Below are 144,179 nucleotides of genomic sequence, written 5' to 3' on the forward strand. Positions count from 1 at the left end.
GACATGGTTCTTGAGCGAGTTTATAAATTAAGCCTATTAAGAGGTATCCAAGACAGAAAACGGCCAAGTGATAGCCAAGTTGATGGATTATAGCGATAAACAAACATTATTAAAGGCATTTAGACAATGTGTTAAATGGCTTCTGTGCTCTCTGCTGGGTCCTTTTCATCGGGTGGTCCCAGCAGAGAGCACAGATCACAGTGAGTACACCAAGCACAACATATTTAGCCCCAGATCACCCCCCATCACCCCAATTAACCCCTTGATTACCCCTGTCAATCACTAGTGAAAGGGAAAAAAGTGAGCAGTGTAAACTGTCACTTTTTTTTCTTCCCCAGTATTGACTGTTAGGTTTAGGTTAGTTTAGGCCCCTTTGGTAGGTAGTTAGCTTCAGTTAGCGCCCAGCCCACCGCACCACAGTCACTGATTTGCTGATTAGCGTATCGCTTATCAGCTTTGGTACTTTATAGTATCTGTAAGTGATCAGAACTGATCACAGTCAGATCTATAATAGTATTAGTGTCACCTTAGCTTGCCCTCCACCCAAAACGCAGTGTTTGCCCGATCAGGCCTGATCAGTCGCCCACACGTGCGCTCACCCACGCCCACTCTGCCGCAGTGACAATTTTTTATTATTTTTTTATCACTGCACAATCACTACACAAGCGCTGCGGCGATAAAAAAATCAGTTTTGATATTTTTTATCAATCGGAGCAGCTTCCTGTACTTCACTAGCCTCCCAGAGATTTTTTCATCCACATTGATCAATGCGAATGAAGAAATCTGTGCCGTTCATTTTTTCTTTCAGCCCGGAGGCTGAACGAGAAAAGAAAATCTCATTACCCGTATGCTCAATATAAGGAGAATAGCAGGAACTCCAATAGCAGGAACTCCTAATGCTGGCCATACATGTAATGATGGCGGAGACCCTCAAATGCCAGGGCAGTACAAACACCCGACAAATGACCCCATTTTGGAAAGAAGACACCCCAAGGTTTTCGCTGAGGGGCATATTGAGTCCACGAAAGATTGAACTTTTTGTCACAAGTTAGCGGAAAGGGAGACTTTGTGAGAAAAAAGTAAAAAAAAATCTATTTCCGCTAACTTGTGCCAAAAAATAAAAATACTTCTATGAACGCTATGCTATGCCCCTCACGGATTACCTTTGGGTGTCTTCTTTCTAAAATGGGGTCACGTGTGGGGTATTTATACTGCCCTGGCATTTTAGGGGCCCTAAAGCGTGAGAAGAAGTCTGGAATCCAAATGCCTAAAAATGCCCTCCTAAAAGGCACTCATTGGAATTTGGGCCCCTTTGCGCATCTTGGCTGCAAAAAAGTGTCACTCATGTGGTATCGCCGTACTCAGGAGAAGTAGGGCAATGTGTTTTGGGGTGTATTTTTACATATAGCCATGCTGGGTGAGAGAAATATCTCCGTAAATTGACAACTTTGTATAAAAAAATGTAAGTTGTCATTTACAGAGACATTTTTCACACACAGCATGGATATATGTAAAATTACACCCCAAAACACATTGCCCTACTTCTTCTGAGTACGGCGATACCATATGTGTAACACTTTTTTGCAGCTTAGGTGTGCAAAGGGGCCCAAATTCCAATAAGTACTTTAGGAATTTCACAGGGCATTTTTACGCATTTGGATTCCAAACTACTTCTAAAATGCCAGGGCAGTATAAATACCCCACAAGTGACCCCATTTTAGAAAAAAAGACACCCCAAGGTATTCCGTGAGGGGTATGGTGAGTTCATGTAAAAAATAAAAAAATTGTCACAAGTTAGTGGAATATGAGACTTTGTAAAAAAAAAAAAAAATTACAAACATTTCTGCTAACTTGTGACAAAAAATAAAAACTTCCATGAACTCACTATGCCCATCAGCGAATACCTTAGGGTGTCTACTTTCCGAAATGGGGTCATTTGTGGGGTGTTTCTACTGTCTGGGCATTGTAGAACATCAGGAAACATGACAGGTGCTCAGAAAGTCAAAGTGCGTAAATTAATTTATTTGCACCATAGTTTGTAAACACTATTACTTTTACCCAAACCAATAAATATACACTTATTGCATTTTTTTTATCAAAGACATGTAGAACAATAAATTTAGAGAAAAATTTATATAGAAATTTAGTTTTATTTGAAAAATTTTACAGCAGAAAGTGAAAAATTTCATTTTTTGGCAAAAGTTTTGGTCAATTTTGATTAATATAAAAAAAAGTAAAAATGTCAGCAGCAATGAAATACCACCAAATAAAAGCTCTATTAGTGAGAAGAAAAGGAGGTAAAATTAATTTGGGTGGCAAGTTGTATGACCAAGCAATAAACTGTGAAAGTAGTGTAGTGCAGAATTGTAAAAAGTGGTCTGGTCATTAAGGGGGTTTAAGCTAGGGGAGCTGAGGTGGTTAAAGTCGTTTTAAAGGTTTTTAATAAATTATATTTAATATTTCTGCCCTTAATAATCGAAGTATATAATTATTCTTCAAGTCTTTAGAGAATCAGGTTAGTTTAGACTGTTCACAATATAAGGTGTTGGCCGGAGATTTTAACTCGATATGGAATGTTAAAATGGATAGTTCCTCTATGAATAGAATATATAATAAGGAAAATAGATTTTTCTGGGGTATTTTCTTACTTAGCATTCCAGTATTGGTCTATTAAATTAAATTGGGTCACATTATAATGCCACACTTAACCAATGGACAGGTGATATATTTTATAATAGAGGAGCTGCTGTTCTAATCCTAAAAAAACAAACCTATGCACTTACTACAAATGACATACATGTAAATAATTTCCTTATGGAGAATGTATGGGGTGAGCTGAAGATCTGAGCTTGCTCCATACAAGGCAGATGCTAGCTCTGAAATATAAGTAAACTCGGTCATAATGACAGAGATCAGAAATAACTCCCAGCCTGGTCAGTTCACACCTTAAATGCAACAGTCAAAAACATCCATGAAATCTGTATGGTTAGTCGGGGAGGCATTGGGTTTTCTTTGTCTTCAGAGCCCTTGCAGCAACATTGCTGGCTTCTTTTTGGTTGCCCTGGAATATGTGCAATGCAAATATGAAAATTGTCCCAATCTATAGGGAATTATATTTCAGAATACAGCCTGATATAACACATCATAAAATGGAGATCCATGTCTGCCACATTTCCTACAATCTTAACATTTCAATGGATTGAAACCATAGTGAGTTCTCTCATATGCCATTTGATCTGTAGCTTTTTTTTTTTTGACATTAGACACAAATTGAGCATGAATATAGCTTCTCTCCTGTGTGGGTTTTCTGATGTTTAATAAGAGTTGATTTCTTACTAAACACTTCTCACTTTCAGGACAACAAAATGGCTTCTCGTGTATAAGTTCTCAGATGTGTATCACAATTTGATTTGTGACTAAAACATTTCCCACATTCAGGACATTAATATGGCTTCTCTCCTGTGCAAATTCTTAGATGTGTTACAAGATTTGATTTATGATTAAAACATCTCTCGCATGCAGGACATGAATATGGCTTTTTATCCTGTGTGGGTTTTTTCATGGTTAATAAGTCTCAATTTCTCACTAAAACACTTCCCACATTCTGGACATATAAATGACTTCTCTCCCATGTGAATTCTCAGATGCATATGAAGACATGATTCGGGACATGAATATGGCTTCTCTCCTGTGTGAATTCTCAGATGTTTACAAAGATCTGCTTTCTGACTAAAACATTTCCCACATTCAGGACATGAATATGGCTTTTCTCCTGTGTGAGTTCTTAGATGTTTACTAAGATCTGCTTTCTGACTAAAACATTTCCCACATTCAGGACATGAATATGGCTTCTCTTTTGTGTGAGTTCTCAGATGTTTACAAAGCTCTGCTTTCTGACTAAAACATTTCCCACATTCAGGACATGAATAGGGCTTCTCTCCTGTGTGAGTTCTCAGATGTGTTTCACAATTTGATTTGTAGCTAAAACACTTCCCACATTCAGGACATGAAAATGCCTTCTCTGCTGTGTGAGTTCTCTGATGTGTATTAAGATTTGATTTGTCAGTAAAACATTTCTCACATTTAGGACATGAATATGGCTTCTCTCCTGTGTGAATTCTCAGATGTTTACAAAGATCTGCTTTCTGACTAAAACATTTCCCACATTCAGGACATGAATATGGCTTCTCTCCTATGTGAGTTCTCAGATGAATATTATGATTTGATTTGTCACTAAAACACTTCCCACATTCAAGACATGAAAATGCCTTCTCTCTTGTGTGAGTTCTTTGATGTTTAATAGGATTTGATTTCTGACTAAAACCTTTCTCACATTAAGAAAACGAATATTGCTTTCCTCCTGTGTGAGTTCTCAGATGTTTATCAAGACATGATTTGTAGCTATAACACTTCCCACATTCAGGACATGAAAGTGGCTTTTCTCCTGTGTGAATTTTTTTCGTATTCAAAGTTGTCTAATATTCTGAAAATGTCCCTGTGCATATAAAGGTACGATTCATTTTGAAAATGTTTCCCACATTCAGAGCTCACAGACATTTCACCCAGTCTATGTCCAGTGCTATTATTGACAATCTGTGATTGATTATCTTCTACTTTATATGCTTTATAAGAATTAGCTAAAATTAGACATCTATGGAAGCCTCTTATCCAGTGATACCTGAAAAAAGAAATAGTGCAAAGGTGTAATAAATATCTCAGTAACATAAAGTCAACTATACTTATATCAGTGAAATCTGCCAAAGTTAGAAACATTAGTTGTTAATAAAAAACTAAAAACGAAATGCTAATTAAAGGAAATTTGTCACCAGATGTTAATTAGCAGTTTAAACTGTTGGTAGAAAGTGCCAGTTAGGAGTCTCCAGGTGCATAGAAAATGGAGTCTTCCTCTTCTAATTACTAAAGTGGATTTCTTATCAGAGAAAACATCTTAAAATTGTATAAACAGTATGAGGGACACATCAAATTTTCTACACCAATTTTTTTCCATAAAAAAAAAGACATAAGTGATGCCTACAGATGACATTAGGTCAAATTTTGAGACAATTGGTGAATGTCCCCACTTTTAGAAGTGGAGTGAATTAATTACAGATTAGTTTGATTTTAAAGTGACCAAAAGGTCAAATCTTCATGCCAAAAAAACTCACTTTTACTTTACTTTTTTAGACATGGGCGTACACCACCTTGTACTTGCATTAAAAATATTATTACTTTGAGTGAGTTCATAAATTTCAGAAAGCAAAGAGATACTTAAAACTGACAACAAAACCATTGTGTTACAGATTTTGTGGATTCATTGTGCCTTATAATGGAAAACACAGCCAGGCTGGAATCCAGGTTGAAGGCAGCTGATCTATAGAGCAAGAGCAACAAAGACATGGAACGCCAAACTTATACAGACTTGGATCTAGACTTTTAAAACCCAGACAAACAGAGAAATTGACTTAGAAGTTGTTCAGACTACTCAAGATATTTGAAACAGTCTTAGGCTACTTCCACACTTATGTTTTTTTTGGGTAGTGTGACCCGGCAGAGGATCTCAATACCAGAAAAAGACAAAAAAAAAAAATCAAAACAGATCCATTTAAATCCGGTATTAAGATCTTCTGCTGGATTTCAATAACAGAATTAACAATGCAAATGTGAAAGTAGCCTGACAGAGACTTCAGAAGAAAACAGTGTTGTATAAAAGCTGTTACACAGTTGAGTTTTGGCCACACAATTCAGACAGAACATCACTGATAGAACTGAGGAACTAAATGACAAGAGTAACGAACACACAGACAAGAGGAGCAGATTCAGACACAGACTAAAAGTCGTGCATCCTTTATTGAAAAACAAGATGGAGACATTTTGAATAGAACAGGATAGCTTGCCTAGAACACTATAGATACCAACATGTTTTGGATAAGGAAAATTTATTAAGCCCAGTCTTTTAGACACAGGTCTTAATAAAGCTCTAAGCTGATGGTGGATCTGACTAAGTTATCACTTTGGTGCATACGGCACCAGTCTAAATGTAAGACAGCTCCTTAGCATTAACATTAAGACAATTTTCTATGCCTAAAACAGATGGCCCATCCCCTTCCTCACCCATGCCATGCCCACAATTTTAGAACTAGAGTGAGTGGGGTTAAGTCACAGATAGTGGCTCAACTGACCGTTGTCATGTGAATAACCATTGAGGCTGAGCAATCAGTCCAGTCCACAATCCAACCCATATTTTATATTGAACCCAAGAGGGTATTTAAAGTCATGTTTTGTGCCTGCATTCAGCATTCTGTGATTATCTACTGAGGAAGGAACTTGTTTCCGAAACGCGTCTAGTGTGTATAGAGACCAAGGCTACTGGTGCAGTTTTTATAAAACAAGCGAGAAGAGTACTTTCTTCAATTTCCAATTTTCCAACCTCTACAAACATTTGAAGACGTCCCAGACCACTGGAAAGGTTCTGCATTTACCAACTATCCCTAAAGTGGATCAAAAACCTGGGACATTATATTCAACATTACCGCAAACTTAAGGTAAAATCCTGTTGCATCCACTGCCGCTGGCCTGACAGGTTCAGGCAATTACCAGCTCAGCTCAACCAGCTTCCGTGGGCTTGACGGCTTCAGGTGTCTGCGTCATCAACCAGCGATCGACTATCTGGCTGGACACGTGGGACGCTGAGGGAGTGAGACGCTGAGCGAGCGGGTCTGAAGTTTTGCTCCACAAGCAAATAGTAAGTGGAACATCGCCAAACAAGTGCGGTTATGATTTGTTACAGGACATTTGAATAGAGAACCTTTCCTGTGGCAACTACAGCAAAGACGTTTTGCAACTTTTGTTTCAACTATCTGGCAAATTGATACTTATGCCCTGGACATTCAAGCGGTTCAATTCAAATGAATATCTCTCGCAGCCTCACTGTAGCTATTTGGTCCTATTTTTAGGAGTACTCCAATCATCTAGGTTTGTGCGTGAGCTCCGCACATATTAACCTATTTGTACACATTTATTCATGTATGTATGCTGATATGATGGCACAAAGCTAGCTAATTTTTAATATTTGATTTAGTGTACTAATAAAACATTTATGCAAAAATACTGTGAGCCAACCTATATTATTACTGATTTATTCCTTCTTTTCAGTTGGTAACTGAAAGGCTGTGCTCCAGTAGTTTGCTGGTTGAGCCTTTTCTAGATATTTGATAATAATGTTTAACCCTTTAGCATTAAAAAGTGATAATTTTCCAGTGTGTGGTGATGTTCTGTAAAACATGAATACTTCCAGATAGTTGGCCTCTTCATCTGCCATTTTTCCACTCCAAGGTCCTTATCTATTTATCTAACTTTGTTTTCCTCCACTTTACAAATCACTAGTCAGGCTACACATGGAGTACTGTGTACAGTTCTGGGCTCCTCTGAACAAGGCAGACATAGCAGAGCTGGAGAGGGTTCAGAGGAGGGCAACTAAAGTAGTAACTGGAATGGGTAGACTACAGGACCCAAAAAGATTATCAATATTAGGGTTATTCAGTTTAGAAAAAACGATTGAGGGGAGATGTAAAAACTGTATAAATATATCAGAGGTTAGTGTTGAGATCTCTCCCATCATCTATTTATCCCCAGGACTGTGACAAAGGGACATCCTGTGCATCTGGAGGAAAGAAGGTTTGTACACGAACATAGAAGATGGGGAGTTCACTAAAAGAGTTAAAAAGGGGCCTGGATGTATTTCTGGAGTGTAATACTATTACAGACTATAGCTACTAGAGATTGGTCGTCGATCCATGGAGTTATTCTAATTGTCTGATTGGAGTCAGGAAGGAATTTTTCACCTAAAGTGGGGAAAATTGACTTCTACCTCACAGGTTTTCTTTGTCTTCCTCTAGATCAATTTTCAGGATAACAGGCTGAACTGCATGGACAGATGTCCTTTTTCAGCCTTAAAAATAGAGATGAGCGAATTTCTAAAAGAATGTATTCTGTCGGTTCGACAAATTTTCCACAAAGATTCTATTCGATCCAAATTTATTTGTGGTGAATCACGTTAAAAAACAGTTATTTCAAGGCTGCAGAGAGCCTATATACAGCCAGGTCCATGAATATTGGGACATTGACACAATTCCAATATTTTTGGCTCTATATGCCACCACAATTGATTTGAAATGAAACTGACAAGATGCTTTACCTGCAGACTGTCAGCTTTAATTTGTGGGTATTTACATCCAAATCAGGTGAAGGGTGTAGGAATTACAAAAGTTTGAATATGTGCCTCCCACTTGTTAAGGGACCAAAAGTAATGGGACAATTGGCTTCTCAGGTGTTCCATGGCCAGGTGTGTGTTATTCCCTCATTATCCCAATTACAATGAGCAGATAAAAGGTCCAGAGTTCATTTCAAGTGTGCTATTTGCATTTAGAATCTGTTGCTGTCAACTCTCAAGATTAGATCCAAAGAGCTGTCACTATCAGTGAAGCAAGCCATCATTAGGCTGAAAAAACAAAACAAACCCATCAGAGAGATTGCAAAAACATTAGGCGTGGCCAAAACAACTGTTTGGAACATTCTTAAAAAGAAGGATCGCACCGATAAGAAAACAACTGTGGTGGATGACCGAGCAATTCTTTCCCTTGTGAAGAAAACACCCTTCACAACAGTTTGCCAGATCAAGAACACTCTCCAGGAGGTAGGTGTATGTGTGTCAATGTCAACAATCAAGAGAAAACTTCACCAGAGTGAATACAGAGGGTTCACCACAAGATGTAAACCATTGGTAAGCCTCAAAAACAGGAAGGCCAGATTAGAGTTTATCAAACAACATCTAAAAAAGCCCTCACAGTTCTGGAACAACATCCTATGGACAGATGAGACCGAGATCAACTTGTACCAGAGTGATGGAAAGAGAAGAGTATGGAGAAGGAAAGGAACTGCTCATCATCCTAAGCATACCACCTCATCAGTGAAGCATGGTGGTGGTAGTGTCATGGCGTGGGCATGTATGGCTGCGAATGGAACTGGTTCTCTTGTATTTATTGATGATGTGACTGCTGACAAAAGCAGCAGTATGAATTCTGAAGTATTTCGGGCAATATTATCAGCTCATATTCAGCCAAATGCTTCAGAACTCATTGGATGGTGCTTCACAGTACAGATGGACAATGACGCAAAGCATACTGCAAAAGCAACCAAAGAGTTTTTTATGGAAAAGAAGTGGGATGTCATGCAATGGCCAAGTCAATCACCTGACCTGAATCCGATTGAGCATGCATTTCACTTGCTGAAGACAAAACTGACGGGAAAATGCCCCAAGAACAAGCAGGAACTGAAGACAGTTGCAGTAGAGGCCTGGCAGAGCATCACTAGGGATGAAACCCAACATCTGGTGATTTCTATGCGTTCCAGACTTCAGGCTGTAATTGACTGCAAAGGATTTGCAACCAAGTATTAAAAAGTGAAAGTTTGATTTATGATTATTATTCTGTCCCACAACTTTTGGTTCCTTGACAAGTGGGAGGCACATATGCAAACTGTTGTAATTCCTACACCGTTCACCTGATTTGGATGTAAATACCCTCAAATTAAAGCTGACAGTCTGCAGTTAAAGCAGATCTTGTTTGTTTCATTTCAAATCCATTGTGGTTGTGTATAGAGCCACAAATGTTAGAATTGAGTCGATGTCCCTATATTTATGGACCTGAGGCTGCCCAGAGGTAAGGACAAGCTGTCCTCTGTGGGAGGCGTATCATCATCGTCCTGCGCTCCCCCCAGCCACTCACCAGTGATGGGCCCGAGATGCGTTGGGTGCCACCCCGCTGTGAACATGCTTCATCCTCATCCTCCTCCACCTCCTCCTCATCCTTATCCTCCAGTAGTGGGCCCTGGCTGGCCACATTTGTACCTGGCCTCTGCTGTTGCAAAAAACCTCCCTCTGAGTCACTTCAAAGAGACTGGCCTGAAAGTGCTAAAAATGACCCCTCTTCCTCCTCCTCCTCCTCCTCCTGGGCCACCTCCTCTTCCATCATCACCCCAAGTGTTTTCTCAAGGAGACATAGAAGTGGTATTGTAACGCTGATAACGGCGTCATCGCCACTGGCCATGTTGGTGGAGTACTCGAAACAGCGCAACAGGGCACACAGGTCTCGCATGGAGGCCCAGTCATTGGTGGTGAAGTGGTGCTGTTCCGCAGTACGACTGACCCGTGCGTGCTGCAGCTGAAACTCCACTATGGCCTGCTGCTGCTCGCATAGTCTGTCCAGCATGTGCAAGATGGAGTTCCACATGGTGGGCACGTCGCATATGAGGCGGTGAGCGGGAAGGCCGAAGTTACGCTGTAGCGCAGACAGGCGAGCAGCGACAGGATGTAAACGCCGGAAGCACGAACAGACGGCCCGCACTTTATGCAGCAGCTCTGACATGTCGAGGTAGTTGTGAATGAACTTCTGCACCACCAAATTCAGCACATGTGCCAGTCAAGGGATGTGCATCAAACCGGCTAGTCCCAGAGCTGCAACGAGATTTCGCCCATTATCACACACCACCAGGCCGGGCCTGAGGCTCACCGGCAGCAACCACTCGTCGGTCTGTTGTTCTATACTCCGCCACAACTCCTGTGCAGTGTGGGGCCTGTCCCCTAAACATATGAGTTTCAGAATGGCCTGCTGACGTTTACCCCGGGCTGTGCTGAAGTTGGTGGTGAAGGTGTGTGGCTGACTGGATGAGCAGGTGGAAGAAGAGGAGGAGGAAGCCGAGTAGGAGGAGGAGGCAACAGGAGGCAAAGAATGTTGCCCTGCGATCCTTGGCGGCGGAAGGACGTGCGCCAAACAGCTCTCCGTCTGGGGCCCAGCCGCCACTACATTTACCCAGTGTGCAGTTAGGGAGATATAGCGTCCCTGGCCATGCTTACTGGTCCACGTATCTGTGGTTAGGTGGACCTTGCCACAGATGGCGTTGCGCAGTGAACACTTTATTTTATCAGATACTTGGTTGTGCAGGGAAGGCACGGCTCTCTTGGAGAAGTAGTGGCGGCTGGGAACAACATACTGTGGGACAGCAAGCGACATGAGCTGTTTGAAGCTGTCTGTGACCACCAGCCTGAATGACAGCATTTCATAGGCCAGTAGTTTAGAAATGCTGGCATTCAGGGCCAGGGATCGAGGGTGGCTAGGTGGGAATTTACGCTTTCTCTCAAATGTCTGTGAGATGGAGAGCTGAACGCTGGCGTGTGACATGGTTGAGATGCTTGGTGACGGAGGTGGTGGTGTTGGTGTTACATCCTCTGTTTGCTGGGCAGCAGGTGCCAATGTTCCTCCAGAGGCGGCAGCAGCAGAAGAGGTAGCAGGGGGAGCCTGAGTGAGTTCCTTGTTTTTAAAGTGTTTACTCCACTGCAGTTCATGCTTTGCATGCAGGTGCCTGGTCATGCAGGGTGTGCTAAGGTTCAGAACGTTAATGCCTCGCTTCAGGCTCTGATGGCACAGTGTGCAAACCACTCGGGTCTTGTCATCAGCACATTGTTTGAAGAAGTGCCATGCCAGGGAACTCCTTGAAGCTGCCTTTGGGGTGCTCGGTCCCAGATGGCGGCGGTCAGTAGCAGGCCGAGTCTCTTGGCGGCGGGTGTTCTGCTTTTGCCCACTGCTCCCTCTTTTGCTACGCTGTTGGCTCGGTCTCACCACTGCCTCTTCCTCCGAACTGTGAAAGTCAGTGGCATGACCTTCATTCCATGTGGGGTCTAGGACCTCATCGTTCCCTGCATCGTCTTCCACCCAGTCTTCCTCCCTGACCTCCTGTTCAGTCTGCACACTGCAGAAAGACGCAGCAGTTGGCACCTGTGTTTCGTCATCATCAAAGACGTGCTGAGGTGGTATTCCCATCTCCTCATGATCAGGAAACATAAGTGGTTGTGCGTCAGTGCATTCTATGTCTTCCACCGCTGGGGAAGGGCTGGGTGGATGCCCTTGGGAAACCCTGCCAGCAGAGTCTTTAAACAGCATAAGAGACTGCTGCATAACTTGAGGCTCAGACAGTTTTCCTGATATGCATGGGGGTGATGTGACAGACTGATGGGCTTGGTTTTCAGGCGCCATCTGTGCGCTTTCTGCAGATGACTGGGTGGGAGATAATGTGAACTGTGCTGGATCCACTGTCGGCCACCCAATTGACTTATGCCTGTACCTGCTCAGGCCTTACCATCCTTAGAACGGCATTGGGCCCCACCAAATATCGCTGTAAATTATGGCGGCTACTGGGACCTGAGGTAGTTGGTTCACTAGGACATGTGGCTGTGGCAGAACGGCCACGTCCTCTCCCAGCACCAGAGGGTCCACTAACACCTTATTGTTACTGTTCACCACAATAAGAAAAAAATTATTTGGCCCAATGTATTGAATTCAAATTTAGACCTTTTTTTACAGACACCTAACACTATATAGCTATCTGTTTAGGTACCGTATTACACTAATAAAGTCACAGCAGTAACGACAGATTTAGCTGAATATAAATTGTAGGCCTAGTATTTAGGCGCTGGATGACAGGTATACGTTTACGGACAGAATTAGACTTGGAAATGCACGGTAGCGTGTGAAGTTATTGAGGAGGACTCTATCCGCACCTTCAATCTAATATACCCTTTTATGGATCGATTTTATCTTGGCCTGATACAGCATAAACCACTGATTTAGGGAATTGCTAAGTTGGGAATTGTATTTCAACCCAGAACAAAAACTGTGCTTTGAGGGACACTAAATAATTTGACCAGCCACAGCAATAACCACAGATTTAGCTGAATATAAATTGTAGGCCTATTATTTAGCCGCTGGGTGACAGGTATACGTTTACGGACAGAATTAGACTTGGAAATGCACGTTAGCGTGTGAAGTTATTGAGGATGACCCTATCAGCACCTTCAATCTAATATACCCTTTTATGTATCGATTTAAACTTGGCCTGATACAGCAGAAACCACTGATTTAGGGAATTGCTAAGTTGGGAATTGTATTTCAACCCAGAACAAAAACTGTGCTTTGGCGGACACTAAATAACTTGACCAGCTACAGCAATAACCACAGATTTAGCTGAATATAAATTTTAGGCCTATTATTTAGGCGCTGGATGACAGTTATACGTTTACGGACGGAATTAGACTTGGAAATGCACGGTAGCGTGTAAAGTTATTGAGGATGACCCTATCAGCACCTTCAATCTAATATACCCTTTTATTGATCGATTTAAACTTGGCCTGATACAGCAGAAACCACTGATTTAGGGAATTGCTAAGTTGGGAATTGTATTTCAACCCAGAACAAAAATATATCCTTTGCCAGACAGCAGACAGTATTACAATTGTGTAGCCACAGCTGAAACACCAGATTTAGGATACTGCTATTTTGGCAATTGTATTTCTCCCCTCAATAAAATAGCAAGCACAGCCAAGCCCCTGATGTAGGATATAGCAAAAAAAAAAACTTGGTGGCAGCTTGTGCTGGCGCACCAGAAGACACAAAATGGCCGCCGATCACCCCAGAAAAAAGTGATTGAAAAACTCTCTGGGCAGCCTAAAAACAGTGAGCAATTGAATAGCAGAAGTTGAATAATTCACAGCTGTAGATCGATCACTTCATTAAGTGTTTTTGCTGAGTAAATCCCTGCCTAGTGCCTAATCTCGCCCTAACAGCAGCAGCTGCATCCTCTCCCTACACTGATCAGAGCAGAGTGACGTGCGGCGCTACGTGACTCCAGCTTAAATAGAGGCTGGGTCACATGCTGCACTGGCCAATTACAGCAATGGCAATAGTAGGCATGGCTGTGATGGCCTCTTGGGGCAAGTAGTATGACGCTTGTTGATTGGCTGCTTTGCAGCCTTTCAAAAAGCGCCAAACACCGAACCTGAACCCAGACTTTTACAAAAATGTTCGGGTTCGGGTTTGTGTCACGGACACCCCAAAATTCGGTACGAACCGGAACTATACAGTTCGGGTTCGCTCATCCCTACAAATAACTCAAGTGTGAACTCAGTCTTACAATGTCAATGTTAGCACAAGGTATAAAGAATTGTGCAAAGGCCCAAGATCCTACTACAGAGTGAAAGAGCGCACTACTTTTACACCGTCATCAGCTGATTCCAAATAGTTATCTACAGAACCTGTTCTATAAAATGCTTTTACAAGTAGAGCCCCCTGACAGTGGAGACGGTGTTAGGAGTAAGTTTGTGTTGACGTCACTAATTATTTTGCCCTTTCTCTGATCTGTCAGAACAATAATCCCCAAAAACGGATCCTGTCTGTTGAGCATCCGCCTTCACTCTGTCAGCATTTTGTCAGTAATCCATCAGTGTTGCTAAAGCAAAAAATCAAAACAGGAGTGGATCCAAAACAGAGATGACACGTGAATGGAATATTTGCATGTCTTCTGTGTTTTATACCCACTCTTGCTTTTGACTACCAAATCATAAGCCAATTCTGATGCAAAATAGGGATCATGTCATACAGGCCTTACAGTTGCTACATAGACAAAATCCATGGAGCGTCTCATTTTTCCTTCCTTTCCATCAGAAGAAGGGTCAATCAAATGCTGATGTCAGCCAGGTCAAAAGGCAAAATAGTGGCCCAGTCACAAATTTGGGGGGGACCGCAGCATGAGAAGCCCGCAGAGTGGCCCACTGACAGAGTGGAGAGGTGGCAGCAGCATGAAAAGACCACAGAGTAGTGATGTGGCAGAAGCATAAGGAGACCACAGAGTGGTGAGGTGGCAGCAGCATGATTAGACCACAGAGTGGACTAGTGACACAGTTTTGAGGTGGCATCAGCATGAGGAGACCACAGAGTGGTGATGTGACAGCAGCCTGAGGAGACCACAAAGTGGCCCAGAGACAGAGTGGGGAGGTGGCAGCAGAATGAGAAGACCACAGAGTAGCCCAGAGATATAGTGTTTAGGTGGCAGACCACAAAGTGGCCCAGAGACAGAGTGGGGAGGTGGCAGCAGAATGAGGAGACCACAGAGTAGCCCAGAGATATAGTGTTTAGGTGGCAGAAGCATTGGGAGACCACAGAGTGGTGAGGTGGCAGCAGCATGAGGAGACCACAGAGTGGCCCAATGACATAGTGTTGATGTGGCAGTAGCATGAGGAGACCACAGAGTGGTGATGTGGCAGCAGCATGAGAAGACCCCAGAGTGGCCCAGTGATATAGTGTTGAGGTGGCAGCAGCATGAGGAAACCACAGAGTAATAAGGCGGCAGCAGTAAGAGAACACAGAGTAGCCCAGTGACAGAGTGGGGAGGTGGCAGCAGCATTAAGAAACCACAGAGTGACATAGTGTTGATGTAACAGCAGCATGAGGAGACCACAGAGTGATAAGGTGGCAGCAACAGGAGAACACAGAGTGGCCCAGTGACAGAGTGGGGAGGTGGCAGCAGCATGAGGAGACCACAGAGTGGACCAGTGACATAGTGGTGAGGTGGCAGCAGAATGAGGAGATCACAGAGCAGTGAGGTGGCAGCAGCATGAGGAGACCACAGAGTGGCCTCAGTGACAGAGTGGGGAGGTAGCAGCAGCACGAGGAGCACCTAACCACCATCTTTCACAGCCGAACATAGAATGACATTCTTCTTGTTCTGCTAGAGCACCTCTCTGCTCGCTGCAGCACTGATTGACTCATCTTCTCAGGATCATGTGAGCATCCTTCTTCTTATTTCCTAGTGCTTTTTCCCACTGACATGTTCAGTAAAATGGTGCTATGCACTGTTTTACTGGTTTTGTCGAAAACAAACCTGAAAAAGTTTTGATTTGTTTGTCAGCCAAAATTTTGCAAACTTTGTAACAAACCTGGTTCATGATGAAATTGTCAGGACCATGGTTATGGTCGTAACTCCTTATCCGCATGCAGTTGCCTGCGGTTTTGGTTTTGTTCTCAACCACATGGGGAGGGCTGCTTGTATGTTGCCTCATGTATGGTTGCCGCCGGCAACATGTTTGTATTTGGCAGCATAGCAGCTTGAGCTGTTGCTAGGCAGCTTGCTGTCAAGTGCATGCGGTTACACCTGGCAACCTGTCTTTGTAGGTGTGCCTTTTATTATGTTTGTATGCACTGTGACACCTCCCTTCACTTGTGGTTGTCCGCAGCAACGTGTGGTCTTGTGTGCATGTTGTGGGAGTGTCTCGGCCTGCGAGCTAATTACCAGGACATGGTTGCCACGCATGCCGTTGCCGGCGGTAACAGGTGGAGTGTGATTTTTATGTGTGCACTTTCCTTGTTTGTTGTGCATGAGGTTTATCTATGTGTGCACTTCCTCCTTAAGTGGTTTCACTTCCCTGCCTGGTGTAGGAAGGGTTAACTCCCTTCTTTGTGTTGAACACTGGGTGTGTCTGTGTGTGGGTGTGGCTACATGGGCTATAAAGCCTCAGTGGAGACCTGAAGCTGATTGGTACTCCAGCCTTGTAGTAAGCTGGAGGCTTCCTCCTGGTCTCTAATGCCATCTGCCAGTGAGGGCCACCCTTGTGGTCATAAATGTTTATATGTGATGTTAAGTTGATGTTGTTTTTCTTTCATGTTAAATGCAGCTATGGATCTGGGTTTGTGTGTGTGTATGTGTGTTTGCTGTGTCCATTTATGTATGGTGTGGACAGCAGCTTGTGAGCACGGGATCCAGTCAGCAAGGCTGTGGCAGGTAGGTGTGAACTAGTGTAGTTCTCCTGCCATATCCATACGACTGTTTATGTACCCCATTTCCTTGCAGCTTGGCCAGTGAGACTCCTGTTCCTCTGTATCCATGAGGAACAGGTCGTCTTACCATGCTCCTAGTCCAGGGCCACGCTGAGGGCTATTAGGGATTATTAGGTTCCAGAGTATGAGCCATCCCACCATCAGGGTCGGCTCATACGGCTTGGAGACATGGTCAGAGTTAGGGACGTTATAGGAGGTGACCTGCTCCCTAATTCTGTCGTCCTGGTCGAGTAGCGACCATACATCTTCTGGCATCGCACGACTGAGGGTTTCCCCCATCCTCAGCCATGACAGAAATGGTTCACTTATCTTTAGTGTATGTGTCATCGGGTGTATGCAGCTATGCTGTTTGTGTATGTCAGCTGTCGATCCCACTATTGTCTATGAAAGTAGACCATTGGGGCAACATACAACAATCTATTAACTTGTATATTATATTACAATCACAGCCTGTGATATTGCAAGTTATAGTTGTGTGCTGCAATGCTGTACTATAATCCATACTTTTACATGGCTACACTGTTTTTGTAGTTTGTTAGAAGAGACATGCCCACATATAAATTATTTAGGAAGGCTGTCCCACAGGGCTAACCGCCTATCTATTGCTATTTGGGGAATAGGGGAAGGTCATCTGTAGGGATGAGCGAACTCGAACTGTAGAGTTCGGGTTCGTACCGAATTTTGGGGTGTCCGTGACACGGACCCGAACCCGGACATTTTCGTAAAAGCGTCATACTACTTGCCCCAAGAGGCCATCACAGATATGCCTACTATTGGCATGGCTGTGATTGGCCAGAGCACCATGTGACCCAGCCTCTATTTAAGCTGGAGTCACATAGCGCCGCCCGTCACTCTGCTCTGATTAGCGTAGGGAGAGGTTGCGGCTGCGACAGTAGGGCGAGATTAGGCAGATTAACTCCTCCAAAGGACTTGATTAACTGATCGATCTGCAGCTGTGGATCATTGAGCTGCTGATCCTCAATTGCTCACTGTTTTTAGGCTGCCCAGACCGTTTGTCAGTCACATTTTTCTGGGGTGATCGGCGGCCATTTTGTGTCTTGTGGTGCGCCAGCACAAGCTGCGACCAAGTGCATTTAACCCTCAATGGTGTGGTTGTTTTTTGGCTAAAGCCTACATCAGGGTGAAGCTGTCACACCAAGTGCATTTAACCAGCAATAGTCTGTTTATTTTTTGGCCATATACTACATCAGGGGCAAGCTGCACCTGTCACCAAGTGCATTTAACCCTCAATGGTGCGTTTGTTTTTTGGCTAAAGCCTACATCAGGGTGAAGCTGTCACACCAAGTGCATTTAACCAGCAATAGTCTGTTTATTTTTTGGCCATATACTACATCAGGGGCAAGCTGCGCCTGTCACCAAGTGCATTTAACCCTCAATGGTGCGTTAGTTTTTTGGCTAAAGCCTACATCAGGGTGAAGCTGTCACACCAAGTGCATTTAACCAGCAATAGTCTGTTTATTTTTTGGCCATATACTACATCAGGGGCAAGCTGCGCCCCGTCACCAAGTGCATTTAACCCTCAGTAGTGTGGTTGGTCAAGCTATCACACCAAGTGCATTTAACCAGCAATAGTCTGTTCATTTTTTGGCCATATACTAAATCAGGGGCAAGCTGCGCCCGTCACCAAGTGCATTTAACCCTCAGTAGTGTGGTTGGTCAAGCTGTGACACCAAGTGCATTTAACCAGCAATAGTCTGTTCATTTTTTGTCCATATACTACATCAGGGGCAAGCTGCGCCCGTCACAAAGTGCATTTAACCCTCAGTAGTGTGGTTGGTCAAGCTGTGACACCAAGTGCATTTAACCAGCAATAGTCTGTTCATTTTTTGGCCATATACTACATCAGGGGCAAGCTGCGCCCGTCACCAAGTGCATTTAACCAGCAATAGTGTGGTTATTTTTTGGCCATATCCCAGTCGAATTCTGTCACTAAATCCATACCGGTCACCCAGCGCCTAAATACTAGGCCTCAAATTTATATCCCGCTAAATCTCTCGTTACCGCTGTCCTGTTGTGGCTGGGAAAGTTATTTAGTGTCCGTCAAAGCACATTTTTTGTTCTGGGTTGAAATACAATTCCCAATTTAGCAATTTCATAATTTAGTGGTTTCTGCTGTATCAGAGCTATTTGAAATCTATCCCTAAAAGGGTAAATAATATTCAAGGTGCACATAGGGTCATTCAGAATAACTTCACACACACACGCTACTGTGCATATCACAGTCAAATTCTGTCACTAAATCCATACCGGTCACCCAGCGCCTAAATACTAGGCCTCAAATTTATATCCCGCTGAATTTGAATACAATGCATTGGGCCAAATAATATTTTTGTTGTTGTGGTGAACGATAACAATGAGGAAAACATCTAGTAAGGGACGCGGACGTGGACATGGTCGTGGTGGTGTTAGTGGACCCTCTGGTGCTGGGAGAGGACGTGGCCGTTCTGCCACATCCACACATCCTAGTGTACCAACTACCTCAGGTCCCAGTAGCCGCCAGAATTTACAGCGATATATGGTGGGGCCCAATGCCGTTCTAAGGATGGTAAGGCCTGAGCAGGTACAGGCATTAGTCAATTGGGTGGCCGACAGTGGATCCAGCACGTTCACATTATCTCCCACCCAGTCTTCTGCAGAAAGCGCACAGATGGCGCATGAAAACCAACCCCATCAGTCTGTCACATCACCCCCATGCATACCAGGGAAACTGTCTCAGCCTCAAGTTATGCAGCAGTCTCTTATGCTGTTTGAAGACTCCGCTGGCAGGGTTTCCCAAGGGCATCCACCTAGCCCTTCCCCAGCGGTGAAAGACATAGAATGCACTGACGCACAACCACTTATGTTTCCTGATGATGAGGACATGGGAATACCACCTCAGCATGTCTCTGATGATGACGAAACACAGGTGCCAACTGCTGCGTCTTTCTGCAGTGTGCAGACTGAACAGGAGGTCAGGGATCAAGACTGGGTGGCCGACAGTGGATCCAGCACGTTCACATTATCTCCCACCCAGTCTTCTGCAGAAAGCGCACAGATGGCGCCTGAAAACCAACCCCATCAGTCTGTCACATCACCCCCATGCATACCAGGGAAACTGTCTCAGCCTCAAGTTATGCAGCAGTCTCTTATGCTGTTTGAACACTCCGCTGGCAGGGTTTCCAAAGGGCATCCACCTAGCCCTTCCCCAGCGGTGGAAGACATAGAATGCACTGACGCACAACCACTTATGTTTCCTGATGATGAGGACATGGGAATACCACCTCAGCATGTCTCTGATGATGATGAAACACAGGTGCCAACTGCTGCGTCTTTCTGCAGTGTGCAGACTGAACAGGAGGTCAGGGATCAAGACTGGGTGGAAGACGATGCAGGGGACGATGAGGTCCTAGACCCCACATGGAATGAAGGTCGTGCCACTGACTTTCACAGTTCGGAGGAAGAGGCAGTGGTGAGACCGAGCCAACAGCGTAGCAAAAGAGGGAGCAGTGGGCAAAAGCAGAACACCCGCCGCCAAGAGACTCCGCCTGCTACTGACCGCCGCCATCTGGGACCGAGCACCCCAAAGGCAGCTTCAAGGAGTTCCCTGGCATGGCACTTCTTCAAACAATGTGCTGACGACAAGACCCGAGTGGTTTGCACGCTGTGCCATCAGAGCCTGAAGCGAGGCATTAACGTTCTGAACCTGAGCACAACCTGCATGACCAGGCACCTGCATGCAAAGCATGAACTGCAGTGGAGTAAACACCTTAAAACCAAGGAAGTCACTCAGGCTCCCCCTGCTACCTCTTCTGTTGCTGCCGCCTCGGCCTCTTCTGCCGCCTCGGCCTCTTCCTCCGCCTCTGGAGGAACGTTGGCACCTGCCGCCCAGCAAACAGGGGATGTACCACCAACACCACCACCACCACCTCCGTCACCAAGCGTCCCAACCATGTCACACGGCAGCGTTCAGCTCTCCATCTCACAAACATTTGAGAGAAAGCGTAAATTCCCACCTAGCCACCCTCGATCCCTGGCCCTGAATGCCAGCATTTCTAAACTACTGGCCTATGAAATGCTGTCATTTAGGCTGGTGGACACAGACAGCTTCAAACAGCTCATGTCGCTTGCTGTCCCACAGTATGTTGTTCCCAGCCGCCACTACTTCTCCAAGAGAGCCGTGCCTTCCCTGCACAACCAAGTATCCGATAAAATCAAGTGTGCACTGCGCAACGCCATCTGTAGCAAGGTCCACCTAACCACAGATACGTGGACCAGTAAGCACGGCCAGGGACGCTATATCTCCCTAACTGCACACTGGGTAAATGTAGTGGCAGCTGGGCCCCAGGCGGAGAGCTGTTTGGCGCATGTCCTTCCGCCGCCAAGGATCGCAGGGCAACATTCTTTGCCTCCTGTTGCCACCTCCTCCTTCTCGGCTTCCTCCTCCTCTTCTTCCACCTGCTCATCCAGTCAGCCACACACCTTCACCACCAACTTCAGCACAGCCCGGGGTAAACGTCAGCAGGCCATTCTGAAACTCATATGTTTGGGGGACAGGCCCCACACCGCACAGGAGTTGTGGCGGGGTATAGAACAACAGACCGACGAGTGGTTGCTGCCGGTGAGCCTCAAGCCCGGCCTGGTGGTGTGTGATAATGGGCGAAATCTCGTTGCAGCTCTGGGACTAGCCAATTTGACGCACATCCCTTGCTTGGCGCATGTGCTGAATTTGGTGGTGCAGAAGTTCATACACAACTACCCCGACATGTCAGAGCTGCTGCATAAAGTGCGGGCCGTCTGTTCGCGCTTCCGGCGTTCACATCCTGCTGCTGCTCGCCTGTCTGCGCTACAGCGTAACTTCGGCCTTCCCGCTCACGGCCTCATATGCGACGTGCCCACCAGGTGGAACTCCACCTTGCACATGCTGGACAGACTGTGCGAGCAGCAGCAGGCCATAGTGGAGTTTCAGCTGCAGCACGCACGGGTCAGTCGCACTACAGAACAGCACCACTTCACCACCAATGACTGGGCCTCCATGCGAGACCTGTGTGCCCTGTTGCGCTGTTTCGAGTACTCCACCAACATGGCCAGTGGCGATGACGCCGTTATCAGCGTTACAATACCACTTCTATGTCTCCTTGAGAAAACACTTAGGGCAATGATGCAAGAGGAGGTGGCCCAGGAGGAGGAGGAGGAGAAGGAAGAGGGGTCATTTTTAGCACTTTCAGGCCAGTCTCTTCGAAGTGACTCAGAGGGAGGTTTTTGGCAACAGCAGAGGCCAGGTACAAATGTGGCCAGACAGGGCCCACTACTGGAGGACGAGGAGGACGAGGATGAGGAGGAGGTGGAGGAGGATGAGGATGAAGCATGGTCACAGCGGGGTGGCACCCAACGCAGCTCGGGTCCATCACTCGTGCGTGGCTGGGGGGAAAGGCAGGACGATGACGATACGCCTCCCACAGAGGACAGCTTGTCCTTACCCCTGGGCAGCCTGGCACACATGAGCGACTACATGCTGCAGTGCCTGCGCAACGACAGCAGAGTTGCCCACATTTTAACCTGTGCGGACTACTGGGTTGCCACCCTGCTGGATCCACGCTACAAAGACAATGTGCCCACCTTACTTCCTGCACTGGAGCGTGATAGGAAGATGCGCGAGTACAAGCGCACGTTGGTAGACGCGCTACTGAGAGCATTCCCAAATGTCACAGGGGAACAAGTGGAAGCCCAAGGCCAAGGCAGAGGAGGAGCAAGAGGTCGCCAAGGCAGCTGTGTCAATGCCAGCTCCTTTGAGGTCAGGGTTAGCATGGCAGAGATGTGGAAAACTTTTGTCAACACGCCACAGCTAACTGCACCACCACCTGATACGCAACGTGTTAGCAGGAGGCAACATTTCACTAACATGGTGGAACAGTACATGTGCACACCCCTCCACGTACTGACTGATGGTTCGGCCCCATTCAACTTCTGGGTCTCTAAATTGTCCACGTGGCCAGAGCTAGCCTTTTATGCCTTGGAGGTGCTGGCCTGCCCGGCGGCCAGCGTTTTGTCTGAACGTGTATTCAGCACGGCAGGGGGCGTCATTACAGACAAACGCAGCCGCCTGTCTACAGCCAATGTGGACAAGCTGACGTTCATAAAAATGAACCAGGCATGGATCCCACAGGATCTGTCCGTCCCTTGTCCAGATTAGACATTAACTACCTCCCCTTAACCATATATTATTGGACTCCAGGGCACTTCCTCATTCAATCCTAATTTTATTGCAGTGGTGGCTGACGTGAAGCCTGATTCTCTGCTATGACATGCAGACTGATTCTCTGCTGACATGAAGACAGATTCTCAGTTACGGGACCTCCCTCCTCTGCCTGTGTGCTGGGCCTAAATATCTGACAATGGACTGTTGCAGTGGTGGCTGACATGCAGACTGATTCTCTGCTGACATGAAGACAGATTCTCTGTTACGGGACCTCCCTCCTCTGCCTGGGTGCTGGGCCTAAATATATGCCAATGGATTGTTGCAGTGGTGGCTGACGTGAAGCCTCATTTTCTGCTATGACATGCAGACTAATTCTCTGCTGACATGAAGCCAGATTGTCTGTTACGGGACCTCCCTCCTCTGCCTGTGTGCTGGGCCTAAATTTATGAAAATGGACTCTTACAGTGGTGGGTGACGTGAAGCCTGATTCTCTGCTATGATATGAAGACTGATTCTCTGCTGACATGAAGCCAGATTTCTGTTAAGGGACCTCTCTCCTCTGCCTGGGTGCTGGGCCTAAATTTATGAAAATGGACTCTTACAGTGCTGGGTGACGTGAAGCCTGATTTTCTTCTATGACATGCAGACTGATTCTCTGCTGACATGAAGCCAGATCCTCTGTTACGGGACCTCTCTCCTCTGCCTGTGTGCTAGGCCTAAATATATGCCAATGGACTGTTGCAGTGGTGGCTGACGTGAAGCCTCATTCTCTGCTATGACATGCAGACTAATTCTCTGCTGACATGAAGCCAGATCCTCTGTTACGGGACCTCTCTCCTCTGCCTGTGTGCTGGGCCTAAATATATGCCAATGGACTGTTGCAGTGGTGGCTGACGTGAAGCCTCATTCTCTGCTATGACATGCAGACTAATTCTCTGCTGACATGAAGCCAGATTGTCTGTTACGGGACCTCTCTTCTCTGCCTGGGTGACGGGGCCTAAATATCTGAGAATGGACTGTTCCAGTGGTGGGTGACGGGAAGCCAGATTCTCTGCTATGGGACCTCTCTCCAATTGATTTTGGTTAATTTTTATTTATTACATTTTTATTTTTATTCATTTCCCTATCCACATTTGTTTGCAGGGGATTTACCTACATGTTGCTGCCTTTTGCAGCCCTCTAGCCCTTTCCTGGGCTGTTTTACAGCCGTTTTAGTGCCGAAAAGTTCGGGTCCCCATTGACTTCAATGGGGTTCGGGTTCGGGACGAAGTTCGGATCGGGTACGGATCCCGAACCCGAACATTTCAGGGAAGTTCGGCCGAACTTCTCGAACCCGAACATCCAGGTGTTCGCTCAACTCTAGTCATCTGGTGTAGTGAGGATGTGAAGGATTACCAGGGAAGAGTGCTAGTTGATCTGTGGAGCAGATCAAGATATCCAGAGCAAGCTGCAGTCTGGAAATGATACCATGAACTCAAACTACACAACAAAAATGAGTAAAACCATCACAAATAATGCAGTATACTTCACAATTTTTTTATTATCATGTAGCAAACATTTGGCAATAGTTTTTTTGCCATAAAATGTCAAAAGCACCAACAAAATGCTTAAGAAAAACGAATAATTAAAAACACTATGGATGAAATCATTCTAAGGGTTTCAATGACCTTTTGTAAACTGTAGTTTAAATGTTGCTTCTGCAACTGTAATATTTGATGCTGTTTTTGCATCATCAGTGCCAGCTGAAAGTCTATGGGAAATAGAACAGAACAAAGCCATCTACCAGTCATGCCCCTTTGTGTGTGGACATGCTGGAGATGGATGAGATGAAGATAATCTCTCCTTTTGAAATTCCTCTTTTGCTAAATCCGTAACAAAAGACTTAGTGCCTTCCTTACCAGAAATGGTGGAATAGTTATTGCAAGAAAAGATTAAACAGGACGTAGATGTCACCGCCTTACAGTGATTGTAAGGTCTATATATATATATATATATACATTTGTATGCAATACACCCCCTTTTTCACTTTTGTACTATTAGCAACCTATTTATTGACACCTTTTATATGATCGCATGCTCCATAATAGATCTCAATGCTCCTTTCTTTATTAGATGGCTCCCTGTATATAGCCCTCTGTTGTCCATATTATGTATCAATGCTATATGGCTCGGTCAGGTTTCGACATATGGGTGATTGGTGACATTAATTTGCTGCCTCTGCCGTGTAGTAGTCCTGGCCTAGTTACATATGGGATATATTTGCACCGTATGCATATTGTTTTTATATATATAATCGTGGTTTACAGCAATGATTTGGTGCATTTTATACTTTATTTTTTGTGGTGATCTAGGACCTGTTTCGAGTCAGGTGACCATCACATGGTCAATGATGCATCGGACATGTGACCCAGAATACTGATTTTCATTGGTCCACATGCGATGCTTGCTTACAATTGGATGCTGTCATTTTGCTGTGTGAGCAAACGACAGCACACGACGTGATGACGTCACTGACATGCGCAATACACCTAGGGAGACGCCGACATGTATGGACAACATAAGGGAGCAGCTGGAGCCAATCTAGTATATACCAGGTACTTTTGATTGAGTGAGCATTATTTCTATTGGCAGCAGCGATCATTTTAATTAACACACAGGTGCCTTTGATTGATAGTATGTGGTCATTGGTTAGATGTTGTCACATGTGGGGGGCCGTCTATACTATTTATATGCTTGATTGTGTCTGTACCAGTATACTTGAGAAAGGCTACTGCATAGCCGAAACGTCGTATTTGTGTGTGCACTCTGGTCCCCAATAAAAGTCACACTGGATATGCTGCTGTGCTACCTTCTTTGAACCGTTTATATCCATGGGACGGCGTTGGATTGGCTGTCCCTCCACGGCTGGTGCATTTCATACAGGACAGAAGGTCCATTTTTGTGCTGCTCTACAAATACTTTTATTACAGCTCTGTGAGAAGGTCTGTTAGACGTTCTTCGCTACCTCTTGCATTACGTTCTTTTTTTTGGTTTCACTTTATCATCTCCTTTCCTTCTCCCAGCTGTCACCTATTTGCACTGATTGTCTCCCTTTATATTCCTTCCCATACTGCCTCACTTTGCGGTTTATACTTCTTCCTGGATGCTGCTTCTCCTGATTTCTCAGATAAGTCTGTTTCCTTTATTTGTGTTTTCTTGCTGGCTTGATTGTAGGTGACCCTGTCTCCGTCCGTATTAAGTGCAGGGAGCTGGTGGTTTTGTCCCCTCACTATTATAGGGTTTTCAGGTGTCACATAGTATAAGGTACGTGGGCCTGCAATTGTCTACCATAAAGACCTTTGCATGGGCATAGCAGTCAGGGAGAGCTCTAGGGTTTTTTATAGGGCTCACCCATATGCTCCTTAGTTTGGGATCAAGCCAGTCGGATGTTTATTTATAAGTTCCAGCTTTCTGCAACATCATCCGTGACAGTAGAAGAAGATAAGATACATTTAGACAAGGTGGAGGCATTTAAACATAAATTATTATTTGTGGAAGATGGACTGGAATCCTTACATGTAAAATTACAAGAAGTCAATAAAGTAAATGAGGGGATGAAAGAAAAAGTAGATGATTTGGAAAATCGGACAAGGAGTAATAATGTAAGAAGAATAGATATTCCAGAAATATATAATAATAATGACCTGAAGGATTTGGTTGCTGTTCAGATTCCCAAGAAATTGGAATTGGACAAGGTTCTTGTGCGAGTTTATAGGTTAAGCCCATTAAGAGGTATCCAAGACATAAAAACGGCCAAGAACAGTGATAGCCAAGTTGATAGCTTATAGCGATAAACAAACATTGTTAAAGGCATATGGACAATCTAGGGAATTGCTGTTCGAGGACAATTTATATATAATTTTTTTCTAACTTTCTACCCTTTGGTCTCATCAAAGTGAAGACTTTCTATTCTAAGCTCATTTTGGTTTAGCAAAATGTGAAATTTTCTCTCAGATATCCAGCGCTGCAGAAGAATTTAGTTAAAAATGTAAAAGAGGAGGCTAAGAAATTTGTAGAGTTTTTAGGTATACATCTATAATTAATGTATACCTAAATGGCATGGGGAAGGGATAGAGTTTTTTTTTTTTGTGTATGAAAGGTACAATATATAATGGTATGAATAATATATATTAGTCAGGGACCAATCACATGTTTTTTTTGAACGCTTAAGGATTATGGGAGTTATACTATACACCATGATGGATTTGAGGAGGAATACTACATACCTAAGGACTCAGCCCTATTTCACCTTAAGGACTTGGCCATTTTTTGCAAATCTGACACTTTAAGTGGTGATAACTTTAAAACGCTTTGACTTATCTAGGCCATTCTGAGACTGTTTTTTCGTCACATATTGTACTTCATGACACTGATAAAATGAAGTAAAAAAAAATATATTTTTTGCATAAAAAATACCTAATTTACCAAAAATTTGGAAAAATTTGCAAGTTTCAGTTTCTCTACTTCTGTATACATAGTAATACCCCCAAAAATTGTGATGACTTTACATTCCCCATATGTCTACTTCATGTTTGAATTATTTTGGGAATGATATTTTATTTTTTTGGGATGTTACAAGGTTTAGAACTTTAGAAGCAAATCTTGAAATTTTTCTGAAATTTTCAAAAACCCAATTTTTAGGGACCACTACAGCTCTGAAGTCACTTTGCGAGGCTTACATAATAGAAACCACCCAAAAATGACCCCATTCTATAAACTACACCCCTCAAGGTATTCAAAACTGATTTTACAAACTTCGCTAACCCTTTAGGTGTTGCACAAGAGTTATTGGCAAATGGGGATGAAATTTGAGAATTTAATTTTTTTGCCTAATTTTCCATTTTAACCCATTTTTTCCACTAACAAAGCAAGGGTTAACAGCCAAACAAGACTGTATCTTTATTCCCCTGACTCTACCGTTTACAGAAACACCCCATGTGTCCGTAAACTACTGTACGGCCACACAGCGGGGCATAGAGTGAAAGGTGCGCCGTTTGGTTTTTGGAAGCCAGATTTTGCTGGACTGTTTTTTTGACACCATGTTTTTGAAGCCCCCCTGATGCACCCCTACAGTAGAAACTCCCTAAAAGTGACCCCATCTAAGAAACTACACCCCTCAAGGTATTCAACTGATTTTACAAACTTTGTTAACCCTTTGGGTGTTGCACAAGATTTAATGGAAAATAGAGATACAATTTCAAAATTTCACTTTTTTGGCAGATTTTCCATTTAATTTTTTTTTTTCAAGTAACAAAGCAAAGGTTAGCAGCCAAATAAAACTCAATATTTATGGCCCTGATTCTGTAGTTTACAGAAACACCTCATATGTGGTTGTAAACCGCTGTACGGGCACACGGCAGGGCGCAGAAGGAAAGGAATGCCATACGGTTTTTGGAAGGCATATTTTGCTGGACTGGTTTTTTTGACACCATGTCCCATTTGAAGCCCCCCTGATGCACCCCTAGAGTAGAAACTCCAAAAAAGTGACCCTATTTTAGGAACTACGGGATAGGGTGGCAGTTTTGTTGGTACTAGTTTAGGGTACATATGATTTTTGGTTGCTCTATATTACACTTTTTGTGCGGCAAGGTAACAAGAAATAGCTTTTTTGGCACCGTTTTTTTTTGTTATTTACAACATTCATCTGAAAGGTTAGATCATGTGGTAATTTTATAGAGCAGGTTGTCACGGACGCGGCGATACCTAATATGTATACAATTTATGTAAGTTTTACTCAATGATTTCATTTTTAAAACTAAAAAAGTTTTAGTGTCTCCATAGCCTAAGAGCCATAGTTTTTCAGTTTTTAGGCGATTATCTTAAGTAGGGTCTCATTTTTTGCAGGATGAGATGGCTGCTTTATTGGCACTATTTTGGGGTGCATATGACTTTTAGATCGCTTGCTATTGCACTTTTTGTGGTGTAAGATGACAAAAAATGGCTTTTTTTAAACCGTTTTTATTTTTATTTTTTTACGGTGGTCATCTGAGGGGTTAACTCATGTGATATTTTTATAGAGCCGGTCGATACGGACATGGTGATACCTAATATGTATACTTTTTTTTATTTATGTAAGTTTTACACAATGATTTCATTTTTGTAACAAAAAAAACATGTTTTAGTGTTTCCATAGTCTAAGAGCCATAGTTTTTTCAGTTTTTGGGCGATTATCTTAGGTAGGGTCTCATTTTTTTGCGGGATGAGATGACAGTTTGATTGGTACTATTTTGGCATACATGCGACTTATTTGATCACTTTTATTACCTTTTTTGGGAAGTAAGGTGGACAAAATTTCAATTTTCTCATAGTTTTTTTTTTTTATGGTGTTCACCATGCGGGGAAAGTAACATGACTGGTTTATAGATCAGGTCGTTACGGACGCGGCGATACCAAACATGTGTAGGGAATTTTATTTTTTTCATTTTTAATCAGGGATAAATTTGTTTTTTGATTTTTACTTTTTTTTCACCTTTTTTTTACCCAGACCCACTTGGTTCTTGAAGATCCAGTGGGTCTGATGTCTGTATAATACAGTACAGTACAATATATATTGTACTGTACTGTATTTTACTTACACTTTGTCTGAACAGATCTATGGCTTTAGCATAGATCTGTTCAGCACCATGTACAGCAGGACGCCTGAGCAGGCTTCCTGTTGCCATGGGAACCTTCCCCATCTGTGAAGTTGTGGCCATAACTTCGCAGACGGGGAAGGGTAAGGACTGGGGCTCTCGGGGGGCTGCCTGGGGGCTCTCTCCCTCTCCCATTGGGGGGCTGCAAAGGCACAGCAGCCCCCCGATGGGAGAGGGAGGGAGCAGCATCTTACTGTTAACTCTTTCCATACAGTGGTCCATACGGACCGCTGTATGGAAAGGGTTAAACGGCTGACATCCATTCACAGATGTCAGCCGTTTATACCAGGGTGTCAGCAACGTTCTGACACCAATGTGCTGACACCCTGGTATAACCACTATACACCAACGATTATTCTGCTGGAGGCGGGCGGGGGATCGTGATCCCGCCTGCCGCACCGCCCGCCTCCCGCACCGCCCGCAACACCCCCCCTGCACCACCCACCGCCATAAAACAATCAAAGGGTGCAGGGGGGATGAAATAAACTTTATTTGGGGCATTTTGAAGTTTGATCCCCGCGGTCAGGGACTGCGGGAATCAGATTAAGCCAAAATCGCAGCAAACCGCAGCTCTGAATTGACCTGCGGTTTGCTGCGATCGCCGATACGGGCTGGTCATATGACCCCCCCCCCCCAGCGTTGTGACAGGATGCCAGCTGAATGATTTCAGCCGGCATCCTGTGCGGATTAAGCCCCGGGGCGCCGTCATGGGTCCCTAAGGGGTTAAAGGCGTTTTTATCACAGAGATGTGTTTTAGTTGTTTTCTTCTTTTCTTGCTCTCTTTGTTATATCTCATGCTCCTGCAAAATTAAGGGATTTCTTTATAGAGGGTATTTGATATGTTACAATTGAATTTTGAGGAAATAGAAGATTGAAAAGGAAGGTTAGGAAAGCTTATATTAATGGTTAATATGAGACCTTCAATTCTGGATGATTCTAAAGAACATACAACTTATGTGTGACTTTGGGACTGTTAGGAATAATATCCTGGAATATTAAAGGTTTATCTACTCCTGTTAAGAGGGACAAAATACTAAGGCATTTAAATAGATTGGGATCACATATACATTATTATAGGAGAAATATTTGAATAAAAAAATAATGGATACATTATGTCAGATGTGGGTGAGCTCTGCGAGGGGGATCCGTGTAACCAGGTGAAGAGGTGGATTGATTATTTTGCTTCATAAGAAAGGTAATTGTCAAGTGACTCAAATAGAAGAACATCCAACAGGTAAAGGATTTAAAGTAGATTTAAAGATCGTTAATAAATCTAATTATATTTAACAGTTCTGCCCCTAATAATCCAGGTATATAATAATTCTTCAAGTCTTTAGAGAATCCATTTAGTTTAGACTGTTCACAATATAAGGTGTTGGCAGGAGATTTTAACTCGATATGGAATGTTAAAATGGAAAGGTCCTCCATAAATAGAATATATAATAAGGAATAGATTCTTCTGGGGTATTTTCTTACTTAGCATTCCAGTATCGGTCTATTAAAGTAAATTGGGTCACATTATAATGCCACACTTAACCAATGGACAAGTGATATATTTTATAATAAAGGAGTTGCTTTTCTAATCCTAAATAAACAAACTTGTGCACTTACTGCAAATGACATAAATGTAAATAATTTCTTCATAGTGAATGTATGGTGCGAGCTGAAGATCTCAGCTTGCTCCATGCAAGGCAGATGCTAGCTGTGAAATATAAGTGAACCCGGTCATAATGACAAAGATCAGAAATAACTCCCAGCCTGGTCATTTCACACCCTAAATGCAACAGTCAGTAACGTCCATGAAATCCAAATGGTTACTCAGAGAGGCATTGGGTTTTCTTTGTCTTTAGAGCCCTTGTAGCAAGATTGCTGGCTTCTATTTGGTTGTGCTGGAATATGTGCATGTAAAAATAAGAATTGTCTCAATCTTTAGGTAATTATATGTCAGAATACAGCCTGATATAACACATAATACAATAGAGATCCATGTCTGCCACATTTCTTACTATCTTAACATTTCAATGGATTGAAATCTTAGTAAGTTCTTTCATATGCCATTTGATATATCACAAAAAAATTTTTAGACATAAATTCAGCATGAATATGGCTTCTCTCCTGTGTGGGTTCTCTGATGTTTATCAAGATTTGATTTGTGACTAAAACACTTCCCACAGTCAGGACATAAAAATGCCTTCTCTCCTGTGTGAGTTCTCTGATGTTTAATAAGACTTGATTTCTCACTAAAACACTTTCCACATTCAGGACATGAAAATGGCTTCTCTCCTATGTGAATTCTCTGATGTTTAATAAGACTTGATTTCTCACTAAAACACTTTCCACATTCAGGACATGAAAATGGCTTCTCTCCTGTGTGAGTTCTCAGATGTATATCACAAGTTGATTTGGTACTAAAACACTTCCCACATTCAGGACAGGGAAATGGCTTCTCTCCTGTGTGAGTTCTCTGATGTTTAATAAGACTTGATTTCTCACTAAAACACTTTCCACATTCAGGACATGAAAATGGCTTCTCTCCTGTGTGAGTTCTCTGATGATTAATAAGACTTGATTTTATGCTAAAACACTTCCCACATTCAGGACATGAAAATGGCTTCTCTCCTGTGTGAGTTCTCAGATGTATATCACAAGTTGTTTTGTTACTAAAACACTTCCCACATTCAGGACATGAAAATGCCTTCTCCTCTGTGTGAGTTCTCAGATGTATGTCACAAGTTGATTTGTTACTAAAACACTTTCCACATTCAGGACATGAAAATGGCTTCTCTCCTGTGTGAGTTCTCTGATGTTTATTAAGACTTGAATTTTCACTAAAACACTTTCCACATTCAGGACAGGAAAATGGCTTCTCTCCTGTGTGAGTTCTCTGATGTTTATTAAGACTTGAATTCTCACTAAAACACTTTCCACATTCAGGACAGGAAAATGGCTTCTCTCCTGTGTGAGTTCTCTGATGTCTAATAAGCTTTGATTTCTCACTAAAACACTTTCCACATTCAGGACAGGAAAATGGCTTCTCTCCTGTGTGAGTTCTCTGATGTTTAATAAGACTTGATTTCTCACTAAAACACTTTCCACATTCAGGACAGGAAAATGGCTTCTCTCCTGTGTGAGTTCTCTGATGTTTAATAAGCCTTGATTTCTGGCTAAAACTCTTCCCACATTCAGGACATGAAAATGCCTTCTCTCCTGTGTGGGTTCTCTGATGTTTATCAAGATATGATTTGTAGCTAAAACACTTCCCACATTTAGGACATGAAAATGGCTTCTCTCTTGTGTGAATTTTCGTATTAAAAGTTGTCTCATATTCTGAACATGGATATGGTCTTTCATCTTTGTGAATGTTCCTGTGTATATAAAGGTACGATTCATTTTCAAAATCTTTCCCATATTCAGAACTCACAGACATTTCACCCAGTCTATGTCCAGTGCTATTATTGACAATCTGTGATTGATTATCTTCTACTTTATAAGAAGGAGATACAATTAGACATCTATGGAAACCTCTTATCCAGTCTTTACCTGAAAAAAATAAAATAATGCAAAGGTGTAAGAAATATTTTTAGTAACATAAAGTCAACTATACTTATATCAGTGAAATCTGCCAAAGCTAGAAACATTAGTTGCTAATTAAAAAAAAAAATCTAAACACTAATTAAAGGAAATTTGTCATCAGATAATATTTAGCACATTAAACTGTTGGTAGAAATTGCCAGTTAGGAGTCTCCAGGTGCATAGAAACTGGAGTCTTCCTCTTCTAATTAGTAAAGTATTTTTTTTATCAGAGAAATACATCTAAAAATTGTACAAACAATATGAGTGGCACATCGAATTTTCTACACAAATTTTGTTCCATAAGACATAAGTGATGCCCACAGAGGACATTAGACCAAATTTTTAGACAATTGGTGAATCTCCCCACTTTTAGAAGTGGAGTGAATTTATTACAGATTAGTTCAATTTTAAAAAGTGACTAAAAGGTCAAATCTTCATGCCAAAAAAACTTACTTTTACTTTACTTTATTAGACATGGGCGTACACCACCTTGCACTTGCATTCAATATATTATTACTTTGAGTGATTTCATAAATTTCAGAAAGCAAAGAGAGACTTAAAACTGACAACAAAACCACTGTGTTACAGATTTTGTTGATCCATTGTGCCTCACACTGGCAAACACAGCCAGGCTGGAATCTAGGTTGAAGGCAGCTGATCTATAGAGCAAGAGCAACAAAGACATGGGGCCAGATTTATCATTAGCTCAGTTCAGAATAATGGAGTGAAAAAGTCCCAAACGCTAAAACTGCGCACAGTATGCTCGCCAGTTTTCTGAAAGTTGGCGTGTTTTCTTATGTAAATGAATCTGTACACAGATTTACTATTGGGACTATTTAAAAAGTCATAAAAAAGTCGCAATTTCACTCCAGTGAGGGCCATGCTTATCTTATGAGACTTTTTAATAGAACATGCAACTTTTTCATAAAGATGTGCGACTTTTGTAAAGCTGCTTACTGACGAATAAACTGCTACCGTCAAACCACATTTATTACAGTCTTAAAGGGCCGATCATAAATCTGACTTGGCTAAAACTGACTTAAGCCATATGTTAAAGTAGAATGAGCTGTCAGAGTCATGATAAATCTGGCCCATGGACTCCAAATTTATACAGAGTTGGATCTAGACTTTTAAAACCCAGAAAAACAAAGATATTGACTTAGAACTTGTTCAGACTTCTCAAGATATCTGAAACGGTCTTAGGCTACTTTTACACTTATGTTCTTTTTTTCTTGGTAGTGTGATTCGGCAGAGGATCTCAATACCAGAAAAAGACAAAAATAAAATCAAAACAGATCCATTTAAATACGGTTATGAGATCCTCTGCTGGATCTCAATAAAGTAATTAACAATTCAAGTGTGAAAGTAGCCTGACAGAGACTTCAGAAGAAAACAGTGTTGCATAAAAGCTGTTACACAGCCCAGTTGTGGCCACACAATTCAGACAGAACATCACTGATAGAACTGAGGAACTAAATGACAAGACTAACAAACACGCAGACAAGAGGAGCAGATTCAGACACAGATTAAAAATTGTGCATCCTTTATTAAAGAACAGGATGGAGACATTTTGCATAGAACAGGATAGGTTGCCTAGAACACTATAGATGCCAACATGTTTTGGACATAGTGGTACATTTATTAAGCCAGGACTTTTAGACGCTGGTCTTGATAAAGCCCTAAGCTGATGGTGGATCTGCCTAAGTTATCACTTTGGTGCATACGGCACCAGTCTAAATGTAAGACAGCTCCCAAGCATTTTCTATGCCTAAAACAGATGGCCCATCCCCTTCCTCACCCATGCCATGCCCACAATTTTAGAACTGGAGTGAGTAGGGTTAAGTCACAGAGAGTGGCGCAACTGAACGTTGTGCTGCCTCTTGCATCTGAGATATGCCTAATTTAGTCATAGTTCAGCTTGGTAAATGACCCCCATAGTGTTCCTCCTCATAGATGCCAGAATGTAAATAAAGTAGACAGTTATGCACTGCCACACTGAAACATAGCCCTAGATACAGAACCACAATATCCAGCAACCAAGTCACACTGTATACAAAGGTGAACAGTGAACAGACATATAACACACTTCAAATTCAAATCTCAATATGTCTATGAGCACCACAGAAAACAGCTAAGACATCTAGAAATTTAGTTTACACGGCAGCCATTAAGATAAACTGGTATCTATCTAATACAAAGCTTGCGTTCCACAGAAGAGAAGCAGCATGGGCAGCAGCTGACTGGCATTGGTTGCTAAATTCATGTCTACTTTTCGCCAATATCCCCAATGTTTAATGGTGGCTCACCCAGTGGCTTATTAGTAAAATTATGATATTAAAAATTATTTTGCTCTAGCAAATTCATAAGCTTCTTTATTTTCCATATTAAACTTGATTTCCAATTTCTGTGCCCCAAGTATCCCCAAATTAACACATTACCCCAGTGTATTAAATACAATCTGCCTAAATCATCAGACACTGTGATTGGTTCACAGCAAGGAGAGGGCGTCTAATACTCTGTCTACTGCTCCGAGAAACATAAGACACCACCGGTTCTGCTTGAAACAGATGCTGGGGAAGCATTATACAGAGTATATGGGATTTTTCTGTGAAGAGTATTAGAGATGTTCCATTGTCTCCTGCGTTAATCTCATCTGTTTCTTCACACTACTATAGCCCACAAACCCTACGCTGTCTGATACATTCCATATTTACAATGGCACTTGGCCAGGCTGCTATTTCTCACATTTTATGTGTGGTCTCTAATTCCAAAATTAATTTTAGTAAATTACAAGCTGGAAAACCCTTTCAAGTACATTTTTGGGACCAAGTATAGAATAAAATTAAATAAATTTGCTCACTTGATGTTCATGTTTGTTATTGGCTCCCACTCCACACTTCATCCAGCAATTTGCTTCTATCTGCTGACAAGCTTTTTATGCCAACATTATGGCGATCTAAGGATTATCCTATGATCCAACAGCAGTATTTAAAATTTGTTGATTTCTGCAGAGTGGGACAACCATTCCAAACAGACCCAAAAAGACTTTACTGCATGCGCTTTTCTGGCATTTTTTGTGCCATTTTTTCTGATCCCTTTTTCCCATACAGTGAAATAGGTGTAAAAATATCACACACAAAAATAATAATTACTTCAGCATGCCTTACTTTTAAAAGGAACAAGCAAGAAAAAAATGCCACCTAAATAATAAATGCACCAGAAGCAAAAAGAAAAAAGCTTGTGTGTCCTATTATTTTTAATTTTTTCCCCCAAAGATTTTAAAATGAAATCTGGAACTAAATGTGTATATGGCAAAGAAATGTGTGCAGTAAAATCAAATCAAACCTAAGTGGTTATAGCGGCTAACAGGACGAGTCTGCAGAGAATGTTGTGACATATTTGCAAATGTTAACCAACCTTTCGAGATTTCAGAACAAGATAAAAATGACTACATTTATAGCAGACTGAAGATGAAATAATGTGCACCAAATATCTGCAACTAGAATTTTCATAAATGGAGACAATAATTTACTAGAAAAAATTTATAGGACAAAAACAGCACAATTCCTTCCTACTGTTTGAGACTCGGTGAGTCGAGCAGAGCACAAAATAATTATTTTTGGCGATCAGGCTGGTAAATGAGGTGCACTTTATATACTCTAACAAACCTGGCACATTGTTAGCCACATTTTAGACACAAACCTGTTAATACTTCTGCCCCACTGTTTCTTATACACAGCACAGATTACAATATCTTATGATTCCTTCCACTTACAATCAGTTCATTGACACTTACCAGACATGCACTCTACACACAGACTCAGGACTTGACACTCAGTGTCTTCTCCTCAGCAAGTCAGTGATCTGAGTATATTCCATTGGTGAATTCCAGCTTTTTGAGCCATGTTTGGTGTTTTATACCCCTTGGGTGGCTATAGCTATCAGCTCCACCTCCTCCACTCAGGAGATGCCCAGTTTCACTTTCATAATCAATGCAATCTTTTATCATCAGATGCGGCTTCTGTCATTACCATATGCAATGGAAGAATAATGGTGCCTAATCCTCATCAACCGGTTTAGCATTTTCTAGCCTCCTGAGATGGTCCTTCATTTACACATTGTATTTGCAAGGTGGAGACCTATTGTTCACACTCCTATTTAGCATCTGTAAGAGATTCCTAGAATACTCAGAGACCTTTTCATATGAGAATCAGTGTAAACAATGAGCATTTTACATCCTGATGAGATACATTCCATCCAGACATATTATCACAATACTTCATATTACATCAAGTATAATAGATCAGAAGACTTTCAACATTCAAAGGTTCATATTTCTTACAGATTCCAACTAGAAAATGAATGACTTTAAGAGGAATAAACCCTGTATGACAACTTTACATGAGTATTTGTTTTTTTTTAAGGTTGTCAGGCTTACACTTTTCAGTTCTAAACAATATAATTGACTGACAGAGACTTGACCACACAATCATGTATAAATGTTCTTGTTCCATGAAGTTAATTTAGTAGCAATTATTACATTCACAGACATTTCTATTTTTCTGTTTGTTCTATCAGCCAAATTATATATGTTATATCACACTCAATTTTTTTAAATACTTTTTTTTGTATGACACAATGACTAGAAGGTCCACACTGTCTGCTATGTAATTCACCTGTGGCCATCACCATAATATACACTTCCAGGCTGTCCTCACTGGGCTCTCAGATATCTGTTGCTTAATCACGGGTTCTGAGAATGTAGACCTCTTCTGGTCATCTGCTTGGATTTTATCTGACTGTACTTATTCACTTACACCTCTGAGTCCATTTTATAGTCTTTAGTCATTAAAAATATATGATTCTTCATAACAAGTGATCAACTTGAAGAACAAAATAATTTATCATCATTGTTTCATTATAGATGTTTCTGCTGTGCTCACAGTCAGACTCTGACTGGCCCACATGGTACAAGTGAATGGTCCCCAGGCCAGTCCGAGGACTTTTTGTATACTACAAATTACAACCCGTTTTCACATTCCCTAATAACTCAGTGTGTTATTAGGTTGATTCCCGAGCAAAAAGTCACTGGTTCGAATCCAGGAGCAGCCATGAAGAAGATTTCCCAAGAAAAAAGAGACAGCATCATCCAGCTCATCTATAGCGGTATCCGGCAATGAAAAGTACTATATTTCATCATGTGAGTGCCATGACGGTTAGAAGAATATGAAATGAAGTGTGTCAACAAGTCGGCTCATCACAAGGTCTATCAGTTCTGGCACAACAAACACTACAGTAGAGGTGGCTCGTATGCTTCAGAACAGTGAGATCACAGATGTCCATGCAAGCACCATGCAACATACATTACACAAGTCTGGAATGGTGGCCAGAAAAAAGGTGAAGAAGCCTTGACTTCAATATCGTCATAAGATGCAGCGGCTCGAGTTTGCAAAAAAGTACGAACAGCTGGCAGTAGAAAATTTAAAACAGGTACTTAAGCAATGAGACAAAAGTCAATAGACTGGGCTCTGATGCGGGCAAATGGGTCTGGAAGAAACAAGGGAAAAGGGGGCTAAAAGCTTCAGAAATTGAAGGAACTGTCAAGTTTAGTGGAGGAAGCCTGATAATATTGGGGTGTATTTCATAGCTAAATGTGACCAGGATCAATGGTCCCAATGCTCAGCTCTATGTGAGTACCCTACAAGACAAATTACTTGGTACAGTCAAGAACTATGGGTATTAAAGACAACATAGTGTTCCCAGCAGGACAAGATTCTGCATAACTATCATATGCTAAATAATTGCAAGTCCAATTTATGTATGAGATAGCCAATATGATTGTCTATAAAATGGTGGTAGTCTCACGTTCAAAGATGTAGTGGATTATGAGATATGGAGCCTGGAAGTCAAAAGTTCAAAACATTGTTACTCTTTTGCTTGTCAGTGTAGACCGGCAGTATACAGCACCTCATCCAGCCTAAGTTCATAAAGTATAGCTTTATGAACTGTAGAATATTTAAGAAGCTACTCAGTTTATTATTATGGACACATTCAAGTAGTTGGAATGACTTATAGATACAGAGGCAGAATATCAAAACTTGCTGCAGGGACCCTATAATAAAAAAATTGTGAAATTCACCCGAATATGTAACAGACAAATTAGTGAAATGTTGTTATCTGTCTACTAGGTATAGCAGTGGTGCAGCACTAACTAGGAGACTATACTGCAGGCTCCCCTAATCAATGCAGTTAGTATAATTTATCGTATCTCACATCTCACATTCCCACTTTGTCTAAAAACTCTTCACAGGCTGCCCCCAACATGTTTTGCTAATTCCTTGGCATCCTCAGACTGCCCGAAACCCCTGAGGATGCCAAGGAATTGACGAATTTAAGTAATAAAAGTTACGTTTTATTTAAGATTACAAGTAGCAAATGTACCTAAGAGACAATCATTGGTCCTAGTGACCATTTGGAAATAATTAAATTTGCTGTGTCTCAACATGTGTAAATGGGTCACCTTTGACAATTGAATACTTCTAATACACTGCACTTCCGAGATGAAGTACAGTGTAATAAGAGGAAGCGGTTCACACAAGGATAACCACCCCCTCTTCAAACAGCTAAACAGCTGATCGGCTGGGATACCTGGAATCTACCCGCAGCCGATCTGATACTGATGACCTATTCTGGACGATTTAAATGACCATGAAATCTAATAAATGATAAAGAAATAAAACGATCATTGAGTGAAACTGAAATAAAAGTAAAAGTTCCAAAGATATGCCTCCATCGCTCCCATGGAATGTGTAGATGAGGCTGCGCCTTGTGTATTGTCTACCTCATTCATAGAGACGTGTGATTGTCCACATAACAATAGTGAGAGATCCTCACCTGGACATTAGCCTCACAATGACAACTACTCCAGTCATTCAGATGGCGACTCCATAAATCTAGGATCGGGTTGGACACTTTGGGGCAGAGGACTTTATTTTCCCTCCTGCATAACAGAAACCAGACGGATTAGTTATGCTAGTACATAGACTTCTATTATGATGGGAAAATGATAGATATGAAGCTGGTTTATCACAGTCTGCTGATTTCTGGAAGATACAGGGCATAGTATTAGTGACATCAGGGTTTTAGTCATTTTCACAGATGAATTAGTGTTGGGTGATAAGTGTTTCTTATGGTATCTACGGGTACAACATTCGTTTTTAACACAATCAGACTTTTTGGATTGGAACAACATGGGTTATTTGATACATCGGTTAATAGTAAATCTAGAAAATATTATTGACAAAGTTTTATTTTTGGATGGACAAGAGAAATATGGGCTATATGGTGGAAAATATTACAAACATGCGGAAAAAATCTATGGTTGAATGCTCTGCAAATAATTCCTAGAATATCACAGAATAATATAACCAGAGAAATACAATATTTTTGCTCTATAATGTACATCATACTCCTAAACTGTTAGATAATATCTTTCCAGCTAAAGAGTATTCTAGTCCTAGATGTAAAAGTGTTAATATAGGTCAGATCCATATGGTGTGGTGGTGCCCCAGGCTTCATACCTACTGGTCTAGAGTTATTATAGAAATACATAATATTGTGACGTCAATTCATCCAATAAATGGTTATTCAGTAATTAGTATTGATGACCTATGCTCTGGATAGGTCATCAATATCTGATCGGCCGGAGTCCGATAGCCGGGACCCTTGATGATCAGCTTCCTAGGCCATGTGATGTCACCTTACATCGGTCACATGGCCTTGCTGTAGCCCAGCCCTATTGAAGTGAATGGGCTAAGCTGCTTTACTAATCACAGCCTCTGTACTGTGCATGGTGCCGTGCTTTGAGAGATGCCGGGAGCCAGGGCTCACCAGAGCTCCAGTGAGCATAGAGGGTCCCTGTAACAGCTGATTGGTGGGGGTGCTAGAAGTCAGACCTCGCCGATCTCATAATGATGACCTATCCTGAGGAAAGGTCATCATTATATTTATCAGGATAAACCCTTTAATACTATCAAATAATAAAAAATAAAAAAATATTCTTCAGATTGCTAGGTGGGTAATTTTTCTCTCCTCATAATGCTCCGGTGGGCCAAAGTTCTGGCAGATGGTAGGGGATTGTTTATTTTTGCTTGTGTTTAATTTTTTATGATTGTCCAAAGAAGATGTATTGTGGATTACTTTTTGTCATTGAGTGAAACTGAAACAAAAAAGTTCCATGGATATGCCTCCATCGCTGCCCTGTAATGTGGAGATGAGGCCGCGCCTTGTGTATTGTCTACCACTTTTACTGAGACGTGTGATTGTCCATACAACAATAGTGAGAGATCCTCACCTGGACATTAGCCTAACAATGACAACTACTCCAGTCATTCAGATGATTATTTTGCTGGCCCAAATAACATTTCAGGGTTTTAGTGAAAAATAAACCAAAAACAGAAATAACATTTACAAGCTATTCCACAGGACTGAGCACTATTACATTTGCACTTTATTTCTCACAATTTTTGGGAGTTGTTTTTGCAAACTTAGAAAAAAAAACATGAAATTCATACTTTTTTAGAAGCATTTCTTTAGTGGGATTTTCTTTGTCACATACTTTTAACAGTTTGACTGGGCAGTTTTTTTTTAAAGAGAAGCCAGTGGTATGACCACAAAAAAGCCAAATCTAGAGCATGCTGCATTCTGGAAGCGAAATCATGGAGATCACAAGAAATGTAGTGTACTTCATTATTATTTATTATCGTGTAGAAAACATTTGGACTCAGCTTTTTTGCCAACAACATGTTGCAGAAAACATATAATTAGATAAAAACAATATGGATGAAATTGGCCTAAGGCCTCATGTACACGTCGGTGGTTTGAGTCCTCATGATAACTACTCTATTTGGGGATCGGATGCAGATTAATTCACTTCAATTGGGCTCTCCACATCCACACATCCATTCTGCGACCCCGCAAAAAAATTAGAACACGTCCAATATTTGTCCGTATCACGGACCAGGATAAGACTGTTTAATTGTGGTCCGGATGTTCCATAAAACGTGGAGAACAAGCGACCAGAATCAGTTTTTTGCAGATCCGCCGTGGGCATACGTCAGTTCAGTGATTTCCATAATTAATTTTTAGCCAAAACCAAGTGCGTTTTTAACACTTTCATGATCAAGGGTCATTGATTACCCAGTGTCCAGGTTAAAATTTACAAATCTGACATGTGTCACTTTATGTGGTAATTGCTTTGGAACACTTTTATTTATCCAAGCCATTCTCAGCTTCTAAAACAGAAAGTCATACCTAATAAAATATTTATTACCTAACATTTCCCATATGTCTACTTTATGCTGGCATCATTTTCGAAATGTCATATTTTTTTTTTTAGGACGTTAGAAGACTTAGAATTTCAGAAGCAATTCTTAAAATTTTTATGAAAATTTCCAAAACCCACTTTTTAAGGACCAGTTCAGGTCTGAAGTCACTTTGTGGGGCTTACAAAGTGGAAAACACCCATAAATTACCATATTGTAGAAACTACACCCCTCAAGTTACTGAAAACTGATTTTACAAGCTTTTTTTTAACCCTTTATGTGTTCCACAAGAATGAAAGGAAAATGGGGATGAAATTTCTAAATTTCACTTTTTTGGCAGATTTTCTCTTTAACACATTGAGGGTTAACAGCCAAACAAAACTCAATATTTATTACCTGATTCTGAGGTTTACACATGTGGTCGTAAACTGATGTAAGGGCGCACGGCGCAGAGGGAAAGGAACGCTGTATGATTTTTAGAAGGCAGATTTCGCTGGACTGGTTTTAGACACCATGTCCCATTTAAAGCCCCCCCGATGCACTCATACAGTACAGGCACAGTTTAATCTGACAGCGTAGACTTTCATCGTTTGTTTGTTAGTTTTACATAATAAAACATTTTTGAAAAATAAATTATGTTTTTGTGTATCCATTTTCTGAGCGCCATATGTTTTTTATTTTTTTGCCGATCGTCTTGTGCAGGGGCTCGTTTTTTGCAGAAAGATTTGATATTTTTATTGGTATAATTTTTGGGTACATAGGATTTTTTGATTAATCATTATTACACTCATTATTATTCATTATTACATTCATTATGACCAAAAAATTGGCTGTTTTGGAACAGTTTTTATTTATTTATGTTTACAGCATTTATCTGAGGGGTTAGGTCATGTAACAGTTTTATAGAGCAGATAGTTACGGACGTGGCAATACCTAATATGTATACCTTTTCGTTATTTATTTAAGTTTTACACAATAATAGCATTTCTAAAACCAAAAAAATGATGTTTTAGTGTCTCCATAGTCTGAGAGCCATAGCTTTTTTTATTTTTGGGGCAATTGTCTTAAATAGGGTATCATTTTTTGAGGGATGAGGTGATGGTTTGATTGGTACTATTTTGGGGGTTTGATCGCTTGCTGTTGCACTTTTTGTGATGTAATGTGACAAAAATGGCTTTTTTGGCACAGTATATTTTTTTTTACGGTTTTCCCCTCAGGGGTTAGATCATGTGATATTTTTATCGAGCAGGTTATTACGTATGCGGCAATACCTAATATGTACACTTTTTTTTATTTATTTCACTTTAACACAATAATAGCATATTTAAAATAAATAAATTATGTTTTAGTGTCTCAATGTTCTAAGAACTATATATATTTTTCTTTTTTGACCGATTTTCCTATTTAGGGTCTCATTTTTTGTGAAATGAGGTGACAGTTTTATTAGTACCATTTTGTTTGATATGCACCTTTGTGATCGCTTGGTGTTGCACGTTTTGTGACAAAAATAGCTTTTTTTCTTTTTTTTTATGGTGTTTATTGGACGGGGTTATATCATGTGATATATTTATCAAGTGTAAATAGGAAGGCTGAGCACTCTCCCAATGGACCACACAAGGACTATTCAAAAATATATTACATTTATTACACCAATATATAGATCCAAAAGAATAAAAATATATCAAAAATACACAATAAAATAAACAATAAAAATTTTACAATAAATTATTTTCCAATGTTAAAGGGGTTGTCCGGGTTCAGAGCTGAACCCGGACATACCCTTATTTTCACCCCGGCAGCCCCCCTGAGCCTAGCATCGGAGCATCTCATGCTCCGATGCGCTCCAGTGCCCTGCACTAGATCGCGCAGGGCACAGGCTCTTTTGTTTTTAATAACACACTGCCGGGTGGTAACTTCCGCCCAGCAGTGTGTTCGGTGACGTCACCGGCTCTGAGGGGCGGGCTTTAGCTCTGCCCTAGCCGTTTTACTGGCTAGGGCAGAGCCAAATCCCGCCCATCAGTGCCGGTGACGTGACCGGGGTTCCTGTCAGCCTCATGGAGAGCCCGGTACGTCACCGGAACTCTGAAAAATGCCTTTGCCCTGCGCGATTTAGCGCAGGGCAAAGGAGAGCATCGGAGCATGAACTGCTCCGATGCTCATGTCAGGGGGGCTGCCTGGGTGAAAATGGAGGGCTGTCCAGGTTCAGCTCTGAACCTGGACAACCCCTTTAAGATCATTCGAATTGAGAGCATAAATGTCTAGATATGCAATGGCATGTAAAACAAAATACTTTGTGCAACTTTGATAGGAAAATGTGTCCTGATTGAATGTAAGATCAATGACAATTCGATGTTAAGATAATCGGCAGTATAAGAATAAATTTAAATCGAATAGATCTTCGAATAATTGTCCAGACTGAAATTCGATATTTACTTTTGATTATTTTATCGATTATAACAATATTCAGTCAATGTCCCCTGTATGGCAAACGAAAAGACACACTTGCGATTGCCGTCTGACTATAGCACACGGTGGCGTCCCACGTGGCTGATGGAGTCTGATTCGGCTGTACCTGTTAGTGACGGTTTCAGCAGGAGCAGTGTGAACAATGTAGCCCTCCGTGTAGAGTTTCTTCGGTATAGAAGTTTTGGATGTAACTCTCTCACTGTAAGGCCTCTTTCACACTACCGTTTTTTTTTTCCGTTTTGCGGTCCGTTTTTTGCGTTCCGTATACGGTCCGTATACGGAACCATTCATTTCAATGGTTCCGCAAAAAAAACGGAATGTGTTCCGTATGCATTCCGTTTCCGTATTTCCGTTTTTCCGTTCCGTTGAAAGATAGAACATGTCCTATATTTGGCCGCAAATCACGGTCCGTGGCTCCATTCAAGTCAATGGGTCCGCAAAAAAAACGGAACACATATACGGAAATGCATCCGTATGTCTTCCGTTTCCGTTCCGTTTTTTCTGAACCATCTATTGAAAATGTTATGCCCAGCCCAATTTTTTCTATGTAATTACTGTATACTGTATATGCCATACGGAAAACCGGAGCGGAACAACGGAACGGAAACGGAACCACAACGGAAGCAAAAAAAACGGAACAACGGATCCGTGAAAAACGGAACGCAAAACACTGAATTCAACATACTGTAGTGTGAAAGAGGCCTAAGGGTCAGGAATATTCGCTACATGCCAGGAAAGTTCATCAGGGTAAAAGCATTTATTTAAGTTGTTAGAGTCAAGACGTCCATCAGCTGATGTGCGGGTCTTTTGAAACCAGACGCGTTTCGTGGTCTTTTCCTAGCCCCTTCCTCAGTGGTAGCCCGCAGAGGGGAATAAACCCCTTTTTATACCCCAAATCCTCCATGATTAAGCAAAATAAAAAGTCTGGAATGGATCTGACAACTTGTTTCACCCAATTGCATGTAAAACCCGGTGTGATATAAGGGGAAAAAATGTATATCAGATATATCCATAAATACCGATTTTTCAAAGGTGACTCTCTTAAAAGATCTTAAATAATATTTCATATAATTATGAATGAACTCATAGTGCAACTTATAGAACATCTACATAATTTTCTGAAAAAAAGCAGGTGCGATAGATTTTTTCCTAAATACTATTATGCGTTTTTTCATGCGTTTCTTTCGAAATCTTATCTTTGTTATTTATACATATGTGTAAAAAAAAAAGAAAATTCCCCAACTATGTATTTCACAAAGATAATTTATCTAGTGTTTTAGTTTCCATAACTTATATTACTTTTACATTTTTTGAAGGGACAGCTTAAAATACAGCAATTTTACCATTTTAGAGGGGGGGGGGGTTGATTTTACTGAGTCCCCCATGCTGTACTAGTGATATAATGGGGTACATTAATTAAACATGTTGTGCCAGAATTATGGCATAAAATGTGGCAAAAAGAATTGCGTAGTGCCAAATATATCAACAGTTTTTTCCACAATTTTCACCATAAAGAATGCATCACGCCAGACATGAGTTATAAATATCAAAGTGGGCGTGGCTATAAAATGTATCATCCTTTTATCGCCAGAAATGGCTCAAATTGTTGCGGACAATTAAGCCAACTTATGTGGTGGTGTTTTGTGTAAAAAGTCACTTCTATGTCAAAAATTTGCATTTATGAAAATAAAAACCAACCTATAGTGAAAACTAGAGATAGGATTGAAACATGTTGAAATAAATGAGCTAAACAGCAGGGTTTAGTCAAAACAATAACAAAAAAAGTCCAGAGTCTAAGACAAAAGTCGCGATTTACCACGGAAAATGTTGCAAAAATGTTTCAAAAGTCGCAAGTGTGGTCGGGCCGGGGGTGGCTGAAATAACGTATTTCAGTGTAAAAAAAAGTCTCATTTTGGTGCTATTGGTGTTAAAATGTTGCAAATAAAGAGAAATAGGCGAATTATCAAGTTAATATTTAAAAAATATTGATAAATGCCCTCCAATTATTTTTTTTTAGTGGGTCAGTTTGAAACAAAAATAACACATATATATTGTTGCTATTTTATATACAGTGGATATAAAAAGTCTACACACCCCTGTTAAAATGTCAGGTGTCTGTGCTGTAAGAAAAAATAGACAAAGATAATTAATTTCAGAACTTTTTCCACCTTTAATGTGACCTATAAACTATACCACTCAATTGGACAAAAACTTAAATATTTTGGGTGAAGGGGAAAAAAACAACTAAAATAATGTGGTTGCATAAGTGTGCAAACCCTCTTATAACTGGGGATATATCTGTGTTCAGAATTAAGCAATCACATTCAAAATTATGTTAAATATGAGTCAGCACACACCTGCCATTATTTAAAGTGCCTCTGATTAACACCAAATAAATTTCAGGGGTAGAGTGGCAAGACAAAAGCCTTTTCTTACAAAGAAAAACATCCAAGCCAGGCTACATTTTGCAAAAACACATCTAAAGTCTCCTAAAAGCATGTGGAAAAAGGTGTTATGGTCTGATGAAACCAAATTTGAACTTTTTGGCCATAATTCCAAAAGATATGTTTGGCCCAAAAACAACACTGCACATCACCAAAAGAACACCATCCCCACAGTGACGCATGGTGGTGGCAGCATCATGCCAAGGGGCTGTTTTTCTTTAGCTGGAACTGGGGCCTTAATTAAGCTAGAGGGAATTATGAACAGATCCAAACAGCAGTCAATATTGGCACAAAACCTTCAGGTTTATGCAAGCACATTATTTTATTTTTATATTTTTTCTTACCTCTACCTAAAAGATTTCAGTTTGTTTATTCATTTGAGTTATACAGTTTATAGGTCACATTAAAGGTGGAAAAAGTTCTGAAATGATTTATCTTTGTCTCATTTTTTTACATCACATAAACCTGACATTTTAACAGGGGTGTGTAGACTTTTTATATCCACAGTATATATTTTATATGTAAAATAATTTTAAACATTCTATTGCTCCTTTCAAAGACCTCACAATATTTTTGTTTTTCTGTAGATAGAGCTATATCATAACTTGTTTATGTAGCACCAGTTATGTAGGACCAGTTGCAGCTCCCATTACTTTTTATCACTTTCTATAGCATTCTTTTACTGTTGGAGTTAAAAAACAACAGTATTTTGGTATTTTTTCAGACAGTTCACTGTGCAGGAATGAAAATGTAATAATTTTATTCTATGGTTCATTATGTATTAGCAATATCAATTTTGTATTGTACTTTTCTTTCTTTTTTTGCAAAAATATGGTTTGGAAATTAAAAAGGTATATTTTTTCTAACTATTTATTTTTTAAATAGAACTTGACTTTCTATGGATGGTTGTTTAACATATCAGCCTGAAACCCTTATTAACACTAAATACCCATATACAGTTGTCATAGATAGTTAATTCCATTTAGAGTCATTTTTCTTCTAGATGAGATCTGTAAGAAATAATGTCCTTTGCAAAATAAAAGTCTTATAACCTGTTCTACAGGACATAATATGGAATATTTCATATATATGAAAATTATAGATGGAGATGTGGTTGTAGCTCTGGATGGAATGTATCTCATCAGGATGTAAAATGCTCTTTGTTTACACTGATTGTCATATGAAAAGGGACGGGAGTATCCCAGGAATCTCTTACAGATGCTGAATAGGAGTGTGAACAATAGGTCTCTACCCTGCAAATACAATGTGTAAATGAAGGACCATCTGATGTGATGAGGAAAAGTTTGACCAATCATCAGCGTCTCTGAGGGTAAAAGGAGGGGCAGATACTTATAGCCACCAAAAGTGTATATATATAAAAGACCCAAGTATTGGTCAGAAAGCTTGAATTCACCAAGGGAATTTTCTTGGATCACTGACTTACTGAGGAGAAGACACTGACTGGAGATAAAGTCCTGAGTGTGTGGAGGGTCCATGTTTAGTAAGTATCACTGAACTGACTGTACGTGGAAGGAAATATAAGATATTGTAATTTGGGCTGTGTATGAGGAATAGTGGAGCAGAAGTATGAATAGGTTTGTGTCTAAAATGTGGCTGATAATGTGCCAGGTTTGCTAAAGCAAATTAAGTGCTCCTCATTTACCAAAAATGAGCAACAAAAAAAAAATATTTTCTGCTTTGCCCTAGACACCATCATGTGTCCTGTTCTTGTTTTAGCCAATTCTTGTCTCCATTTATGATAAGTCTAGTTGCAGATATTTGGTGCACATTATTCCAGCTCAGCCATTTCTATCTTATTCTGAAGTCACAAGATGTTGATTGACATTTTCAAATATGTCACAAAATTCGCTGCAGACTGCTGTAGGAAGGGTGGGAAAAGAAGTACAGCGAAGGTCATATAGGTGCTGGTGGTAGGGACTATATTATTAGGCAGATAGGAAGGGTCATCTGTCTGGTTGGCGCTTGGGAAGACAGATTACACTTTGGTACCAATGACAAAGTCAGGGGGAGAAGGAAGGTCCTTAAAAATTATTTTAGGGAACTAGGAGAGAAGTCCAGGGCCTCCAAGGTAATCTTTTTCAGAAATACTACCAGTGCCATAATCATTACCAGAGAGACAACGGGAGCTTAGGGTGTTAAATAAGAGGCCCAGAAGCTGGTGCAGGAAGGAAGTGTTCGGGTTTATGGAGAACTGGGCTGACGTCTTTGTTGACTACAGGCTTTACAGTAGGAACGGGCTGCACCTTAATGGAGAGGGTGCAGCTGCTCTGGGGGAAAGAATGTTTAGACGGCTGGAGGAGCTTTTAAACTAGGATCTAAGGGAAGTGAGTGATGTCATACTTATAAGGGAGTAGTTTGTGTAAATAGAGAGTGAGATATAGGAGGGGACAGTGGGTATTTAGTGGGGGCTGGGGTTTGTGAGGAAAGTTGGAAGAAGACTGGGCAGAACTGTATACCAATGAAAAATAGAGATGCTGGTAACATGAACCTGTTACATACCAACAATATCAACCAAGGTACCCCAAAAAATCACAGATATTCACTTTGCGGATAATAATTTAAAACATATTTTCACCAATTCCAGAAGTCTAGCAAGCAAAATAGTGGAGTCAGAGGCTATGGTATGGCGTGACTGAGATGTGGTTGGACACTTCGCATGAGTGGGCTGTAAATATTGAGGGTTTTACACTATTTAGGAAAGACAGAGTCCATAGAAAAGGCAGTGGAGTGTGCCTGTATGCGAGGAGTGATATGAAGAACAGTGTGAAAGAGGCAATTGTGGGGGAGGATGTTAAAACCTTATGGGTGGAATTACAAAGGGATATAAACACAAAAAAAATAATATTTAGTATATTATATAGACCCCCTAACATTGCAGAGGAGACAGAAGCTCAACTGTATAAGCAAATAGAGTGGGATGAAGAGGCTGGTACAGTGGTCATAATGGGAGATATTAATGGTTCTGCTTCAACTGCAAAGGGGAGAACATAGCTGTATGAGGGCTTATTTTTTGCGGGACAAGTTGCACTTTCTAATGCCACCATTACTTATGGCATAAAATGTTATGTGAAGCGGTAAATAATTTCCAAATGGGTGGAATTGGAAAAAAAATGCAATCCCTCCACCATTGTACGGGTTTTGTTCACACAGCGTTTTGTTTATGGCAAAACTGACCTATGCCATCCATTCTCTGGGTCAGTGCGATTACAATGATACCCCATATGTATAGGTTCCATATGTCTAAATAGTGTAAAAAGAAATTAAAACTTTGAAAAAATTTGTATATCACCATATTCTGACCCCCATAACTTTTTTATACTTACGTCTACTGAGCTGTTTAGGGGCTCATTTTTTGCGGAACAATCTGTACTTTTAATTGATACCATTTTGGAGTATGCATGAATTTTTTATCACATTTTATTACTTTTTTGGTGTAAGGGAAGCAATAAAAAAATGACAAATTGGCAATTTTGAACCTTTTTTCCGTTACGCCATTCGCCATTTTTTTTCCTTTTTTAATAGAATGGGCATTTTTGTTGCAGTGATACCCATGATGTTTCTATTTGTTGTTATTTAGGTATTTAGTTTTTTATTATACAGAAAGGGGTGATTTTTTAAATATATTTTTTAATTTTTTTATACATTTTTTGTGATTATTTTATGCGCCTCCTATTTATGCTTATTACATTTTTTATTTTATTTATCAGGAATTTATAATTAGCTTATTTTGCTCACTTTTTCTCATTTCTTATCCTTGCTTGCCATCTGGTGGCCAAAATAAGATTTTCAGTTTAAATACTGTTAGCCTACTTATCACGGTTAACAGTATTCAGTGCAACTACCTACAGTATGCCCGGATTGAACACACGGGGCATAGGTAGGAAGAGCATTTAGGTGCCATGATCTCACTTGATCATGGCATCTAAAGCATTTAATTACCACGATCGGCATTATTGCCAGTCACGGTAATTAGCCGCAGGTCTCTGCTGTACACATCTTACCAGAGCCGTACATGTACAGCGCTGGTAGCTTAAGGGTTAAATCCATATTGAGTTATTGCACTAAAAATTTAACCTTTTGGTAACAGTATACACAGATAAAATTACTGAACCCCCCCTTTATAGCCACTGTAGAAAGGTCAGTAAATTACAAAAAAGGACATGTAAAAAAATACAAATCTGAGATGCTAGCCTTTAAAGTTCACAAAGGGCTAAATAAAATCTGTAAAAAGGAGATAAAATCTGCAAAATACAAAATGAATTGAAGGTGGCAAAACAAATACAAAAAAAATAATTTAAATACATAAATGATAAAAAAACAAGTTCTGAGCAGGTAGGTCTTCTAAATAACAGTGGGGGGTTGGCCACTGAAGATAAGGAAAAGGCAGAGTTACTAAACAGAATAAGAGAAATGAGCTGATATTGGTGGTGCCAGGGATGTTGGTACACCCAGTAATATACTCAACTGGATAACTGTAGATATGGTCCAAGCTAAGTTAAATAACATAAATGTGAAAAACTCTGCAAGTTCTTAAACAGCTCAGTTGAGTCACTGCTATGCCCTTGTTTATACTTTTAAAACATTTTCTAGGTACTGGTACAGTGCCAAGTGACTGGTGCAAGGCAAATGTGGTGCCTATATTAAAAAAGGGATCTAGGTCCTCTACAGGTAATTATAGCCCAGTTAGTTTAACTTCTGTTGTGGAAAAAATGTTTGAAGAACTCTTAAGGGACTATATACAGAAGTATGTGACTGTAAGTAAAATCATAAGTGATAGCCAGCATAGGTTTACTATAGGTTTTTATGAGGGGATGATTCTCCGATATAGAGGAGTGGCTGTGAATGTAGTGTTTCTGGATTTTGCAAAGGCTTTTGATACTGTCTTTTATAGACGGTTAATAGGTAAAATAAGGTCTATAGGCTTTTAAAGTATAGTTTGTAATTGGATGAAGGATCGTGTCCAGAGAGTTATGGTCAATGATTCATATTCTGAATGGTCCCGGGTTATAAGGGGTGTACCCCAATTATTTAATTTATTTATTAATGATATCAAAGATGGGATTAACAGCACCATTTCTATTTTTGCAGATGACACTAAGCTATGCAGTACTGTACAGTCTATGGAAGATGTCCATAAACTACAGGCTGACTTGGACACTCTGAGTGTTTTGGCCTCAGTTTAGTAAATGAGGTTCAATGTGGATAAATGTAAAGTTAAGCATCTTGGTAGTAATAATCTCTGTGCTTCATATGTTCTAGGGGAGGTAACACTGGGGCAGTAACTTGTAGAGAACGATTTGGGAGTCCTTGTAGCAGTCTCCAGAAGCGTCAACACTTCTTTACTGTAAGAACTGTGAATCTGTGGAATCGACTATCCCAGGATGTGGTCACAGCAGGAACAGTGGACAATTTTAAAAAGGGTTTAGATAAATTCTTAAAAGTAAATTAATGCTTATAAAAATGTAGAAAAATCAGATTCTTACTTCCTTCTGGGATTCGCATCCCTACCTATTCTTTGGTTGAACTTGATGGAATTACATCTTTTTTTCAACCATCTTAACTATGTAACTATGTAACTATGTAACTATGTAACTATGTAAGATTAATTTTAGAGTCCTCACCCAAAATATGGAAAAGATTTAGAACATAGAAAATAGCAGAAGAAGAGTCACTGATTCATAAAAATAAATCATCTTTAAATGCCACAGTGGATTGAGTAAAAAGGCCAACTCTTAAAGGGAACCTGTCACCGGGATTTTGTGTATAGAGATGAGGACATGGGTTGCTAGATGACCGCTAGCACATCCACAATACTCAGTCCCCATAGCTCTGTGTGCTTTTATTGTGTAAAAAAAATATTTGATACATATGCAAATGAACTTGAGATGACTCCTGTCCCTAAAATGAGTCAGGGACAGGACTCATCGCAGGTTAATTTGCATACATATTATTTAAAAAAATTTTTTACACAATAAAAGCACACAGAGCTATGGGGACTGGGTATTGCGGATGTGCTAGCGGCCATCTAGCGACCCATGTCCTCAGCTCTATACCCAAAATTCAGGTGACAGGTTCCCTTTAATCTAGAAATTTCTGGAGATTCTTTAATTTTTTTAAATGAGGCTTTCCATAATTAGTATAAAAAAGGAGGCAACCCTTCCAAGTGTTATTGTAAATATGGAATATATCAGACAGCGTAAGGTTGGTGGGTTATAGTAGTGTAAAGAAACAGATGAGACAAATGCAGGGGACAATGGAACGTCTCTAAAACTCTCCATGGGAAAATCCAGTCCACTCTGTCTAATGCTTTCCCATCATCTGTTCCAAGCAGAACTAGTGGTGTCTTATATTTCTCTGTGCAATAGACGGAGTGAATGACACATGAAGTGTTAGACGCCCTCTCCCTGCTCTGAACCAATAAGAGTGTCTGATAATTTAGGCAGGTTGTATTTAATACCTGGTTGGGTGAGGTGTTATTATGGAGACATTTGGTGAAGCTGGAGTCTTGGGCAGAGAAATTACAAATTAAATCTAATATGGAAAATATAGAATAATATTCAAAAATGTTATATTATGTTTTCACTTATAAACCTCTGGGTGAAGCTCCCATTATACATTGGAGATATTGGTAAAGAATAGAGTTGAGCGAACACCTGGATGTTCGGTTTCGAGAAGTTCAGCCGAACTTCCCGGAAATGTTCAGGTTCGGGATCTGAACCCGACCCTAACTTCATCGCGAACCCGAACCCCATTAAAGTCAATAGGGACCCAAACTTTTCGGCACTAAAAAGGCTGTAAAACAGCCCAGGAAAGGGCTAGAGGGCTGCAAAAGGCAGCAACATGTAGGTAAATCCCCTGCAAACAAATGTGGATAGGGAAATGAATAAAAATAAAAATAAAATAAATAAAAATTAACCAATATCAATTGGAGAGAGGTCCCATAGCAGAGAATCTGGCTTCACGTCACCCACCACTGTAACAGTCCATTGTCATATATTTAGGACCCGGTAACCAGGCAAGGGGGGGAGAGGTCCCATAACAGAGAATCTGGCTTCATGTCAGCAGAGAATCAGTCTTCATGTCATAGCAGAGAATCATGCTTCACATCACCCAACACTGGAACAGTCCATTGTCAGATATTTAGGCTCAGGCACCCAGGCATAGGAGAGAGGTCCTGTAACAGAGAATCAGTCTTCATGTCAGCAGAGAATCAGTCTTCATGTCATAGCAGAGAATCATACTTCACGTCACCCCCCTACTGGAACAGTCCATTGTCAGATATTTAGGGCCGTCATCCAGGCAGAGGAGAGAGGTCCCGTAACAGAGAATATGGCTTCATGTCAGCAGAGAATCAGTCTGCATGTCATAGCAGAGAATCATGCTTCACGTCACCCAACACTGGAACAGTCCATTGTCAGATATTTAGGCCCTGGCACCCAGGCAGAGGAGAGAGGTCCCATAACAGAGATTCAGGCTTCATGTCAGCAGAGAATCAGTCTTCATGTCATAGCAGAGAATCAAGCTTCACGTCACCCACCACTGTAACAGTCCATTGTCATATATTTAGGCCCAGGCACCCAGGCAGAGGAGAGAGGTCCCATAACAGAGAATCTGGCTTATTGTGAGCAGAGAATCAGTCTTCATGTCATAGCAAAAAATCAGGCTTCACGTCACCCACCACTGTAACAGTCCATTGTCATATATTTAGGCCCGGGTACCCTGGCAGAGGAGAGAGGTCCCATAACATAGAATCTGGCTTCATGTCAGCAGAGAATCAGTCTTCATGTCATAGCAGAGAATCATGCTTCACGTCACCCAACACTGGAACAGTCCATTGTCAGATATTTAGGCCCAGGCACCCAGGCAGAGGAGAGAGGTCCCGTAACAGAGAATCTGGCTTCATGTCAGCAGAGAATCAGTCTTCATGTCATAGCAGAGAATCATGCTTTACGTCACCCAACACTGGAACAGTCCATTGTCAGATATTTAGACCCAGGCAGAGGAGAGAGGTCCCGTAACAGAGAATCTGGCTTCATGTCAGCAGAGAATCAGTCTGCATGTCATAGCAGAGAATCAGGCTTCACGTCACCCAACATTGGAACAGTCCATTGGCATATATTTAGGCCCCGGCACCCAGACAGAGGAGAGGATCATTCAACTTTGGGTTGCCTCGCAATATAATGGTAAAATGAAAATAAAAATAGGATTGAATGAGGAAGTGCCCTGGAGTACAATAATATATGGTTAAGGGGAGGTAGTTAATGTCTAATCTGCACAAGGTATGGACAGGTCCTGTGGGATCCATGCCTGGTTCATTTTTATGAACGTCAGCTTGTCCACATTGGCTGTAGACAGGCGGCTCCGTTTGTCTGTAATGACGCCCCCTGCCGTGCTGAATACACGTTCAGACAAAACGCTGGCCGCCGGGCAGGCCAGCACATCCAAGGCATAAAAGGCTAGCTCTGGCCACGTGGACAATTTAGAGACCCAGAAGTTGAATGGGGCCGAACCATCAGTCAGTACGTGGAGGGGTGTGCACACGTACTGTTCCACCGTTGCGTATCAGGTGGTGGTGCAGTTAGCTGTGGCGTGTTGACAAAACTTTTCCACATCTCTGCCATGCTAACCCTGCCCTCAGAGGAGCTGGCCGTGACACAGCTGCATTGGCGACCTCTTGCTCCTCCTCTGCCTTGGCCTTGGGCTTCCACTTGTTCCCCTGTGACATTTGGGAATGCTCTCAGTAGCGCGTCTACCAACGTGCGCTTGTACTTGCGCATCTTCCTATCACGCTCAAGTGCAGGAAGTAAGGTGGGCACATTGTCTTTGTACCGTGGATCCAGCAGGGTGGCAACCCAGTAGCCCGCACACGTTAAAACGTGGGCAACTCTGCTGTCGTTGCGCAGGCACTGCAGCATGTAGTCGCTCATGTGTGCCAGGCTGCCCAGGGGTAAGGACAAGCTGTCCTCTGTGGGAGGCGTATCGTCTTCGTCCTGCGTTTCCCCCCAGCCACGCACCAGTGATGGACCGAGCTGCGTTGGGTGCCACCCCTCTGTAACCATGCTTCATCCTCATCCTCCTCCACCTCCTCCTCATCCTCGTCCTCCTTGTCCTCCAGTAGTGGGCCCTGGCTGGCCACATTTGTACCTGGCCTCAGCTGTTGCAAAAAAACTCCCTCTGAGTCACTTCGAAGAGACTGGCCTGAAAGTGCTTAAAATGACCCCTCTTCCTCCTCCTCCTCCTCCTCCTCCTGGGCCACCTCCTCTTCCATCATCACCCTAAGTGTTTTCTCAAGGAGACATAGAAGTGGTATTGTAACGCTGATAACGGCGTCATCGCCACTGGCCATGTTGGTGGAGTACTCGAAACAGCGCAACAGGGCACACAGGTCTTGCATGGAGGCCCAGTCATTGGTGGTGAAGTGGTGCTGTTCCGCAGTGCGACTGACCCGTGCGTGCTGCAGCTGAAACTCCACTATGGCCTGCTGCTGCTCGCACAGTCTTTCCAGCATGTGCAAGGTGGAGTTCCACCTGGTGGGCACGTCGCATATGAGGCGGTGAGCGGGAAGGCCAAAGTTACGCTGTAGCGCAAACAGGCGAGCAGCGGCAGGATGTGAACGCCGGAAGCGCGCACAGACGGCCCGCACTTTATGCAGCAGCTCTGACATGTCGGGGTAGTTGTGAATGAACTTCTGCACCACCAAATTCAGCACATGCACCAGGCAAGGGATGTGCGTCAAATTGGCTAGTCCCAGAGCTGCAACGAGATTTCGCCCATTATCGCACACCACCAGGCCGGGCTTGATGCTCACCGGCAGCAACCACTCGTCGGTCTCTTGTTCTATACCCTTCCACAACTCCTGTGCGGTGTGGGGCCTGTCCCCCAAACATCTGAGTTTCAGAACGGCCTGCTGACGTTTACCCCGGGCTGTGCTGAAGTTGGTGGTGAAGGTGTGTGGCTGACTGGATGAGCAGGTGGAAGAAGAGGAGGAGGAAGCCGAGTAGGAGGAGGAGGCAACAGGAGGCAAAGAATGTTGCCCTGCGATCCTTGGCTGCGGAAGGACGTGCGCCAAACAGCTCTCCGCCTGGGGCCCAGCCGCCACTACATTTACCCAGTGTGCAGTTAGGGAGATATAGCGTCCCTGGCCGTGCTTACTGGTCCACGTATCTGTGGTTAGGTGGACCTTGCCACAGATGGCGTTGCGCAGTGCACACTTGATTTTATCGGATACTTGGTTGTGCAGGGAAGGCACGGCTCTCTTGGAGAAGTAGTGCCGGCTGGGAACAACATACTGTGGGACAGCAAGCGACATGAGCTGTTTGAAGCTGTCTGTGTCCACCAGCCTAAATGACAGCATTTCATAGGCCAGTAGTTTAGAAATGCTGGCATTCAGGGCCAAAGATCGAGGGTGGCTAGGTGGGAATTTATGCTTTCTCTCAAATGTTTGTGAGATGGAGAGCTGAACGCTGGCGTGTGACATGGTTGAGATGCTTGGTGACAGAGGTGGTGGTGTTGGTGGTACATCCCCTGTTTGCTGGGCGGCAGGTGCCAACGTTCCTCCAGAGGCGGAGGAAGAGGCCGAGGCGGCAGTAGCAGAAGAGGCCGAGGCGGCAGCAGCAGAAGAGGTAGCAAGGGGAGCCTGAGTGACTTCCTTGTTTTTAAGGTGTTTACTCCACTGCAGTTCATGCTTTGCATGCAGGTGCCTGGTCATGCAGGTTGTGCTAAGGTTCAGAACATTAATGCCTCGCTTCAGGCTCTGATGGCACTGCGTGCAAACCACTCGGGTCTTGTCGTCAGCACATTGTTTGAAGAAGTGCCTTTGGGGTGCTCGGTCCCAGATGGCGGCGGTCAGTCTCTTGGCGGCGGGTGTTTTGCTTTTGCCCACTGCTCCCTCTTTTGCTATGCTGTTGGCTCGGTCTCACCACTGCCTCTTCCTCCGAACTGTGAAAGTCAGTGGCACGACCTTCATTCCATGTGGGGTCTAGGACCTCATCGTCCCCTGCATCGTCTTCCACCCAGTCTTTATCCCTGACCTCCTGTTCAGTCTGCACACTGCAGAAAGACGCAGCAGTTGGCAACTGTGTTTCGTCATCATCAGAGACTTGCTGAGGTGGTATTCCCATGTCCTCATCATCAGGAAACATAAGTGGTTGTGCGTCAGTGCATTCTATGTCTTCCACCGCTGGGGAAGGGCTAGGTGGATGCCCTTTGGAAACCCTGCCAGCGGAGTCTTCAAACAGCATAAGAGACTGCTGCATAACTTGAGGCTGAGACAGTTTCCCTGGTATGCATGGGGGTGATGTGACAGACTGATGGGGTTGGTTTTCAGGCGCCATCTGTGCGCTTTCTGCAGAAGACTGGGTGGGAGATAATGTGAACGTGCTGGATCCACTGTCGGCCACCCAATTGACTAATGCCTGTACCTGCTCAGGCCTTACCATCCTTAGAACGGCATTGGGCCCCACCAAATATCGCTGTAAATTATGGCGGCTACTGGGACCTGAGGTAGTTGGTACACTAGAACGTGTGGCTGTTGCAGAACGGCCACGTCCTCTTCCAGCACCGGAGGGTCCACTAACACCACCACGACCATGTCCGCGTCAGCGTCCCTTGCTAGATGTTTTCCTCATTGTTACCGTTCACCATAATAAGAAAAATATTATTTGACCCAATGTATTGAATTCAAATTCAGGCCTTTTTTTACAGACACCTAACACTATCTGGCTATCTATTTAGGTACCGTATTACACTAATAAAGGCACAGCAGTAACAACAGATTTAGCTGAATATAAATTTGAGGCCTAGTATTTAGGCGCTGGATGACAGGTATACGTTTATGGACAGAATTAGACTTGGAAATGCACGGTAGCGTGTAAAGTTTTTGTGGATAATTCTATCAGCACCTTGAATCTAATATACCCTTTTAGGGATAGATTTAAAGTAGGCCTGATACAGAAGAAACCACTAATTTAGAGAATTGCTAACTTGGGAATTGTTTTTCAACCCAGAACAAAAACTGGGGTTTGACGGACCCAAAATAACTTGACCAGCCACAGCAATAATCACAGATTTAGATGAATATAAATTTGAGTCCTATTATTTAGGCGCTGGGTGACAGGTATACGTTTACAGACAGAATTAGACTTAGAACTGCACAGTAGCATGTGTGTGAAGTTTTTGAGAATGACCCTATCAGCACCTTGAATCTAATATACCCTTTTAATGAATAGATTTAAAGTAGCCCTGATACAGCAGAAACCACTAATTTAGGAAATTGCTAAGTTGGGAATTGTATTTCAACCCTGAACAAAAATATATCCTTTGCCAGACAGCAGACAGTATTACAATTGGCTGGCCACAGTTGAAACACCAGATTTAGGGTACTGCTATTTTGGCAATTGTATTTCACCCCTCAATAAAATAGCAAGCACAGCCAAGCCCTTGATGTAGGATATAGCCAAAAAATAACCACACTATTGATGGTTAAATGCACTTGGTGACAGCTTGCCTCTGATGTAGGATATAGCCAAAAAATAACCACACTATTGATGGTTAAATGCACTTGGTGACAGCTTGCCCCTGATGTAGGATATAGCCAAAAAATAACCACACTATTGATGGTTAAATGCACTTGGTGACAGCTTGCCTCTGATGTAGGATATAGCCAAAAAATAACCACACTATTGATGGTTAAATGCACTTGGTGACAGCTTGCCCCTGATGTAGGATATAGCCAAAAAATAACCACACTATTGATGGTTAAATGCACTTGGTGACAGCTTGCCCCTGATGTAGGATATAGCCAAAAAATAACCACACTATTGATGGTTAAATGTACTTGGTGGCAGCTTGTGCTGGCGCACCACAAGACACAAAATGGCTGCCAATCACCCCAGAAAAAAGTGACTGAAAAAACGATCTGGGCAGCCTAAAAACAGTGAGCAATTGAATAGCAGCAGTTCAATGATCCACAGCTGTAGATCGATCACTGACTTAAGTATTTTGGAGGAGTTAATCACTGTCTAATCTCGCCCTAACAGTCGCAGCTGCAACCTCTCCCTACACTGTTCAGAGCAGAGTGACGTGCGGCGCTACGTGACTCCAGCTTAAATAGAGGCTGAGTCACATGCTGAAAAAAACTAAGAGGGGCAGTGAACTAAGTAAAACATGAAACTTTATTGATTATAGGGAGATAAAACCAGCCCCTACAGACAAACAACATGTACACCATACACAGAGGTACACTGATAGGATGGCGGGTACACAGAGGCACCAATCCCGTCTAGGTGTACTGTGTGTGGTGGGCAAGACCACTGGTGGTAGGTCGGGTATGGCTATGTTGAGGAAGGTAAACTAGCCCTGTTGCCTCCCTACTTGGCCTGGTCCGACCCTACTAGGTAATCCACGGGACGGGGTCCAAAAAAGCCGCGCAAGGGGTGGCCCCGACTGGAACTCTCGTCCTGTGTAAATGACCCTAATGAGGCCCTAGACACAGGGAGAGTGCAGGCAGTCCGAATGCTGACAGCCTGAGCCGTAGAAAAATAGACTATACACAATGTTAAACGCAACATATAACCCCGCCACCAAAAACCTGATTGAGGAGTAGAGTGACGGTGGTGCTAATGCGTCCCGACGCGTTTCCTCCCAGAAAAACCCAGGATTCATCAGGGGACACTGCAGGCAGGTTGACTGAGTCTGCAGATAACATAAAACATACAAAATATACAATAAATAGCGTGACATAACAAAGATAGGCCCCCATAAATTCTGTCCCAAAGGGGTATGGAAGGCTAGTCACTTACATATGCGTGGCAACGGTCGGCGTATGGCTCTGAAGGCCACCAGCAAGCTAAGATCCAGGGTGGTGGTATCCGCTGTGGTGGAGTGACCGGCAGTTGCTGGGGCGTGTGCTGCCCCTTTATAAAGGCTGTAGGGCCAAGTGAGATGCTGCAAACGTCATCCGGCGCCTCCGGATGACGTGGTTAGTGGAGAGGGTAAGTCGGTCACATGACCGGAAAAAGCGCGCTTGCGCAAATGCGCAAAAGATGGAACGCACAGACGTGTCTTCACCTTGTGACCAGTGAAGAGAGTAGTCCGGTCACCTGAGGCGCGCATGCGCAAATGCACACCAGTGCGCTCCAAAGTGGAACGCACAGACGTACCTCCGCCTTACAGAAAGACTAGCTAGTCAGGCGGTATGAGCGCAAGATTTTACATGCGCATAAACGTATTCCTGCACTATAAAAGCCCACATCGGGAGCACAGGGGTCCCTCCACACAAGTTGGCCAGCACGCTGTGCCCACCATGGGAAAGCAGACTACTACAGGGGCCAATTATTGCGTGACCAGCGCAGAAGGCACTAGTCCACTCCTGATGGCGAGGTGGGCCTGATAGGGCCATTAGGTCAGGTAGTGCAGCATCACACAGGAGCATGAACAGCCGCTCCCACAGGCTGCATCCTCCCTTCTCCCACCCGCCCCCCACCCATATCGGGGTGACGGGGGCGAGGGGAGGGAATAGCCTCCAAATGATAAGGAGTATTAGTAATAGTCAGGGGTATGGGGAGGGGAGCAGAAAGCACTGCTCTTGGGTCCAGAGGGAGCCCACCCAACCCATCCCTCTTAAGAATGGGGATGGTGGCAGTATATGCCTGCCATTCCCCTATAGGACCACAAATCCACAGGGGTTAAATGTCTGGAAGTCCCTATATTGGGACGAGAAAGAGGAACAAGGGGCATTCAGAGAAAGCAACTGAAGTTAAGTTGCTCATTGAGGCCATGGGGGGCAACTGTCTTCAAGGTAAAGATCCACCAGCACTCCCTTTGCAGCAAGCGCCTATTCCAGTCTCCCCCCCGGACAGGTTTAGGCACCCGTTCTATGGCCATAAAACAGATGGCTGAGGTACGTCCGTCATGGCATGTCTGCACATGATGTGCTATGGAGGTGTCTTTATTATTTCGGATGTCCCCGAGATGTTCCCCCATGCGTTTGCGCAATTCCCTAAAGGTTTTGCCCATATACCGAAGTCCGCATATGCAGGTGGCCAGATAGATCATGCCACTCGTGCGGCAGTTCATAAAACCCTTAATCTGATAGACGGTGTTTGATGGTTCACCAACAAAAGACCTTCCCTGTGAGAGACTAACACAAAAGCTACAATGTCCACATCTGTGGCACCCAGCCACAGATGTGTTTAGCCACGTTGGCGGTTTTGTTAATGGAGAGAAGTGGCTATGCACTAGTCTGTCACGGAGGTTCCTGCCTCTCCGGAAGGACAATGAGACACTGGGGTTCAACACTTCCGAGAGGTCTGGGTCCATCAAGAGTGTCCCCCAGTGTCGTGTTAGAATCCGCCTTACCTGGGTGGCCGCTGTGTCAAAGGTTCCAATCAACCGGACAGTACTTTTAGATTCCTTCGCTTCGCTCGTTGGCGGGTGGAGGAGTTCAGTCCGCGTACGCAATTTCGTTTTTTCATACGTCACTCTCAGGGTACTGTCAGGGTATCCCCTTTCCCGGAATCTCGATCTCAGATCCTTTGCGTGGCGTCTGAAATCGCTGGATTCGGAACAGTTGCGTTTAAGTCTCAAGTACTGTCCGGTTGGGATACCCCTTTTGAGAGGCACAGGGTGGCAACTCTCCCACCTGAGGAGGGAGTTGGTGGAGGTGGGTTTGCGGTATATTGAAGTACTGAGCCCGCCCCTGCCGTCCCTACATATGACAATGTCCAGGAACGGGAGGCAATCTTCAACAATCAGTGAGGTAAACCTCAAGCCAAAGCTGTTGATGTTCAGTTTAGAGACAAAAATCTCGAAATCGCTCTCTGGTCCGCTCCACAGCACGAAGATATCGTCGATGTAGCGTGACCAGAGAGCGATCCTGCCGGCAAACCATGGTGGCGGTTCGGCAAACACCACGGACTCCTCCCACCAGCCCAGGAGCAAGTTAGCGTATGATGGCGCACAAGAGCTGCCCATCGCGGTGCCCCTGAGCTGGTGGTAGATACGTCCATCGAACTGAAAGAAGTTACTCTCCAAGATAAACCTTAGCAGTTCAAGAGTGAAGATGTTGTGTTGGCTAAACTGTAGGCCCCTAGTCTTGAGGAAATGATGGCTTGCTGCGAGACCCTGCTCGTGTGGAATGGAGGAATAAAGAGCCTCCACATCCACAGAGGCCAGGAACCAGTGTGGTTCAATGCACAAATCTTCAAGTTTCCCCAATAGGTCTCCAGTGTCCCTGATGTAGGACGGCAGAGATGTTACAAAAGGGCGCAGTATTTTGTCCACATAAATCCCACAGTTTTGGGACAAACTCCCCACCCCTGACACAATCGGGCGTCCCCTCATGGGGGTGGTCTCTTTATGCACTTTAGGCAGGCAATAAAAGGTAGCCGTGACCGGGTGGAGAGGGTACAGAAAGTCATATTCCTCGCCACTGATCAAGGAGGCTCCCTTTGCCTTACCCAGAAGGTCCCTCAGGATCCCCTGTAGGTTGGGGGTGGGGTTGTTGGTAAGAATTTCATACCCCGTCTCATCCTCCAAGATAGCTAGGCACATTTTTTTATAATCCAACACATCCATCACAACGATGTTGCCCCCCTTATCGGAGGGTTTGATAACAATGTTCTTATCGCTTTCCAACTCTGTGATTGCCAACCTCTCCTCCCTGCTGCAATTGAAGCGGGGCGGACGACGGTGGATGGTCGATAACTCTGTGGTGACGTGTTGTAAGAACACGTCCACACAGGAGACGTCACCCATCGGGGGCATCCTGACACTTTTATTTTTTAGTGGTGTAAAGGGTCCTAGTCCCTCGGCATTAGGTGGCATACGATCGAGGTTAAATAGGAGATGGACGTCTTTGAGTATGTCGACAGGAACACCCAGTTCACGACTTTCCTTCCTATCTTTGTTTTTAAAAAACTTATGCCATTTTAACCTACGGGCAAAAAGATGGAGGTCCCTTGTCCACCTAAACATATCAAATTTGTTTGTTGGTACAAATGATAGTCCGCATGCCAGTAGCTTGAATTCAGCTTGTGAGAGTACGCGGGCAGAGAGATTTATAACCCGTTTGTCTAGGTGGGGAGGGGAGCCTTGTGTCACCGCTATGTCCGTGGGTTCAGACTCCTCAGGGGGTAATAGTGTGCTCCCTGATCTAAAAAAGAGGGTGTGCTTTGTGTCTGTGCCGGAGGGTTTGGAGGAGGGTATCTTGAGCGGTTGTTACGTCCTCTCCCTGAGTCACATGCTGCACTGGCCAATCACAGCCATGCCAATAGTAGGCATGGCTGTGATGGCCTCTTGGGGCAAGTAGTATGACGCTTGTTGATTGGCTGCTTTGCAGCCTTTCAAAAAGCGCCAAGAAAGCGACGAACACCGAACCCGGACTTTTACGAAAATGTTCGGGTTCGGGTCCGTGTCACGGACACCCCAAAATTCGGTACGAACCCGAACTATACAGTTCGGGTTCGCTCATCCCTAGTGAAGAAGAAAAACATGACTTTAGCAACCAATGTCAGGCATCTGCTGTCAATACTGCTCTTAGTCTATCAAACCCAAGCTATGTATTAGATAGATACAAGTTTAAATGAATGGCTGCTATATAAACTGTATTTCTAGATGTCTGTATTTCTTTTATGTCCCGCTCCATACTAAGCTGTTCTCTATGGTGCTTATAGACATATTGAGACATATGGTGGGAATTTATAATTTGCGGTGTGTTACATTTCCGTTCACTGTTCGTCATTGTATACCGTGTGAGCATGTTGTAAGGTTTTGTGGTTGTTTATCTAGGACCATATTTGAGTTTGGCAAATCTACTTCCTTCATTTGTCTACTGGTCTCTATGAGAAAGGACACATACTCTTCCATGCAACTTTTTAAATTATTTTTAACCACTTCAGCTCCCCTAGCTTAAACCCGCTTAATGACCAGACCACTATTTACAATTCTGCACTACACTACTTTCACGGTTTATTGCTTGGTCATTCAACTTACCACCCAAATGAATTTTACCTCCTTTTCTTCTCACTAATAGAGCTTTCATTTGGTGGTATTTCATTGCTGCTGACATTTTTTGTTATTAATCAAAATTGACTGAAATGTTTGCAAAAAAATGACATTTTTCACTTTCAGTTGTAAAATTTTTCTAATAAAACTACATTTCTATATAATTTTTTATCTAAATTTATTGTTCTACATGTCTTTGATAAAAAAAGGCAATAAGTGTATATTTATTGGTTTGCGCAAAAGTTATAGCGTTTACAAACTATGGTACAAAAATGTGAATTTCCGCATTTTGAAGCAGCTCTGACTTTCTGAGCACCTGTCATGTTTCCTGAGGTTCTACAATGCCCAGACAGTAGAAACACCCCACAAATGACCCCATTTCGGAAAGAAGACACCCTAAGGTATTCTCTGATGGGCATAGTGAGTTTATGGAAGTTTTTATTTTTTGTCACAAGTTAGCGGAAAATGATTATTTTAATTTTTTTTTCTTACAAAGTCTCATATTCCACTAACTTGTGACAAAAAATAAAATATTACATGAACTAACCATACCCCTCACGGAATACCTTGGGGTGTCTTCTTTCCAAAATGGGGTCACATGTGGGGTATTTATACTGCCCTGGCATTTTAGGGGCCCTAAAGCGTGAGAAGTAGTTTGGAATCCAAATGCGTAAAAATGCCCTGTGAAATCCTGAAAGTACTCATTGGAATTTGGGCCCCTGCATCTTGGCTGCAAAAAAGTGTCACACATGTGGGCCCAAATTCCAATGAGTACCTTTTAGGAGGGCATTTTTAGGCATTTGGATTCCAGACTTCTTCTCACGCTTTAGGGCCCCTAAAATGCCAGGGCAGTATAAATACCCCACATGTAACCCCATTTTTGAAATAAGACACCCCAAGGTATTCCGGTAATTTGTGCCAAAAAAAAAAAAATCTTCTATGAACTCGCCATGCCCCTCAAAAGTGATCTTTATAGCGCCGCAGCGATTTTACAGTGTTTTTGCAGTGATCAGAAAAAAATAATTCTGTCACTGCGGTGGGGCGGACTGAACACAAGTGTTCGCACAAGATCAGGCCTGATCGGGCGAACACTGCGTTTTTTGTAGAGCCTATAGAACATGTCCTATTCTTGTCCGCGATTGCGGACAAGAAAAGGCATTTTCTATATAGTTCTGGCAATGTGTGGATCCGCAAAATGCGGAAAGCACATTGCCGGTGTCCGTGTTTTGCGGATCTGCGGATCCGTGGATCCGCAAAACACATATGGACGTCTGAATTGAGCCTTACAGGGGGTGATCAATGACAGGGGAGTGATCAGGGAGTCTATATGGGGTGACCACCCCCCTGTCATTAATCACCCCCCTGTAAGGCTCCATTCAGACATCCGTATGTTTTTTTTGGATCCGCAAAACACATACAGACGTCTGAATGGAGCCCTACAGGGGGATGATCAATGACAGGGGGGTGATCAGGGAGTCTATATGAGGTGATCACCCCCCTGTAAGGCTCCATTCAGACGTCCGTATGTGTTTTGCGGGATGATCAATGACAAGGGGGTGATCAGGGAGTCTATAGGGGGTGATCACCCCCATGTCATTGATCACCCCCCTGTAAGGCTCCATTCAGACGTCTGCGGATCCGCAAAACACATGCGGACGTCTGAATGGAGCCTTAAAGGGGGGTGATCAATGACAGGGGGGTGATCAGGTAGTCTATATGGGGTGATCAGGGGTTAATAAGGGGTTAATAAGTGACAGGGGGGTTGTAGTGTAGTGGTGTTTGGTGCTACTTACAGAGCTGCCTGTGTCATCTGGTGGTCGATCCAAGCAAAACGGACCACCAGAGGCCCAGGTAGCAGATATATTAGACGCTGTTTTTAAGCGTCTAATATACCTTTTTGGGGTTAAAAAATTGCATCTACAGCCTGCCAGCTAATGATCGCCGTTGGCAGGCTGTAGATCCACTCGTTTACCACCCGATCCTGTGAACGTGCGCTCCTGTGTGCGCGCGTTCACAGGAAATCTCGCCTCTCGCAAGATGACCCGCCGGCGGGTCCAGGAGGAATAACCCGGCCGCCTGCAGGCCGTTAGGCGGTCGGGAGGAGGTTAAATAAAGGATTCAAAATTTTTATGGAACTGTGAATTATCTTTGTTGGAGGTAAATTGCTCTATTATGAAGTGTGTTTCTCTATTCTAGTTCTACAGAGGGTATTTTCCCAGTCTGTGTCTGAATCTGCACTTATTGTCTATGCTCATTAGACTTGCTTTTAGTTCCTGAGTTCTGTGTGTGATGTTCTGTCTTGTGTTTATGTGTTCCTCCCTAGTATGTTTGGGTTCCAGTTGTCATTGCTATGTGTGCTTGCCATTTTTGGTATGTTCGGGTTTTAGAAGTTACTGCCATGTGCATGGTTTGGACGGGTCTTCTCTATATATCCCGAGTCCAAGTCTGAATCAGTTCCAAGTCTATGTTTTTGTAAATCTGGGTTCTATAAGTCTTGATTGAAGTCTGAACGAGTTCTAAGTCCTTGTCTCTGTAAGTCTGTGTTCCAAAACTCTTAATCCAAGTCTTATCAAGTTCCAAATCCATGTATCTGTGTGGTTGGGTTCTTGTTACATGTCTAAACCAGTTCCGAGTCCATATATGGAAAAGTCTGGGTTTCAGAAATCTTGATCAAAGTCCGAAAAAGTTCCAAGTCTTAATAAGTTTGGGTTCCAGAAGTCTTGATCCAAGTGTAAAAAAGTTCAAAGTTAATCCTTTAGTTTTTCTGGGTTCTAGAAGTAAATCCAAATATGAACAAGTTCCGATTCCATGTCTTTGAATCTCCTGCTCTGTAGGTCAACTGTCTTCAATCTGGAATTCAGTCTGACTATGTTTTCCAATTTGCACAGTGTATCTGTAAAGAATAAATCAAGGCAACTGGACGTACTGTAGATTTCTTAAAAACGTTTTCACTCGTTCTTCCAACAAGCTTTCTCATAAGAAAGCTCGTTGGAAGAACGAGTGAAACGTTTTGAAGAAATCTACAGTAAGTCCAGTTGCCTTGATATACCATGACCTGGATAAATGAGAACCTTCACAGACAGTTTGCACAGTGGTTCTAAAAATTCTATAACACTATTTGGTGTCAGTTTTAAAGCGCTCTTTACTTTGTGAGATTGCACCAAATTTATTAAATGTATCACAGTAATAGTGTATTTGACTTATTGATGCATGCCTAGGTCAGTAAACACATATTAGGGGTTTCCTGAAATGGAGATATAACATTTTGTGACTTTTTTAAATATCACTAAACTGAAATAAAACATGAAAGTGTTCTGATCTGTAATTCTGACCTACCTTTCACTTCACTTCTGAAAAGGAGGATGTCCATTAAATGTCTTTAAATTTGACCAAATGTTGCATTTTGGCATAACTTTTTTGGCAATTTTGATAATTAGACGAGAAATACTCCAGTTTCTATGCACTTGGAGATTTCTTTTTATCAACAGTTTAATGTGGTCAATAAAATCTGGTAACAATCTACCTTTAATCAGTATTTTAAATGATGACTAGCGTTTCTAACTTTTAAAAACAGTTGACTTCACGTTAATGAGATATTTCTTATATCTGTACATTTTATGTGATTTACAATGAAAAGAAAACATCTAATCTTTAAAATCTTTTTCTAGGTGAAGACTGGGTTAGAGGCTTCCATAGACATCTAATTTTACCTCCCTCTTATAAAGTAGAAGATAATCAAGCACAGATTGTCAATAATTGCAGTGGACAAAGACTAGGTGAAATGTCTGCTCAATGTAGGAAACCATATCTTGAGGAACATCAGAAAACACACATAAAAGAGAAACCATTTTTATGTCCTGAATGTGGAAAAAGTTTTAATCGGAAATCACAACTTGATATACATCTGAGAACTCACACTGGTGATAAGCCATTTTCATGTCCTGAATGTGAGAAATGTTTTGATTGGAAATCACAACTTGATATACATCTGAGAACTCACACCGGAGAGAAGCCATATTCATGTCCCGAATGTGAGAAGTGTTTTAATGAGAAATCAAATCTTATTAAACATCAGAGAATGCACACAGGAGAGAAGCCCTTTTTATGTCCTGAATGTGAGAAGTGTTTTAAGGCGAAATCTGAACTTGATATACATCAGAGAACTCACACAGGAGAGAAGCCATTTTCATGTCCTGAATGTGAGAAATGTTATAATCAGAAACCAAATCTTGATAGACATCAGAGAACTCACACAGGAGAGAAGCCATTTTCATGTCCTGAATGTGAGAAGTGTTTTTATTATAAATCACATCTTAATAAACATCTGAGAACTCACACAGGAGAGAAGCCATACGCATGTCCTGAATGTGAGAAGTGTTTTATTGATAAATCCATTCTTATTAGCCATCTGAGAACTCACACAGGAGAGAAGCCATTTTCATGTCCTGAATGTGAGAAATGTTTTAATTGGAAATCACTACTTGATATACATCAGAGAACTCACACAGGAGAGAAGCCATTTTCATGTCCTGAATGTGAGAAATGTTTTAATCATAAACCAAATCTTGATAGACATCAGAGAATTCACACAGGGGAGAAGTCATATTCATGTCTTGAATGTGAAAAGTGTTTTGCTAAGAAATCAAGTCTTAATATACATCAGAGAATTCACACAGGAGAGAAGCCATATTGATGAACAGAATGTGAGCAATGTTTTATTAGTAAAACAAATCTTTTGAATCATCTAAGAATTTATGGGGGAGAATCAATATGTGTCTAACATCTAAAAAAATAGCCAGATATCAAATAGCACACTAGAGAACTTACTTAGGTGACAATTTATTGAAATGTTCGGATAGTAGGAGATTTGGCAGGTGTGTAGCTTCATTGTAGGATCTCCTACCTCAGGCTGTGTTCTGATCATCTACTCTTACTTTCAACTTATTTGCTTTATTTACTTACTGAAAATTTTACATATGAGGATTCCAGTTCATCTTCCATATATAATAATTTAACTTAAGGACATTGGGCATACATGTACCTGTGTATCTCCAATCACCGCCGAGCAGGCACCCTGGGACAATGGTCCCGTGATCCCCCCCGTATTGGCGATCATCGCAAACTGCTGGTTAATTCAGACCTGCGGTTTGCGGGTGGTTGCGGCAGTGATCGGAGGCGCAATAGGGTCCCCATGCGGCTGTAATGGGGACCCGATGGCATGGAAGGCAGCGCAATGCCTTCCTTAGGCATCGGCGCTGCCTTCCGGTGAAGAGCCTGTGAGATCCAACTCCCTGGATCTCATAGCCAGGAAGCTGTATGAGTAAGACACACTGTATTACTCATACAGCCAATGCATTACAATACAGAAGTATTGGAATGCATTGTAAAGGGGATTAGACCCCCAAAAGTTGAAGCCCCAAAGTGGGACAAAAAATAAACTGAAAAAAAGTTGAAAAAATAAAGTCCCCCCCCCAAAAAAAATAATTAAAGTTTCAAGTAAAAAATAATGAAAAACTTAATTTCCAACAGATAAAGTAAAAAAAAAAAGGGAAAAAATAGGGAAAAAAAAGACATAGACATATTAGGTATCGTTGCGTCTGTTTTGACCGGCTCTATAAAAAATAAAACTGCCAAATAAACAATTTTTTGTCACAAAGAGTACAACAGCAAGCGATCTAAAAGCCGTGTGCCCACCAAAATAGTACCAATCTAACCGTCACAATCGCCCAAAAACTGAAAAACACTATGGCTCTCAGAATATGGAGACACGAAAACATGATTTTTTTTTGTTTCAAAAATGATATTATTGTGTAAAACTTACATAAATAAAAAAAAGTATACATATTAGATATCGCTGCATCCATAATAACCTGCTCTATAAAAATATCATATGACCTAACCCCTCAAGTGAACACCATAAAAAAAGTAAAAATAAAAGCCATTTTTTGTCACCTTATATCACAAAAAATATAATAGCAAGCGATCAAAAAGTCATACGCAACCCAAAATAGTGCCAATCAAACCATCATCTCATCCCGTAAAATTCATACCCTACCCAAGATAATCGAACAAAAACTGAAAAAAACTATGGCTCTCAGACTATGGAAACAATAAAACATGATTTTTTCAAAAATAAAATCATTGTGTAAAACTTACATAAATAAAAAAAGTATACATATTAGGTATTGAAGCATCCGTAATAACCTGCTCTATAAAATATCACATGACCTAACCCCTCAGGTGAATACTATAAAAATATAAAAACAGTGTAAAAAAATGATATTTTTGTCACCTTACATCACAAAAAGTGTAATAGCAAGCGAACAAAAAGTCATAAGCACGCCAAATTAGTGCCAATCAAACCATCATCTCATCCTGCAAAAATCATACCTTACCCAAGATAATCCCTGCAAAACTGAAAAAACTATGGCTCTTAGACTATGGAGACACTAAAACATAATTTGCTTAGTTTCAAAAATTAAATCATTGTGTAAAACTAACATAAAGAAAAAATAGTATACATATTAGGTATTGCTGCGTCCCTGACAACCTGCATGCTCTATAAAAGTACCACAAGATCTAACCTGTCAGATGAATGTTGCAAATAATTAAAAATAAAAACTGTGCCAAAAAAGCTATTTCTTGTTACCTTGCCTCACAAAAAGTGTAATATAGAGCAACCAAAAATCATATGTACCCTAAACTAGTACCAACAAAACTGCCACCATATCCCGTAGATTCTAAAATGGAGTCATTTTTTTTTTTTAGTTTCTACTCTAGGGATGCACCAGAGGGGCTTCAAATTGGACATGGTGTCAAAAAAACAGTCCAGCAAAATCTGCCTTCCAAAAACCGTATGGCGTTCCTTTCCTTCTGTGCCCTGCCGTGTGCCCGTACAGCAGTTTACGACCACATATGGGGTGTTTCTGTAAACTACAGAATCAGAGCCATAAATATTAAGTTTTGTTTGGCTGTTAACCCTTGATTTGCAACTGGAAAAAAAAAATGTAATGGAAAATCGGCCAAAAAGGTGAAATTTTGAAATTGTATCTTAATTTTCCATTAATTCTTGTGGAACACCTAAAGGGTTAACAAAGTTTGTAAAATCAGTTTTGAATACCTTAATCATTTTTGGGTGGTTTCTATTATGTAAGCCTCACAAAGTGACTTCAGATCCAAACTGGTCCTTAAAAAGTGGGTTTTTGAAAAATTTCTGAAAATTTCAAGATTTGCTTCCAAACTTCTAAGACTTATAACATCCCCAAAATATAAAATGTCATTCCCAAAATGATCTAAACATAAAGTAGACAAATGAAAAATGTAAAGTAATAACTATATTTGTAGATATTACTATGTATTATAGAAGTAGAGAAATTGAAACTTAAAAATATGCAAATTTTTCAAAATGTTTGTATTTTTTTATAAATAAAAATTAATTTCTTTTGACTCCATTTTACCAGTGTGATGAAGTACAATATGTGACGAAAAAACTATCTCAGAACGGCCTGGATAAGTCAAAGCGTTTTAAAGTTATCACCACATAAAGTGACACTGGTCAGATTTGCAAAAAATGGCCAGGTCCTTAAGGTGAAAATGAGCCTGGTCCCTAAGGGGTTATATTCTTCCACCTTGTCTAATTGTATCTTATTTTTTTATTCGGCCTTTTCGACTATTCTTTGTAGGGAAGGCAACAGCTTTTTTTTATTATAGCGTTAGCAAAAGCGGAAATATGTAAAGGAGGGCTTATATTGGTTTCTTTCACCTCCATCTCCACAACATCCACAAATACAGGACACGTGACCAGAAGATAAGGCATCAGCTATTTCTAATACACAAAATACCCAGGACAAACCAACATGGAGGTGCCTTTGTATGTTCCCCCAATGACTTACCTTTATATACAATGGTGGATTCCACAGCTGACATATACACAGCACAGCTACATACACACCATAACACATATAGCTCTGCTACATAGCTAAAATATATACACATAGCACTGCTAAAGACACCTCTAACAAACACAGCTTTGCTACATACACACATCACATATCACACACTTATCTTTATTAAAAGATGACATTTCTCTACAGTAAAGAATAGGAATTTCAGCAATATTCTAAAACAAATTCATCTTTATTGAAACAAATATGAACCAGTATAGTCCAAATTAATAAATGTGTGGACAAACACATTGTTTCTGACGCGTTTCTGCCCGATTAACAGACCCAGAGTCGTAGTCATTTCTCTACACTTACACCTCGGTATTCTCTTCCTGGTTCTGGCCCCTCTCACTTATGACATCAATAAAGGTTCTTTAGCTTTCAGTCAGGGTCTGCATTAGGTTTCATGGCACAGGGTGCTAGAAGTCTTTTTCATGCCCTTCAACCCCCCTCCACAACATACATACCTCTGCAAACATGCGCAACCACAACTCCGATCACCACTATAGGACTTTTTCAGAAGTTCTATAGCAGTGATTGGAGAGGATGCCATGCATGCACAGTAGTAGTGGAGCTCATTACAGAAATACAGCACAAGATCCAAGCACGGTACATAAATATAGCACCAGAACAAAACACAGTAAATAAGCACAGCACCAGATCCAAGCATGTGTCACTGCTGTTTAAGGGTAACCAGAGCATACATAGTAAGAAGAGCTACTGACCGGACCCAAACTAGGGAAGAGAAAGGGTTACCCCTGTCAGACCCTCAACACTCTCCCTATGCTGCTAAAGCACATGCCCGGATCCAAATGGTGGAACGAGGCATGCCCGCGTACCTTAGACTGATGAGCCCTGTAACCCCTACAATAGTGGAAGGGGCACGGCCACCGATGCCCTGCTCAGAATATGGAGGGAACCGTGGCCACCTCAGATCCAGTCAGGAAATCACCAGGTATACAACAAAGTCTGCACACTTAGCTGATGGAGCTGCAGCCGCAGAGAAGACGGATCCAAGGGCCGCTGGCAATATCCGGAGTGCTTGCAGCAGCAGAACACAGGTCCAGAGAACTAGTAGCTTAAGAAGTGAAGATACTCAAGGCAGAGCTACAACTGAAAAGAGAAATATAATCCACGCCCTGCAATAGGAGGAGGGGTGATTTAAAGGCAGGGAAATCAAACGCAGGAGAGACAGCTGGGAGTAAAGACCTCATCACAGGGGCGGAGAAACAGAACAGTGAGAACACCTCCAAACTCTAAGTGACATCATCACGGGGTGGAGACACAGAGCTGTGAGAACGTCTCAAAGCTCTGGTAGTGACAGCATGGCACATAAATACAGAACAAGATTCAAGCACAGCACATGGATATAGCACCAGATCCAAGCACAGCACATATATATAGCACCAGATCCAAGCATAGCAAATAAATACAGCACCAAGCACGGTACATAAATATAGCACCAGAACAAAACACAGTAAATAAGCACAGCACATAAATACAGCAGCAGATCCAAGCACAGCACATAAATACAGAACCACATCCAAGCACCATTGTCACACAACACTTTGCCGATCTCCAGTTGGTGCGGGGTCAGCCACTGATCCACCTGTGCGTTCAGGGCGGACTGGAGTGCTGGTCCGGTGTGGCTCTCTGCTTTCAGGCAAGTCAACCCCAAGACAGCGTGACACTGTCGTATCCGGGATGTGGCATAGCCCCTGGGGATCTGGGGGGTTCAGTTGATGTGCAGACAGACGTCGCAGCAAAAGAGGACTCAGCCGAGGAGGTCATGGAAGAGGATGGAGTAGGAGGAGTAGAGGAGGTGGCAGTAGACCTGCCTGCAAGTCTTGGCGGTGTCACCAACTCCGCTGCAGAGCCACACATTCCATGCTTTTCAGCCGTCAGCAGGTTGACCCAATGCGCAGTGTAGGTGATATACCTGCCCTGACCGTGCTTTGCAGACCAGGTATCAGTGGTCAGATGGACCCTTGCCCCAACACTGTATGCCAGAGATGCCATGACTTTCTTTTCAATCACCGAGTAGAGGTTTGGGATTGCCTTATTAGAAAAAAAATTAATTCGGGTACCTTTCACTGTGGTGTCAAAATAGCGACAAATTTGAAGGCCTCAGACTCCACCAGCTGGTATGGTAAAAGCTGGCGGGCTAAGAGTTCCGTCAAGCCAGCTGTCAGACGCCGGGCAAGGGGGTGACTCTGTGACATTGGCTTCTTACGCTCAAACATTTCCTTTACAGACACCTGACTGTGGGCAGATGAGATGGAACTGCTCAAGGTGAGAGGCGGAGTGGCGGGTGGTTGAGAGGGGGCAAGGAGGACAGCAGTGGTTGACGTGGCTGAAGATGCTGGTCCAGGAGGAGGATGGTGGCTTTGAGCTTGTGTGCTGCTTCTACTCGTCATCATGTGTTGATCCCATAGGCGTTTGTGATGTGCGATCATGTGCCTTTGCAAAGCAGTTGTACCTAGGTGGGTGTTGGATTTCCCACGACTCAGTTTCTTTTGGCATAGGTTGCAAATGGGATCGCTGTTGTCAGAGGCAGACACACAAAAAAAATGCCACACTGCTGAGCTTTGCAATGATGACATGGTGGCAACAGCATGCGTTGATTGGAGTGCTGTCTGGCTAACCCCGGGTGCCGATACATGCTGTCTGACTGTGCCACTAGCTCCTTGCGACGACCTCCCCTGCTTCCAACTTGTCTCCTCCTTTTCTCTGTCTCCCCTTCTGAACTTTCCCCCTCTTCTTCTTCTCTTTGAGCAGGCACCCACGTGGCATCCACGGACACATCGTCATCATCAACCACTTCACTTGTATCTGACACATCAGCAAAGGAAGCAGCAGCGGGCACAACATCATCATCATCATCACACTGTACATCCATGTGTGTAATGCTGCCTGACTGAGACATATCCCTGTTATCTACATCCCCTGGCAATAATGGTTGCGCATCACTAATTTCATCCAACTGATGTGTAAATAACTCCTCTGAGGGATCAAGTGAAGCGGCTGTGGTGGTAGTGGTGGTGGTGGCGGCAGGCGGGAGAGTGGTGACCAAAGCTGAGCTGGAGGAGGATGGTGCATCAAGGTTCTTAGCGGAAGCTGTTGAAGATTGGGTGTCCTGTGTAAGCCAGTCAACTATTTTCTCAGAATTTTTTGGGTTCAGGGTACGTGGCCTCTGAACACTGGGCATTATTCCAGGGCCAGTGGAAATCACAGCACCACGAACACGACGGCCCCTGCGGCGTGGCCTGCCTCTGCCTGTCATTTTTTATTAGATAAGTGTTACTATGCGTGCAAGGTACTGTGCCACCCTATATAAGTGGTGGGCAGTGGCCACAGTACAGTCTGTGTGGGCCTAGCTGACACACACGGGCTTGCAAATGTGATTAGATCACAGTTAAATTTAAAATAGATTTTTTTTTTTCTGAAAGGTATTTGCGTGAATGACACCCTGTAACGGTATGAGTGCAGGCCTAACCAGCCACTAGCCAGTGGACACAATGGAGTATGTGTGGGGGCCTGACACACACGGGCTTGCAAATGTGATTAGATCACAGTTACATTTAAAATAGATTTTTTTTTTATGAAAGGTATTTGGGTGAATGACACCCTGTAACGGTATGAGTGCAGGCCAGCCACTAGCCAGTGGACACAATACAGTATGTGTGGGGGCCTGACACACATGGCCCGGGCTTGCAAATGTGATTAGATCACAGTTAAATTTAAAATAGATTTTTTTTTTCTGAAAGGTATTTGGGTGAATGACACCCTGTAACGGTATGAGTGCAAGCCTAACCAGCCACTAGCCAGTGGACACAATGGAGTATGTGTGGGGGCCTGACACACACGGGCTTGCAAATGTGATTAGATCACAGTTAAATTGAAAATAGATTTTTTTTCTGAAAGGTATTTGGGTGAATGACACCAGGTTACGGTATGAGTGCAGGCCAGCCACTAGCCAGTGGACACAATACAGTATGTGTGGGGGCCTGACACACACGGCCCGGGCTTGCAAATGTGATTAGATCACAGTTAAATTTAAAATAGATTTTTTTTTTTCTGAAAGGTATTGTAACGGTATGAGTGCAGGCCAGCCACTAGCCAGTGGACACAATACAGTATGTGTGGGGGCCTGACACACATGGCCCGGGCTTGCGAATGTGATTAGATCACAGTTAAATTTAAAATAGTTTTTTTTTTTCTGAAAGGTATTTGGGTGAATGACACCCTGTAACGGTATGAGTGCAGGCCAGCCACTAGCCAGTGGACACAATACAGTATGTGTGGGGGCCTGACACACATGGCCCGGGCTTGCGAATGTGATTAGATCACAGTTAAATTTAAAATAGTTTTTTTTTTTTTCTGAAAGGTATTTGGGTGAATGACACCCTGTAACGGTATGAGTGCAGGCCAGCCACTAGCCAGTGGACACAATACAGTATGTGTGGGGGCCTGACACACATAGCCCGGGCTTGCAAATGTGATTAGATCACAGTTAAATTTAAAATAGAATTATATTTTTCTGAAAGGTATTTGGGTGAATGACACCAGGTAACGGTATGAGTGCAGGCCAGCCACTAGCCAGTGGACACAATACAGTATGTGTGGGCGCCTGACACACACGGGCTTGCAAATGTGATTAGATCACAGAAAAATATTAAATAGCATTTTTTTTTATCTGCAAGGTATTTTCTGTCACACCCTTTATGAATGGTCTACACGGGCAGCCAGGCAACTGCAATATATATATATGAAAAAAAAAAGCAGACTGATGTACCAGCCCTGAAAAGGGCTTTTTGGGGTGCTGTCAGGACGCTGTTCTTACAGCAGATGAGTCTGTGGACACAGAACAATGCCCTAGCTAACACTTTCCCTATTGAATCAGCAGCAGCCACACTCTCCCTCCTCTCTCTGTGAATGCAGATTCCGAATGAATCTAAAATGGATGCTGTCCTGGAGGTGGGAGGGTCTGGGAGGGAGGGTCTGCTGCTGATTGGCTGGAATGTGTCTGCTGACTGTGAGGTAGAGGGTCAAAGTTTACTCAATGATGATGTATAGGGGGCGGACCGAACATCGCATATGTTCGCCTGCAGCGGCGAACGCGAACAAGCTATGTTCACCGGGAACTATTCGCCGGCGAATAGTTCGGGACATCGCTAGTGAGCACCAAGGGACGGGGAAGTGGGCGTGATGATGATGGTGCATGTAGAGGCCGTTGCCCTGGGCACAATCCACCGTACCCAGCTTCATGTCCAACCAGTGCCGGACCAGTGTGAACAGGTGGTCTGTTGGATTGCTGAAGATAATGCATCCAGCCAGTTAAGCACCACCCCCTGTAGCCAAGAGTCTGGTACCGAATCCTCACTCTGATCATCCTTCCTCCCACCATGGAGAGTCTGGCTAAACAAGGGATCCCACACTCGTATATTCACAGGACCTCTTTTCAGCGCCAGTGCTTGGTTTAGCTCTACAGGTCACACCACTGCCTCCTCTTTCCCTGTGTTACGCACTGCTGGTCAATCCCCTGTCAATGGTGCAGGCCTGGATGCTTCTTGCCCTGCACCTGGACCTTTGCAACAACATCAGCAACAACATCCACTTCCCTGTCCCAGTGTAGCTTCCAAATTTTTCATAACACAGGCATTTGAACACAAGCGCAAATTCGCATCCACCCACAGGCCATAGCACTGAATGCACAACTGTCAAAATTACTGGCCCTTGAAATGTTGCCATTTAGGCTTGTGGACACTGATGTTGGTGGCAGTCCTTCATTACGCAGTCCCCAGCCACCACTATTTTTCACGGGCGTCCGTGCCCACCCCCAGCATATGTCCCAGAACATCAACCGTGACCTGACCAACACACTTACTAGGAAGGTCCACTTCACCACGGACACATGGACAAGTGCTGGTGGCCGAGACACTACATTTCCCTGACCGCATACTGGGTGAATGTTGGGGATGCTGGGAGTGAGTCGTACCCTGGGATGACACAGGTGCTACCCATGCCCAGGATTGCGGGCCATACCTCCATCAGGGTCTCCGCCAGCAGCTATATTACTGGCTCCAACCCTCACTTCTCCTCCTCCTCCTCCTCCTCCTCCCCCACCTCCTCCTCCACTTCCACCTCCAGCACCAGTCAGCCATCAGTTGGTAGCTGGAAGCAGTGTAGCAATGCTGTGGGGAAGCGTTAACAGGCCGTGCTGAAGGTGATCTGCTTAGGGGGCAAACAGCACACCGCAGAAGAGCTGTGGCAGGGTATAAGGGACCAGACAGAGCTGTGGCTATCGGCAACCCACAACCAGGCATTGTTGTGTCTGACAATGGCCGTAACTTGGTGGCTGCTTTGGAGCTTGGCAACCTAACACATCCCATTCCTAGCCCACGTCTTAAACTTTGTAGTTCAGCGGTTATATAAAAACCTACCCCAATTTGCCAGAGCTACTAGTGAAGGAGCGCCGTGTGTGTGCCCATTTCGTCCATAGATTTAGCCGGTCTGTCAACGCTGCAGCAGCGCTTGCGTTTTCCTGCTCACCGACTGTTGTGCGACATGAGCACGCGCTGGAACTCTACGTTCTACATGTTGGCCCGGCTTTGTCAACATGGTTTCGCCTTTCGAGTCAACTGCCACTATTCACAAGCAAGGAGTGGGCATTGATGTCAGACCTCTGTGAAGTTTTAAAAAACTTTGATGAATCCACGAAGATGGTTAGTGGTGATAACTCTATTATCAGCGTAACCATCCCACTGCTGTGTCTACTCAAACGATCGCTGCTCACAAATAAGGAGGAAGCTCTGAATGTGGCAGACGAGGAAATGGGGGAGGACATTATACAGGGTGATAGCCAGACCTCCCACAGTTTGTCTTCTCAGCGCAAATTGGATCATGAAGAGGAGGAGAAGGAGCTAGAGATAGTTACCTCTGCTACAGAGGCTAGTAAAAATGGAACTTAAATTCCATCTGTTCAGCGTGGATGGGCAGAAGAGGAGGATAAGGAGATGGAGAATCATCCTGATGTCGACATCGACGACTTGCCTGTTGGTACTCTGGCACACATGGCTGAATTCATGTTAGGCTGCCTTTTCCTTTCATTATTTAAGATAATAATACTGGGTGTTCACCCTACTCGACCCCCGCTACAAAGAGAACTTCTCATCTCTCATTCCTGTGATGGAGAGGACGAGTAAAACGGTACAATACTAGAAGGTACTTGTTGAGAGATTTCTCCAAAATTTTCCATCTGACAACGCTGCCAGTAGAGTCTGTAATTCCATAGGCAACCGAGGAAGGGAGATAAGGGGAACACACAGCAGTTCCAACAAAGGCAGGGCAACACTCTCCAAGGCATGGGACACTTTCATGACACCCCACCAGCAAACTAACCCTGAAGCGCGGCCTAGTGGCACAAGGTGGGAATAGTTTTGGAAGATGGTGAAGGAATACATAGCAGACCGTGTCAGCGTCCTAAATGATCCCTCAGTGCCTTACAGCTACTGGGTGTCCAAGCTGGACACATGGCATGAACTTGCGCTCTACGCGCTGGAGGTGCTTGCCTGCCCTGCCACCCGGTTTTGTCTGAGTGTGTATTTAGTGCTGCTGGTGGTATTATAACAGGTAAGCGTATCCACTTGTCCACTGACAATGCTGACAGACTGACTCAGATAAAAATAAACAAAGGCCTGGATTGCCCCTGACTTCCCAACTCCACCAGAGGATAACTGAGCTGATGATGAGCATAAAGGCAATTTCAATGTATTGTTTATAATGTACTCAATCTACAGTAGTGTATTCCCATGCACCTTTTCTACCACACAAAAATGTGTATATGGTTGAATCTTTTTTTCTCCTCCTCCTCTTTCAGATTGTATATAATATATTCCCTCCACTCAAATTTTTTGAGAACGTCAGCTCACTGGCAAGCACTCGCATATAATGTTTTAGAGTGTCCACTCACCTTTAGGCACTCACATATAGTATTTTAGAGCGTCAGCTCACCGGCAGGCACTCGCATTTAATGTTTTAGAGCATCAGCTCACCGGCAGGCACTTGCATATAATAGTTTATAGTGTCAGCTAACCTGCAGGCCCTCACCTACAATATTTGAGAGGGTCATCTCACCTGCAGGCCCTCACCTACAATATTTGAGAGGGTCATCTCATCTGCAGGCCCTCACCTACAATATTTGAAAGGGTCAGCTCAGCAGCATGCACCCACCCATAATTTTTCAATGGTCAGCTAAGCATCAGGCACTCGCCCATCATTTTACGCAATGCTCAGCAGCAGGTCCTCGCCCCAAATGCTTTAGAGGGTCAACAGCAGGACCTTGCTCCTAATGTTTTTGAGGGTCACCAGCAGGTCATCAATCATAATTTTTCAAGGGTGTGTATGATGCCCTCCTTTATGTGTAATAAAGGGTGTAATGGAGTGCCGGTTCCTTGTAATTTTTGGCAGCCTTTTAACTTAGTGCATTGGCTTTATGAGTGTAGGAGTTCCACTACCTGAACAATTGTACCACAATGTGAATGAGGCCCTCCTTTATGTGATAAACAGGTTGTATCGGAGTGCCTCTTCCTTGTAATTTTTGGCAGCTTTTGCACTTTATAAACAATTGACTATACAGGAAAGAATGTTTCCTAACAATTTTTCCCTAAAATCGATATTATCTTCGGTTTTGTGCGCATTTTTGTTAATCTATAAAAGTGGCGTACGACTCGAACAACATGGTTCCCAGCAGCAACTTGGGAGTCCAAGATGCATTGAGACATTGTCCCCGTGCTGTTCCCGATCCATTTCAGTGTTTTTTCTGTCACTTTCTGACCTTTTCCAATGGACCAGGCACCCTCCCTTCTTGGGTGCCTGGTTGTCTCCCATTGATTTCCATTATACTCACATGCTCGGTCGAGCACACAAACATAGCAATGTGCTCGGCCAGAAGACCCATACACACAAATACTTTGGTACTCGATCATCACTAGTCTACATTCTCCGAACCGGAGATGATCTAGGAGCCCGTTGAGGACAGCCTGAGCTTTCATAATGGTGATGGGCATCAAGTAAATTATAGAGCAGATAATGTGGAGTTTGAAGTAATTGTATTATATAAAAAACATATGATGTGATAAGAGATTTAAAAATTTCTGAGGGAGCAAACAGAAAATATAGAAATGTCTGTAAATGTAGTCATTGCTAGTGATGAGCGGCAGGGGTCATATTCGAATTTGAGATATTTTGCAAATATTTTGTAGAATATTCGTTGAATATTTGCAAATTCGAAAATTCTAAAAAAAAAATTTACTCAAAAAATCGCCAAGGTAATGATTGTGTAATTCGGATTCGAATTTTTTATTGCAAATTTTTCAACTTACAACTATTAGACAAAGAAGATTATTGCACTATATTAGCTAAATTGCTCTATATTCGATTTTTTTCGAATATTCGCTATATATTCTTGTTTTAAAATATTATGAATATTCGAAAAAACGAATATATAGCATTATAGCGAATATTCGAAAAAAAAAAACGAATATAGAGAAATTTAGCTAATCTAGTGCTGTAATCTTCTTTGTCTAATCTAATTTTTTTCTCATCTTAAGTTCAGATTGGAAAAAAAATACAACTATAAAAAAAGATTTTAGCACTATATTAGCTAAATTGCTCTATATTCGTTTTTTTTTCGAATATTCGCTATATTGTTATAACTTAGTTTTTTCGAATATTCGTAATATTCTAAAACAAGAATATATAGCAATATAGCGAATATTCGAAAAAAACAAATATAGAGCAAAATTCACAAACACTACTACTCCTAAAGTAAAGTATATTGCAGCCTTCTTATTGGCCCACAAGCTAGAAGCATGGAGGAATTATGTGTACTGATTTAAAGAAAAACAATCGAATAAAAAAAAAGGGGGGAAAAAATTTGAATATTCAAAATTATGAATATATATAACTATATTCAAAATGTTCGTGAATTTTCGAAGTACCTATATTCGTGATAAAAATTCGAAATTTGAATATTCGTGATCAACACTAGTCATTGCTACAAATAGAAAATACAATTATATGGATGATCATCTGATCTATTTTGATACTGAAAAGTATCAGCCTGACAACCTTAAAAGCAAGAATGAGATCTGTAAAAAATGAGAATTTTTAAATGATGAATCTGTTATACTGGGTATAATCTGGAGTATTTCATATATGTGAATTATAGATAAAGAGTCATGAGAATGTATGTCTGGGTGGGATGCATCTCATCAGGATGTAAAATGCTCATTGTTTACACTGAGTCTCACATGAAAAGGTCTCAGAGTATCCCAGGAATCTCTTACAGATGCTAAATAGGAGTGTGAACAATAGGTCTCTGACCTGCAAATACAATGTGTAAATGAGGGACCATCCCATGAGGCCAGAAAATGCTAAATTGGTTGATGAGGAGGAGTCACCATTATTCTTCCATTGTATATGGTAATGAGAGGGGGCAGATCTGACGATGAAAGGTTTATTGATTATGAAGGTGGGACTGGGCGTCTCCTGGAGGTAAGAGGAGGAGCAGATAGCTATAGCCACCAAAGGAGTATAAAAGACCCAAGCATGGCCCAGAAAGCTGGAATTCACCAAGGGAATATACTTGGATCACTGACCTGCTGAGGAGAAGATACTGACTGGAGATCGTCATGAGTGTGTGGAGGGTCCATGTTTGGTAAGGAATTATAAGATATTGTAATCTGTGCTGTGTATAAGGACAATGTGTCTCTGTTTGTAATGTCTCTTTGTATATCTCAATATAACTCCCATCATACCTGGACACTGATTTTCCACCGTTTACAATATACATTTTCTACACTTCTTGTATTTCATTTCTTGCTCTGAACCTTAGAATCAGACTCAGTAAAGAGGGAGGAAATTCTTACAATGGGAATTAAGCCTGTATTAGACATGATGTAGCAGATGATTGTTGGGAAAGAAAAGTTCCTTATTGGCAATTGACTGCTTGTTAGTGGAGGAGACCGCTGCCATTATATGTAGTAATCTCCTCCAGAGTATGAGGCGTAGTGATTGTTAATGCCATCGCTCGTTCCTACACTGACTCGTTGTTTGCCAGCAGCAGCACGATCTGCCGCCTGTAAAAAAATATAAAACGTGCTTAAAAATCTTGATTGCCGATGAACATTTGCTCATTCATAAGGTTATTGGCGGCACTTTTAGGGCTGTATTACACAGCCAGGTCATCGCTAAAGAGGGTTGCTATGAATGCTCCTTAACGATTATCTGGCCGACTATCAGCCAGTGTAATACAGCCCTAAGTCTTTAGTGATGGCAGCAGTGACTGGTGATTGTCTGCACAGTAGTGTGTAAGCAATTGTACAAGCAGTGTCCATACAACGTGGTCTGGTAAGACTGCTTGCACCTTCACAGGTGGAGCTGATTTTTTCTAAGCTCTACCAGCATTGGGGTACCAGGCTTGGATCCCTCTTCATGTTTGTTATGTCGATGCATCTTTGTGGTGTGTTTTAACTGCACATTGAATTCAAAGTTATATTTTATTAAGCATACCCCCCTCCCCCCTTCTTAGTGGGCCCTTTGGTGTTAAACCATGGAATATTAATGAGGATCTTATACCTTTGAGCCTCAATTTCATTTTTGTTTATATTCCCAAATGAAATATACTCCATATCCTCATTTCTCCACCTGTAGTCATTGTCCCTTTTGGGTCCATATGCCGGTCTCTAGGAGCTGTTTGGATTCATGTGCCAATTAGTAAATCCTAATCTCAGGCAATTAGAAAATCATTAAGAATAGCAAAATATTAATTTGTTATAACTCTATTACTGGATCCCTGTCATTATTTATAATGGCAGTCTGTGAGCCGCTGTCCTCTGCGCACTTCTGCCATCTCTCCATGAGCTCTCTTCTTGATGATGTATTTATAATCTACACTAATAAAAGCCCTGTGTACGTGCTCAGGGCTGGTGTCCGTGCGTGTTCGCCGATTATAGAAGTGCGCATGCGCAGCGGGCGAACTGACACACACACACAGGCCAATCCAGGTCGCAGAGCCGGGCTCGGGGGCAATGTCTAGTAAGGTAATATTTCCGTAATCTCAATAATGTTGCTTTATTATTTCCCAGAGAAACCCTTAGGCTACTGCTCATGACAAGAGATGCAGATCCTTAATCTATAGCAATGTTTTTTTGCCCTAAAGGTGTTCTCTGGCCAATAATAGATAGGTAGAGGTGGTGTAGAAAGGAAAAAAAGGGGGAGGAGAAACCCTTCACACCCGTTAAAAAGAAAAAGAAAACACGTAATAGGCGCCAAATACCCTCAGTCACTACATGTGATGATAATTCGAATCAGTTGTTAATTATGTATATAACAAGGTAGGTTTAAATAAAAGGACCTTCACCCAGGTCTAATAAAAGAGCCAGAGGTTTAGGACTATCAATATCCTTATGGTGGTGATATCGACAGATATCACCCGGATCAATTCAGAGACCCCTGGGACTACTTTTCCCCCCGGCCAGGATCACATGCAGAAATGTAAATAATTGAACAACGCCTATACAGGTGGCTTCTGGTCAATCATTTTAATTGGTACGTGACTCAACGCGTTTCGAGGGTCTAAAGCCCTCTTCTTCAGGAGAAAAATAAAAATTTAAATTGAATTATAAAAAATATAAATAAATGTAATGAATATAAAAATATATATATAAAATACATAGTGCATCATAAACATAAATATACAGAACCAGAATTTACAATGCAACCGGCTTCAAAGTGCTGACTATGTAAAAGAAAACGAGAAAATTATATACATACACATATACACATATACATACACATACATATATATATATATATATATATATACACATACACATACACATATACACATACACATAAACATAAAGTAAAAAACTCCAAATAAGTATTGAAAAAGTGATTGGAATAATCCATACCTTCAGGAGTGCTTGGAACAAGTTTCTAAGACCAGTATGGAATGTTTGGAGTGAATTGTTTTCATGGGATATTTGTAGGGGGCCTGCTAATTTCCACGTGTGTCTTGGTGTCTAGGGCTCCTCCCACTTCCTGTTAGTATACTTGGAAATGGGTTGTTTTCCTGGGGTATTTGTATTTTTATTTTAGCTTTTTCTACTGTCTGGGTAATACTAGGAGACGGTCTATAGTTCTGTTGCATTGGGATTAAAAATACAGACATCTTTAATGGGATATTAAGTGTTCATAGTTGCGATGCGTTCCACTGTGGAACGCACCGCCATTTTCTTCCTGTTGTTCGTTTATTGGACGAGGAAAGAAGAGGTTTCTTATATATTTATATATGGGCCTTTATCTCAAGGGGCACAGATGGAGGGAGATAGGGGCTCAGTTTACTACCTATAACTTAAAAAGCCTTACACAGGTGCCAGACTGGAGGCGTCAGGTGGTGCGATGCGTTCCAATGTGGAACGCACCGCCATCCTCTTCCGGTGACAGAAGGATGTAGCTTCCGGGGATGACAGGCCGGATATGATATAAACGCTGATGCGATGCGTTCCAACCTGGAACGCAACCCCCCCGATGATTGGCTGTGTGTGGTGCATGTGTATCTCCACATTGGTTGGCTATATGGGATGGGTGTATACATTGCGTCTATGTTTGTTTCTCCTACTATTATATTGATATAATGAACTATGAACCCAATTAGCTGGGGGGACCTTAGGATATATTTTGATAGCTATCTAGGGATAAGTGACCTTTCTGGGCTATAATAAATAATGAAGGAGTGGACAGTTTCTAAGTGGGATGATAGGTCTGAATCAAATATTAAATGATAATGGGCATATTAATAATTATAATGATAATCAAGGTATAAATATTTTGAGGAAAGGGGAGTTTGCAATAATACCAATATGAACAGTTGACATTCTATAAATAAATACATAAATAATTATTATTGAATTGTATATATATATAAAAAGCACTATGAGCAGTTGATATTCCATAGATATAAATAAATAAATACATAAAAAATTACTATTAAATTGTATATATATATAAAAAGCATTAATAAAAGGTATTAATAAAAGGTATCTGGGCAGTTCTATACAGAAAAAATAGATGCTAAGTTCAGTAATTCGTTTATTCGAGTGATTCATTAAGACTGAATGGTGTTAGAGTGTTGAGGCGAAAGATCCAGTACATCTCCTTGCGGCATAGAGATTGATAGGATTTCATATCTTTCTCTAGTAATGTGACTGTTAGACCTGATGGATCTCCCTCATGATACATCGCAAAGTGCCTGGATACACTGTGGGTTGTTACCTTCCTCATAATGTTCGACCGATGTTCATTCATCCTCTCACGTGCAGATTGAATAGTCCGTCCCACATAGAGGAGGTTACAAGGACAACGTAAGAGGTAGATGACATCAGTTGTTCCACAATCTAACCTCTGTTTAATATTAAAGACTTCATTATTGGGGGGATGGTTACTTCCTTTTTACCGTTTGTTAGCATATTACAGCATTTACATCTCATGTTATTACACTTAAAATTTCCCGATGGTTTCTTTGGAGGTCTCTTAGTCATTTTTATACAGTGGGAAAGGGTCCTCTCTAATTTCGGACAGGAGGGAGCTAGCAGATTCTTTAGGGTTTTAGCCCTTCTGAATATCAAAACAGGTGTTGGAGGAATCAGTTTGCCTAGTATTGGGTCCTTTAATAAAATTGGCCAGTTTTTTGTTAGGGTTTGCCTGATAAGTGAGTGTTGGGAACTATAACGAGTGATCAAACTTGAACCTCGAAACTTATCTTTGTTCTTTGTTTCCAATGTAGAAGGTTTTGGTTTGGGTTTCAGAATTTCTTTTTGTGAGATTTGGTATACTCTCTTACTGCAGTCCATTAGAAGTTTCTTAGGGTAACCTTTTTCTTTGAACCTTTCTTTTAGTTCCTTTACCTGAGTTTTCATAGTTTCGTTGTCTGTGCAGTTCCTCCTAATCCTTTTCATTTGACTATAGGGGATGTTCCGTTTCCATTTGGGATGATGGCAACTCCTATAGTCAAGAAAACTATTGGCATCTACATTTTTAAAATAGGTTTTACTGATGACTTTATTATTTTTGATGCTTAAATGCAGATCAAGGAACACTACCTCCATTGGATTGTGTTCCATAGTAAATGATAGATTCCAATGGTTGGAATTAATGAAATCAATAAATTGGACTAGATCATTACTACTGCCTTGCCATACAAAGATGATGTCATCTATGAAGCAACAGTAAAACTTGATTTGTGGATGTGTCAACAGGCCAAATTTTTGTTCGAAGACCCCCATGAAGAGATTGGCATAAGATGGGGCAAACTTAGTGCCCATCGCTGTTCCCTGTTTTTGAATATAACATTTTTCGTTAAATGTAAAATAATTATGCTGAAGTATGAATTCAATTGCTTTTAGAAGGAATTATTTTTGATGATCTGGCATATGTTGATCCTCAGATAAAGTCTGAGAAATGGCAGTAATCCCTAAGTCATGCTGAATGTTACTATATAGGGCCGAAACATCAAGAGTTACCCAGACATAATTTTCCTCCCAATGAAAAGATTCTAGGGAGTCTATGAGGTGAGATGTATCTCTTATATATAAAGGAAGTAGATGTACATATTTCTGCAGATAGCTGTCTACATAAGCAGAAAGATTGGCGGTCAGACAGCCCACTCCTGACTTAATTGGTCTTCCAGGTGGATTTTGGAGATTTTTATGGATTTTGGGCAAAAAATAAAATCTAGATATTGATGGATGTGCAGTTTTCAAAAAGGATCTTAGTTTTTTGTCAATAATTCCCCCCGAGTGTCCGAAATCTATAAGATCGAATAGGAATTTTTTGAAGGATTTTGTTGGGTCTTCTTTTAATGGTCTATAATAATCGGAATCCGATAGGATTCTTAGAGATTCTGTCAAATAGTAGTCGGAATTCATAATTACCACCCCTCCTCCTTTGTCCGCATTCTTTATAACGATTTCTTTATTGGCCTTAAGGCTTTTTAATGCTTTTTGTTCATTTGAATTTAGATTTTTTTGGTGTTGTTGCTGGCTTTTCTTGGAGTGGGTGACAGAGAGATCTTTATTTGTGTCCCCTTTTTGTTCAATGAGTGCAATCTTTAATTCTTCCTGTACTATGTTGTAAAAACATTCTATGTGGGCCCCCCTACTTTCTAAGGGATAAAAGGAAGATTTCCCCTTGAGATCACATTGGATGGGTTGACACATCGGGGTGGAGGGTTCTATTTTATCTTCCACTTTCAATTGTGCAGCGGTTTTTCCTGCAAAATGCCTTTTGAGGGTGAGTTTCCTCATAATCTGGTTTAGATCAACAAAAAATTCAAATAGATCTATTGTGTCTGTGGGACAGAAAGAAAGTCCTCTGCTTTGTAGTTCTATCTCGTTATGTTGTAAAATGTGTTTGGATAGGTTGAATATACCTTTTGATCTTTCAAGGTCGCTTGAGGATAATGGTTCAGTTATATGGGACTCCTCTCCATGTTTTGGGCCCTTGATTTCTTTTTTAGCAGTGTTTCTGTATTTTCCTCCTCTACGGCCTCTTGGCCGGAAATGGGTCTTTTTCGGGTTGATATCACCGGTAGGTAAAATTGTGTGATCTTCATGGATCGAAGATTCTGGTGGGTGTTTGTCATATTCGGGCTGATGTGTGTTAGTAAGGGACTTATGAGTTGTGCTGTTTCTTTTTTTTCGTAAAGGGATTTGAGGACTCTGGACTCTTGGTGCTGTTGGTGAGACCCGGTCTAAAAAAGGACTTTCCGCAAGGCTGGACGGTAATGCCAGAAAATTCTCTGGACTACTAGTAGACACTGAATGTGTGGCGATATCGAAAGATGTGGATAAATGAGTGGACTGAGGTGTGGATTGAGGAATGGAATTGGTTTCATGCATATGTAATTTATGGACTGGGGATCTCACCGGTAGGGTCGGCGAGTGTTGTTTACATGATGTAAGGTTCCCCACAGGGGTACCATAGATGGATCTGTTAGGGTCACTTGGTGTATTATTTATTACTGATACTGATTGTTTCGATGTTCCACTAGGGGCCTTAGAGGGTGGTGCTGAGGGGTATGTAACAGGATGAGTCCTTGGGAGATTCTATCTAGTGGCAGGTCGTACATTTTTATCAACAATCCCTGCATATGTGGTGGCCCTAGATGGATCCATTGAGACAGAAGGGAAAGAGGGAGAGTGGACAATCAGTGTTTTTTTCTTTTGGATGAGGGGTTTTAATTGTTTCATAGGTATGGGCGGGGGGTAATTATTAGTACTATTGTAGAAGGTTCTCCCCCTATTGAATTTATCTGAGACCGCCTCAGCCATAGGATATGGAATGTCCGGTCTTCTATTATTGAGTGTCTGAAAGGTGACCTACTGTTTGAAAGGGGGCCCTATGTTTTCTATCCCAAGATCTTTCTTCTTGTTTTTTATAATCCAACAGGTCTCTATGGAGTTTTGAACATTTGTTCAAAACTTCATTATACTCAAATGTTCTAAACATCCTCTGTTTTAGAGTCATTAAGGGACCCAGCTGTTTATTTCTCCTAAATGAGGATGTGTATCCCTGTATTTTCGTGGCCAGGTCGGAGCAGATCCTTCAGCGTTTATGTATCAGAGCTTTCATGTAATCCCTAGAACAATTATCACTGATAGATAGCCAATGGTTCTTAAATGCAATATCTTCCAGAAAGGTGGGTTTAAGTGAGAGCCGTAAACCTCGTGGTATAATCTCTAGGGCTAAATAAATCGAAAGAAAATACCAGTCTATTTCATTGTGTACGTAGTCCTTAATCAAAGTGGTAACGTTCAGATCAGTTCCATTGGTAGAATCATTGGTCCCCTCCGGAATTGTATTCCAGGAACCCGTTGGTATTTTTTTCGGGAACGTTTTTCTCATGCTTGTTAATAGTTGGTTCAGTTCCCGTCTTAGTCTGTTCTGAAGTTCAGGGATATCATCTTCCAAATAACTCCATCCCGAGTCAGCCATCTTTCCTCTGACCGTTGAGTTTTTATTTTTCCGTTTTTTTCCCCTCGTCGATCCGTAAAGCAAATGTAGAAATATAAAAAAGAGAGGATTAGAGTACAATTGAAGTTATCTGGTCTTGAAAGTGGACCAGGTAACACAGAGAAGAGTACCTGAGGTAGAGGTTAACAGAGGCACCAAGGGGTGGAGGTGAAACTTCCAACGAGTGGTATATATACGTTATGCTTGTTTCCAACTATAAAATAGGGTAGGCCGCACAGGTGTTTCGGTGGGTCAAGGATATCCTTGCCCACTGAGGAGAGGTAGAGGTGGTGTAGAAAGGAAAAAAAGGGGGAGGAGAAACCCTTCACACCCATTAAAAAGAAAACACGTAATAGGCGCCAAATACCCTCATTCACTACACGTGATGATAATTCGAATCAGTTGTTAATTATGTATATAACAAGGTAGGTTTAAATAAAAGGACCTTCACCAAGGTCTAATAAAAGAGCCAGAGGTTTAGGACTATCAATATCCTTATGGTGGTGATATCGACAGATAGTAAATATAAAATAAAAATGATAAAATCAAATGCACTCACTTCACGGGGGAGGGGGGGGGGGAGGCAGTCACCTGGATGAATACAGAGACCCCTGGGACTACTTTTCCCCCCGGTCAGGATCACATGCAGAAATGTAAATAATTGAACAACGCATATACAAGTTGCTTCTGGTCAATCATTTTAATTGGTACGTGACTCAACGCGTTTCGAGGGTCTAAAGCCATCTTCTTCAGGAGAAAAATAAAAATTTAATTATAAAAAATATAAATAAATGTAATGAATATAAAAATATATATAAAATTCATAGTGCATCATAAACATAAATATACAGAACCAGAATTTACAATGCAACCGGCTTCAAAGTGCTGACTATGTAAAAGAAAATGAGAAAGTTAGAACTCCAGTGGACCATTAGTAGAAGATGAATATACGTGCATACAAGAATAAAAACATATATTGTGTAACCAAAAAACCTCTCTTGGCCTGAGTACATATAAAAGAAAAGACACACATATACATACACATACATATATATATATATATATATATATATATATATATATATATATATATATATATATATATACACATACACACAAACATAAAGGAAAAAACTCCAAACAAGTATTGAAAAAGTGATTGGAATAATCCATACCTTCAGGAGTGCTTGGAACAAGTTTCTAAGACCAGTATGGAATGTTTGGAGTGAATTGTTTTCATGGGATATTTGTAGGGGGCCTGCTAATTTCCACGCGTGTCTTGGTGTCTAGGGCTCCTCTCACTTCCTGTTTGTATACTTGGAAATGGGTTGTTTTCCTGGGGTATTTGTATTTTTATTTTAGCTTTTTCTACTGTCTGGGTAATACTAGGAGACGGTCTATAGTTCTGTTGCATTGGGATTAAAAATACAGACATCCTTAATGGAATATTAAGTGTTCATAGTTGCGATGCGTTCCACTGTGGAACGCACCGCCATTTTCTTCCTGTTGTTCGTTTATTGGACGAGGAAAGAGGAGGTTTCTTATATATTTATATAATAGATAGGTCATCAATACTAGGTCAGCGAAGTGTGAAGTGGTCATTCTGGCATACTGTTATTCACGTCCCATTCACTTTATTGGAACCCAACACAATCACTACACACTAGATGGAGACTTCTGTTTCAGATGCCAGTAGCACATAGGTTAAGAAATGACATGCTCAGAGTCTTGTCTACAAATGCTCGCAGTTTAGGAAAAAGGATTAATGAACTTGAGTCTATAATGGAATCTGAGAATATAGATTTAGTGGCTGTTAGTGAGACATGATTCAATGGGAGTAATGAGTGGGATATAACAATACCATGGTTCTCTCTATATAGGAAAGGCAGAGAAGGCAAGAAAGGGGGAGGGGTGGCACTTTATGTGAAATATAGCATAACATCTAATTTAATACAAGTTAGCAAGACCAATTTAGAGTCAGTTTGGGTTACCTTGCAGCTTGATATTCATAAGGTAACTTGTGTAGGTGTGATATGTAGACCACCTAGCTAAGTCAAATAATTAAATGACCTACTAGTTGAGGAAAAAAGATAACATGACATTTGAAAGGCGAATTTATCATTATGGGAGACTTTAATCTTCCTGATGTAAACTGGAAAACCAAAATAGCTAGTTCTTCCAGGAGTACAGATATTCTAAATTCACTACTGAGATTTTCTCTACAGCAGGTAGTTGAGAAGCCAACCTGGAAGGAGGCCATTTTAGATTTAGTATTCACAAATGGGAATTTGGTATCTGATATTACTGTAGGGGAAAGCTTGAGATCTAGTCATCACCAGTCAGTGTGGTTTACTATAAGTACACTGACTTACTATAAGTACAGTCACTGACAGAGTCACACCACACAAAAACCAAAGTTTTAGATTTTAGAAAAACAGACTTTTCTAAAATTAGATTAGTGGTATACAAGTCCCTATCAGATTAGAACAGTTTCAATGGAGTCCAGGATAAATGGGACTACTTAAAAGTGGCACTATTGAAGGCAACAGATAATTGCATTAGGCTTGTCAGTAAAAGCAAAAAAAGGAAGAGACCACTGTGGTACTCAGCAGAAGTGGCCAAAATCATTAAAACAAAAAGATAGCATTTAGTAATAAAAAAAATATGAGGATGACAGGCAAATTTATAGGAATAGGCAGAGAGAGGCTAAACAAGTTATAAGAGCTTCTAAAGCACAGGCAGAAGAGAAATTTGCTCTGTCAGTGAAAAAAGGTGATAAGACATTCTTCAGATACATAAATAAAAAGAGGAAACTAAAACAAGGAATTACCAAATTAAAAACAAAAGAAAGAAGGTAAATGAAAGAAGATAAAGAACTAGCTGACTGCATCAATGAATACCTCTGTTCAGTTTTTACAAAGGAAAATGAAGGAGAAGGACCTCAGTTAGGAAAGAAGACTAATAAATCTTTTGATGCATGTGTCTTTACAGAGGAAGAGGTTCTAAGTCAGCTGTCTAAAATGAATACAAATAAGTCACAGGGGCCTGATGGGATACACCCAAAGCTATTAACAGAGCTTAGCGATGAATTAGCAAAACCATTAACAGATTTATTTAAACAATCACTGGAAACAGGAGTCGTCCCAGAAGATTGGAAATTAGCAAATGTTGTGCCTATTCACAAGTAAGGTTGTAGAGAGGAATCGGGCAACTATAGGCCAGTAAGCCTGACATCAATAGTAGGGAAATTAATGTAAACCATACTTAAGGAGAGGATTGTGGAACATCTAAAATCACATGGATTGAAAAATGAAAAACAGCATGGGTTTACTTTAGGGAGATCATGTCAAACTAATCTTACTGATTTTTTTGATTGAGTGACCAAGATAATAGATGGTGGAGGTGCAGTCGACATCGCTTATCTAGACTTTAGTAAGGCTTTGATACTGTCCCACATAGAAGGCTTATCAATAAATTGCAGTCTTTGTGCTTGTACTCCCATATTGTTGAATGGATTAGGTAGTGGCTGAGGGACAGACAACAAAGGGTTGTATTCAATGGTGTATATTCAGACCATGGTCTTGTTATCAGTGGGGTACCTCAGGGATCTGTTCTGGGACCCATATTGTTTAATATCTTTATCAGCGAAATTGCAGAAGGCCTCAATGGTAAAGTGTGTTTTTTTGCTGATAATACAAAGATTTGTAACAGGGTTGATGTTCCTGGAGGGATACACGAAATGGAAAAGGATTTGGGAAAACTAGAGGAATGGTCAAAAATCTGGCAACTAAAATTTTATGTTGATAAGTGCAAGATAATGCACCTGGGGCGTAAAAATCCAAGAGCAGAATAATTCTATTGAGCCAACCAATAGTAAATCAGACTAATAGCTCTAATGTTCAATTCGAACGCGATCAAAACTTATAGTGGGGGACTAATTGGAAAGTTGACTAAAGTGAACAATTGACTATTAGATTTAACAAATAAGAAAATAGAGCAGGATTCACTTTATTGGTTGGTTAGGTTCAATCTGGACAGCTGTAAGTTAAAATAGCAATGCAATTAATTTAAGTTCAAATAATCAAATTGCGAAAACAGCTTAGTATTGGCAGGATTAACGCAGATATCAATTCAACCTATAGGGTGAATCGAAAGTTTTAATCGCAATGTGATAATAGTTACTAGTATTATTCGCATTGCTAATCCAACTGCTATAATGCACTATTCATACATATAGTCATATATCCGTTCGATTTGTTAACCCCTTAACAAATTTTCACCATAAGGACCATGCCATTTTTGGCATATCTGAACAGTGTCACTTTAAGTGGAGATAACTTTAAAACGCTTTGATTTATCCAGGCCATTCTGAGATTTTTTTTTTCACCTCACATATTGTACTTTGTGATACTGTTAAAATGAAGTATAAATAATTAATTTTTATTTATAAAATACCAAATTTAACAATTTTTTTTTAAAATTAACTATTTTACAAGTTTCAATTTATCTACTTCTATAATACATATTCCCTTACGTCCTACCAGCAGCACAGATGGGGTTAACTTCCCCCCGTGGACTGGTAGGACCGGCGTAATTTTTAATGAGCCCAAAGAATAACCAATAGAAGAACTCCAGCACCCTTAAGGGGAGGGGTTCGCCCCCCAGCCCACCGTGTTTTTTTCTGTCCTTTGGACAGGTGGACTGGCGAAGCTCTCCCTTTTTTGGGATCTGGAGACCATTATCACTATGTTTGGTCTCTCTTCTTTGTCACCTTTTCATCTTGCGCTTATATTTGCACTTATTCCTTTCAATTTTTTCCCCCCAGTCAGCTTTCATAAGCGTTACCTGGGGGCAATGTGTTCCCTTTTGTGCACTGGCTCCCCTCCTGTATGCTTCGGTTCGCCGGATCTCCGGCGTGGTATGGGCGCCGTCTGTGCGTGCATGCGTCTGTACAGGCGTTGCTGGGATCGCAAGAAGAGTGGAGAGAGACCGATTCTACAGACGAACGAAAATGGCAAGAAGCAATTTCGATGCGGAAGAGCTGGAATATTTCATCACTGTAAGTAATTCTACAGGAAAAAGTATGTCACTGTTAAAGCTGTTGTCCAAGTCCAAGGTGCGGCCACTGTTCCAAGTCACTCTTAAAGGGGCGGCCCCTGTTCTAGTCACTGTTATAGGTGCGGCCACTGTTCCAAGTCACTCTTAATGGGGCGGCCCCTGTTCTAGTCACTGTTATAGGTGCAGCCACTGTTCCAAGTCACTCTTAAAGGGGCGGTTACTGACGGCGTCACTTCCGGTTTTTCCGGCTAATCTCGATTTTGTCGCTTTAAGCAAATCAGTCTGGCAGCCGAAGGGCTTGTTCCCACAGGGAGTGGAGGCCATTTTAGGGCAGATTAAATGCCTTTCTTTACCTCTGCAAGGTTTTAATGCAGAGTGGCTTCACATGGTCTCCTGAGGGAGGGCTGATTACTGGCCCCACCCCTGGGTGGAGCCGTTCACCTTCTTAAGCTCCACAGTAGCTTCATTCTGTCTCTGGCTGCACTGCTTTAACAAGCTAGCTACCAGAGTCTCCTGCGTTTAGTGAGAGATTTTGCTATCATCCGATTGCTTTCTATTTCAGCTTTATCATTGTGCTTGACTTCTCCTCTGGTTCGTGCCGCTAGTTAATGTATTTCTCTCCCTTATTTTTAGGGATGCTTTTAAATTTTCTTCCTTCGTTTCAGCTATGGCTTCTCCTAGAGAGTCAGACCAGCAACGGAAGTCAGCGGCCAAGAGGAAACACCTGGCCTGTTACGACTGCAACACGCTTTTGGTCGACAATTGCCCCTTTTCCAGGTGTGACAGCTGCCGTACCGCCACTGCTACAGAACCTACTATGCAGGACATGTACCAGTGGGCAAAGACTTACGTAGACGACTCCATTAAGGGGGTTGTACGTCTTCTAAATGAGAGGTTACCAATTCCCTCTCAAACTCCGATGGAGGTGGTCGCCCCCACTGATAGACCAATGCCGCTTTCTGTGGGGTAATCTTCCTCTGATGAGGAAGAATCAACTTCTTGTTTCTTTCCACCAGAAAAGACACAAAAGCTACTAAAGTCCATCAGGTCGGGGGACCATGATGTTGACGTAGGGGAGTCTTCCGATCCCGCCTGCCGGACCCAGCGGGTCTTTAAGGCAGATGAGACCCTTCTCTCTGTGATGCGCACAGAGTGAAAAAAGCCGGAGAAAGGTCCAGTCCTTACCCGGAAATTTAAATTAATGTTTCCGATGGCTAAACCCTTAGTGGAATCATGGGGTTCCATTCCTAAGGTGGACATGGCGATAGCCAAACTGTCCAGACGTACTCTGTTTTTTGCAGATGATGGGTCTAGTCTGCAGGACCCTCTAGATAGGAGGGCAGAGTGTACCCTAAGAAGGAGTTATTCGGCGACCGCAGCCTCGGCCTCGACATCCATTGCAGCCACAGAGGTCTCTTCCTTTCTTAGGTCTAGATTGAACCAGATCCAGACGGATGTCGACCAAAGTGTCTCCCGGGACGATATCCTCGCCGCCTTCAAAGCCGTCAATCTGGCCATGGACTTCCTATGCGACACATCCCAGCTCCAGCTGAAGTTGGCGGCCAAAACTATGGCTCTAGTGTCTGCCGCTAGGAGACCTCTGTGGCTAAAGCCCTGGAATGCAGACAATGCATCCAAGTGCAACCTCTGTGGGCTTCCCTTTGAACCAAACCGTCTATTCGGTTCAGAATTAGACACCATCATGGAGGGTCTCTCAGATAAAAAGGGGAAGAGTCTCCCCCAACAGCCCTTTCGGGGTAGGGGTAGACAAGCTCGCGGGGGTCGACCAGGACAGCAGGCTGGACGTAGAGACTGGGGGGGGGGGCGTCTAGAAAGTTTTCTAGACACTCCCTCAAACCCACCAGGGAGGCGAAGCCCTCCTGACTATGGGCCTCCCAGAGGCTCTTGGATAAACCCTGCTACCCCTGTCGTTACGCCTCTAGATTTTCCCGTACCCCTCCCTCACCTCCCCGTAGGGGGGCGTCTTTCCTTCTTCAAACACGTATGGGCCCAGGAAGTCTCAGATCCCTGGGTCCAAAGTATAGTAGCTACAGGCTATCTAATAGACCTCGTTTCTCTCCCCCCAGAAAGATTCATTGTTACGCGCAGTTTTTCGCAGGACAGACAAAGGGTCATAGAATCCTATATCCAGGACTACCTTTCCAAGGGAGCCCTGGAAGAGGTACCGGCAGGGGAGAGGGGTCTAGGGATTTACTCTCCAGTATTTCTGGTACCCAAAAAGACAGGAGATCTTCATAGATTTGAGATTCCTCAATCGTTTCGTAAGGAGAACCAGGTTCCGCATGGAAACCATAAGGTCAGTCAGCCACCTCCTCAATCCTGGGGATGTGATGGCCACTCTGGACCTCAAGGACGCTTACCTCCACATCCCGATCCATCCTTCCTCCCAGAAATTTCTCAGGATCACGGTCCAGATTTCAGGAGTGCGCAGGCATTTTCAATTTGAGGTTGATCAGTCCCTTCCCAGAGTGGATGGGCTCTCTGAGTCGGTCCTGAGAACTTTGTCGCATTCCAGAGCAGAGTCTACTAAGAAGGCCTACTCCCGGATCATGAGGATCTTCACCTCTTGGTGTAACTCCAACCAGGTGGCGTCTGCAGATCCGCCCCTCTCAGCGATCTTACAATTCCTTCAGGATGGGATAGACAGAGGTCTCTACCCATCTACGGTTTTTGGAAGGCACATTTTGCTGGACTTTTTTTTATTTTACACCGTGTCCCATTTGAAGCCCCCCTGATGCACCCCTAGAGTAGAAACTGGAAAAAATGGCCCCATTTTACAAACTACGGGATAGGGTGGCAGTATTGTTGGCAATAGTTTAGGGTAAATATGATTTTTGGTTGGGTATTGTAATGCTGCAGAACCCCAAGCAACCAGGCAAAGATCTGAACAAACGTGGATTTATTGAAAACACAGCAGTAAAGACCAAGCCAGAAATCATACAGAAATAACGTAGTCCAAATAAAAACCTCTGTGGGAAAACGTCAGAAAAGCCTGACCAGGCTAAAGTTCATACAGAATAGTCAGTGAAACCGAATACCTAAGGATGAGACTGAAGTATCCAAGGTCCGATCCGAGGCCACACACGGTGCAACTGTAGAGCAGAGACGAGGTTTCCAGAGGCATTCACTAAATGGAGACACTCAGAGTTCATGCATGAAACAAACTTAGTGAATCTGAACCAGCATACTCCCAGGTTGTAGAGACAACAGTGAGCACTGGTCAGCCAGGGAGATCACCTTTTAAACACCTGCTGGCCAATCACAGAGTGCTGCTTGTCAGAACCTCATAGGTCATGCGATGATTCTACTCATTAGCACCTGTGCAGCAAATCCCTAATCAACTTTGAATTTGTACTGAGATGCTTTACCTGCCAGTGGCCGACGTAGCGCATAAGATGCACGCACACTCGGCAGCGCATTCCTTTGCGAATAACCCCTCGGGCGTGCACGCGGACGCCCAACAGACTCGGCACGGGCACTGGATTGTGCCAGCATGGACGCCGGAACGGAACCCGAAGGAGACACCGGAGGCAGGACCGGCCGCAACGTATTGCCATCAGCCAATTCTGCCTCCGAGATCCCCGCGGCCCTCCCCTCCGGCACCCATGCGGACGCCCCACCGTATCTGCCCGCAAGGGAACCAAAACCGCAGAGTCCCTTATAGGTATGATTTTTGCGGGATGAGATGACGGTTTTATTGGCACTTGAATTGGCTCTATACCTAATATGTATACTTTTTTCCCCCAGTATTTTTTTAGCTTTTTTGTTTAAATTTATTTGGTGAGAAATATGTTATTTTTACATGAATTTTTTATTTTTTATGGTAGAAAAATATAGTTTTTCAGCTTTATTTTTAACCTAATTTTTTTTTTACCACTTTTGAACTTCAACTTTTGGGGGTCTAATCCCCTTTACAATGCATTCCAATACTTCAGCATTGGAATGCATTGGCTTTATGAGTAATACTGTGTGTATTACTCATACAGTTCCCGGGGCCTGTGAGATCCAGAGGGCTGGATCTCACAGGCTCATCACCGGAAGGCAGCGCAATGCCTTCCTTAGGCATCGTGCTGCCTGTGCCTTCCATGCCATCTGGTACCCCCGACAGCCGCATGGAGACCCGATGGAACTGCAGATTGCCGCCGCAAATCGCAGGTAAAGCAGTAAAATTAAGTAACAGGACAACATGCCGTACTGGTACGTCATGTGTCCTGAAGAGGTTAAGTCTACCAATACCTCCTATACCAAATTTGCCAAAGCTGGAATGGAAATGATAGAATTTTGGTCGCATTGTGAATCCAACAGTATTGCTTAAAGTTCCCTATTGCGTGTAATGTTACAGTTAACAAGTTACCACAGCATCTTATGGGTTAAATGTCCAACATCAGTATTACTGGCGGTCACAGACAGACGCAGAAGTATAGCTACGTCATTGGGTGTGAAGCTGTTTGATTATGGCACAAATTAAAGTAGTTACATCACACTACAATGTCTGTAACATTTATGTATGGATAGCAGACAAATCTCTTATATGCACATCGCACCTCTATTTACGTGCCACACACTGTATATCCCACGCTATAAAAGCCACACCAACCCCACCTTCCCCCTTAAACACTTCATCACCACCTTAAACCCCCCTCTTTCAACTCATCCCCCCCACCTGCTCACTCACACACACATACACAGTTTAGGAGAAGTAATGATCGACCTGCAGTATTTTAGTATTTGCTGGTTCATTTAGAGTTACCCAGGGTGCACCACGTGGAGGCGAACCAGCTGTACACCCCATACCGTACCGTCAATTCACTAGACAGGTACATCTCTCCTCAGATGGCTAATACACCATTCCTCATACACCACAAACATACAATTTAAATTAAATGAAATATTCTAACGGTAACCTAAAATCAAACATTTTACATTAATAGAACTAATTTTTATCTTATTTTGGTGACATGATCACATTAATTACTAATACTTGTATTTCAATTTTTTTGCATTACATGTATACATGTTGTACAATGTCTATGATTGGACCTGGTCCCGTCACGTGTGCTGCTAAAAGCGCCACAGTCCACAGTATTCTGTTTGAATTGTGGCACACACATGACCACCGGCACAAGAAAATAGTCATAGTGAAGAATTGGTCCAACCATATGCTGGACCATGTCAATGGATCTTGTAGATCCGAGACAAAATAATGTCCCGGTACAATGCTGACATAACATCGCCAACACTCAGTAATGTACATGTTCTCTTATGAACGTCATTATTTATATTCGTCTCAAAATGTTTACTTTCTACATGGTTAGAAACGTAGCAAATAATTCCTTTTACATATATATATATATATATATATATCAAATGTACCGTATGTATGTACGTCCATCAAAAACTCAAAAAAGCAACCATTGATTTCAATGAAACTTTTAACACAGATCCATTGCTAACAGGAAAGAATTGTTGCGGTGTTCTATGCTCTCTTGGATGTACTATCCCGATACATACCCAAATAAATTACAGTATGCTAGCCAATACAAGCCTAACAGCCATAGACATGTTGTCTTATCAGTTAATACAAACTCGCTGGTCCTATCCCCGGTTGCAAGTAGCACTGATCACAAGTTTTGACCACTTTTCAGCTCCTGAAATATTCAGTCATATGACGGATGATGGCACAACCACACAGTGATATGCTATGAGTTAGGTCTTACACAATGTCATGTCCCTATCCGGATCTTATTCATAAATATTTTGAGGAGTATAATCAGGCTGTTAATGTAAAATAAGAATATTAAGAATATTAAGCCAGGAAGCAGGACGTTCATATGGCCGTACATGTAGCCTCTGAAGACAACAGACCCTAATAACCATCTGCTGAGATCACCTCACACCTCATGCAGCTTCATAAGGAAACCTCAGACGGTAGGTCTCCTGGGGATATTGTTAGGCACCCAAACTAAACACATGCTAATTGACCCTACCTTTATGCCTGGTTAATTTACACCTCAGAAATGCAGAGACCTGGGAGGGAGGATTAGCATAATGAGACATGTAGGGCCAGTCTCTTAGCCACCCAGGAAAATAAATTTTTCAAGAACTCAGGCCGGAATTATGGTACCGGTATGATACCCACCCTAAAATGAAGCCTGTATTGAGGATAGGAGATAGAACCTAGAAATGAAAATGCTGGAGCCTCACTCGCACGAGAAATGTGGTGACGGTCTCCTGTAAGGCAGAGGGGTGGCGTGTAATTGTTCATAAATTCATGGGGGACCCAGCACAAGTGCAGGATTTTCCATAACTATTGCACAGTCAAAGATATGGCCCATCTTGGTCAAATTATAGAAAATTAGCCTGTTCGCCATTCACTATTAATAGGATACTGTTTATTTCATTTAATGACCCATTAAAACATGAAAAATAAAAACACATGAAATATACCCGCGCAAATCATGGTCCTTCTTCTAGAGTAAATATATATAGATATATCTATATATAACTATATATATATATATATATATATATATATATATATATAAAATATCATATATATATATATATATATTTATTTATTTAGTTCTATATATACACTCACATCGTTAAAGATATATGATTTAACCTATTTTCTAATAATTTTTTTTTTTCTCTAAATTTAAATCATCCAGACATTAACAGCAATAGTACCTTCTCCAAAAAAAATATTAAGTTAGTCTATTTTAAACCATCTTTAACCCTTGTTTTGTAATTTGTTTTTAATCCTAAACAAGCACAATGAAACATTGATATAATAATTATTCTATCCAGAACCCATCATATACAAATTTTCTGACCTAAAAATTTGTTATGCTTTAACATTTTAATATTTTTTTCTGTTATTTTGTAGTAATTTATTCTTTATATATAATAAATATAAAAAATAAATAAATAATGCATCAATAAATTCATAACTAAATTTATTAAAAAGAAATTGATTTTAATTAATAAAGAATTCAATTCATATTTAAATATAAATAAATAAATAATTTAATAAGTAATTAAAAATATCAATAAATAAGTTAAAAAGATTAAAAAACAATGGATTTTAGGAGGGAGAGAAAAGGAGAGTGATGGACAAGGGACCTCTCAACGGCCTGAACCGACAGCTGGGGCCAAGAAGTCACTGCCGATCCAGGACTCGTTCATCTTGAGTCAGTGGACAGACGGGTCTTCTTGTCCGTGACCACCCCACCTGCCACGCTGAAAGTCCGCTCAGACAGTACGCTGGAGGGTGGGCAAGACAGTAGCTACAGTGCATACTGAGCGAGCTCACGGCAGGTGTCCAGCCTGGCGACCCAGTACTCCATGGGGTCGTCGGTGCTCATGCTGTCGGAAGCACCGACTGACCCCATGTAGTCAGCCACCATGCGGGCCAGCCGCTGGTGGTTACTGCTGCTGGGTCGCGCAGACTAGTAGAACTGCCTCATCTCACCCATAAGGTCACCAACTCGGCTGGTGCTGCTGGGACAAGCCATCGGCTGGGTGAGATGGTCGGGGAGAACTGGAGCCTGAGGCCGCGGGTTAGCCTCCTCCAGCCGTTTGATGAGACAGGCCCGCAGTTTTTCCATCTGGGCCTGTCTCCGGCTGGCTGGGATGAACTGCTCCAGCTTCCCCTTGCATCTAGGGTCTAAAAGGGTGGCCAACCAGAAATCGTCACTCTCCTTCAGTTTCCTTATCCGGGGGTCCCTCCTAAGACAGCGCAGCATGTGGGCAGCCATAGGGAAGAGGACAGCCCGCTGTGCCTCCTCATGGCTGCCAGGGACCATGACATCCTGGTCCTCACGCTGCTGTTCATAATGGTCCCTGTTGCTGCTGCCCCACCCCCGGACTAACGGTGCTCCCAACACCGTCTCTCCCTCCTGACCAGGCGCAGACTCCTGGACGTCGTGAATGTCTTCCTCCTCCTCCAAGTCGTCCTGGGCCTGGTTCTGGTGGAGCAAGGCCGCCTCATCTTGCTCCACCAAGGCACTCTCCCCAGCCTCGAGCAGGCGATCTAGTGTCCTGTCCAGCAGGAACACTAAGGGGAGCACGTCATTGAGGCAGACATGCTCCCCGCTGACCATCTTGGTCGCCTGCTCAAAGACCTGCTGTATCTGCCCCCACTCTGCATTAGTGATGTATGGGAGTGGGTTGGTTGGCCCTGGTCAAGCAGGTATTCCCTCACCGCCCTTCTCTGCTCCCACAACCTCTCCAGCATGTGGAGGGTGGAGTTCCACCGCGTAACGCTGTCGACAAGCAGCCTGTGAGGGGGCAGGCTGTTGTTCGCTGCAGTCTGGACAGGGACGCGGAGGCAGTTGGGGAGCGTCGGAAGTGTCTGGCAATCCGACGGACACGTTGCATAATGTCACTCAACCCTGGAAATGTGCGTAGGTATTTCTGGACAACCAGGTTGAGGACATGTGCCATGCAGGGGACGTGTGTCAGACTGCCAGCATGGAGGGCGGTGAGGAGGTTGCTGCCATTGTCACATACAACCATACCTGCCTGGAGCCTTCGGAGTGTCAGCCACTTCTGGACCTGATCCTGTAGTGTTGATAGAACATCAGGTCCAGTGTGTCTCCGTTCCCCTAAGCTAACAAGCTGGAGCATGGCCTGGCAGCGGACGTGCCCCACACTTGCATATCTACGGGGATGCTTGCTGGGGGGCTCAGCAGCTGTGGAGACAGTGACTTGAGGAAGGCTAGTGTTTCCACCCTGGACACCACGTGGCGGCACCACAAAGTCTGATGCCTCTGTTCCCTCCCCGGCGCCTCAGAGGGACACCCAATGGGGCGGTAAAACTAATGTAGCGCCCCTGCCCATGCCTGCTGGTCCAGGCATCCATGGTCAGATGCACCCTGTCGCTGACAGCGTGAGCAAGCGACAGGGATACATTGTGCACCACATGCTGGTGGAGGGCAGGGACGCCGCTCCTGGCAAAGAAATGGCGGCTGGGGATACGCCATCTAGGTTGGGCCTGCTCCAACATCTGCCTGAATAGATTGCTATCCACAAGGTTGAAGGGCAGCAGATGTTGGACAATAACCCTTGCCAGGAGCCCATTGAGAGAACGCACGCGTCTGTCCCCGGGGGTGTAGGGCGCAGTGCGTTCCAAAGCCTCAGCAATTGAGGGCTGGCGCCGGACGGAAGACGAGGAGGACCTGGAGGAGGGTGCAGTGGAGGCAGAGGTATGGCTGTCGGTACCATTACCTCTAGGAGAGGGAGTGGTGGAGTGGGACTGAATTTGAGTGTGCGGTTGCTGCTGAGGCTGAACAGTGGCAGGAGGTGCTGTCCCCTGCACACTGGTGGTGGCGCTGCTGCTACGACCACCACGCATCTCTTCCCACTCCCACCAGTGTTTGACTCTAAGGTGCTGGGTCAGGGCAGTGGTACCCAGCCGAGCCAAACACCTCCCTCTCCTCACCCTGGCATGGCATAGCTGACAGATGCCAATTGTGACATCATCTGCTGCCAGGGTGAAATAGGCCCAAACAGGCGACTTACGCCCAAACCTCTGGCCAGATGTGGCTAAGGATACCTGCGCTTATTCAGGCTCGGTGCGCACAGTGGGAGCTGGCTGCTGCTGCCTGCCGCTCTTACCAGTGGAGCCCCTGACACTTGGCTCCCTGGTGACCTGGCGCACCATTTGCCTCACCTGCCTACCTTTGTCAGTGCTGCTATAACGTGATGAAGGAGGTGGCATGCACTCTGTGTCACCCTCCTCCTCAGACTCAAGGCCCCCATGTGATGGACTGAGAGGACCAGCTAACATGGAGCCCCTGCCATGGCTCTGCTGTCCCCTCACTGACACCTGAATCTGACTAGGTGCGGGAGTAGTGTGGCTGACCCCACCCGCACTCGTTAGAAGGGATGTCACTGAGGTACTCACACGAGGTACCCCCTCCTCCTCCTCTATCCCTTCCATAAGGTCCTGACAATTGGGTGGACTAAATTCAATTTCACCCTCCTGCATTAAGTCCCCCAAGATGTCCCTCTCACTCTCGCTAAACAGGAGCAGAGTAGCATCTTGGGGACTGGGGGGTGGTGAAGCAGGAGGAGGAGTTGCCCCGCTGCTGATGCTGCTGCTCCTGCTGCGAGCCAGGGCGGATAAATCGGTGGCGCTGGATTGTGCCACATATGCCACAATTGCATCCGCCTCGTCCGAACCAATTGGGATGCCCAAAAAAATCTGGGATCAGGCGTGCTCCACTGACTGCTGGCTGCTGTCCAGCGGCGTTCCTTCTCCTGCCCCTACTGCTCTGGCTGCGTGCCTCGCCTTTGTGGCTCATTTTTTGAAGTACCAACCAAAAATAAAATATATATAAATATATAGAATAAACTTTATTGGGGCGGTGGCAAAAAAAACCCCAAAAAAACAAGTGATATTAAATAATAAAATAAAAGTTATAGAAACCAAAAAGAAATTAAAGACTAATTAATTATTAATATATGTTTTTTTTTTTATTATTTTGCACTAGTAACTAAAAGTTGTTGTTTTTTTCTACTACCTACAAAGACACGGACTAACTAAGACAAAACAAACACAAGTAACACTAAAACTTTTTTTTTTCCCTACTACTAACAAAGACTAAGACAAAACAACGGCACAAAGACAAAGACGGACGGACGGACTAAGACAAAACATACCCATGTAACAGTAAAACTTTTTTTTGTTTTTTGTATCCTAACTACCTACAACGGCACAAAGACAAAGACGGACAGACTAAGACAAAATGAACACAAGTAACAGTAAAACTTTTTTTTTTTTTATTTAAAGACAAAGATGGATGGACGGACTAGTACAAAATGAACAAACTCGGAACAGACAATGAAAAACTACAAATTTACACAGAAGGACACTAAACTAAAACCCTACACTAAGCTATTATATCCAAAGTTAATCTAAACCCTAACTCTATCTGTAAATAATATAGTTGATCCTAACACTAAACCCTAACTATAACTGTAAATAATATAGTTGACCCTACACTAAACCCTAAGAACTAAGCTAATTGATACTGAGAGTACTATCTAATTCCCTATCTGTATTTAATCAATTCAAACTAACTAGTCCCTACTCTACACTGAACTTTATATAATAAACTGAGCCCTAACACTGCCTAAACTAACTTTCTGACCTACTGTTAGAGGTTACCTGCACGATTGCTTGTAGAGGTTACTCGAAGAGGGGAAGGAGTCCAATGGCAGCGACACAGGAACAGAGGAGCACAGAAACGGAATGGATTAATGATCCCGATATGCAGGAAGAGAGTAGTCAGGCAGTCCTGGGTCGGTACACGGGATGGCAGGTACAAGGATTCAGGATGAGGCAGGAGAGTAGTCGAAGGAGGCAGAGTTCGGTACACGAGCAGGTTAGCAGACAAATACTGAGAGGCTGAAGCAAGACTACGGCTGAGATAGCTCAATAATCTGGCAAGGGAGGAAGTGACATGGTCTTCCTCAAATAGGGCGTACACAGATATGATTGGTCAAACCAAAAGCAGGAACATTCAGGTCAAGGAGGTGGTTCAAAAAAGTAACTGAAACTGTCCAGGAAGCTCTGTGGTCTAGTGAGCAAGGCTCAGGATGCCGGAGTCTCCCGGTTTGATCCCTGACACCTACCCTGCACCCTACAAACTATCTAATTATTCACTTCCCTAATCCATATCTATCTGTCTTTATTTATATAGTGAAGGGGCAGGCTACTAACCGATTTGTTGCTATGGATGTTGCTAAGGTGTGACAGGCCATTCCCATTGGCTATTCAAGCTAGGAGAAGGGAGGGTTCACGATTCTACTCTGTCAGTTGAAAAAAAAAATGCGATTTTATCACGTTTATTTAAAATCGCATTTCGTTTTTCATGGCCACTGCTGAGGTAAATGTCCCGCCATTTATTTTTCTTTTGACATTTTAGCTTATTTTAACGCATGTCTAGTATACCAACTATATCCAACACTGTTTAATAAATTGTATGTGAAGCGAATTTTAGGATTGAAAGATTCAACACGCTATACTCGATAAGGGAGGAAAATAAAATCGCCTTACTCGATAATTACGTAGTTGTCATTATCGCGTAATGCGATTGTAACTTTAATATGGTGTTAAGCTAACTTTTGCAGAGCATTATACATACAAAGATAAATCGCCTTACTCGATAATTACGTAGTTGTCATTATCACGTAATGCGATTGTAACTTTAATATGGTGTTAAGCTAACTTTTGTAGAGCATTATACATACAAAGATAAATCGCCTTACTCGATAATTACATAGTTGTCATTATCGCGTAATGCGATTGTAACTTTAATATGGTGTTAAGCTAACTTTTGTGGAGCATTATACATACAAAGAAAAATCGCATTACTCGATAATTACGTAGTTGTCATTATCGCGTAATGCGATTGTAACTTAGATTGAGGAAGATATAGAATATTTCGCCATAGTAAATAGCAATGCGATTAATTCAAGTTATAATAATCGACTTTCGTTTTCAACAGCACTGCTATATTCCATATTCATTAATTCTAGCCTAATATGGAATATAGGCTATTCGCTAATTCTACCAAGCCAACCATAGTAAACCAGGTCCAAGTTGAAATCGCAATTCGATTATTATAACTTGAATTAATCGTATTGCGATTTCAACTTAGCACTGCTGTATTCCATATTAGGCTAGAATTAACGAATATGGAATATAGCATTACTAAGTTGAAATCGCCATGCGATTACTTCGAGTTATATTAATTGCATTGCGATTTCAACTTGGACCTGGTTTACTATGGTTGGCTTAGTAGAATTACCGAATATGACGAATGTATTCGTCATATTCCACAAAACGAATATGGCGAATGTATTCATTGTATTCCACAAAACGAAGTTAGCAAAGTATTCTGCATCTTCGTTTTAGCTATCTATCCATCAACTTCGCTAATTCTAGCAATCATATAGTAAAGTTTACTATAGAGACAGCTAAGTTTAATTCTCTATGCGATTATATTACTTAGCTTTTTTTTTAAAATAAATTGAATAATTATAATGCCTGATAATTATTATAATTATTCTATTTATAAAAAAAAAGCAAAGTAATATAATCGCATAGCGAATTAAACTTAGCTGTCTCTATAGTAAACTTTCCTATATGATTGCTAGAATTAGCGAAGTTGATGAATAGGTAGATAAAACGAAGATGCAGAATACTTCGTTATCTTCGTTTTGTGGAATACATTCGTCATATTCGCTAATTCTACCAAGCCAACCATAGTAAATCAGGTCCAAGTTGAAATCGCAATTTGATTATTATAACTTGAATTGATCGAATTTCGATTTCAGCTAAGCACTGCCATATTCCATATTAGGCTAGAATTAACGAATATGGAATATAGCAGTGCTAAGTTGAAATCGAAATTCGATTATTATAACTTGAATTAATCGCATTGCTATTTCAATAGGAGAGTAGCCTTTAAGTTAAAATCGCAATACGCGATTATTTAAATCGCATATTAATCGCGATAACTAGAATAATGACGAATATTCGATTTCGACGAATATAAAACTAATATTTTATCAAATATTCGCAAATTTGGTTGAAATCGAGTATGGCACCTGCCGCTCATCACTATTGTATATAGCCAAAAAAGGGTGATTTTATTTTACAAACAGAATATTAGTGCAGTTTTCAAATATTGGATTTCAATCTCACAAAAGCTCAGATGCAGTGCTGGTGCACTGAGCTTGCATAAAATGGTCGCCGCCGCCCACCTAACTAACAGACGGATAAAGTTGTTTTTTTTTCTCTCCCTACACTAGTAACAGCAGAGTGACGTGCAGCGTTACGTGACTCCAGCTTATATAGAGGCTGGGTCACATGCTGCACTGGCCAATCACAGCCATGCCATTAGTAGCAATGGCTATGATGGCTTCTAAGGTCTGATTGGCTTGTTGATTGGCTTGACAGGCTTTCAAAAAGCGCCAAGAAAGATCCGAACACCAAACCCAAACTTTTACTAAAATGATCGGGTCCAGAGTCCAAAAATTCTAAAGTTCGGTAGGAACTCAACCCTATTCCAGATAGCTGAGTTACTCATCTGCCATTTTTTCTACCTACTTATTTATTTATCTAACTCCCTTTTTCCTCCACTTTACAAATCACTAGTCAGACCACACATGGAGTACTGTGTACAGTCCTGGGCTCCTGTGAACAAGGCAGATATAGCAGAGCTGGAGAGGATTCAGAGGAGGGGCAACTAAAGTAATAACTGGAATGGGTGGACTAAATAACCCAAAAAGATTATCAATATTAGGGTTATTCAGTTTAGAAAAAAGACGATTGAGGGAAGATGTAAAAACTGTATAAATATATCAGGGGTCAGTACAGAGATCTCTCCCATCATTTATTTATCCCCCGGACTGTGACAAGGGTACATCCTCTGCATCTGGAGGAAAGAAGGTTTGTACACAAACATAGAAGATCGAGAGTTCACTAAAATAGTCCAAGAGGGGCCTGGATGTATTTCTGGAGTGTAATAATATTACAGACTATAGCTACTAGAGATAGGTCGTCGATCCAGGGAGTTATTCTGATTGCCTGATTGCAGTAGGGAAAGAATTTTTGCCCAAAAGTGGGGAAAATTAGCTTCAACCTCACAGGGTTTGTTTGCCTTCCTCTGGATCAATTTGCAGGATAACAGGCTGAACTGGTTGGACAGATGTCTTTTTTTCAGCCTTATAGAGATGAGCGAATTTCTAAAAAAATTGATTCTGTCGGTTTGACACATTTTCCACAAAGATTCTATTCGATCAAAATTTATTTGTGGTGAATCACGTTAAAAAAACTGTTATTTCCTGGCTGCAGAGAGCCTATATAGTGGTGTAGAATGCTGTGCCTTGCAGTAACACGCATAGGGAGTCTGCTGTGGTAGTAAAACAATACTGTAAGTCAGTATGACACTCAGGTGACAGGCTTCACTCGTAGAATTACTGCACACTTCACTTATTTGGACAGTTATGGGGCCAAAATTGACCAAATAGCTCAAGTGTGAACTCAGCCTTACAGGTCAATGTTAGCACCAGGTATAAAGAATTGTGCAAAGGCCCAAGATCCTACTACAGAGTGAAAGAGCGCACTCCTTTTACACCGTCATCAGCTGATTCCACATAGATATCTAGGGAACCTGCTCTAATAAACGCTTATACAAGTAGAGCCCCCCTGACAGAGTGGAAAGGGTGTCAGGAGTAAGTTTGTGTTGACGTCACTGATTATTTTGCCCTTTATCTGATCTGTCAGAACAATAACCCCCAAAAATGGATCCTGTCTGTTGAGCATCCGCCTTCACTCTGTCAGCATTTGGTCAATAATCCATCAGTGTTGTTAAAGCAAAAAAAAAAAAAAAAAAAAAAAAAAAACAAAAAAAAAACAAGAGTGGCTCCAAAACAGAGATGAAACGTGAATGGAATATTTGCATGTCTTCTGTGTTTTGTACCCACTCTTCCTTTTGACTACCTAATCATACAGGCCTTATAGTTGCTACATAGATAAGATCCATCATGCATTTTATTTTTTCTTCCTTTCCATCAGAAGAAGAGTAAAAAAAATGATGATGTCAGCCAGGCCAAAAGGCAAAATAGTGGCCCAGTCATGAAGTTGGGGGAGAGGGCAGCATGAGAAGTCCATAGATGGCCCATTGACAGAGTGGAAATGTGGCAGCAGCATGAGAAGACCTCAGAGTGGCCCAGTGACATAGTGTTGAGGTGGCAGCAGCAGGAGGAGAACACAGAGTGATGAGTTAGCAGCAGCATCAGTTGACCACGGAGTGGCCCAGTGACATAGTGTTGATGTAGCAACAGCATGAGGATATAACAGAGTGGTGATGTGGCAGCAGCATGAGAATACCACCAAGTGGCCCAGTGACATAGTGTTGAGGTGGAAGTAGCATGAGGAAACCACAGAGTGATAAGGTGGCAGCAGCATGAGGAGACCACTGAGTGATAAGGTGTCAGCAACAGGAGAACACATATTGGCCCAGTGACGAAGTGGGAAGGCATCAGCAGCATGTGGAGACCACAGAGTGGCCCAGTGACATAGTGGTGAGGTGACAGCACAAGGAGGAAACCACAGAGTGGTGAGGAGGCAGCAGCATGAGGAGACCACAGAGTGGTCCAGTGACATAGTGTTGATGTGGCAGCAGCATGAGGAGTTAACAGAGTGGTAATGTGGCAGCAGCATGAGAAGACCACCAAGTTGCTCAGTGACATATTGTTGAGGTGGCAGCAACATGAAGAAACCACAGAGTGATAAGGTGGCAGCAACAGGAGAACACAGAGTGGCCAAGTGACAGAGCAGGGAGGCGGCAGCAGCATGAGGAGACCACAGAGTGGCCCAGTGACATAGTGGTGAGGTGGCAGCACCAGGAGGAGACCACATAGTGGTGAGGTGGCAGCAGCATGAGGAGACTAAAGATTGGCCCAGTGACATAGTGTTGAGGTGGTAGCAGCATTTGGAGACCACAGAGTGATAAGTTGGCAGCAGCATGAGACGCCCTAAGAATGATGATGTGACAGCATCATTAGGAGACTTTTACTGTCCCCTGGCAGTAGAATACCACCTTGATTTGGACTTTTCACTGTCCCTGACTACCAAATATTGTATTTCTGGCAGACACTGTAAGACCCAACCACCATCTTTCACAGCCGAACATAGAATGGCATTGTGCTTGTTCTGCTAGGGCACCTCTCTGCCCGCTGCAGCACTGATTGACTCATCTTCTCAGGATCATGTGAGCATCCTTCTTCTTTTTTCCTAGTGCTTTTTCCCACCAACCTGTTCAGTAAAATGGTGCTATGCACCGTTTTACTGGATTTGTCCAAAACAAACCTGAAAAAGTTTTGATTAATCTGTCAGCCAAACTTTGTAACAAACCCGGTTCATGATAAAATGGTTTACTTATCTTTAGTGTATGTGTCATCGGGTGTATGCAGCTATGCTGTTGGTGTATGTCAGCTGTGGATTCCACCATTGTCTATGAAAGTAGACCATTGGGGCAACATACAAAGGGACCTGCATGTTGGGTTGTCCTGGGTATTTTGTGTATTGGAAATAGCTGATGCCTTTACATTATTACCATTAGTTCTAATTAAACTAAATAATTTTGTTTGAGCAAGGACAATTCTATACATAGACTGTAGTCATTGTCCTGGAACAAGAGCTCTACCCAGAAGTAGATACATTTTCTATTACAGTTACCTTTAACGATCTATTAAGTTATATAATAGATTACAATCACAACCTGTGGCATTGCAAGTTATAGTTGTGTGCTTTGATACTGTACTATAATCCATACTGTTACATGGCTGCACTGTTTTTGTAGTTTGATAGAAGAGACATGCCCACATATAAGATATTTAGGAAGGCTGCCCCACAGGGCTAACCGCCTATCTAATGCCATTGGCAGAATAGGGGAGGCTCATTTGGTGTAGCGAGGATGTGAAGGATGTGAAGCTCTAGTTGATCTGTGGAGTAGAACAAGATATCCAGAGCAAGCTGTATTCTAGAAATGATACCATGAACTCAAAATACACAGCAAAAATGAGGAAAAGCATCACAAAAAATGCAGTATACTTCATAATTTTTTATTATTGAGTAGCAAACATTTGGCAACAGTATTTCTTGCCATAAAATGTCAAAAGCACCAACAAAATGCTTAAGAAAAATGAATAATTAGATAGAAACACTGTGGATGAAATCACAGGGTTTCAATGACCTTTTTGTAAACTGTTGCAGTTAAAATGTTGCTTCTGCACCTATAATTTTTGCTGCTGTTTTTGCATCATCAGTGTCAGCTGAAAGTCTATGGGAAATAGACAAGAACTAAACCATCTTCCAGTCATGCCCCCTTTGTGTGTGGACGTGCTGGAGATGGAGATGAATGAGATGAAGATAAACCCTCCTTTTGATATTTCCTATTTGGCTAAAGCCGTAACAAAAGACTTAGTGCCTTCCTTACCAGAAATGGTAGAAAAGTTATTGCAAGAAAAGATTAAACAGAACGTAAAAACTGGAATCCTTACATGTAAAATTCAAGAAGTCAATAAAGCAAATAAGGGGATGAAAGAAAAAGTAGATAATTTGGAAAATTGGACAAGGAGAAATAATGTAAGAATAGGTATTCCAGAAATATATAATAATAATGCCCTGAAGGATTTGGTTGCTGTTCAGATTCCCAAGAAATTGGGATTGGACATGGTTCTTGAGCGAGTTTATAAATTAAGCCTATTAAGAGGTATCCAAGACAGAAAACGGCCAAGTGATAGCCAAGTTGATGGATTATAGCTATAAACATACATTATTAAAGGCATTTAGACAATGTGTTAAATGGCTTCTGTGCTCTCTGCTGGGTCCTTTTCGTCGGGTGGTCCCAGCAGAGAGCACAGATCACAGTGAGTACACCAAGCACAACATATTTAGCCCCAGATCACCCCCCCTCACCCCAATTAACCCCTTGATTACCCCTGTCAATCACTAGTGAAAGGGAAAAAAGTGAGCAGTGTAAACTGTCACATTTTTTTCTTCCCCAGTATTGACTGTTAGGTTTAGGTTAGTTTAGGCCCCTTTGGTAGGTAGTTAGCTTCAGTTAGCGCCCAGCCCACCGCACCACAGTCACTGATTTGCTGATTAGCGTATCGCTTATCAGCTTTGGTACTTTATAGTATCTGTAAGTGATCAGAACTGATCACAGTCAGATCTATAATAGTATTAGTGTTACCTTAGCTTGCCCTCCACCCAAAACGCAGTGTTTGCCCGATCAGGCCTGATCAGTCGCCCACACGTGCGCGCACCCACGCCCACCCTGCCGCAGTGACAATTTTCTTTTTATTTTTATCACTGCACAATCACTACACAAGCGCTGCGGCGATAAAAAAAATCTGTTTTGATATTTTTTATCAATCGGAGCGGCTTCCTGTACTTCGCTAGCCTCCCAGAGATTTTTTCATCCACATTGATCAATGCGAATGAAGAAATCTGTGCCGTTCATTTTTTATTTCAGCCCAGAGGCTGAACAAAAAAAGAAAATCTCATTACCCGTATGCTCAATATAAGGAGAATAACAGGAACTCCTAATGCTGGCCATACATGTAATGATGGTGGAGACCCTCAAATGCCAGGGCAGTACAAACACCCCACAAATGACCCCATTTTGGAAAGAAGACACCCCAAGGTATTCGCTGAGGGGCATATTGAGTCCATGAAAGATTGAACTTTTTGTCACAAGTTAGCGCAAAGGGAGACTTTGTGAGAAAAAAGTAAAAAAAATCTATTTCCGCTAACTTGTGCCAAAAAAAAATATACTTCTATGAACTCGCTATGCCCCTCACGGAATACCTTTGGGTGTCTTCTTTCTAAAATGGGGTCACGTGTGGGGTATTTATACTGCCCTGGCATTTTAGGGGCCCTAAAGCATGAGAAGAAGTCTGGAATCCAAATGCCTAAAAATGCCCTCCTAAAAGGTACTCATTGGAATTTGGGCCCCTTTGCGCATCTTGGCTGCAAAAAAGTGTCACTCATGTGGTATCGCCGTACTCAGGAGAAGTAGGGCAATGTGTTTTGGGGTGTATTTTTACATATACCCATGCTGGGCGAGAGAAATATCTCTTTAAATTGACAACTTTGTATAAAAAAATGTAAGTTGTCATTTACAGAGACATTTTTCACACACAGCATGGATATATGTAAAAATACACCCCAAACTTTTTCTGAGTACGGCGATACCATATGTGTAACACTTTTTTGCAGCTTAGGTGTGCAAAGGGGCCCAAATTCCAATAAGTACTTTTAGAATTTCACAGGGCATTTTTACGCATTTGGATTCCAAACTACTTCTAAAATGCCAGGGCAGTATAAATACCCCACAAGTGACCCCATTTTAGAAAAAAAAGACACCCCAAGGTATTCCGTGAGGGGTATGGTGAGTTCATGTAAAAAAAAAAAAAATTGTCACAAGTTAGTGGACTTTGTAAAAAAAAATAATTAAAAAAATTTCTGCTAACTTCCTTATGGTGAATGTACGGTGCGAGCTGAAGTTCTGAGCTTGCTCCATACAAGGCAGATGCTAGCTCTGAAATATAACTGAACCCGGTCATAATGTCAGAGATCAGAAATAACTCCCAGCCTGGTCATTTCACACCTTAAATGCAACAGTCAAAAACATCCATGAAATCTGAATGGTTAGTCGGGGAGGCATTGTGTTTTCTTTGTCTTCAGAGCCCTTACAGCAACATTGCTGACTTCTATTTGGTTGACCTGGAATATGTGCAATGCAAATATGAAAATTGCCCCAATCTATAGGGAATTATATTTCAGAATACAGCCTGATATAACACATCATAAAATGGAGATCCATGTCTGCCACATTTCCTACAATCTTAACATTTCAATGGATTGAAACCATAGTGAGTTCTCTCATATGCCATTTGATCTGTAGCTTTTTTTTTAGACATTAGACACAAATTGAGCATGAATATGGATTCTCTCCTGTGTGGGTTTTCTGATGTTTAACCACTTCAGCCCCGCTAGCTGAAACCCCCTTCATGACCAGAGCACTTTTTACACTTCGGCACTACACTCCTTTCACCGTTTATCGCTCGGTCATGCAACTTACCACCCAAATGAATTTTACCTCCTTTTCTTCTCACTAATGGAGCTTTAATTTGGTGGTATTTTATTACTGCTGACATTTTAACTTTTTGTGTTATTAATCAAAATGTAACGATTTTTTTGCAAAAAAATGACATTTTTCACTTTCAGCTGTAAAATTTTGCAAAAAAAAACGACATCCATATATAAATTTTTCGCCAAATTTATTGTTCTACATGTCTTTGATAAAAAAAAATGTTTGGGCAAAAAAAAAATGGTTTGGGTAAAAGTTATAGCGTTTACAAACTATGGTACAAAAATGTGAATTTCCGCTTTTTGAAACAGCTCTGATTTTCTGAGCACCTGTCATGATTCCTGAGGTTCTACAATGCCCAAACAGTAGAAAAACCCCACAAATGACCCCATTTCGGAAAGTAGACACCCTAAGGTATTCGCTGATGGGCATAGTGAGTTCATAGAACTTTTTATTTTTTGTCACAAGTTAGCGGAAAATGATGATGATTTTTATTTTTATTTTTTTCTTACAAAGTCTCATATTCCACTAACTTGCGACAAAAAATAAAAAATTCTAGGAACTCACCATGCCCCTCACAGAATACCTTGGGGTGTCTTCTTTCCAAAATGGGGTCACTTGTGGGGTAGTTATACTGCCCTGGCAATTTAGGGGCCCAAATGTGTGAGAAGAACTTTGCAATCAAAATGTGTAAAAAATGACCGGTGAAATCCGAAAGGTGCACTTTGGAATATGTGCCCCTTTGCCCACCTTGGCATCAAAAAAGTGTCACACATCTGGTATCGCCGTACTCAGGAGAAGTTGGGGAATGTGTTTTGGGGTGTCATTTTACATATACCCATGCTGGGTGAGAGAAATATCTTGGCAAAAGACAACTTTTCCCATTTTTTTATACAAAGTTGGCATTTGACCAAGATATTTTTCTCACCCAGCATGGGTATATGTAAAATGACACCCCAAAACACATTCCCCAACTTCTCCTGAGTACGGCGATACCAGATGTGTCACACTTTTTTGCTGCCAAGGTGGGCAAAGGGGCACATATTCCAAAGTGCACCTTTCGGGTTTCGCAGGCCATTTTTTACACATTTTGATTGCAAGGTACTTCTCACACATTTGGGCCCCTAAATTGCCAGGGCAGTATAACTACGCCACAAGTGACCCCATTTTGGAAAGAAGACACCCCAAGGTATTCCGTGAGGGGCACTGCGAGTTCCTAGAATTTTTTTTTTTTGTCACAAGTTAGCGGAAAATGATGATTTTTTTTTTTCTCTTTTTTCCTTACAAAGTCTCATATTCCACTAACTTGCGACAAAAAATAAAAAATTCTAGGAACTCGCCATGCCCCTCACGGAATACCTTGGGGTGTCTTCTTTCCAAAATGGGGTCACTTGTGGCGTAGTTATACTGCCCTGGCAATTTAGGGGCCCATATGTGTGAGAAGTACTTTGCAATCAAAATGTGTAAAAAATGACCGGTGAAATCCGAAAGGTGCACTTTGGAATATGTGCCCCTTTGCCCACCTTGGCATCAAAAAAGTGTCACACATCTGGTATCACCGTACTCAGGAGAAGTTGGGGAATGTGTTTTGGGGTGTCATTTTACATATACCCATGCTGGGTGAGAGAAATATCTTGGCAAAAGACAACTTTTCCCATTTTTTTATACAAAGTTGGCATTTGACCAAGATATTTATCTCACCCAGCATGGGTATATGTAAAATGACACCCCAAAACACATTCCCCAACTTCTTCTGAGTACGGCGATACCAGATGTGTCACACTTTTTTGCAGCCTAGATGCGCAAAGGTGCCCAAATTCCTTTTAGGAGGGCATTTTTAGACATTTGGATCCCAGACTTCTTCTCACGCTTTAGGGCCCCTAAAAAGCCAGGGCAGTATAAATACCCCACATGTGACCCCACTTTGGAAAGAAGACACCCCAAGGTATCCAATGAGGGGCCTGGCAAGTTCATAGAAATTTTTTTTTTCGCATAAGTTAGCGGAAATTGATTTTTTTTTGTTTTTTCTCACAAAGTCTCACTTTCCGCTAACTTAGGACAAAAATTTAAATCTTTCATGGACTCAATATGCCCCTCAGCAAATACCTTGGGGTGTCTTCTTTCCAAAATGGGGTCAGTTGTGGGGTGTTTGTACTGCCCTGGCATTTGAGGGTCTCCGCAATCATTACATGTATGGCCAGCATTAGGAGTTTCTGCTATTCTCCTTATATTGAGCATACAGGTAATGAGATTTTTTTTTCCGTTCAGCCTCTGGGCTGAAAGAAAAAAATGAACGGCACAGATTTCTTCATTCACATCGATCAATGTGGATGAAAAAATCTCTGCCAAAAAAAAAAAAATGGAGGGGAAAGGCGTCTGCCAGGACATAGGAGCTCCGCCCTACATCCATACCCACTTAGCTCGTATGCCCTGGCAAACCAGATTTCTCCATTCGCATCAATCGATGTGGATGAATAAATCATTGCCGGGATTTTTTTTTTTTATTATATATATATATATATATATACAAAGTGTTTGCCAAAGCATAGGAACGCCGCCTCCTCCTCAGCTCGTATGCCTTGGCAAACGTATCTGTCACTGCAGAGGAGAAAATCCCGTCTTGCAGCGCCGCATACACCGACTTGCGTGTAATCTGACAGCAGCGCAATGCTTCTGTCAGAATGCACATCGGTGCTGCAGCTAGTAGATCGGTTGGTCCACCTGGAAGGTAAAAAAAAAAAAAAAAAAAAAAAGAAAAAACCAGGCCACAACGCAATAATTTTATTAACTTTGGAACAGAACATGTAAACTTTAACTTTTTGAACTAAACATTAACGTGTTTGCTTACTGGTGTTTTTTTTTTTTTTTTTTTTTTACCTTTATAGAACAAACCTCTCCTTCCCCATGGGTCAATGTGCAAAGCGCAAATCGCCCAAAGATGTGGCGAAGTGCGTTATGCACTTTGTCCCATGTGAAAGGAGACGTTTGCAGCAGCTGTGAGTGAATGGGCCCTAATAGCCCTGTGTGCCTATCCTGGTGAGATGATCCCTATGCTAGGTGTACCTGTGTGTGGTACTTTCGGAAACACTCCCCTAAGCATAGGGCAGGGTGGTCAGGACAGTCAGGACAGAAATAGCGGGTGTCACGCCTTATTCCACTCCTGCTACAGACACGACATCTTTTTCGGGGTGACGGGTGGGTTGAGGTACCAGCAACGACATTGGGGAAATGTCGCTCGTGTAGACGGCTAACTACACTGGTGTATGGGGCCACGGAACCTCCTGGATACAGGAGGTTCTCGATGATCTCTTCCTGAAATTTGAGGAAGGATCCAGTTCTCCCAGCCTTACTGTAGAGAACAAAACTATTGTACAGAGCCAATTGAATTAAATATACAGACACCTTCTTATACCAGCGTCTGGTTCTGCGGGAAACTAAATACGGAGACAACATCTGGTCATTGAAGTCCACCCCTCCCATGTGAAGGTTATAGTCGTGGACTGAGAGGGGCTTTTCAATGACACGGGTTGCTCGCTCAATTAGTATTGTCGTGTCTGCGTGAATGGAGGAGAGCATGTAAACGTCACGCTTGTCTCTCCATTTCACCGCGAAGCAGTTCTTCGTTACACAGTGCGGCCCTCTGCCCCCTTGCAAGACGGGTGCTAACGAGCCGTTGGGGGAAGCCCGCGCGACTAGTTCGCGCGGTACCACAGGCGCCAATCCGTTCTAGAAACAAATGCCTAAAGAGGGCCACACTTGTGTAAAAATTGTCCACATAAAGATGGTACCCCTTGCCGAATAAGGGTGACACCAAGTCCCAGACTATCTTCCCACTGCTCCCCAGGTAGTCAGGGCAACCGACCGGCTCCAGGGTCTGATCTTTTCCCTCATAGACACGAAATTTGTGTGTATAGCCTGTGGCCCTTTCACAGAGCTTATACAATTTGACCCCATACCGGGCGCGCTTGCTTGGGATGTATTGTTTGAAGCCAAGGCGCCCGGTAAAATGTATAAGGGACTCGTCTACGCAGATGTTTTGCTCTGGGGTATACATATCTGCAAATTTCAGGTTGAAATGGTCTATGAGGGGCCGAATTTTGTGGAGCCGGTCAAAAGCAGGGTGGCCTCTGGGACGGGAGGTGCTGTTATCACTAAAGTGCAGGAAACGCAGGATGGTCTCAAATCGTGTCCTGGACATAGCAGCAGAGAACATGGGCATGTGATGAATCGGGTTCATGGACCAATATGACCGCAATTCATGCTTTTTTGTCAGGCCCATGTTGAGGAGGAGGCCCAGAAAAGTTTTAATTTCGGAAACTTGGACTGGTTTCCACCGGAAAGGCTGGGCATAAAAGCTTCCCGGGTTAGCGGTTATAAATTGTGTGGCATACCGGTTTGTCTCTGCCACAACTAAGTCTAAGAGCTCCGCAGTCAAGAACAGCTCAAAAAATCCCAGGGCCGAACCGATCTGAGCTGTCTCAACCCGAACTCCAGACTGGGCGGTGAAAGGGGGAACTACAGGTGCGGCTGAAGTTGGGGACTGCCAATCAGGGTTTGCCAGCACCTCTGGGATTCTAGGGGCTCTACGGGCACGTCTTTGCGGTGGCTGCGACGGGGTCACTACTGCACGTGCCACCGTACCAGCTTCAACTGCCCTTCTGGTGCTCGCTACTTCACCATGTTCTACGACAGTGCTGGTACTAGGTCCAGGAAGGGCTGGGCTGCTGGTGTATGCCTCACCACGTAATCCGACAGCACCAGCCCCACTCTGCTGCTCTTGAAGCGGATCCTGCGCAACCTGCGGTCTAGCTACATGGGGCCGGGTACGCCTGCTGCTATCAGGGACCTCAGCCTCCTCGTCCGAACTTTGGGTCAGAGAGCCACTGCTTTCTACAGGTTCGTATTCTGACCCGCTGGATTCATCAGATGAGGGTTCCCACTCCTCATCCGACTGGGTCAGAAGCCTGTAGGCCTCTTCAGAGGAATACCCCCTGTTTGACATGTGGGCAACTAAATTTAGGGGTATTCCCTGAGACTACCCAAGAAAAAAAAAGCAAGCCTGTCTTACAAATGGGAGGCTAGCGAAGTACCGGAGGCTGCTGCGGTTGATAAAAAATATCAAAACTGATTTTTTTATCGCCGCAGTGCGTGTAAAGTGAATGTGCAGCGATCAAAAAAAATAATATTTTTTGTCACTGCGGTGGGGCGGGCGTGGGCGAACGCACGTGTGGGCGACCGATCAGGCCTGATCGGGCAAACACTGCGTTTTGGGTGGAGGGAGAACTAAAGTGACACTAATACAATTATAGATCTGACCGTGATCAGTTTTGATCACTTCCAGATACTATAAAAGTACAAATGCTGATTAGCGATACGCTAATCAGCGAATAACGGACTGTGGTGCGGTGGGCTGGGCGCTAACCGATCCCTAAGCTACCTAACCAAGGGGCCTAAACTATACTGAAACCTAACGGTCAATACCAGTGGAAAAAAAAAAGTGACAGTTTGCACTGATCACTTTTTTCCTTTCACTAGTGATTGACAGGGGCGATCAAAGGGGTGATCAAAGGGTTAATTGGGGTGATCTGGGGGCTAAGTGTGGTGTAGTGGGTACTCACAGTGATGTGTGCTCCTCTGCTCCTCTGCTGGAACCAACCGACCAAAAGAAGGAGCAGAGGAGCACAGCAGCCATATAACCCCATCATATTTACTAATATGATGGGTTAAATGGCTGCTGATTGGATTTTTTAAAAATCAGCAACCTGCCAGCCAACGATCGTGGCCGGCAGGCTGCTGACGAAATACTCTACTGCGAAATGCCGGCCCGCGATGCGCATGCGCGGGCCGGCTGTGACGTGATCTCTCGTCTCGCGAGATGACGCGCCGATGCGTCCAGGAGGTACAAATCAACCACCTCCCGGACGCATCGGTGCGTTAGGCGGTCGGGAGGTGGTTAATAAGAGTTGATTTCTTACTAAACACTTCTCACTTTCAGGACAACAAAATGGCTTCTCGTGTTTAAGTTCTCAGATGTGTATCACAATTTGATTTGTGACTAAAACATTTCCCACATTCAGGACATTAATATGGCTTCTCTCCTGTGCAAATTCTTAGATGTGTTACAAGATTTGATTTATGATTAAAACATCGCTCGCATGCAGGACATGAATATGGCTTTAATCCTGTGTGGGTTTTTTCATGGTTAATAAGACTCAATTTCTCACTAAAACACTTCCCACATTCAGGACATATAAATGACTTCTCTCCCATGTGAATTCTCAGATGCATATGAAGACATGATTCACGATTAAAACATTTTGCAGATTCGGGACATGAATATGGCTTCTCTCCTGTGTGAGTTCTCAGATGTTTATCAAGATGTGATTTGTAGCTAAAACACTTATTAAGGACATGGAAATGACTTCTGTCCTGTGTGAGTTCTCTGATGTTTGATAAGACTTGATTTCTCAGTAAAACATTTCTCACATTCAGGACCTGAAAATGGCTTCTCTCCTGTGTGATTTCTCAGATGTCTATCAATTTGTATTTTGTAGCTAAAACACTTCCCACATTCAGGACATGAAAATGTCTTCTCTCCTGAGTGAGTTGTCAAATGTGCATCATAAGTTGATTTGTGACTAAAACACTTCTCACATTCAGGACATGAAAATGGCTTCTCTCCTGTGTGAGTTCTCTGATGTGTAATAAGATTTGATTTGTTAGTAAAACATTTTTCACATTTAGGACATGAATATGGCTTCTCTCCTGTGTGAATTCTCAGATGTTTACAAAGATCTGCTTTCTGACTAAAACATTTCCCACATTCAGGACATGAATATGGCCTTTCTCCTGTGTGAGTTCTTAGATGTTTACTAAGATCTTTTTTCTGACTAAAACATTTCCCACATTCAGGACATGAATATGGCTTCTCTTTTGTGTGAGTTCTCAGATGTTTACAAAGCTCTGCTTTCTGACTAAAACATTTCCCACATTCAGGACATGAATAGGGCTTCTCTCCTGTGTGAGTTCTCAGATGTGTTTCACAATTTGATTTGTAGCTAAAACACTTCCCACATTCAGGACATGAAAATGCCTTCTCTCCTGTGTGAGTTCTCTGATGTGTATTAAGATTTGATTTGTCAGTAAAACATTTCTCACATTTAGGACATGAATATGGCTTCTCTCCTGTGTGAATTCTCAGATGTTTACAAAGATCTGCTTTCTGACTAAAACATTTCCCACATTCAGGACATGAATATGGCTTCTCTCCTGTGTGAGTTCTCTGATGTGTATTAAGATTTGATTTGTCAGTAAAACATTTCTCACATTTAGGACATGAATATGGCTTCTCTCCTGTGTGAATTCTCAGATGTTTACAAAGATCTGATTTCTGACTAAAACATTTCCCACATTCAGGACATGAATATGGCTTCTCTCCTGTGTGAGTTCTCAGATGAATATTATGATTTGATTTGTCACTAAAACACTTCCCACATTCAAGACATGAAAATGCCTTCTCTCTTGTGTGAGTTCTTTGATGTTTAATAGGATTTGATTTCTGACTAAAACCTTTCTCACATTCAGAAAACGAATATTGCTTTCCTCCTGTGTGAGTTCTCAGATGTTTATCAAGACATGATTTGTAGCTATAACACTTCCCACATTCAGGACATGAAAGTGGCTTTTCTCCTGTGTGATTTTTTTTCGTATTCAAAGTTGTCTCATATTCTGAACATGGAAATGTTCTTTCATTTTTGTGAATGTCCATGTGCATATAAAGGTACGATTCATTTTGAAAATGTTTCCCACATTCAGAGCTCACAGACATTTCACACAGTCTATGTCCAGTGCTATTATTGACAATCTGTGATTGATTATCTTCTACTTTATAAGAAGTAGATAAAATTAGACATCTATGGAAGCCTCTTATCCAGTGTTTACCTGAAAAAAGAAATAATGCAAAGGTGTAATAAATATCTCAGTAACATAAAGTCAACTATACTTATATCTGTGAAATCTGCCAAAGTTAGAAACATTAGTTGTTAATTAAAAAAAAACAAAAAAAAACTAAATGCTAATTAAAGGAAATTTGTCACCAGATATTATTTAGCACATTAAACTGTTGGTGGAAAGTGCCAGTTAGGAGTCTCCAGGTGCATAGAAAATGGAGTCTTCCTCTTCTAATTACTAAAGTGGATTTCTTATCAGAGAAAACATCTTTAAATTGTATAAACAGTATGAGGGACACATCAAATTTTCTACACCAATTTTTTTCCATAAAAAAAAAGACATAAGTGATGCCTACAGATGACATTAGGTCAAATTTTGAGACAATTGGTGAATGTCCCCACTTTTAAAAGTGGAGTGAATTAATTACAGATTAGTTTGATTTTAAAAAGTGACCAAAAGGTCAAATCTTCATGCCAAAAAAACTCACTTTTACTTTACTTTTTTAGACATGGGCGTACACCACCTTGTACTTGCATTAAAAATAATATTACTTTGAGTGAGTTCATAAATTTCAGAAAGCAAAGAGATACTTAAAACTGACAACAAAACCATTGTGTTACAGATTTTGTGGATTCATTGTGCCTTATACTGGAAAACACAGCCAGGCTGGGATCTAGGTTGACAGCAGCTGATCTATAGGGCAAGAGCAACAAAGACATGGACTCCAAACTTATACAGAGTTGGATCTAGACTTTTAAAACCCAGACAAACAGAGACATTGACTTAGAACTTGTTCAGACTACTCAAGATATTTGAAACAGTCTTAGGCTACTTCCACACTTATGTTTTTTTTTGGGTAGTGTGACCCGGCAGAGGATCTCAATACCAGAAAAAGACAAAAAAAAAATCAAAACAGATCCATTTAAATCCGGTATTAAGATCTTCTGCTGGATTTCAATAACAGAATTAACAATGCAAATGTGAAAGTAGCCTGACAGAGACTTCAGAAGAAAACAGTGTTGTATAAAAGCTGTTACACAGTTCAGTTTTGGCCACACAATTCAGACAGAACATCACTGATAGAAGTGAGGAACTAAATGAAAAGACTAACAAACACACAGACAAGAGGAGCAGATTCAGACACAGACCAAAAGTCGTGCATCCTTTATTGAAGAACAAGATGGAGATATTTTGAATAGAACAGGATAGCTTGCCTAGAACACTTTAGATACCAACATGTTTTGGACAAGGAAAATTTATTAAGCCCAGTCTTTTAGACACAGGTCTTAATAAAGCCCTAAGCTGATGGTGGATCTGCCTAAGTCATCACATTGGGGCATCCAGCACCAGTCTAAATGGAAGACAGCTCCTTAGCATTAACATTAAGACAATTTTCTATGCCTAAAACAGATGCCTCACCCATGCCATGCCCACAATTTTAGAACTAGAGTGAGTGGGGTTAAGTCACAGATAGTGGCTCAACTGACCGTTGTGCTGCCACTTGCGTCTGAGATATGCCTAATTTTGTCATATTTCAGCTTGTTAAATTACCCCCATAGTGTCCCTCCTCATAGAGGCCAGTATGTAAAGAAAGGAGGCAGTTATGCACTGCCACACTGAAACATAGCCCTAGATACAGAACCACAATATCCAGCAACCAAGTCACACTGTATACAAAGGTGAACAGTGAACAGACATATAACACTTTTTAAATTTAAATCTCAATATGTCTATGAGCACCACAGAAAACAGCTAAGACATCTAGAAATGTAGTTTACACGGCAGCCATTAAGATAAACTGCTATCTATCGAATACAAAGCTTGCGTTCCACAGAACAGAAGCAGCATGGGCAGCAGCTGACTGGCATTGGTTGCTAAAGTCATGTCTACTTTTCGCAAATATCCCCAATGTTTTATTGTGGCTTCATCCAGTGGCTTATTAGTAAAAATATAATAGTAAAAATTATTTTGCTCTAGCAAATTCATAAGCTTCTTCATTTTCCATATTAAACTTGATTTTCAATTTCCGTGCCCCAAATGTCCCCATAATAACACATTACCCCCAGTGTATTAAATACAATCTGCCTAAATCATCAGACACTGTTATAGGTTCAGAGCAAGGAGAGGGTGTCTAATACTCCGTCTACTGCTCCGAGAAACATAAGACACCACCAGTTCTGCTTGAAACAGATGCTGGGGAAGCATTATACAGAGTATATGGGATTTTTATGTGAAGAGTATTAGAGATGTTCCATTGTCTCCTGCGTTTATCTCATCTGTTTCTTCACACTACTATAGCCCACAAACCCTACGCTGTCTGATGCATTCCATATTTACAATAGCACATGGCCAGGCTGCCATTTTTCACAATTTAGGTGTGGTCTCTAATTTCAAAATTAATTTTAGTAAATTACAAGCTGGAAAACCCTTTTAAGTAAATTTTTGGGACCAAGTATAGAATAAAATTAAATAAATTTGCTCACTTGATGTTCATGTTTGTTCTGGGCTCCCACTCCACACTTCATCCAGCAATTGGCTTCTATCTGCTGACAAGCTTTTTATGCCAACATTATGGCGATCTAAGGATTATCCTACTATCCAACAGCGGTATTAAAAATGTGTTGATTTCTGCAGATTTGAGGAAGTGGGACAACCATTCCAAACAGACCCAAAAAGACTTTACTGCATGCGCTTTTCTGGCATTTTTTGTGCCATTTTTTCTGATCCCTTTTTCCCATACAGTGAAATAGGTGTAAAAATGTCACACACAAAAATAATAATTACTTCAGCATGCCTTACTTTTAAAAGGAACAAGCAAGAAAAAAATGTCACCTAAATAATAAATGCACCAGAAGCAAAAAGAAAAAAGCTTGTGTGTCCTACTATTTTTAATTTTTTCCCCAAAGATTTTAAAATGAAATCTGGAACTAAATGTTTATATGGCAAAGAAATGTGTGCAGTAAAATCAAATCAAACCAAAGTGGTTATAGCGGCTAACAGGACGAGTCTGCAGAGAATGTTGTGACAGATTTGCAAATGTTAACCAACCTTTCGAGATTTCAGAACAAGATAAAAATGACTACATTTATAGCAGACTGAAGATTAAATAATGTGCACCAAATATCTGCAACTAAAATGTTCATAAATGGAGACAATAATTTACTAGAAAAAATTTATAGGACAAAAACAGCACAATTCCTTCCTACTGTTTGAGACTCGGTGAGTCGAGCAGAGCACAAAATAATTATTTTTGGCGATCAGGCTGGTAAATGAGGTGCACTTCATATACTCTACCAAACCTGGCACATTATTAGCCACATTTTAGACACAAACCTGTTAATACTTCTGCCCCACTGTTTCTTATACACAGCACAGATTACAATATCTTATGATTCCTTCCACTTACAGTCAGTTCATTGACACTTACCAGGCATGCACTCTACACACAGACTCAGGACTTGACACTCAGTGTCTTCTCCTCAGCAAGTCAGTGATCTGAGTATATTCCCTTGGTGAATTCCAGCTTTTTGGGCCATGCTTGGTGTTTTATACCCCTTGGGTGGCTATAGCTATCAGCTCCTCCTCTTCCCCTTAGGAGACGCCCAGTCTCACTTTCATAATCAATGCAATCTTTTATCATCAGATGCGGCTTCTCTCATTACCATATGCAATGGCAGAATAATGGTGCCTAATCCTCATCAACCAGTTTAGCATTTTCTAGCCTCCTGAGATGGTCCTTCATTTACACATTGTATTTGCAGGGTGGAGACCTATTGTTCACACTCCTATTTAGCATCTGTAAGAGATTCCTGGGATACTCCGAGACCTTTTCATATGAGAATCAGTGTAAACAATGAGCATTTTACATCCTGATGAGATACATTCCATCCAGACATATTATCACATGACTCTCCATCTATAATTCACATATATGAAATACTTCATATTACATCTAGTATAATAGATCAGAAGACTTTCAATATTCAAAGGTTCATATTTCTTACAGATTCCAACTAGTAAATGAATGACTTGAAGAGGAATAAACCCTGTATGACAACTTTACATGAGTATTTTTTTTTTTTAAGGTTGTCAGGCTTACACTTTTCAGTTCTAAACAATATAATTTACTGACAGAGACTTGACCACACAATCATGTATAAATGTTCTTGTTCCATGAAGTTAATTTAGTAGCAATTATTACATTCACAGACATTTCTATTTTTCTGTTTGTTCTATCAGCCAAATTATAGATGTTATATCACACTTAATTTTTTTTAAATACTTTTTTTTGGTATGACACAATGACTAGAAGGTCCACACTGTCTGCTATGTAATTCACCTGTGACCATCACCATGATATACACTTTCAGGCTGTCCTCACTGGGCTCTCAGATATCTGTTGCTTCATCATGAGTTCTGAGAATGTAGACCTCTTCTGGTCATCTGCTTGGATTTTATCTGACTGTACTTATTCACTTACACCTTTGAGTCCATTTTATAGTCTTTAGTCATTAAAAATATATGATGCTTCATAACAACTGATCAACTTGAAGAACAAAATAATTTATGATCATTGTTTCATTATATATGTTTCTGCTGTGCTCACAGTCAGACTCTGACTGGCCCACATGGTACAAGTGAATCGTCCCCAGGCCAGTCCGAGGACTTTTTGTATACTACAAATTACAACCCGTTTTCACATTCCCTAATAACTCAGTGTGTTATTAGGTTGATTCCCGAGCAAAAAGTCACTGGTTCGAATTCAGGAGTAGCCATGAAGAAGATTTCCCAAGAAAAAAGAGACAGCATCATCCAGCTCATCTATAGCGGTATCCGGCCATGAAAAGTACTATCTTTCATCATGTGAGTGCCATGACGGTTAGAAGAATATGAAATGAAGTGTGTCAACAAGTCGGCTCATCACAAGGTCTATCAGTTCTGGCACAACAAACACTACAGTAGAGGTGGCTCGTATGCTTCAGAACAGTGAGATCACAGATGTCCATGCAAGCACCATGCAACATACATTACACAAGTCTGGAATGGTGGCCAGAAAAAAGGTGAAGAAGTCTTGACTTCAATATCGTCATAAGATGCAGCGGCTCAAGTTTCCAAAATAGTACCAACAGCTGGCAGTAGAAAATTTAAAACAGGTACTTAAGCAATGAGACAAAAGTCAATAGACTGGGCTGTGATGCGTGCAAATGGGTCTGGAAGAAACAAGGGAAAAGGGGGCTAAAAGCTTCAGAAATTGAAGGAACTGTCAAGTTTAGTGGAGGAAGCCTGATGATATTGGGGTGTATTTTATAGCTAAATGTGACCAGGATCAATGGTCTCAATGCTCAGCTCTATGTGAGTACCATACAAGACAAATTACTTGGTACAGTCAAGAACTATGGGTATTAAAAAGACAACATAGTGTTCCCAGCAGTACAAGATTCTGCATAGCTATCATATGCTAAATAATTGCAAGTCCAATTTATGTATGAGATAGCCAATATGATTGTCTATAAAATGGTGGTAGTCTCACGTTCGAAGATGTAGTGGATCATGAGATATGGAGCCTGGAATTCAAAAGTTCAAAACATTGTTTACAGCACCTCAACCAGCCTAAGTTCATAAAAAAACTGTAGAATATTTAAGAAGCTACTCAGTTTATTATTATGGACACATTCAAGTAGTTGGAATGATTTATAGATACAGAGGCAGAATACCAAAACTTGCTGCAGGGACCCTATAATAAAAAATTGGTGAAATTCACCCGAATATGTAACAGACAAATTAGTAAAATGTTGTTATCTGTCTACTAGGTATAGCAGTGGTGCAGCACTAACTAGGAGACTATACTGCAGGCTCCCCTAATCAATGCAGTTAGTATAATTTATCGTATCTCACATCTCACATTCCCACTTTGTCTAAAAACTCTTCACAGGCTGCCCCCAACATGTTTTGCTAATTCCTTGGCATACTCAGACTGCCCGAAACCCCTGAGGATGCCAAGGAATTGCCAAATTTATTTAAGTAATAAATGTTACGTTTTATTTAAGATTACAAGTAGCAAATGTACCTAAGAGACAATCATTGGTCCTAGTGACCATTTGGAAATAATTAAATTTGCTGTGTCTCAACATGTGTAAATGGGTCACCTTTGACAATTGTAAAACTTCTAATACACTGCACTTCCGAGATGAAGTACAGTGTAATAAGAGGAAGCGGTTCACGCAAGGATAACCACCCCCTCTTCAAACAGCTAAACAGCTGATCGGCTGGGATACCTGGAATCTACCCCCAGCCGATCTGATACCGATGACCTATTCTGGACGATTTAAATGACCATGAAATCTAATAAATGATAAAGAAATAAAACTATCATTGAGTGAAACTGAAATAAAAGTTCCAAAGATATGCCTCCATCGCTCCCATGGAATGTGTAGATGAGGCTGCACCTTGTGTATCGTCTACCTCATTCATAGAGACGTGTGATTGTCCACATAACAATAGTGAGAGATCCCCACCTCGACATTAGCCTCACAATGACAACTACTCCAGTCATTCAGATGATGACTCCCCCCCCTTCCAGATAACAGTCCAGGGATTTTGGGGGGGAATGAAAGAGAAACTTAAGATTTGATTTGGGGAGGTAAAATAAATCTAGGATCGGGTTGGACACTTTGGGGCAGAGGACTTTATTTTTCCTCCTGCATAACAGAAACCAGACGGATTAGTTATGCTAGTACATAGACTTCTATTATGATGGGAAAATGATAGATATGAAGCTGGTTTATCACAGTCTGCTGATTTCTGGAAGATACAGGGCATAGTATTAGTGACATCAGGGTTTTAGTCATTTTCACAGATGAATTAGTGTTGGGTGATAAGTGTTTCTTATGGTATCTACAGGTACAACATTCGTTTTTAACACAATCAGACTTTTTGGATTGGAACAACATGGGTTATTTGATACATCGGTTAATAGTAAATCTAGAAAATATTATTGACAAAGTTTTATTTTTGGATGGACAAGAGAAATATGGGCAATATGGTGGAAAATATTACAGATATGCGGAAAAAAATGTCAGTTCTGATCTCCCAGGATCTATGGTTGAATGCCCTGCAAATAATTCCTAGAATATCACAGAATAATATAACCAGAGAAATACAATATTTTTGCTCTATAATGTACATCATACTCCTAGACTGTTAGATAATATCTTTCCAGCTAAAGAGTATTCTAGTCCTAGATGTAAAAGTGTTAATATAGGTCAGATCCATATGGTGTGGTGGTGCCCCAGGCTTCATACCTACTGGTCTAGAGTTATTATAGAAATACATAATATTGTGACGTCAATTTATCCAATAAATGGTTATTCAGTAATTAGTATTGATGACCTATGCTCTGGATAGGTCATCAATATCTGATCGGCCGGAGTCCGATACCCGGGACCCTTGATGATCAGCTTCCTAGGCCATGTGATGGCACCTTACATCGGTCACATGGCCTAGCTATAGCTCAGCCCCATTGAAGTGAATGGGCTAAGCTGCTTTACTAATCACAGCCTCCGTACTAGGTATGGTGCCGTGCTTTGAGAGATGCCGGGAGTCAGAGCTCACCAGAGCTCCAGTGAGCATGGAGGGTCCCTGTAACAGCTGATTGGTGGGGGTGCTAGAAGTCAGACCTCGCCGATCTCATAATGATGACCTATCCTGAGGAAAGGTCATCATTATATTTATCAGGATAAACCCTTTAATACTATCAAATAATAATGAAAAAAAATATTCTTCAGATTGCTAGGTGGGTAATTTTTCTCTCCTCATAATGCTCCGGTGGGCCAAAGTTCTGGCAGATGGTAGGGGATTGTTTATTTTTGCTTGTGTTTAATTTTTTATGATTGTCCAAAGAATATGTATTGTGGATTACTTTTTGTCATTGAGTGAAACTGAAACAAAAAAGTTCCATGGATATGCCTCCATCGCTGCCCTGTAATGTGTAGATGAGGCCGCGCCTTGTGTATTGTCTACCACTTTTACTGAGACGTGTGATTGTCCATACAACAATAGTGAGAGATCCTCACCTGGACATTAGACTCACAATGACTACTACTCCAGTCATTCAGATGATTATTTTGCTGGCCCAGATAACATTTCAGGGGTTTAGTGAAAAATAAAGCAAAAACGGAAATAACATTTACAAGCTATTCCACAGGACTGAGCACTATTACGTTTGCACTTTATTTCTCACCATTTTTGGGAGTTGTTTTTGCGAACTTAGAAAAAAAAACATGAAATTCATACTTTTTTAGAAGCATTTCTTTAGTGGGATTTTCTTTGTCACACACTTTTAACAGTTTGACTGGGCAGGTTTTTTTTAAAGAGAAGCCAGTGGTATGACACCACAAAAAAGCCAAATCTAGAGCATGCGGTATTCTGGAAGCGAAATCATGGAGATCACAAGAAATGTAGTGTACTTCATTATTATTTATTATAGTGTAGGAAACATTTGGACTCAGCTTTTTTGCCAACAACATGTTGCAGAAAACATATAATTAGATAAAAAAAATATGGATGAAATTGGCCTAAAGCCTCATGTACACTTCCGTGGTTTGAGTCCTCATGATAACTACTCTATTTGGGGATCGGATGCAGATTAATTCACTTCAATTGGGCTCTCCACACCCACACATCCATTCTGCGGCCCTGCAAAAAAATTAGAACACGTCCAATATTTGTCCGTATCACGGACCAGGAAAGACTGTTTAATTGTGGTCCGGATGTTCCATAAAACGTGGAGAACAAGCGACCAGAATCAGTTTTTTGCAGATCCGCAGTGGGCATGCGTCAGTTCAGTGAATTCCATAATTAATTTTTAGCCAAAACCAAGTGCATCTTTAACACTTTCATGACCAAGGGTCATTGATTCCCCAGTGTCCAGGTTAAAATTTACAAATCTGACATGTGTCACTTTATGTGGTAATTGCTTTGGAACACTTTTATTTATCCAAGCCATTCTGAGATTGTTTTCTCATGATATATTGTACTTCATGATAGTCATAAATTTGAGTCAATATATTTCACCCTTATTATTGAAAAAAATCCCAAATTTACCAAAAAGTTTGAAAAATTCACAATTTTTAAAATTTCAATTTCTCAGCTTCTAAAACAGAAAGTCATACCTAATAAAATATTTATTACCTAACATTTCCCATATGTCTACTTTATGTTGGCATCATTTTGCAAATGTCATTTTATTTTTTTAGGACGTTAGAAGATTTCAGAAGCAATTCTTAAAATTTTTATGAAAATTTCCAAAACCCACTTTTTAAGGACCAGTTCAGGTCTGAAGTCACTTTGTGGGGCTTACAAAGTGGAAAACATCCATAAATGACCCTATTGTAGAAACTACACCCCTCAAGTTACTGAAAACTGATTTTACAAACTTTTTTTTAACCCTTTATGTGTTGCACAAGAATAAAAGGAAAATGGGGATGAAATTTCTAAATTTCACTTTTTTGGCAGATTTTCTCTTTAACACATTGAGGGTTAACAGCCAAACAAAACTCAATATTTATTACCTGATTCTGAGGTTTACAGAAACACCCCACATGTGGTCGTAAACTGATGTAAGGGCGCACGGCGCAGAAGGAAAGGAACGCTGTATGATTTTTAGAAGGCAGATTTCGCTGGACTGGTTTTAGACACCATGTCCCATTTAAAGCCCCCTTGATGCACCCATACAGTACAGGCACAGTTTAATCTGACAGCGTAGACTTTCATCGTTTGTTTGTTAGTTTTACATAATAAAGCATTTTTGAAAAATAAATTTTGTTTTTGTGTATCCATTTTCTGAGCGCCATATGTTTTTTATTTTTTTGCCGATCGTCTTGTGCAGGGGCTCTTTTTTTGCAGAAAGAGTTGATATTTGTATTGGTATAATTTTTGGGTACATAGGATTTTTTGATTATTAATTATTACACTCATTATTATTCATTATTACATTCATTATGACCAAAAAATTGGCTGTTTTGGAACAGTTTTTATTTATTTATGTTTACAGCATTTATCTGAGGGGTTAGGTCATGTAACAGTTTTATAGAGCAGATAGTTACGGACGTGGCAATACCTAATATGTATACCTTTTCGTTATTTATTTAAATTTTACACAATAATAGCATTTCTAAAACCAAAAAAATGATGTTTTAGTGTCTCCATAGTCTGAGAGCCATAGCTTTTTTATTTTTTGGGCAATTGTCTTAAATAGGGTATCATTTTTTGAGGGATGAGGTGACGGTTTGATTGGTACTATTTTGGGGGTTTGATCGCTTGCTGTTGCACTTTTTGTGATGTAATGTGACAAAAATGGCTTTTTTGGCACAGTATATTTTTTTTACGGTGTTCCCCTCAGGGGTTAGATCATGTGAACTTTTTATCGAGCAGGTTATTACGTATGCGGCAATACCTAATATGTACACTTTTTTTTATTAATTTCACTTTAACACAATAATAGCATATTTAAAATAAATAAATTATGTTTTAGTGTCTCAATGTTCTAAGAACTATATATATTTTTCTTTTTTGACCGATTTTCCTATTTAGGGTCTCATTTTTTGCAAAATGAGGTGACAGTTTTATTAGTACCATTTTGTTTGATATACACCTTTGTGATCGCTTGGTGTTGCACGTTTTGTGACAAAAATTGCTTTTTTTCTTATTTTTTTTATGGTGTTTATTGGACGGGGTCTATCATGTGATATATTTATCAAGTGTAAATAGGAAGGCTGAGCACTCTCCCAATGGACCACACAAGGACTATTCAAAAATATATTACATTGATTACACCAATATATAGATCCAAAAGAATAAAAATATATCAAAAATACACAATAAAATAAACAATAAAAATTTTACAATAATTTTTTTTCCAATGTTAAGATCATTCGAATTGAGAGCATAAATGTCTAGATATGCAATGGCATGTAAAACGAAATACTTTGTGCAACTTTGATAGGAAAATGTGCCCTGATTGAATGTAAGATTGGTGACAATTCGATGTTAAGATAATCGGCAGTATAAGAATAAATTTAAATCGAATAGATCTTCGAATAATTGTCCGGACTGAAATCCGATATTTACTTTTGATTATTTTATCGATTATAACATTATTCAGTCAATGTCCCCTGTATGGCAAAACGAAAAGACACACTTGCGATTGCCGTCTAGATATAGCACACGGTGGCGTCCCACGTGGCTGATGGAGTCAGATTCGGCTGTACCTGTTAGTGACGGTTTCAGCAGGAGCAGTGTGACCAATGTAGCCCTCCGTGTAGAGTTTCTTCGGTATAGAAGTTTTGGATGTAACTCTCTCACTGTAAGGGTCAGGAATATTCGCTATATGCCAGGAAAGTTCATCAGGGTAAAAGCATTGATTTAAGTTGTTACAGTTAGGACGTCCATCAGCTGATGTGCGGGTCTTTTGAAACCAGACGCGTTTCGTAGTCTTTTCCTAGCCCCTTCCTCAGTGGTAGCCCGCAGAGGGGAATAAACCCCTTTTTATACCCCAAATCCTCCATGATTAAGCAAAATAAAAAGTCTGGAATGGATCTGACAACTTGTTTCACCCAATTGCATGTAAAACCCGGTGTGATATAAGGGGAAAAAATGTATATCAGATATATCCATAAATACCGATTTTTCAAAGGTGACTCTCTTAAAAGATCTTAAATAATATTTCATATAATTATGAATGAACTCATAGTGCAACTTTTAGAACATCTACATAATTTTCTGAAAAAACGCAGGTGCGATAGATTTTTTCCTAAATACTATTATGCGTTTTTTGATGCATTTTTTTCAAAATCTTATCTCTGTTATTTATACATATGTGTAAAAAAAAAAGAAAATTCCCCAACTATGTATTTCACAAATATAATTTATCTAGTGTTTTAGTTTCCATAACTTATATTACTTTTACATTTTTTGAAGGGACAGCTTAAAATACAGCAATTTTACCATTTTAGAGGGGGGGGGGTTGATTTTACTGAGTCCCCCATGCTGTACTAGTGATATAATGGGGTACATTTATTAAACATGTTGTGCCAGAATTATGGCATAAAATGTGGCAAAAAGAATGGCGTAGTGCCAAATATATCAACAGTTTTTTCCACAATTTTCACCATAAAGAATGCATCACGCCAGACATGAGTTATAAATATCAAAGTGGGCGTGGCTATCAAATGTATCATCCTTTTATCGCCAGAAATGGCTCAAATTGTTGCGGACAATTAAGCCAACTTATGTGGTGGTGTTTTGTGTAAAAAGTCACTTCTATGTCAAAAATTTGCATTTATGAAAATAAAAACCAACCTATAGTGAAAACTAGAGATAGGATTGAAACATGTTGAAATAAATGAGCTAAACAGCAGGGTTTAGTCAAAACAATAACAAAAAAAGTCCAGAGTCTAAGACAAAAGTCGCGATTTACCACGGAAAATGTTGCAAAAATGTTTCAAAAGTCGCAAGTGTGGTCGGGCCGGGGGTGGCTGAAATAACGTATTTCAGTGTAAAAAATAAGTCAACTTTTGGTGCTATTGGTGTTTAAATGTTGCAAATAAAGAGAAATAGGCAAATTATCAAGTTAATATTTAAAAAAATATTGATAAATGTCCTCCAATTATTATTTTTTAGTGGGTCAGTTTGAAACAAAAATAACACATATATATTGTTGCTATTTTATATACAGTGGATATAAAAAGTCTACACACCCCTGTTAAAATGTCAGGTTTCTGTGCTGTAAGAAAAAATAGACAAAGATAATTAATTTCAGAACTTTTTCCACCTTTAATGTGACCTATAAACTATACCACTCAATTGGACAAAAACTTAAATATTTTGGGTGAAGGGAAAAAAAAACAACTAAAATAATGTGGTTGCATAAGTGTGCAAACCCTCTTATAACTGGGGATATATCTGTGTTCAGAATTAAGCAATCACATTCAAAATTATGTTAAATATGAGTCAGCATACACCTGCCATTATTTAAAGTGCCTCTGATTAACACCAAATAAATTTCAGGGGTAGAGTGGCAAGACAAAAGCCTTTTCTTACAAAGAAAAACATCCAAGCCAGGCTACATTTTGCAAAAACACATCTAAAGTCTCCTAAAAGCATGTGGAAAAAGGTGTTATGGCCTGATGAAACCAAATTTGAACTTTTTGGCCATAATTCCAAAAGATATGTTTGGCCCAAAAACAACACTGCACATCACCAAAAGAACACCATACCCACAGTAAAGCATGGTGGTGGCAGCATCATGCTAAGGGGCTGTTTTTCTTTAGCTGGAACTGGGGCCTTAATTAACCACTTCAGCCCCGCTAGGTGAAACCCCCTTCATGACCAGAGCACTTTTTACACTTCGGCACTACACTCCTTTCACCGTTTATCGCTCGGTCATGCAACTTACCACCCAAATGAATTTTACCTCCTTTTCTTCTAACTAATGGAGCTTTCATCTGGTGGTATTTTATTGCTGCTGACATTTTTACTTTTTTTGTTATTAATCAAAATGTAACGATTTTTTTGCAAAAAAATGACATTTTTCACTTTCAGCTGTAAAATTTTGCAAAAAAAACGACATCCATATATAAATTTTTCGCCAAATTTATTGTTCTACATGTCTTTGATAAAAAAAAAATGTTTGGGCAAAAAAAAAATGGTTTGGGTAAAAGTTATAGCATTTACAAACTATGGTACAAAAATGTGAATTTCCGCTTTTTGAAACAGCTCTGACTTTCTGAGCACCTGTCATGATTCCTGAGGTTCTACAATGCCCAAACAGTAGAAAACCCCCACAAATGACCCCATTTCGGAAAGTAGACACCCTAAGGTATTCGCTGATGGGCATAGTGAGTTCATAGAACTTTTTATTTTTTGTCACAAGTTAGCGGAAAATGATGATGATTTTTATTTTTTTATTTTTCTTACAAAGTCTCATATTCCACTAACTTGCGACAAAAAATAAAAAATTCTAGGAACTCGCCATGCCCCTCACGGAATACCTTGGGGTGTCTTCTTTCCAAAATGGGGTCACTTGTGGCGTAGTTATACTGCCCTGGCAATTTAGGGGCCCAAATGTGTGAGAAGAACTTTGCAATCAAAATGTGTAAAAAATGACCGGTGAAATCCAAAAGGTGCACTTCGGAATATGTGCCCCTTTGCCCACCTTGGCAGCAAAAAAGTGTGACACATCTGGTATCGCCGTACTCAGGAGAAGTTGGGGAATGTGTTTTGGGTGTCATTTTACATATACCCATGCTGGGTGAGAAAAATATCTTGGTCAAATGCCAACTTTGTATAAAAAAAATGGGAAAAGTTGTCTTTTGCCAAGATATTTCTCTCATCCAGCATGGGTATATGTAAAATGACACCCCAAAACACATTCCCCAACTTCTCCTGAGTACGGCGATACCAGATGTGTCACACTTTTTTGCTGCCAAGGTGGGCAAAGGGGCACATATTCCAAAGTGCACCTTTCAGATTTTGCAGGCCATTTTTTACACATTTTGATTGCAAGGTACTTCTCACACATTTGGGCCCCTAAATTGCCAGGGCAGTATAACTACGCCACAAGTGACCCCATTTTGGAAAGAAGACACCCCAAGGTATTCCGTGAGGGGCATGGCGAGTTCCTAGAATTTTTTATTTTTTGTCACAAGTTAGCGGAAAATGATGATTTTTTTTTTTCTCTTTTTTCCTTACAAAGTCTCATATTCACTAACTTGCGACAAAAAATAAAAAATTCTAGGAACTCGCCATGCCCCTCACGGAATACCTTGGGGTGTCTTCTTTCCAAAATGGGGTCACTTGTGGCGTAGTTATACTGCCCTGGCAATTTAGGGGCCCAAATGTGTGAGAAGTACTTTGCAATCAAAATGTGTAAAAAATGGCCTGCAAAATCTGAAAGGTGCACTTTGGAATATGTGCCCCTTTGCCCACCTTGGCAGCAAAAAAGTGTGACACATCTGGTATCGCCGTACTCAGGAGAAGTTGGGGAATGTGTTTTGGGGTGTCATTTTACATATACCCATGCTGGGTGAGAGAAATATCTTGGCAAAAGACAACTTTTCCCATTTTTTTATACAAAGTTGGCATTTGACCAAGATATTTTTCTCACCCAGCATGGGTATATGTAAAATGACACCCCAAAACACATTCCCCAACTTCTCCTGAGTACGGCGATACCAGATGTGTCACACTTTTTTGCTGCCAAGGTGGGCAAAGGGGCACATATTCCAAAGTGCACCTTTCGGATTTCACCGGTCATTTTTTACACATTTTGATTGCAAAGTTCTTCTCACACATTTGGGCCCCTAAATTGCCAGGGCAGTATAACTACGCCACAAGTGACCCCATTTTGGAAAGAAGACACCCCAAGGTATTCTGTGAGGGGCATGGCGAGTTCCTAGAATTTTTTTTTTTTTGTCGCAAGTTAGTGGAATATGAGACTTTGTAAGGAAAAAAGAAAAAAAAAGAAAAATCATCATTTTCCGCTAACTTGTGACAAAAAATAAAAAATTCTAGGAACTCGCCATGCCCCTCACGGAATACCTTGGGGTGTCTTCTTTCCAAAATGGGGTCACTTGTGGCGTAGTTATACTGCCCTGGCAATTTAGGGGCCCAAATGTGTAAGAAGTACCTTGCAATCAAAATCTGTAAAAAATGGCCTGTGAAATCCGAAAGGTGCACTTTGGAATATGTGCCCCTTTGCCCACCTTGGCTGCAAAAAAGTGTCACACATCTGGTATCGCCGTACTCAGGAGAAGTTGGGGAATGTGTTTTGGGGTGCATTTTACATATAACCATGCTGGGTGAGAGAAATATCTTGGCAAAAGACAACTTTTCCTATTTTTTATACAAAGTTGGCATTTGACCAAGATATTTTTCTCACCCAGCATGGGTATATGTAAAATGACACCCCAAAACACATTCCCCAACTTCTCCTGAGTACGGCGATACCAGATGTGTGACACTTTTTTGCAGCCTAGATGCGCAAAGGGGCCCAAATTCCTTTTAGGAGGGCATTTTTAGACATTTGGATCCCAGACTTCTTCTCACACTTTCGGGCCCCTAAAAAGCCAGGGCAGTATAAATACCCCACATGTGACCCCACTTTGGAAAGAAGACACCCCAAGGTATTCAATGAGGGGCCTGGCGAGTTCCTAGAAATTTTTTATTTTTTGCATAAGTTAGCGGAAATTGATTTTTTTTGTTTTTTTCTCACAAAGTCTCACTTTCCGCTAACTTAGGACAAAAATTTCAATCTTTCATGGACTCAATATGCCCCTCAGCGAATACCTTGGGGTGTCTTCTTTCCGAAATGGGGTCACATGTGGGGTATTTATACTGCCCTGGCTTTTTAGGGGCCCTAAAGCGTGAGAAGAAGTCTGGAATATAAATGTCTAAAAATGTTTACGCATTTGGATTCCGTGAGGGGTATGGTGAGTTCATGGGAGATTTTATTTTTTGACACAAGTTAGTAGAATATGAGACTTAGTAAGAAAAAACAAAAACAAAAAAAAAATTTCCGCTAACTTGTGCCAAAAAAAATGTCTGAATGGAGCCTTACAGGGGGGGGTGATCAATGACAGGGGGGGTGATCAATTACAGGGGGGTGATCAATTACAGGGGGGTAATCACCCATATAGACTCCTGGATCACCCCCCTGTCATTGATCACCCCCTGGTAAGGCTCCATTCAGACGTCCGTATAATTTTTACGGATCCATGGATCGGATCCGCAAAACACATGCGGACGTCTGAATGGAGCCTTACAGGGGGGTTATCAATGACAGGGGGTGATCAGGGTGATCACCCCCCTGTCACTGATCACCCCCCCTGTAAGGCTCCATTCAGACATCCGCATGATTTTTTACGGATCCATGGATACATGGATCGGATCCACAAAAAACATGCGGACGTCTGAATGGAGCCTTACAGGGGGGTTATCAATGACAGGGGGTGATCAGGGTGATCACCCCCCTGTCACTGATCACCCCCCCTGTAAGGCTCCATTCAGACATCCGCATGATTTTTTACGGATCCATGGATACATGGATCGGATCCACAAAAAACATGCGGACGTCTGAATGGAGCCTTACAGGGGGGTTATCAATGACAGGGGGTGATCAGGGTGATCAGGGTGATCACCCCCCTGTCACTGATCACCCCCCCTGTAAGGCTCCATTCAGACATCCGCATGATTTTTTACAGATCCATGGATACATGGATCGGATCCACAAAAAACATGCGGACGTCTAAATGGAGCCTTACAGGGGGGTTATCAATGACAGGGGGTGATCAGGGTGATCACCCCCCTGTCACTGATCACCCCCCCTGTAAGGCTCCATTCAGACATCCGCATGATTTTTTACGGATCCATGGATACATGGATCGGATCCACAAAAACATGCGGACGTCTGAATGGAGCCTTACAGGGGGGTTATCAATGAGAGGGGGTGATCAGGGTGATCACCCCCCTGTCACTGATCACCCCCCCTGTAAGGCTCCATTCAGACATCCGCATGATTTTTTACGGATCCATGGATACATGGATCGGATCCACAAAAAACATGCGGACGTCTGAATGGAGCCTTACAGGGGGGTTATCAATGACAGGGGGTGATCAGGGTGATCACCCCCCTGTCACTGATCACCCCCCCTGTAAGGCTCCATTCAGACATCCGCATGATTTTTTACGGATACATGGATACATGGATCAGATCCACAAAAAACATGCGGACGTCTAAATGGAGCCTTACAGGGGGGTTATCAATGACAGGGGGTGATCAGGGTGATCAGGGTGATCACCCCCCTGTCACTGATCACCCCCCCTGTAAGGCTCCATTCAGATATCCGCATGATTTTTTACGGATCCATGGATACATGGATCAGATCCACAAAAAACATGCGGACGTCTGAATGGAGCCTTACAGGGGGGTTACAATGACAGGGGGGTGATCAGGGTGATCACCCCCCTGTCACTGATCACCCCCCCTGTAAGGCTCCATTCAGACGTCCGCATGTGTTTTGCGGATCCGATCCATGTATCCATGGATCCGTAAAAATCATGCGGACGTCTGAATGGAGCCTTACAGGGGGGTGATCAATGACAGGGGGTGATCAGGGAGTGTATATGGGTGATCACCCCCCTGTAAGGCTCCATTCAGACGTCCGCATGTGTTTTGCGGATCCGATCCATGTATCCATGGATCCGTAAAAATCATGCGGACGTCTGAATGGAGCCTTACATGGGGGTGATCAATGACAGGGGGGTGATCAATGACAGGGGGTGATCAGGGAGTGTATATGGGTGATCACCCGCCTGTCATTGATCACCCCCCTGTAAGGCTCCATTTAGACGTCCGTATGCGTTTTGCGGATCCGATCCATGTATCCGTGGATCCGTAAAAATCATACGAACGGAGCCTGACAGGGGGGTGATCAATGACAGGGCGGTGATCAATGACAGGGGGGTGATCAGGGAGTTTATATGGGGTGATCATGGGTGATCAGGGGTTTATAAGGGGTTAATAAGTGACGGGGGGGGGTGTAGTGTAGTGTGGTGTTTGGTGCGACTGTACTGACCTATCTGAGTCCTCTGGTGGTCGATCCTAACAAAAGGGACCACCAGAGGACCAGGTAGGAGGTATATTAGACGCTGTTATGAAAACAGCGTCTAATATACCTGTTAGGGGTTAAAAAATTCGGATCTCCAGCCTGCCAGCGAACGATCGTCGCTGGCATGTTGGAGATCCACTCGCTTACCTTCCGTTCCTGTGAGCGAGATGACGCGTATATACGTGACTGTGCGCCAGCCTGCCACCTCCGGAACGCACATGTGCGTTAGGCGGTCCGGAGGTGGTTAAGCTAGAGGGAATTATGAACAGATCCAAATAGCAGTCAATATTGGCACAAAACCTTCAGGTTTATGCAAGCACATTATTTTATTTTTATATTTTTTCTTACCTCTACCTAAAAGATTTCAA

The 144,179-nt window shown here is 41.8% G+C and overlaps 2 protein-coding genes across 2 annotated transcripts; both read right to left on the reverse strand.

Moving 5' to 3' along the window:
• Positions 1-3,539: 3,539 nt before the first annotated feature.
• Positions 3,540-88,747, reverse strand: LOC122931776 (zinc finger protein 585A-like). The gene is made up of 4 exons (XM_044285836.1): positions 88,168-88,747; positions 31,694-33,125; positions 4,514-4,678; positions 3,540-4,287 (listed from the first exon to the last, which is right to left on the reverse strand). Exons 1-4 carry the CDS (start codon positions 88,745-88,747, stop codon positions 3,540-3,542), a joined length of 2,925 nt encoding a protein of 974 aa, XP_044141771.1.
• A 27,926-nt stretch (positions 88,748-116,673) lies between these two features.
• Positions 116,674-124,550, reverse strand: LOC122931777 (gastrula zinc finger protein XlCGF71.1-like; the record flags this gene model as incomplete). Its single annotated transcript, XM_044285837.1, has 2 exons — positions 116,674-116,713; positions 123,955-124,550. Coding segments are annotated over 2 exons (636 nt in total), but the record flags the coding sequence as incomplete, so codon positions are not given.
• Positions 124,551-144,179: the final 19,629 nt, after the last annotated feature.

The sequence above is a fragment of the Bufo gargarizans genome, chromosome 3, assembly GCF_014858855.1.
Source record: "Bufo gargarizans isolate SCDJY-AF-19 chromosome 3, ASM1485885v1, whole genome shotgun sequence".
Taxonomy (NCBI): Eukaryota; Metazoa; Chordata; class Amphibia; order Anura; family Bufonidae; genus Bufo; species Bufo gargarizans.

What these genes read in the sequence shown, in the direction of transcription:
- LOC122931776 (XM_044285836.1), bottom strand. Translation starts at nt 88,747, where the DNA reads ATGGGCACTAAGTTTGCCCCATCTTATGCCAATCTCTTCATGGGGGTC. An exon ending in AGAACCCACACAGGAGAGAA is followed by an intron (nt 4,679 to 31,693) that starts GCCATATTCATG and finishes TTCTTTTTTCAG; the next exon opens with GTATCACTGGATAAGAGGCT. An exon ending in AAACATTTTCAAAATGAATC is followed by an intron (nt 4,288 to 4,513) that starts GTACCTTTATAT and finishes TAAACATCAAAG; the next exon opens with AACTCACACAAGAGAGAAGG.